General features: G+C 33.1%; 49 protein-coding genes and 2 pseudogenes across 50 annotated transcripts; 22 read left to right on the forward strand and 29 right to left on the reverse strand.

Annotated features, from left to right (window-relative positions):
- Positions 1-5148: 5148 nt before the first annotated feature.
- On the reverse strand, positions 5149-5907 carry LOC124825805 (protein SMALL AUXIN UP-REGULATED RNA 12 pseudogene; annotated as a pseudogene).
- A 6887-nt stretch (positions 5908-12794) lies between these two features.
- Positions 12795-16160, reverse strand: LOC124825803 (transcription initiation factor TFIID subunit 14b). Of its 2 annotated transcripts, XM_088109009.1 has the most exons (7): positions 15958-16098; positions 15750-15802; positions 15545-15633; positions 15223-15444; positions 14527-14714; positions 14325-14446; positions 12795-13158 (listed from the first exon to the last, which is right to left on the reverse strand). In XM_088109009.1, exons 2-7 carry the CDS (start codon positions 15765-15767, stop codon positions 13072-13074), a joined length of 726 nt encoding a protein of 241 aa, XP_087965135.1. In that variant the 5' UTR covers positions 15768-15802; positions 15958-16098; the 3' UTR covers positions 12795-13071. The 2 variants fall into 2 exon arrangements, with proteins under 2 accessions (XP_087965135.1, XP_047154472.1); XM_047298516.2 differs by lacking the exon at positions 15750-15802 and having other exon boundaries at positions 15958-16160.
- Positions 16161-17252: 1092 nt separating this feature from the next.
- On the reverse strand, positions 17253-17994 carry LOC148201835 (auxin-induced protein 10A5-like). Its single transcript, XM_088109010.1, has one exon. The coding sequence runs from the start codon at positions 17677-17679 to the stop codon at positions 17398-17400; it is 282 nt and encodes a 93-aa protein (XP_087965136.1). The 5' UTR covers positions 17680-17994; the 3' UTR covers positions 17253-17397.
- A 457-nt stretch (positions 17995-18451) lies between these two features.
- LOC124825806 (auxin-induced protein 15A-like) lies at positions 18452-19027 on the forward strand. Its single transcript, XM_047298519.2, has one exon. It carries the CDS (start codon positions 18586-18588, stop codon positions 18856-18858), a length of 273 nt encoding a protein of 90 aa, XP_047154475.1. The 5' UTR covers positions 18452-18585; the 3' UTR covers positions 18859-19027.
- An 890-nt stretch (positions 19028-19917) lies between these two features.
- Positions 19918-20682, reverse strand: LOC124825808 (auxin-induced protein 10A5-like). Its single transcript, XM_047298521.2, has one exon. The coding sequence runs from the start codon at positions 20354-20356 to the stop codon at positions 20081-20083; it is 276 nt and encodes a 91-aa protein (XP_047154477.1). The 5' UTR covers positions 20357-20682; the 3' UTR covers positions 19918-20080.
- A 343-nt stretch (positions 20683-21025) lies between these two features.
- LOC124825807 (auxin-induced protein 15A) lies at positions 21026-21815 on the forward strand. The gene has a single exon (XM_047298520.2). It carries the CDS (start codon positions 21368-21370, stop codon positions 21644-21646), a length of 279 nt encoding a protein of 92 aa, XP_047154476.2. The 5' UTR covers positions 21026-21367; the 3' UTR covers positions 21647-21815.
- A 360-nt stretch (positions 21816-22175) lies between these two features.
- Positions 22176-22811, reverse strand: LOC148201836 (auxin-induced protein 15A-like; annotated as a pseudogene).
- A 3033-nt stretch (positions 22812-25844) lies between these two features.
- LOC148201837 (auxin-induced protein 6B-like) lies at positions 25845-26369 on the reverse strand. The gene has a single exon (XM_088109170.1). It carries the CDS (start codon positions 26273-26275, stop codon positions 25997-25999), a length of 279 nt encoding a protein of 92 aa, XP_087965296.1. The 5' UTR covers positions 26276-26369; the 3' UTR covers positions 25845-25996.
- A 1313-nt stretch (positions 26370-27682) lies between these two features.
- LOC124825809 (auxin-induced protein X10A-like) lies at positions 27683-28339 on the reverse strand. Its single transcript, XM_047298523.2, has one exon. It carries the CDS (start codon positions 28075-28077, stop codon positions 27799-27801), a length of 279 nt encoding a protein of 92 aa, XP_047154479.1. The 5' UTR covers positions 28078-28339; the 3' UTR covers positions 27683-27798.
- A 1908-nt stretch (positions 28340-30247) lies between these two features.
- Positions 30248-30792, reverse strand: LOC148201838 (auxin-induced protein 6B-like). The gene has a single exon (XM_088109266.1). It carries the CDS (start codon positions 30685-30687, stop codon positions 30409-30411), a length of 279 nt encoding a protein of 92 aa, XP_087965392.1. The 5' UTR covers positions 30688-30792; the 3' UTR covers positions 30248-30408.
- A 567-nt stretch (positions 30793-31359) lies between these two features.
- LOC148201839 (auxin-induced protein 15A-like) lies at positions 31360-31879 on the forward strand. The gene has a single exon (XM_088109188.1). It carries the CDS (start codon positions 31466-31468, stop codon positions 31742-31744), a length of 279 nt encoding a protein of 92 aa, XP_087965314.1. The 5' UTR covers positions 31360-31465; the 3' UTR covers positions 31745-31879.
- A 1014-nt stretch (positions 31880-32893) lies between these two features.
- LOC148201840 (auxin-induced protein X10A-like) lies at positions 32894-33516 on the reverse strand. Its single transcript, XM_088109032.1, has one exon. The coding sequence runs from the start codon at positions 33378-33380 to the stop codon at positions 33102-33104; it is 279 nt and encodes a 92-aa protein (XP_087965158.1). The 5' UTR covers positions 33381-33516; the 3' UTR covers positions 32894-33101.
- Positions 33517-33790: 274 nt separating this feature from the next.
- Positions 33791-34580, forward strand: LOC148201841 (auxin-induced protein 15A-like). Its single transcript, XM_088109031.1, has one exon. It carries the CDS (start codon positions 34150-34152, stop codon positions 34429-34431), a length of 282 nt encoding a protein of 93 aa, XP_087965157.1. The 5' UTR covers positions 33791-34149; the 3' UTR covers positions 34432-34580.
- Positions 34581-36226: 1646 nt separating this feature from the next.
- Positions 36227-36716, reverse strand: LOC148201842 (auxin-induced protein 6B-like). The gene has a single exon (XM_088110004.1). It carries the CDS (start codon positions 36635-36637, stop codon positions 36359-36361), a length of 279 nt encoding a protein of 92 aa, XP_087966130.1. The 5' UTR covers positions 36638-36716; the 3' UTR covers positions 36227-36358.
- A 213-nt stretch (positions 36717-36929) lies between these two features.
- Positions 36930-37828, forward strand: LOC124822367 (auxin-induced protein 15A-like). The gene has a single exon (XM_088109064.1). The coding sequence runs from the start codon at positions 37422-37424 to the stop codon at positions 37704-37706; it is 285 nt and encodes a 94-aa protein (XP_087965190.1). The 5' UTR covers positions 36930-37421; the 3' UTR covers positions 37707-37828.
- Positions 37829-39082: 1254 nt separating this feature from the next.
- LOC148201843 (auxin-induced protein X10A-like) lies at positions 39083-39370 on the reverse strand. The gene has a single exon (XM_088109493.1). The coding sequence runs from the start codon at positions 39368-39370 to the stop codon at positions 39083-39085; it is 288 nt and encodes a 95-aa protein (XP_087965619.1).
- A 1503-nt stretch (positions 39371-40873) lies between these two features.
- LOC148201844 (auxin-induced protein 15A-like) lies at positions 40874-41399 on the reverse strand. Its single transcript, XM_088110790.1, has one exon. The coding sequence runs from the start codon at positions 41309-41311 to the stop codon at positions 41033-41035; it is 279 nt and encodes a 92-aa protein (XP_087966916.1). The 5' UTR covers positions 41312-41399; the 3' UTR covers positions 40874-41032.
- A 623-nt stretch (positions 41400-42022) lies between these two features.
- LOC148201845 (auxin-induced protein 15A-like) lies at positions 42023-42518 on the forward strand. Its single transcript, XM_088110028.1, has one exon. It carries the CDS (start codon positions 42096-42098, stop codon positions 42375-42377), a length of 282 nt encoding a protein of 93 aa, XP_087966154.1. The 5' UTR covers positions 42023-42095; the 3' UTR covers positions 42378-42518.
- Positions 42519-43516: 998 nt separating this feature from the next.
- On the reverse strand, positions 43517-44120 carry LOC148201846 (auxin-induced protein X10A-like). Its single transcript, XM_088110111.1, has one exon. It carries the CDS (start codon positions 44035-44037, stop codon positions 43759-43761), a length of 279 nt encoding a protein of 92 aa, XP_087966237.1. The 5' UTR covers positions 44038-44120; the 3' UTR covers positions 43517-43758.
- A 3107-nt stretch (positions 44121-47227) lies between these two features.
- LOC124819428 (auxin-induced protein X10A-like) lies at positions 47228-47903 on the reverse strand. The gene has a single exon (XM_047290949.2). The coding sequence runs from the start codon at positions 47725-47727 to the stop codon at positions 47449-47451; it is 279 nt and encodes a 92-aa protein (XP_047146905.2). The 5' UTR covers positions 47728-47903; the 3' UTR covers positions 47228-47448.
- A 534-nt stretch (positions 47904-48437) lies between these two features.
- LOC148201847 (auxin-induced protein 15A-like) lies at positions 48438-48917 on the forward strand. Its single transcript, XM_088109816.1, has one exon. The coding sequence runs from the start codon at positions 48508-48510 to the stop codon at positions 48787-48789; it is 282 nt and encodes a 93-aa protein (XP_087965942.1). The 5' UTR covers positions 48438-48507; the 3' UTR covers positions 48790-48917.
- Positions 48918-49736: 819 nt separating this feature from the next.
- On the reverse strand, positions 49737-50354 carry LOC124819430 (auxin-induced protein X10A-like). The gene has a single exon (XM_088109310.1). It carries the CDS (start codon positions 50139-50141, stop codon positions 49863-49865), a length of 279 nt encoding a protein of 92 aa, XP_087965436.1. The 5' UTR covers positions 50142-50354; the 3' UTR covers positions 49737-49862.
- Positions 50355-50843: 489 nt separating this feature from the next.
- Positions 50844-51325, forward strand: LOC148201848 (auxin-induced protein 15A-like). The gene has a single exon (XM_088111107.1). It carries the CDS (start codon positions 50918-50920, stop codon positions 51191-51193), a length of 276 nt encoding a protein of 91 aa, XP_087967233.1. The 5' UTR covers positions 50844-50917; the 3' UTR covers positions 51194-51325.
- A 2185-nt stretch (positions 51326-53510) lies between these two features.
- Positions 53511-54482, reverse strand: LOC148201849 (auxin-induced protein 15A-like). Its single transcript, XM_088109814.1, has one exon. It carries the CDS (start codon positions 53946-53948, stop codon positions 53670-53672), a length of 279 nt encoding a protein of 92 aa, XP_087965940.1. The 5' UTR covers positions 53949-54482; the 3' UTR covers positions 53511-53669.
- A 163-nt stretch (positions 54483-54645) lies between these two features.
- On the forward strand, positions 54646-55165 carry LOC148201850 (auxin-induced protein 15A-like). Its single transcript, XM_088109126.1, has one exon. It carries the CDS (start codon positions 54720-54722, stop codon positions 54999-55001), a length of 282 nt encoding a protein of 93 aa, XP_087965252.1. The 5' UTR covers positions 54646-54719; the 3' UTR covers positions 55002-55165.
- Positions 55166-56149: 984 nt separating this feature from the next.
- On the reverse strand, positions 56150-56770 carry LOC148201851 (auxin-induced protein X10A-like). The gene has a single exon (XM_088110160.1). The coding sequence runs from the start codon at positions 56675-56677 to the stop codon at positions 56399-56401; it is 279 nt and encodes a 92-aa protein (XP_087966286.1). The 5' UTR covers positions 56678-56770; the 3' UTR covers positions 56150-56398.
- Positions 56771-60621: 3851 nt separating this feature from the next.
- Positions 60622-61125, reverse strand: LOC124832989 (auxin-induced protein 6B-like). Its single transcript, XM_047307347.2, has one exon. The coding sequence runs from the start codon at positions 61037-61039 to the stop codon at positions 60761-60763; it is 279 nt and encodes a 92-aa protein (XP_047163303.2). The 5' UTR covers positions 61040-61125; the 3' UTR covers positions 60622-60760.
- Positions 61126-61750: 625 nt separating this feature from the next.
- LOC148201852 (auxin-induced protein 15A-like) lies at positions 61751-62222 on the forward strand. Its single transcript, XM_088109127.1, has one exon. The coding sequence runs from the start codon at positions 61827-61829 to the stop codon at positions 62103-62105; it is 279 nt and encodes a 92-aa protein (XP_087965253.1). The 5' UTR covers positions 61751-61826; the 3' UTR covers positions 62106-62222.
- Positions 62223-63020: 798 nt separating this feature from the next.
- LOC148201853 (auxin-induced protein X10A-like) lies at positions 63021-63594 on the reverse strand. The gene has a single exon (XM_088109630.1). It carries the CDS (start codon positions 63505-63507, stop codon positions 63229-63231), a length of 279 nt encoding a protein of 92 aa, XP_087965756.1. The 5' UTR covers positions 63508-63594; the 3' UTR covers positions 63021-63228.
- Positions 63595-64213: 619 nt separating this feature from the next.
- LOC148201854 (auxin-induced protein 6B-like) lies at positions 64214-64689 on the forward strand. Its single transcript, XM_088109366.1, has one exon. It carries the CDS (start codon positions 64281-64283, stop codon positions 64554-64556), a length of 276 nt encoding a protein of 91 aa, XP_087965492.1. The 5' UTR covers positions 64214-64280; the 3' UTR covers positions 64557-64689.
- Positions 64690-67709: 3020 nt separating this feature from the next.
- On the reverse strand, positions 67710-68349 carry LOC148201855 (auxin-induced protein 15A-like). Its single transcript, XM_088109911.1, has one exon. It carries the CDS (start codon positions 68145-68147, stop codon positions 67869-67871), a length of 279 nt encoding a protein of 92 aa, XP_087966037.1. The 5' UTR covers positions 68148-68349; the 3' UTR covers positions 67710-67868.
- A 509-nt stretch (positions 68350-68858) lies between these two features.
- Positions 68859-69347, forward strand: LOC148201856 (auxin-induced protein 15A-like). Its single transcript, XM_088109013.1, has one exon. The coding sequence runs from the start codon at positions 68932-68934 to the stop codon at positions 69211-69213; it is 282 nt and encodes a 93-aa protein (XP_087965139.1). The 5' UTR covers positions 68859-68931; the 3' UTR covers positions 69214-69347.
- A 1066-nt stretch (positions 69348-70413) lies between these two features.
- Positions 70414-71241, reverse strand: LOC148201857 (auxin-induced protein X10A-like). Its single transcript, XM_088109017.1, has one exon. It carries the CDS (start codon positions 70842-70844, stop codon positions 70566-70568), a length of 279 nt encoding a protein of 92 aa, XP_087965143.1. The 5' UTR covers positions 70845-71241; the 3' UTR covers positions 70414-70565.
- Positions 71242-73046: 1805 nt separating this feature from the next.
- Positions 73047-73660, reverse strand: LOC148201858 (auxin-induced protein X10A-like). Its single transcript, XM_088109014.1, has one exon. It carries the CDS (start codon positions 73568-73570, stop codon positions 73292-73294), a length of 279 nt encoding a protein of 92 aa, XP_087965140.1. The 5' UTR covers positions 73571-73660; the 3' UTR covers positions 73047-73291.
- A 4063-nt stretch (positions 73661-77723) lies between these two features.
- On the reverse strand, positions 77724-78226 carry LOC148201859 (auxin-induced protein 6B-like). Its single transcript, XM_088109015.1, has one exon. The coding sequence runs from the start codon at positions 78138-78140 to the stop codon at positions 77862-77864; it is 279 nt and encodes a 92-aa protein (XP_087965141.1). The 5' UTR covers positions 78141-78226; the 3' UTR covers positions 77724-77861.
- Positions 78227-78851: 625 nt separating this feature from the next.
- On the forward strand, positions 78852-79254 carry LOC148201860 (auxin-induced protein 15A-like). The gene has a single exon (XM_088109016.1). The coding sequence runs from the start codon at positions 78928-78930 to the stop codon at positions 79204-79206; it is 279 nt and encodes a 92-aa protein (XP_087965142.1). The 5' UTR covers positions 78852-78927; the 3' UTR covers positions 79207-79254.
- Positions 79255-80306: 1052 nt separating this feature from the next.
- On the forward strand, positions 80307-80784 carry LOC148201861 (auxin-induced protein 6B-like). The gene has a single exon (XM_088109558.1). The coding sequence runs from the start codon at positions 80376-80378 to the stop codon at positions 80649-80651; it is 276 nt and encodes a 91-aa protein (XP_087965684.1). The 5' UTR covers positions 80307-80375; the 3' UTR covers positions 80652-80784.
- Positions 80785-93064: 12280 nt separating this feature from the next.
- LOC148201862 (auxin-induced protein 15A-like) lies at positions 93065-93607 on the reverse strand. The gene has a single exon (XM_088110073.1). It carries the CDS (start codon positions 93500-93502, stop codon positions 93224-93226), a length of 279 nt encoding a protein of 92 aa, XP_087966199.1. The 5' UTR covers positions 93503-93607; the 3' UTR covers positions 93065-93223.
- Positions 93608-94066: 459 nt separating this feature from the next.
- Positions 94067-94701, forward strand: LOC148201863 (auxin-induced protein 15A-like). Its single transcript, XM_088109018.1, has one exon. The coding sequence runs from the start codon at positions 94291-94293 to the stop codon at positions 94570-94572; it is 282 nt and encodes a 93-aa protein (XP_087965144.1). The 5' UTR covers positions 94067-94290; the 3' UTR covers positions 94573-94701.
- A 1158-nt stretch (positions 94702-95859) lies between these two features.
- LOC148201864 (auxin-induced protein X10A-like) lies at positions 95860-96591 on the reverse strand. The gene has a single exon (XM_088109020.1). The coding sequence runs from the start codon at positions 96290-96292 to the stop codon at positions 96014-96016; it is 279 nt and encodes a 92-aa protein (XP_087965146.1). The 5' UTR covers positions 96293-96591; the 3' UTR covers positions 95860-96013.
- Positions 96592-96728: 137 nt separating this feature from the next.
- LOC148201865 (auxin-induced protein 15A-like) lies at positions 96729-97736 on the forward strand. Its single transcript, XM_088109019.1, has one exon. It carries the CDS (start codon positions 97078-97080, stop codon positions 97357-97359), a length of 282 nt encoding a protein of 93 aa, XP_087965145.1. The 5' UTR covers positions 96729-97077; the 3' UTR covers positions 97360-97736.
- Positions 97737-98308: 572 nt separating this feature from the next.
- On the reverse strand, positions 98309-99051 carry LOC148201866 (auxin-induced protein X10A-like). The gene has a single exon (XM_088109344.1). The coding sequence runs from the start codon at positions 98735-98737 to the stop codon at positions 98459-98461; it is 279 nt and encodes a 92-aa protein (XP_087965470.1). The 5' UTR covers positions 98738-99051; the 3' UTR covers positions 98309-98458.
- Positions 99052-99301: 250 nt separating this feature from the next.
- LOC148201867 (auxin-induced protein 15A-like) lies at positions 99302-99920 on the forward strand. Its single transcript, XM_088109022.1, has one exon. It carries the CDS (start codon positions 99517-99519, stop codon positions 99793-99795), a length of 279 nt encoding a protein of 92 aa, XP_087965148.1. The 5' UTR covers positions 99302-99516; the 3' UTR covers positions 99796-99920.
- Positions 99921-100847: 927 nt separating this feature from the next.
- LOC148201868 (auxin-induced protein X10A-like) lies at positions 100848-101348 on the reverse strand. The gene has a single exon (XM_088109021.1). It carries the CDS (start codon positions 101289-101291, stop codon positions 101013-101015), a length of 279 nt encoding a protein of 92 aa, XP_087965147.1. The 5' UTR covers positions 101292-101348; the 3' UTR covers positions 100848-101012.
- A 638-nt stretch (positions 101349-101986) lies between these two features.
- On the forward strand, positions 101987-102597 carry LOC124846248 (auxin-induced protein 15A-like). Its single transcript, XM_047323469.2, has one exon. It carries the CDS (start codon positions 102132-102134, stop codon positions 102411-102413), a length of 282 nt encoding a protein of 93 aa, XP_047179425.1. The 5' UTR covers positions 101987-102131; the 3' UTR covers positions 102414-102597.
- An 837-nt stretch (positions 102598-103434) lies between these two features.
- LOC148201869 (auxin-induced protein 15A-like) lies at positions 103435-104311 on the forward strand. The gene has a single exon (XM_088109023.1). The coding sequence runs from the start codon at positions 103902-103904 to the stop codon at positions 104169-104171; it is 270 nt and encodes an 89-aa protein (XP_087965149.1). The 5' UTR covers positions 103435-103901; the 3' UTR covers positions 104172-104311.
- Positions 104312-105717: 1406 nt separating this feature from the next.
- LOC148201870 (auxin-induced protein 15A-like) lies at positions 105718-106518 on the forward strand. Its single transcript, XM_088109024.1, has one exon. The coding sequence runs from the start codon at positions 106074-106076 to the stop codon at positions 106332-106334; it is 261 nt and encodes an 86-aa protein (XP_087965150.1). The 5' UTR covers positions 105718-106073; the 3' UTR covers positions 106335-106518.
- A 1790-nt stretch (positions 106519-108308) lies between these two features.
- LOC124846250 (auxin-induced protein X10A-like) lies at positions 108309-109668 on the reverse strand. The gene has a single exon (XM_047323471.2). The coding sequence runs from the start codon at positions 108742-108744 to the stop codon at positions 108466-108468; it is 279 nt and encodes a 92-aa protein (XP_047179427.1). The 5' UTR covers positions 108745-109668; the 3' UTR covers positions 108309-108465.
- A 320-nt stretch (positions 109669-109988) lies between these two features.
- On the reverse strand, positions 109989-110561 carry LOC124846251 (indole-3-acetic acid-induced protein ARG7-like). Its single transcript, XM_047323472.2, has one exon. It carries the CDS (start codon positions 110558-110560, stop codon positions 110282-110284), a length of 279 nt encoding a protein of 92 aa, XP_047179428.2. The 5' UTR covers position 110561; the 3' UTR covers positions 109989-110281.
- A 1027-nt stretch (positions 110562-111588) lies between these two features.
- Positions 111589-111894, forward strand: LOC124846253 (auxin-induced protein 10A5-like). The gene has a single exon (XM_047323473.2). The coding sequence runs from the start codon at positions 111597-111599 to the stop codon at positions 111870-111872; it is 276 nt and encodes a 91-aa protein (XP_047179429.2). The 5' UTR covers positions 111589-111596; the 3' UTR covers positions 111873-111894.
- A 3228-nt stretch (positions 111895-115122) lies between these two features.
- LOC124846254 (auxin-induced protein 15A-like) lies at positions 115123-115902 on the forward strand. The gene has a single exon (XM_047323474.2). It carries the CDS (start codon positions 115312-115314, stop codon positions 115726-115728), a length of 417 nt encoding a protein of 138 aa, XP_047179430.2. The 5' UTR covers positions 115123-115311; the 3' UTR covers positions 115729-115902.
- The last annotated feature ends 8951 nt before the right edge of the window (positions 115903-124853 follow it).

Below are 124853 nucleotides of genomic sequence, written 5' to 3' on the forward strand. Positions count from 1 at the left end.
ATCTTGGGTCCTCATGCTATCATTTCCCACATGCCAAACCCTAAACAATTCAACTTTTCTCAAAAGTTACATCTTTTTTATCTATGCATCCAAATTTAAATATTAAAACTAAAACACTTCCATGCTCTCCCCCATTTCAATGTTTCTCGTTTATTTACATCATGGGAATGCTGGAAAAGTTTCATGCTACATGCATACATCAAGCACTTTAATCACTTTTAAGTGGGAAGGTATATATAATTAAGTTGTTAAAAAAATATGCATACTTTATGCTTAAGCTTGATATAATTATAACTTTTTAGTGATAATTTCTTTTAAGAGAGTCCTTAGGAAGAGAATACATGAATTGAATTAATCTATATAAAGAATTGATATTACTTTTAAATGAGTTTTTTTTATATGATATTTAATTTTCTTTTTTATCCAATATAAGATTTAAATTTAGACTTGGGAATATTTTCGATAATTTTTTTATTTTTTTAGTTTGATTTATTATAGAAAAATATTTAAATATATGTTACCCAATAAAAATAAAATTTTGTTTATAAACTTTTACTTCATATAGATACAATAATTTGTTATTTTTGAAAAAAAAAATGAAATGTAAAGAAATAAAAAAAATTAAAGAAAAAAATAAACCAGAAAAAGTAGATAGAAAATAAAAAGGAAGTCTATTTTCCGTTTTCAAAAAGAAAATTTATTTCTGAAAGACAGTGTCATAAATTGATTTGGGTACAAGAGATTGGTCATGTCATCTATAAAATAGACGTCTAACCTCTATCATTCCCTAAGCACACCTAATCCACTGCATTTGCAAATGGCATGTTTCTACTATTTAAAATTTGGGTATTTTTTGTATTGCTTCATTTTGACCTTAAAAAAATCAATTTATTATAAATGGAAAAATAATATGTTATCAATAATTAAAAAGGTTTATTTTAGGTAACAATAGAAATAAGATTATTGTAATAAAATGATTATAACTGACAATGAGATTAACGAACAGTGTTGTCAATTCTGTAAAAATAGATTGGTCTATATAAAAACAGCAAAGTCTCATTACACACACAAAGTCAAGAAATTAAGATAGAGATGAAAAGAATAATGAAAAAAATAAAATAAATCAGAAACATGTATCTATCCAGCGTGACCTTCGGATAAACTTCATTAAACAAAACAATCATTAATTCTTATAACTTATAATAATCTTTTCATTAAAAAATTCGAACGTAAGAGAACATAATACAAAACAAAACAAAACAACTATTGTTATTTGATGCAAAATAAAAATACATGCACAATGCATTTGGGGTTGTAAGAGTCGTTCATGCATTCTACGTTTATGATGATTGGTGCTTGATTCGTGAGCGAAGTATGAGCATGTGATGGAAGGAATAAGAGTTTTTATTTTTATTTTTATTTTTTTGGTGATGCCCTTGTGTTGTGGGGGCGTCAATCACGTGCAGCTCATACCTACCAAATTATGGTGGGGTCCAGCACCGTGCGAACTTCGATCACCTCCTAGCGCTACATCACAGCGACATTTCGGTGGATTCATAATCAGCGTTTTAGTTTTTCCCTTTTCTTTCTTGGATAGGTGACGGCCGGTGAGATTACACTTCCCCAAACCTGTTGGACCCGATATGGGATTCGTACTTTTGATATGAGAAGACAATTTTGTCCCTTCCTTCTTCTTCAACAATAATACTAACACCTGAAACCAAATGGGAAATTTTGACATCAACCCGGAATATTCCCTAGCTTTTGATAAGATGTGCCATCTTCAAAATAATTAATTTTTAAACTTGTTTTTATAAAGTATTTAACTTTATTATTTTTATTCGATATTATGTTGATTTTTTAAATTGATAAACATATTTTTTAGAGATAAGATGAGGCGAAATGAGTACAGAATTTATGATATAGCAGGCCATGCCGCAAATGGTGGCAAAACTATGTCTTTATTGGTGCCATTGCTATCTCTCTCAAATATGTCTCGGCAGCCCAACACGCTTTCTCTATACTTACATTACACCCCACATTCAATCTCTTTCTTAGGGTCATTTTCACTGTCGTTAGCCCAACCTCAATAGTGATCACAATAAATAAAATGCAAAACAAAAACTGAAAAGCAATTGGTACAATCAAAGGCTTTTCACCACTACAGTTGTGGGGTTATTTGAACTGGTTTTGAAGTTGCTTATTTGTATTTGATCAGATACGAACAGATTCACTTTTACAGTAAAATTAGACCGTTATGTATTTTAATGCAATGACAAATGTTCCCTGTTCCTCAGATGTTATGGCACTTAGACATAGCTAGGTTTTTTAGGGTGGTCAGTGGGAAAGCTTGTGCTGTGTCTTTGTATTTATGTTTGCATACACATGCACATGCAGGGTCTATATACCAGTACACAAAACAAGCCCTTATGCAGGGTAAGTCCACTTTGGTGTACATATTACTATACATAATTAAAACATTGACTTTGGTTCAACAGATGTGTCATTGTTCAAAAAGCTCTTCCTTTTTCACTTTCACCATTTAGTTTAGCTATTTCACTTCTTTTTTACCCACACGAGCCCTTGTACTATGCATAATCTTTTTTTTTTGATGTTTTTTATGATGATAAAAACAAACCAAATATATCCTATTTGCATGATGTTAGACATAATTGGCAATAGAAAACAAAAAGGTAACACTGATTGGATATTACCAGTCTGAATCTCTCAATTTGTTTAATAGTTGAAGATGGGAAGCTTCCACGAAATTGAGAGAACACATGGGTGGGACACTCTAGTTTCTAGGGAAAAATTCCAGCATTGAAATTGCACACGGTAGATCTCAAATATCCAAGTAAAGTGAAAGATAATAATAATACCTACATTATTCCATTGGGAATTTGATGTATCGGCAAGTTAACTGTGAAGTACAGGCAAAGTGCAAATGCATTATTGGAGATGGAAACTAATGGATATAGCAAAAAGGAAAACAAATATAGAACTGCATGTAGTTTGAAAAATAGAGTTTGCAGGATGTATTAAAAAGAATAAGTTGAGTTATTACAAACCATAATGCAGAGTTTTTCTTTTTCATATTACTTCATTATCTATATGATATAACTGCAAAATCAATATACCCTCTTGCCATGTAATGAAGAAAATGATGTAGTCCCAAGTTGCATATATTTGTCTGAAGAAGTTTGTGTTCTGTTCTTTAAATTATATTGAATCTTTTATGGTCCAGACAGATCAAACCATCATGTGTAGTTGTGTGAACGAGCAAGAGAGAGAGAAAACAAAGGCATGGACAAGAGAGTAATGGGAGAAGATATTTTCTGTTTTTTAATATTTTCCTTTCTCAAAAGGGACATTGAGAATTAGATTAATGTAGGAAGGAGAAGACACATGATGAATGTTTTGATGCTAAGGGAGTTGTCAAGTTGGCGATGCAGCAAGGCAGTTATAACTTACAAGAGGGAGTTGTGAATGTCAGTGGTCAGAAGTCTTTTGTGGCTGAAACCAAAAGAAAGAAAAAGAGGTATTAATAATGCACAGGACCATCTTAGCTCAGACACACTCTTATTTTCTCTGCTGGTCCTCCTCCAAAAGGAAAACCAGCTACTCTCAAACTCATTTTTCAGCCTTGTGTTCAGATAAAGCTTGTTTGAGGTTGTGTTCATTCAAAATTTAAATTTTACTATAAGTTATATAATAAAGTTTTGCATTGAAGTTCAGAAAATGTTACTATGATTTACAGCAAGAGCTTGATCTGAGTTTTGTGGAAGAGATTTGTATGTTGATGATGTGAGAGAGAGGGCTATAATAAAGTTGAAAATGTGATTTTATTAGTGCAAGAAATAATTGAGGAGGACTAGAGTGTAAAGTGAAGCTATTAGTATTGCCATTAATCAAATAAATGTAATACAGTTAGGCAGTTTTTTGGTCTCTATCAACTTGAGAGGGCATGTAAAAAAGTGTATGAGCTTTTGGAAAAGAGAAAGAGTTGTAAGGGTAGTAGTACTTGCAGGGTTATTGTCTAGGTCTGCTCATGGCCACAACCATCATTTATGCCCTGTCTTCATCATTAACAACCACTTTGCTCATATTTGCTTAAAACCATGGTCCTTCCAATCCAACTTCATTTCTGGTTTTTCTTATACTATTAATTACCATTGCTTTAATCCTAAAATACTCTTTAATTTTTTTCTAAGATAAGGAATCATTTATTGTGATGATCGTGAAAGTGATGAACTTAATGTAAACAAACATATTGTAAATCCATAAGATGAACTTCAGCTTAAATAACCTTAAAAAATTCAGCCAAGATTTAGTGTACGAAAATGTGATTAGGTTGAGTCAGTTACTACTTTCAATGGACTTACCAGAGACATTTAAAATATGACCGTTCTCCTAAGACATTTAAACCTTATCAACTGTTATTTTTTTCTCAACCAAAAAAAACTTCATTATCAGTATTATTACAGATTCCAACTTTATCATCAGCATTGTGCCATAGAAATTGATAAGCAAGCAATGGAACTTGTGGGAGGTTTCATAGTTAATCTTCCTTAGCATTTTTTACTTTTTTTAGTTAATGTCGCATTCAAACTCAGACACTATTCATGGTTTAAAAAAACATACTTAAGTGGGGAAACTTGACATGATTTTGGTTACTGTACAATTCTACAGGTGAAAGACAAATGATGAATTAACACTTTTATACCACTTGACATATAGAGAGATGAAAAAAAAAATGTAAATATAATAAATAATATACGAGGCAAAAAAGATAAAAGGTGTCCACAATAATCACTGTAGAAAATCTTCTAATGTGATTACCTTCTTTCATTTTCTAGCAAGTTGGATTGTTTAAAAGTTAAGACAAGCCGTACAGTGTTAACCCGTACAACAATGGTACTGTCCATTAACTTTTCATTTTTTTTTTCTGAATAATACACAGTTTTCTAACAGAAAAAACTAAATTGTGAGTTTAAAACTAAATTCTTTTTTAACTTTCTCGTAATCCATCACCACAAGCTGATCTTTTTCAGTTTTAGATTTTCCTTATACTACCAATGTTGCAGATCTTGGTTGTTAAATTTGAATTAAATGGAGGGTTTGTGTGTGACTTGGAAGAAGAAGCAGGAGTATAGAACATACATGAAGTTGTTTCATTGACATAAAACTTCTCTCACAGGGTATTTTATATAGAAACCTCTGCGAGGAAAACTTCAAACATTTGTACAGTTTTCTACCCATGAAATCTTCATGGAAACAAAGTTAGAGTCGCACAGTTGACTTCATAACAGGTTGTTTCGACAAACCCAAAAAAAAGACAAGAAAAGAATGAGATGGATTTAGAAATAGCAAATGAAGAAGAATGTGAATGGGAGGCCAATGAAAACGGCAATGACGAAGGGAGAAAAAAGAAGCAAAAAGTGGTGCTTCATCTCGGCCATCCTCTTCAGTCAGAACCATTGCGTAAAATAAACCTCGTCCCTTGTCTGTTTCATCTTAACGAGGATGTTAGAGACCTGAAGACAACTTCTTCGCAAGGAATAGTGAGACCCATCTCGTGATCGAAGCCAAACTCTTCTTCAGCTTGTCGAAGGAGGGATTGGAACTCGGGGTGAGCGAGGAATGAGATTGGCACAATGTGCCTAGTTCTGTTTTCACCCACATAAACAGCAAAATGGCCTTTTGGGACATCACCGGGGTGGCCATCATCATCGTACCCGTTTTTCTTTCCTAGGCTTGAACACCTCTTAAGGATCTGCTTCAAGACTGCATGTTGTGGAAGCTTGTTTGATTTTCTAATGGCCATGTTGTTGAGTGGTTGAGATGTGATGAATGAGAAGAGAAGAGGGAGTGAAGAAGATGTAGTGGTGGATGATGAGAAATAAGAAGGTGATGAGGGGGTATTTATGGAGATGGTGGAAAGAGGGTGATGTGGAGGGAGTGTGGGGTAGGAGGCAAATTAAAGGGCAGACCACGGGTGTTTTGGGGTTTGTGTATTTGTGCAAGGACATGGTGGGAGCCAACCCCATTGGCTATACTATTCTATGTTGGTCCTCCTCACGGCAACATGGTCCCAGTTTCACTCTACTCCTCCTTCAATTCTTTCCTTACCTATCTCTCTGCTTTCAACCTTCTTATTCACCTCTATTCATTTCCCTCAAATCCTCTTTCCATCAAGCTCACACACTTTCTATAACCTCCCTCTCTTCTTTTCTGTTTTTATTCTGTATAGGACATAACTTAAATCATGTCTTCACCATTAGACAATATCATCTCAGCAAATACATGTAAGCTAGGTCAGCACACTACAACGAAGTAAAGGATTGTTAATTAGCAATTAGGAGACACGTCAGAGATTATATTTAGCAATTAGGAGACACGTCAGAGATTATATTACCCTAAACTGACATAGATTACGTCTCACCTACTCGGCTTAGGTGCACTCAAGTAAAAACACTTGGAAATATTATAAACGGACACTGTTTGCTATGTATGAATTTTACGCTAATTATTGTATCTAGTATTTCATATTTGATTGATTTGAGTATCGAAATATCTTTCTTTGACTTAAGTATTAGAAATGTATTTTTGATTTGGGTATCGAAATATTTTTCCGACTTGAATATCAGAGTGTCTTTCTGAATATCAGATTGTCTTTCTGAATATCAGATTGTCTTTTTGAATATCAGATTGTCTTTTTGAATATCAGAATGTTTTTTTGATTTGAACATCGGAGTGTCTTTGTGAATGGAGCACGAAGTGTCTTTTTATATGTAACTTGACTCATCTAACTAAGATTTCAACTCTATTGGAGAAAGAGGGTGGAAACATCCCAGCCACTTAGAGGAGAAGTACAGCTTGGACTCGTTTGGTGGAAAGGTGGATTAGACTGGTACGTCTCGACCTTGTAAGAATGTACTTAATCCTTGGACAACATTATTCTCGTCTTTCAATCTCAGTTTTCTTTTATGCACAAAGTTTTATCATTACTTCTCGTATTTGTAATCCTTCCTGAATTCACAATTATGAAAGAGGGTTACTTTTAAATTGCATGATAATATTTGATTCACACTCAAAACGTTCGTTTATTAGTTAGGAAAAAAACTTGAGAAAGGAGATCCATTAATAGCAGTAAACCAGGTTTCTTAACGAAGATTAATTATCAGCAACAACATATAAAAAATTGCGGTCATAAAAAGAAAAATAGAAAAGTATTAGTATCTGTGAAAAAGGAAGTTGTGTATCACAGTTTTAAGAAACATATAATAGTTTCATTCCGTAAGGGTACTAAGATCTGGCTAAGAAAACGTGTGGCTTATATAGACTCCTCGGAATTTGGTACATCGTACATGTAAGACCCTTTATATTTTGATTTATAAGTCTAGCTGATGAATTGTATAAATAAGAACTTTGATTTTGATTTCGTGCTGCTAACTGTGCTAACTAGTAACTCCACTAACAGAAACGATCGTAAACACAATTTGTTATTTTAGAGTGTAAATGTTGTGTGAGTGAAGGGAATTTGGAAGAATTTTTGAATGGAATCCTGCACAATCTCTATGGAATCATTAGCACACCACTCTGGTCCTGGTGATGGTTTGGCCATTCTGGTTGTTCGGCTTGTGATACTGACGAGTGAGGAGTGATAAGTGACTCATGCAACAGAAACCCATGTGTATGTTGCACTGTTTTTCATACTTTTCAGGTTTTGGATTCGGTTTCATAACTCTACCTCCAAGTTCAAGTGTAACAACACCTGCCACAACAAACTACTGAAACATTTCAAAACATATAGCCTAAACACTCTGGTCCTTTTGTCGCCCATTTCATCCAATTCACATGACCACCAAAGATTAGGTACTTTTGGATAATAGCTTAATCTAGTATTTACCTAATAAATTTTTATCACACGAATAAAAACCTTGATCTTAATTTTCTTTTTCAAATAACATAACACAAAGAGTGCAACTGAAGAAGGGTAGCACATTATGTTTAAACCAAATGAGATATAGGATACGAAACTCAGACACGTCTCACAAATAGTGTTCCTGTGTCATACACGTATTATACGTCGGTGAAATGTCTAATTTGAAAGACATTTTCTTTTGTCAGTGACCTAATTTTAACATACTTCACCGTAATGTTAACAGAGACAAATACAATGCTTTTCTAAAAGTTATAAACTTGTAAACTTTTTTCATAATTTATTATTATGATTATTAAAATAATGAACAAATCTTATATGATGATTACTTTCTACTTTTTGATATTAGTTAGATGGATTATATTCATTTTTGTATTAGATGACAATATGTTTAGATTATCATATTTGATTAATCTTGTTTATAAATGATTTTGAGTGTATAGATATCGATTGTTAAATTAAATCATTCATAATAATATAATATATAGATATGTGTTTCCGTGTTCAACATTTTTGAGACTACCCATGTTAAAGTTTTCGTGTCATTATTTGTGCTATATAATCATAAAGAAAAAAGAAAAAAGAAAATATGATGTTGTAGTAAGAATAATTTGCTTTCCTAGAAGATGCTTCACCACCTTCCATTTTCAAGAAAAAAATAAATTATTATCATATATATATATTCATTGGACCATAGTAGCCTAATTAATCCCTATCTGCTATGCTGATTAATTAAGATCCGAATTAATTTAGGAAAAATCATGCATAACCAGCAGGCTAAGCTGTCAATGGAAGGTGCAGTTGTCATGCTCAACAACGTGGTTGGTTGGTTAGTTCTTTTCACTGAAGACATTCGTATTTATTATAGTGGAAAGACTATACAAGGATAGGCTGAAGTGTGTAACAACAAAAGTAACTGAAAACGCAATTGTGATTGTGAACGATGAAGGGTCTCTCATGCAAGTGGGTTGAATTTACTAAGGTTTTGTAGTGAGAATTTGGCATGAATTCCAACATTATAGTTCCATGTTCAATCCAGTGATAGAGAGATGTAGCATTTTGATTCCTTTGGACCATGTAATATGATGTTAGCAGAGTTGATGGTTGGCTTTGGCCTAGAACTTGAACGCAATGGTTAATGCACTCAGAAATCAGTGTCTCAACAATGCAGGGCTTCCCATGTGGCCCTGCCTAAGCCATGACCACTAGATAACGTATGTGTAATAAGACATAAAGTATATTCAATGCGCACCACTATTTAGGTTTAACCTGCACCACCTTCCTTCTTTTTACCATTACCATTGTTTCCCATCCCCACAATAATAAATTCATCTTATCAATAATATTCAATGACCCTTATCATATACGGTATGTCCGGCATTTTAGTGATCTGTCCTGCCATTTGTGTCTCTCTCAATGCCAAACTCCATGCTAATTTGTAGGACATCAATAACATCCATCCACAAGCACACATTCAACCACTTAAACCATAACTCCTCATACTTAAGGTCAACTATGTTCTATGGTTAAACCAATACCCACACAACTTTATTACCACCACCTTGTTGGATTTATCAAGAAAAAAATTCATGGGAAAAATAGAATATATAAGATCTGAATCCAATTATATAAGAGATTTTATATTGTATTCTACTTTTTCTTTTTTTTTATCCAATGTTGTGAGACCTAGTAGACTTGTACTTAAAATTCTAACACACCTTTTATGAATCTTAGAAAGATTTAACGAAGAAATACAATATCAATGAAATATGAATTCAACTCATATTCAACTTTTTCATATTCAACTTTTTCATCTATTATTAATGTAAGACATAAATTTAAAACTCTAAACCTGAACATTAAATCCTGAACATTAAACCCTACTTAGATAGATAAGTGTTAATTATATATTAATTGAATTCATAAAACGTATCTTTTTATCTGTTTATGTCCTTGTAAAACTGGACCATAGGAAAGTGAGGGATTTGCAGCAGTGTATAGAGAAATTTGAGAAAGGGGAATGATGGGAATGGATGTGATGGAAAAAGTAAGGTGGAGAAAGAAGGGATGAAAAATTGGATAGTTGTGTCGGTTTGTTTGTAAGGAAGTACGTACCATAACAGTAGCAGTTCTAGCACCATATGAAATGTGTATAAATAAAAAAAATAAATGTATTATTACAGTGGAAGGTAAGGTGTAGATGGGAAACCAGATAAACGGATGTCGCATTCCTTGGACAGAGGCTTCATGTTCTGTGAATGAGATGAATTGAAGAAAGAGATGGAATTAAAATTAGGGAGAGAGTCGAAAGGCCCACCATTTTCACCAAAATGCGGTGCTCAGAGGAGCAAATCAACGAAGGGGATGTTCTTTTAAGTTGATGGAGACTTAACCTTTACTTTGGCACATGAAGGCCATGTTACTCTTGCTTCCCAAAATCCACTTGCCAAGGCCCTGTTTCGCACATCATTCCAACCACTTGAAAACGCCCATCTTTACTCCTTTGCCTAATCTCTCATTTTCTTTTTACCTTCTAGGCCAACCAACCTCAACCCACAACACCCCTTTTTTTCCTTCTTTACTATCACACCAACCATTCTCACTCTTGTGTCAAATTCTAACTTCTTTCCATTTACTTTCCAAGTCAGTATAATAAAAACTGTTCCTTGTTCATACAAGTGCTACCAAGCACATGTCTTTCTTCTTGTGTGCTCTCCATACGTTTACGTAACTAAAATGAAGTTCACATCTTTCTTCTTATGTGACCACCAAATATTTTTATGTCAAGTTAAAGAAAGATGTGTTATAGAGAAAGCTAAGTTATGTTTCTGGTTTATATGTTTGGCTTCTTTTGTAGAGTGTGAGATGTGATCCCTTGTTTAAGCAAGATAATATATATTATGTAATCTTTTAGCAGGTAAAGAAAGCAGAAGCTCGTTCGAATAAGAAGAAAACATTAAATCTTTTCTTGATTATCTTAATCTTATGTAGGTTTATTCATTTATATGTTTTATTTTAATAAGAAAGCATTTATGAAAAAGCAGGGTAGTGACAAGTCAATTCCATGATAAAACTTGTTTGTTTCTACTAATTCTAAGACTCTTATCCTATCCAAAAACCTAAGCTTGTGTCCATCTTAAGATATATTGTGTTTTTTCTTGTTCTAGTTTATAATAATAATAATAAATACAAATGTTTATTACGTATGCATGAAATAGATTGAAATGTCGTTCACAGCTGGCACAACAAAAGCAAAGACTATGTCGATGACTGGCATAGTGCGAATTGAGATCCAGCTCTCAAGTCTTCTCTCGTATTAGATAATCATAATTTCACATTCACAAAGGTAGTTCTTTTTTTTTTAAACTTTCATTTCATACTATTTTTTAGAGTTAAATATTATATTAATTCCTTGTAAAAATAAACTAAAATTAGTTATTTTTTAAAATTTTGATCAAATTTAATTTCTCAATTTTAGAAATACATGAATTTAGTTCTTTTAATTAAATTGTGTTAAATTTATTTAATATTTTAAACGTGTTTCATGATAATATTTGAGTTGTTTATTCCGTTTGAAACATCAAACAAATTTAACAAAATTTGGTTAAAAGGACTAAATCCATATAATTTTGAAAGACTAAATTAATTCAAAATTTGAAAGACAGACTAATTCCAATTTTCAGTTAAAGTTAAGGAAGAAAAATATATTTAATTTTTATTTTTTTATTATCTTTTATTATATGTTTTTCTTTGCAAATATAAAAGTTCACTTTGTTTTAAGATCATTTTATTATTGTAATAGATTATGAAATGATAATTATTGGCGTGAATTTTTTTTCTTAAATTATTATCTGTACTGTTGAACGTACCAAAGGGCATTCCTTGGCTAACAATAGCATGCATTACTTTGTTGTACCAATGTACCTGCAAACTACCTACTTGGTAATTTTTGGTCTGGTGATTGTACCTGCTCAAAAGAACATGAATGTGGGAACCTGACTTAGAACTACAAAACCCACCAAAATAAAACAGCTGGAAGATGGATTTTCCCATTAACGGCAAGCCCTAAGGTCTAGTCGTACCATATTACCCACCCAAACCCACTCAAATGTATGTATGTTATGCCAGCCTTTGAAGGGACCCTACCTTCCCTCAATATCCACTTCAATGCATTGCCATTTCAAAACATTTAGTATAATGTTTTCCTCCTATAACTCAAACCTACACTATTTTCATCATTCCACTTACTCAACACCTCCACCACTAATCTATTCACTCTTTAACATGTGCCTATTTCAACACCTTTTCATACCTTCCGAAAAACTGGGTTTTCAACAACTAGGGTTTCAGTAGGCTATCATGGAGCTTGTCCCCATGTTCAATTTGCCCATTCTGAACTCAAATATTCTTAGTTATTAGTTCTGCTTTCAATAATTATGAAAAATTAATCAATAAGTATGATTGAAGGCATAATACTACTCCATGATTTTGTTTGAGATTCAAATTAAAATAAATGTTTGTTATCTTTTACAAGATTCAATTCATTACTCTCTCTCTTTTATTAATTGTTTTTCAACTAAGATATTGCTGATGAAACAAAAGGGAGGTTATATTATGCTCTGACACAAAGAAGGTATTGCTGATAATAATTTTAAAACATATAATTACTTTATCACAAATAAAATTTAATGGATATCCATCAAATCTATTACCGAATAGTAGGATTCTGTCAAGTCAAGTTTAAAAATATATTTGACAAACTTATTAAGAAATGCTTAATTGAATTGCTTATTTGATCTTGTCATTAATTGCTGTCAACATGATATATCTATTTTTTTTTATTCAGATGATATATCTAAATTTATAGGTATATTGAATATACGTTATAATAAATGAGAAATACTACATTTTCTAATCTTTTATGGTTAAATCATACACATTTGGCCGCTTCTGTTTATTGGCAGAGGTACACTACTCTAAAATTACAACATCGTTGACAAAAAAAAAAAAAACGAAACAAGTTACAATACAATTGAAGAAACAACTAGCTGATTAGAAGCACACAATCATCCCATTCTTCTGCTCCTTCAGTCATTACAAAAAGAGCCACCAAAATCCTAATTGTACATCTACTGGTCAGAAGAAGATTTAAACTGATGATGCTGTCCATCTATCAAGTTTATCTGTCGTCTGAGTTTAGCAATATGTGCTTGAACCTGAATTTGGAAGCACAATATGAGTTTAGTCACAATTTTCTTACTACTTTAAGATGATTGAACAATCAAAATCTACAAGAAAAGTTAAAACATGCTCATAATTAACCAACAAGAAAAAAAAGATTCAACCACATCTTTCTCAGGTCCCCCTTGTGACTCACTACCATAGATATACAAGTAACAAGTTAATCAACAGCTTATGAAGTGCATACAAGGAAAGGGACTGTAATACAGACTTCAATTCAACACACTGACAAAGGTCAGTGATTTGGAAAAAAAAAAGTTCTTCTAACAAGTGCGCTCTCAAATTATATACTTTAGTCCTGTCATGTTTATTATTATAAGATTACTCTATGATGTTCATTCTAAATATTCATGCCCCACATAGAAAATGATTAGAACATATAGAACCCACATATGTTGATGATAATGGATTGTTAATTAAATCGTTAAATGATGAACAAGTAGGAGTGATGGAACATGATAGCGATTGAATAAAACTAGAATAATGTTAATCAGCATATAGACCATCGTATCTGTCTTCTGTCCCCTCCCCTCCTCCTTCCCTTCGGTTGGCTTTGAATTAAATTATTTAATTACAACCCGGAATCCCATACAAGCACATATCAGTACATACAACAATGTAAATTAGGAAAAACATTTCTTCTTTCTATTCTAATACTTCAAAGGCACAGTTATTTTGAGTTCAACTAATCCAAAAAAAGGGCCGTAAACATCATACAAACAAAATAAACTCCCAAGCATAGATCATTAGTTTAAGTCTCTTGATGGATGAATCTGAAGTACATGTTCTGAAAAGCAGAAAATTTTCAGGAAAAGAAATCTACAAAAATCCTCATACATATTCCTTTTTTTGATCAAACATGAACCTTGCATCAAGATCATAAATCATGATGCTACTGCTATAACATTTCTCTATACAGAACTATCAGGTGTATCCATAATTTGGATTGCTAAGGTTTTTTACTATATACAAGTGACCAAGTATGATGCAAACTTTCTACTTTGTAACATGTAAGCGATGCTTGCTGTCACGGCTCATTTTAATCCATGACTATACCATTAAGGCATCAACAATCGACAATCGATTTGACATCCAAAAATATTACATACTTTAAATATGATAAAATTATTGTCATACATACCTGCTGTCGAGCTGCCGCAAGCTGTAAGAGCTCATCTGCTTCTGAGAAATTCGTGAACCATTGACTTAAAGAATGATCTTTAGTATCACCTTTCCTCCTTTTACTTGCATCCTCAACAGGTACTGCATTTACAAGTTCTTTCAACTCAAGCATGGAAACAGGAGAGCTGCAGATAACAGGGGGTAATTGCTACACAACATACCAGGAGGAGGCAATGTAAGCCCAGCAGGTAATCTTGGTAAGTTCACAGCTGGATGACTCTGCAAACGAGCTAAAAAGGCCTCCGAAGGATCAGGGAAAACTATCTCATCATAAAACTCCACAACAACAGGCTTCTTTGCAGACATGGAACTGTTTTCATCCTCTGGATACAACTTCAAGTGATGATATCTGTATATATATCACTCTTCAATAGAATACAAGGTTCAGAAATTATTTTTACATTCACATAAAATAGTTTTCAATCTGCATGACTAATAACAAAGGAAACGGGGGGTTGTATTGTCATCTAGTATATGGTTAGATAATATTCAAGCACTTGGGCTATATATAACAGCACACTATTACCAAACTTTGCAGTTAGCAAAATAGATGTTATTTATATAGTCATCCAAGCTTATCATTGATAATAATGAAGCACTCCAGCCATATTGCTCTATCTATCTAACTAAACTTAGCAGGGAATAGAGCTGCACTCTTGCAGAATTTCAGAAGCATAAGCAAGTTGTAGACGGTTGAAACATGCCAGAAAATAGTAGACATTTTGCATACCATAAAAAATTTCAAGCATACTTGAACCTCAACACTGAACTAAGAAATCGGAGCATCAATAATATTTTTTTTTTTCCTGGAAGCAGGCTACAGGAAACTAAATTCAAAGCAGTAACCAACAACTCACAAGTTCAAAGGCTTGTCACAAACATCACTGTGAAAATAAAGTGTGATGGCAACTTCAAATTCCCCCCATCCTGCCTCTGAGAGTTCAAAAGGCGGTGACTCCACAACACGGGTGGGATTATTGAAACTAGAGTGCAACTGAAAAACAACACGTTTTATTATCGCCCCAAGATCCTCATTGGTTGCTCCACGAACATATACTGTCCATTTATGCGACTGATACCTTACATAACATAAACATGGCGACTTTCTCAGCTTTAAAATCCATTTTAGTGACTTCAAGCAAAACATTATATCAGGTAGAGGCAATGTAGGATACTTACTCGCTAGCCTTTTTCCCAAGCCAAAATGCTATGTTTCCATACACTATTGGAACGCTTATTTCCACATCTTTGAGTTTCTTACCCAGGTTCTACACAAAACCCATAAATGGTTATACTTTTAGAATGATCAATACAAAGAACCTATTTAGTAAAACATACAGAGGAATTTGTTTTGACTTTGTATCATATGATATTCTAAAATCACATTTGCTGTTCTGAACATTGACTTTAAGATCCTTGTAGTGTGCTATATAATAGCTGCAAATCAAAGTTTCGAATTTGAATCAATGACGGAAACAAGGTGTTATCTTTACGCAGTCCCAAAGGCGCAGGATTTGTGGGAAATCGCTATTTTGGCGATTTGGAAAACGAGGTTGCTGGTTTTATCCGAATTCGAATCGAAACAAGGTTACCTTCTTATCGTTGTCATCAGATTTGCCCATTTTGGTTCGCTGGGATTTGGGGGTAGGACCACTTAATTCTGGCTGATCTTGACCGTGCTTTTTCGAAGATGAGCTGATGGTCATAACAATCAACGACCTCGTCTCAAAAGTAGAAGCTCAATCTGAGCATCTAGTTTTAGGGTTCGTATGCTCCTCTGCCAAAATTGTGAAGCACTATCGTGGCTTTTACGACGTCGTTTCTGAGTCAGTAGAACCACCTACGGAGCCCAACCCAATACCATCGTGGGCATAAGTTTTTTTTCATATGTAGATCTATTCAGGGATTACAATTTCCACCTTTGCTTCCTGCACCCCCAGAATTTATTCTTACATCTCTTAATTTTTTAAAATAACCATTTTATCTTTCCTAAAGTAATTTCTGAATTAAATATTTCTGAAATTTTGTAGAGAAAGTTTTCTGAAATTTTCAAAATATGATTTTTGAAACGAGATTTATGAAATATATTTCTAGAGTGTATGAAATTTATTTTGAAACAAACTTTTTATAATAAGATTTTCAGAGTAAGCTTTCCAGAATGTATACAAAATCTTTCAGAACAAGTTTTGTGAAATAATTTTTTCAGAATAAATTTTCCTAAACATATGAAATACGTTCTAGAAATAACTTTCCTGAATAAACTTTTTTTCTGCATTCTCTTCTTTCCTTTTCTTTACTACGACGATTATGGAAGTACTCTGATACAGTAATATTAATATTTAGTCTTTTTCTGTTAGTGTAAGGATATAATAAAGAAAAATATTTTTAGTCTTTTTTTATACTATATGGTGCAGCTAATAATTATTATGAAGGTGGTGCAAGCAGCTTACATGATTTTTCCTGCACAACACTATATGTGATAAACAAAAATATCATTTCGTACAATGAATACAGAGGATAAATAATGTTTCGAAATGCATAATTAAAAAAATATAAAATATATTTGGAATTATTCAATTCAGAATAAGTCAATAACCTTTTGAATGATTGTTGCATAGTAATAGTAAAATACACTTTAGATTTTGAAATTCTTTTAAGGGTCAAAAATAAATTTTTAAGTCTAATTTAATTCCAATAGATTTTTGTTAGTTATATATTTTAAATTGATTTTATTTTTAATCATGTTAAATTTTTAATATCTCTAATAAAATAAGTGCAAATAATAACTATTAAAAGCTAATATCCTGATATATATATGGACTGAAATTTGATAATGGTACTGTTGTATATATATTGGAGTTCATTGTGATTTGGTGAAAGCTAAAAGTGATCAAACAATGTTCTGTGTTGCACCTTAATTCAAGCAACATGTTTCAAGTATACAAGATAACAAAACTGAAATCTTTGCATAAAAGAAAGTCCCTTCTGTACAAATATGCCTCATCTGATCTATCTGTCTCCAATTGCTTGTTTTACAAATCATTCAAGCAAGAGGTAACGTTTAGGAACTCATCCTCCTGACATGGAATTGTGAGACCACCTGTTGGATGATCATACCCAAATTCTTCTTCTGTCCGACTCAGTAATTCTTGAAATGAAGGTTGGTTCAAGTATGATACAGGAATCACAAACCGCTTCAATTTGTCTCCAACATAGACTGCAAGATAGCCTCTAGGTACCTCACCACCCTTGGAGACTGCTTGGGTTGTCGAAAATGATGTCCATCTAATAATACCTGCTATGCGGAAACCCATTGTTGATTGCTCCACACGACAAACTGATGCCAAAGAAATATTGTAAGAAAGGAATATCTGAAATCTGGTGTTTGAGGACTGAATGACTTGTGTTGTTTGAAAACTGGAAAGCTGTTTTATATATAGCTGCCAATGGCCTAAGCAATCCAATAGCACAATGAATGATTTTTGGAGGAGCTATGATGTAGTCGACCGAGAGACAAGGGATCACATGGTATTGTCTCAGAGATATTGGCCAACAGAATTACAGGTGAAACCTAATGCTAGTTCATTCATTGTGCTGTAGCTATTTCAAGGATCGACAAGCTGTAGACATCTCACGTGTTTCTTTAAATAAATGACAACGCCATTGATATATGTTCTATCTACCAACTGATATCAGAGTCTAAGTAAGCAACTTGTAAACCATGAGAGGTCTCAATCGGAATTGGAGGCAAGAACAGAACTGAAATTGAATACATGATCTTGAGTTACTAGGAACCACACTTTTTTGTGTACGTTAAATTTAAAACAACACCATGTGAACTTTCATACATGAAGTTTGCGGTCCCCTCCACCCCAAATAAGTGTCAATATAATTCTGTAATGGGGTAATTGATGCAGAAGGTTGGCTTGTATTATATGTCATAACATGTTACTATGATTCATGGGAGAGTCCTGTCAAGACATTGCCATATGACCTTGTCTCTCAGTTGGTCCCATGACTACTATCTCATAACCTTCCTTCACCAATAATTCAAGTATCCTACTTACCCATTCTTTTATCTATATATTCATGGTTGAAAGCATGCTAGAACCAACACCTACCCTTTACTTTCTGAAGCATTCTAAATTCACAAGCTCAAACTTTCAACAAGTGTCTTTTAGACCATTTTCTACTGAAGTCCCTGAAAACACAAAACAACAATGGGTTTTCGTCTACCTGGTATTAGAAGGGCATCTGCAAATCAAGCATCTTCAAAAGCTGTGGAGGTGCCAAAGGGCTATCTTGCAGTCTATGTTGGAGAAAAAATGAAGCGGTTTGTGATTCCAATATCATACTTGACCCAACCTTCGTTCCAGGACTTGTTGAGTCAAGCTGAGGAAGAGTTTGGATATGATCATCCAATGGGTGGTCTTACAATTCCCTGCAGTGAAGATTTCTTCCAAGAAATAACTTCACGATTGAATAAGCTATAAATTTGTACTGTAGAAGACAGACGTAGATTTGTAGATACATTTTGTACAATAGGCACCTGTCGAATTGTTTGGATCCCCTTTTTGAGAAATATGAGAAATGAAAGATCATTAGAAGGACAAGTTTGTTCCATTTTTGTTTAATGAAAATGAATTCAACAATTTAGTCTCTCCTCTGTATATTTTGTTCTTTAGTTACTTTTACAACTTTAACTTCATCCTGGATGATCAGGGTTGCTATAAGAAATTAGTAACTTGGTTGTCCTGATAAATTTGAACGTATGAATATTGAATAAAAAAATTCATACAAATAAAAACTAATTGATACATCATTGTATTTCTTTTGGAGATATGATATATTATTTGTATTATAAGTAAATATTATATCTATCGCTGAATAACATAATAAAGGATATACAAATTTATGTGATTTTTTATAATATATGATTATAAAGATAGTATGAACCTATTCAACTGTTTGGGTTAATATTTTGTGTCTAAGTGTGACGGGTCTAAGTGTCTACAGAAGTATGAAAGAGCAATCAATGAACAGACATTTGGTTTTACATGATCAAATCTCCTTTGATTAAGTAGTTACTTCATTGGCTATTCATTTCGGGAAGTGGGTTTTGCACTCTGATACAATTTGATCTTAGGATCATGGAGAAATATTTCATATTTGAAACGAAGTTAATCACTATTAAAAGGTGAAAACCTGATAAGCACAATCTAAAATTAAATAATTGTAGTATTGTGTATATCATGGTTCGTTTAGACAGTCATCATGTGGCACTTCAACCAGGAACTAAATGAGCCTTAAGTTGAAAATTCTAGCCACAAACTGTTTCAGGACAAATGTATTGTGGCTTCCTTGTTTGGCTCAAGGATGAGTATTGAAATTGAAACAGGAAACAGTAACAACCAATATGAAGTTTTGTTAATATGTCCAATAGAGCTTCTCTACTTAATCTATAGTAATATATGCTGTTAGCCTGTTGTATATCAGAAGAATTTTCATAATCACATTAAAATTCATTGGTATGTGGGGGAAAGAAAAAGGTGTTTAAACAATATCTAGTTCTGTATTCTCATTATGGAACTTGTTTCTATTTCCAATGGATTTACTCAAGAAAAGAAAATGAAAAATATTTGCAATAAAAGGAAGTGCCTTCTATACAAATTTGCCTCATCTAATCTACTAACTCTCCAATAGCATGATTTAATGCTAATTCAAATGAGAGATAACGTTTATGAACTCCTCCTCCTTGCATGGAATTGTGAGACCTCCAGTTGGATGATCATATCCAAATTCTTCTTCTGACTGACTTAGCAATTGTTGAAACGAAGATTGATTCAAATATGATACAGGAATCATGAACCGCCTCATCTTATCTCCAACATAGACTGCAAGGTAGCCTTTTGGGACTTCAAGTCCCTTGCGAGTTGTTTTTGCAGTAGAAAATGATGCTTGTCTAATGATAGCTGGAATGCGGAAACCCATTGTTTTTGTTGATCCACAAAGAAATAATATGCTGAAGTAATGTCAAAAGACTTGTATGAGTATGAGAAATAACTACTTCAATTCTGATGCTTGAGGATGCAAGAAATAGTGTATATATAGTCCCTAATGGGAACTCTTCAACTGCAATCTAATTCCACAATGAATGATTGACAAGGACTTGATGGGGTCAAGGGAAGGACAGGGGATCACATGGTATTGTCTTAGAGACCTCTTTCATGGATAAGTTGTAGGGCATAACCCCACATCACTACCTTCTGATATAATGGCCAACAGAATTTCCCACTTGAAACTAAATGCGTCTGCAAAGCTGAAATCTATCTACATCAATGATTTATAGACATGTAGTAGACATACTTTAGACATCTCACATGTTTCTTTAAATAAGATTATAGTGCTGTTGATATATATGTATATATATATATATATATATATATATATATATATATATATATATATCTACCATGTACCAACTAATATCAGGGTGACATAAGCAACCTGTAAATGTTGAGGCTTGAGCTAGCTCTGAATCAGTGGAGATAAGAAGATATCCAACATAGAACATATGATCATGAGAGACACTGTGAACCACATATTTTATGTATGCCAAATTATAAGCAACACAGCATGAATTGTGCATCAATGATGTTTTCGCCCCCCAACAGCCTCAATAAGTGTGACATATGACATGATTCAATTAATCTTTCTTTCATGGATACATGTTATGTTGATTCTTAGTATAAATCCTCAAAGACAACACCATATTCCTTGTCTCTTATTTGGCCCCATTACTTCTATCTCACACCCTTCCTTCAACAATAATTCATGTGTCAAGTGGTTTCTTACATATCCTTCTATCTATATATATTCAAGGCTACAAGCATTTAGGACTCAAATTATTCACTTCTCAAAGCATTCAAAGATTCAAAAGCTTGTTTTGAAGACTTTTCTCAAACCATTCTCTTCTCAAGTTTCTAACACATCAATACAGATATGGGTTTTCGTTTACCTGGTATCAAAAAGGTATTATTTGCAGCCAATCAAGCATCTTCAAAAGCAGCGGATGCACCAAAGGGCTACCTTGCAGTCTATGTTGGAGAGAAAATGAAGCGGTTCATGATCCCTGTGTCTTACTTGAACGAACCTTCATTCCAGGATTTGCTGAGTCAAGTTGAGGAAGAGTATGGCTATGAGCATCCTATGGGTGGCCTCACAATTCCTTGCAGCGAAGATGTCTTCCAACATATCACTGCTTGCTTAAATGGACAATGAATCTTACAACTTCGGAGGCTAACACACTAGAATTGACAATTTTGTAAATTAGGCATCTTCTCAACTTGTACAGAGCTCCCTTTCTCAAGAAATAGGGAAATGAAAAATCATCAGATTGAAAAAAACACAATTTTTTATGCTTATCGAGAATGGATTTATTGTTGAAGCATCTTCTCTGCATTTTATGTTTGTTTGTTACTTTCTTCATTTCCCGTTACAATCACACTTGATTGCTACAGAGAAAAAGAAACTAGACTTCATTTTAGCAAGTTTAAAAGCAAGAACAGAACACATAATTCCTAACTAGGGCAAGGGAAATTTATATATACACACATATATATAATTGTTAATCTGTTTCTTTTTCATAGATATATGTTCCTTTTAATTTGGGGTGCTTGTATAAACGGATTAACCTTTTCGTAATAGGATATGATTATTCCATGGATAGATTATAGATTGAGTGGGTAGTAAATGTTAAACTCTAGCAGACTGACATAGATCAGTATAGAAATTTTGTAACACAGGCATCTTAAGTTGTAAAATTATCCCTTCCTAAAGAAATTGGGGCATTACCATTAATTAGACTGAAAAAAATTCCTCAACAAAAGATCTTACAGTAAACTAATCATCGAAATTAGTAACATTCATTCCTGCATATATTTTGCAAAATTGGTTGTTCAAACTAAATACTAATCCATGTCAGTATCTTTGTCCACAACTATTCAAGAGATAGCTGACATGATATTTAAGAAGAGATCTTCTCTGCAAGGAATTGTAAGGCCTCCCATGGGATGATGGTATCCAAATTCTTCTACCGTTAAGCTTAGCAAGTCCTGAAATGAAGGTTGGTTACCGCTTCATTTTTTCTCCAACATACACTGCAAAATACCCTTTTGGGACCACTTTACCATTTGAAGCTGCTTGTCTTGCTCTTCTAATACCATGTAAATTGAAACCCATGGTTTCTCTTGATTTTTACTCAGACACAACTACAGAATGATTTTCAAGAACTTGTCTGACACAGAAATACTTCAAGCTTGATACTTTAGCTGAGAGTGCAATAATGAGTATATATAGTGCCTGTGTAGACAACATTGAATTGAATGGTTAATGGACTATGTGAGGGACAAGGTTTCATGAAACATGTGTTGTTGTCTTATAGGTCATCATCAATATTTACTAAAGATTGTAGAGCTCATGACCTACTTTGTACACAGTTATTTATTAAAAATGAAAGAGATTTGTGCAGAGAGAAATCCAATGATTTTAGCCAATGTAATGCTGAGACATCTCACATATTCACTTTCTCATACAAATCCCTTGGTCATTTCATGGATTAGTCAAAATAAAGTATGCATCGTTACAATGGTTTTATGACAGCTAAAAGAAAATGACTTCCACTCTTAATAATTATCGTTGCATTAGCTGTCTCCAATCAAAATCAATGCAATTCTTATCATAACAGCTTTCTCTGCTCACCCTTGTCAAGGATACGGAAAGTACAATACAATATATAATTTAAGGATTGGTCCATATTGATATTTATAATTATTATTATTAATTATAGAGTAATTTTGAACCAATTACAGAATGACACATAGATAATATTAAAATGTTGTCAAAAAAATGTTATCAATTAATGAAGATTGAAACATTGTTATAAGGTGAGATCTAGAGAGATGAAAACCGGACCGAGAAGGAACGAATTTTATTATCCATTTTTATGTCAGAAGTAAAAGTTCATCCTATTCCCATCCTTATACTTAAGGAAATATTGTCTCATCCCAGTTTCACCGGACAATGGATATCATTTCTTTAATATTTTAATATTAATTAATTAATTACTATAAAAAATAAAATCAGGACAAAGAAAACATGAAATTATCAAATATTTATTATAAAAATATAATTTTTCATTTTTTTAATGTCAAATATTAGAAAGAAAATAATAATTATATAAATTTTAAATCAAAATACCAAATAACAATTATACAAAAGTAAAATAATTATATAAAATATTACTCAATTATAAATAAATAAAATATCATGATAATCAAAATATCAATTAATTTTACAACTTTGGTGAAAGAAAGTTAATAGAGTTATAAAATATTTTTAAAAGATTATAAAAAAAAATATTCAAGTTCAAAAGTATTTCAAATGTTTCTATACTTTTTTTCTCTCTAAATTATAATAAACTATCTTTTTTAAAAACTAATTAATAAATATTATAATTCACCATTTAAATGAAATTGCACAGAGAAAAATTACTAAATTAATAATAATTTAAATTTAGACAATTTTTTTTATCTTTTCATCATCTGATTTCATAAAAATAATATTAAATTATTATATTATAATAAATGAAACACCTTTACATAACTATTATGTTAAAATTACATTTACGAGAATGAATTAGAAAATTAAAACAATTATATAAAAAATTACTAAAACAATATTTTAAATGATAAAAGATAAAAAACAAATAAAATTGTTACATGTACAAGTGATAAAGTTGTGCCTTAAAAGCAATTTGATACACATTGAAGTTGTTAAAAGAAATGTATATATATGATAAGAAAAAAAAACCTTGGATACATGATTTTTTTTTTCCAGATGTTAAATTAGTCAAACCGTTAAAAAATAATAAAAATTATTTTAACAAAACAAAATGTTTTTTAAATGAAATAAAAATTAAATATAAAAAGACAAGATTTTGTATTAGAGAGTAAACTTTATACGTTGAGAATCAAATATTTTCATGTGAACAAAATAAATAATGAATAAATATAGTAGAAATCATGAAGATCTAAAAAGTATTTGATTCACTGAAATTTGTTAATACACCGTTTGAATATAATCTTTAAAAAAATGTATAATCAATATAGTTATAAGAGGGAAAATACATTGGAGAAACGATATATCTAGTCTTCATACCCATTGAAAAAAATTAAATATTAAGAACTATATATGTACTCAATCAATGCGGATATCCCATTAAACTAAGAACGAATTTGGACAAAATCTATATAGATGGATTTATTTGTCATTCCTAATCTAAAGTTGACAAATCAATGGATTCAAATTGCCTAAAAAATAAGTTGGATCATACGAAAATTTTTTTCTATTGACAACTCAATTTTTACATTCTTCAATTGAGTCTTTGTTATTTATTTTTCTATTAATCGGTATTATCTTGTTCTGTCATGTTGCTTACTTATTTCCATGTATTAAGACTCGTGAATGTTAAGTTATTTGGATAATATAAAAATAATAATGCAACTAATATAAAATAACAAGTGATTTTCTATTATTGGAAACATAATAACTTTATCCAACGCTTTAGATGTTATCTAACATCAATTGACCATTTTAGCTTTCAATGAAAACTGTGTTGGATAACTTTTCCAACACATTACATGTTATCCAAAATGTTTTCAATGTTTGATAACATTGACACATTTTCAATGAAAAAAATGAACTTCGCTTCGCTTTGTGTTTGTGTTTGTGTTTATGTATGTGTGTATCTGTTTCCATGGGTGTTTATGTTTGTATGTATGTGTGTCTGAGTGTGTATGTGTGTGTCTTGTTGTATCTGTGTGTTTGTCTATGTATGTATGTATCTATGTGTGTTTATGTCTGTGTGTATAAAAATGATTTTTGGTCTAACATAGGATCGGATCATTATTGTTTTTGCCTATTTAAAATCTAGGTCAGGTTTGTACCAATTTTTCTTGTGGTGCTTACCTTTTGAATTTAAACAGAGTAACTTATAAAAAAAAAACACTACAAAACACAATATTAGTTAAATATTTCCAAGTTTTGAAATCGAGCTAGAGATGCTCCAACCATAACTACATACACTGTTAGCAAACACTCATTAGTTGAGTCGTTCACTTCTTTTTCATTGGAATCATAGAATTTGATCTGTCATAAATTGTAACACATTTATAAGCGGAGTATCTCTGTCTCAAATACTCGCATATCATGATGTTCTTCCATATTGTTACCGGTGCCTTTAATTCCTATTTTTTCTTCAAGGGTTGTCAGCTTTATAAATGAAAACTGTTCTTCCTTAATCTCCTTTTACCATAGGATTAAGAAAAAAGCTTTCAATTTTTCTTTTATAAAGAATTTAAGACATCCAACATATTTTTTTCAACATAAATGAAGAGAAAGTGTGAGACCAAGGTTCATGTACCAAATATCTCATTCAAATGAACATTTTTATACAATTGCTCAAGATAACAAAAATGAGAGAGAGAACATCTTTTCAAGACAAGAAACTTTGATACAAAAATGTGTCAAAATTAGTCTACATCGATCTAATTCAGTTTCATCTCCATAGGATTAACACCTATTCAAGCGAGAAGTGGTATTTAAGAACACATCTTCTCTGCAAGGAATTGTGAGACCACCCATTGGATGGTGATACCCGAATTCTTCCTCAGCTTGACTCAACAAATCTTGAAATGAAGGTTGGTTCAAATATGATACAGGGATCACAAACCGTTTCATTTTCTCTCCAACATAGACCGCAAGGTAGCCCTTTGGCACATCCAAGACTTTTGAAGATCCTTGTATCGCAGCCAGGGTTGCCTTTCTGATACCAGGTAACCGAAAACCCATTCTTATGATACTTTGGAAGAGAAAGTTGAGAAAAGATAGTTGTAAATAAGATGCTAGTTTTTGATGTTCAAATGCTGTAGGTTGTGACTTATTTTTTGTTGCTCTATATGCTTGCAGCCATCAATATATATATATATATATATATATATATAGAGAGAGAGAGATGAAAAGTTTGTAAGAATCGTTTGATACTTGAATGAGTGAGGGGAAAATGCTGCCAATCATGGGACCAACAGGGAGACAAGGACATATGGTGTGTCCATGAAGGATTTTCTCAGTGATCAATATGACATGTTATAGAAGATAGTACAAGTCTCATGTTTCAAACAGAATCCAATTGAAATAAAGTGGATGTATGATCTCTCGCTATTGTTGCCATATAATTCATCAGCCAAAATGTATCATCCACCTGTGCTTCAACATCAATCCACGTGAACAAAACATGGCTAAAGCATGTTTGCAAAAATATGGAATATGGATTAATGCATAAATAGACCTTACACACTTGTATCCTACTTTATGCTTAACATACCGAAGACAGTACCACATGATATTTCGTATGTTACACACTCCTGGCTTTAGCAGTCACTTTTTCTCCATTTTCTGGAGAATCTTAAGCTATACATACACTAACTGACTACCCTTTTGCCTTCTCTAACTTGTAACAATCATCACCAAATGTTTGAGTAACAATGACAATTAATTGAATTTCTAATTGTTTCTTTTTGTCCATAACTATGTTCTCTTCTCCTCCAATTATGGTAGACAGTATTTAAAGGTTGCTTGCTGTTATGTTAAAATAAAAGAGGACTCTAAGAGAAGCATCAATTTATTTGTGACAGGTTTGAACTTTTTTTAAGTTTTATACACTTACAGAAGTAAAATTAAAATTCTTGGCCCGAATCGTATATGAGGTTCACCCCTGCCAACTGTCAAAGGCTTGCTATAATGGACTTAATACATGAAGGTTTATTGTTTCCACTAATTTCATTGTGAAGCACCCATGGCTAAACAAATTTTATATTTATTTGACATACTTTTTAAGTTTATCTATATTAAGATTTAGCCATAATTCATCACTTTAAGTTTACCAGAAATAATTGATCAATGCATTATTTACAAGATTTCTGGGCTTACGATGAACAACTGAAAGCAAATTAGAGATGGTTCACACAGATAGACTTCTATTTTTCGTATTTGACCTTTTCTCTTCATTTTCTTTTACATCAATCATTTAATTTAAAGCTTATCTTATAAATTTGTTGACTATACATTTATTTCAGTTTGATACATTAATAGTTATTTGATTTAAATAAATCTATTTAACTTTTTAGTGAATTAATTTCTTATGCAGATTGATAAACGAACTCAAAATGTGAGAAAAAGGTTAATGTAAGAAACTTCTCATTCGGATGAATATATCTGTACTCTTTGCTATTAAGATAACAAAACTGTTGGAAAGAAACTGTTACAAAAATGGATCAAGTTTAGTCTACATCTATGTCTGTTTCATCATCATGGAACTAGCACCTATTCAAGCGAGAGGTGGTATCTAAGAATACATCTTCTCTGCAAGGAATTGTGAGACCACCCATTGGATGGTTATACCCAAATTCTTCCTCAGCTTGACTCAACAAATCTTGAAAAGAAGGTTGGTTCAAATATGATACAGGGATGAAGAACCTCTTCATTTTCTCTCCAACATAGACTGGAAGGTAGCCCTTTGGCACATCCATGGCTTTTGAAGATGCTTGAATAGCTGTAAGAGACATCTTTCTGATACCAGCTAAACGAAAACCCATTATGTTTTGATACTTTTGACGAGGAAGATGTGAAAAAAAAGGTTGTAAGTAAGACACTAGTGTTTGAAGTTCAAAGGCTTTAGGTTGTGAATGATTTTTTTGTTGTCCTAAAATGCTTGCAGCGATGAATATATATATAGATATGATGAAGGTTTCTGTAGGATATCGTTGGCTACTTGAATGATTGAGAGAAGAGCTATGAGATAAGAGTCATGGGACCAACAGGGAGAGAAGGGCATATGGTCTTGAAAGGCTTTCTGAGGGATCAATGTGACATGTTACTTCAAAGTGAATCCCCTTGAAATAAAGTGAATCAACCTTTCAAATTGTATGATCTCTTGCTATTTGTGGCCTTATAATTCATCAGCTCGAATATACCATCCAACTGTTCTTCAAGATCAGGCCACGTGAACAAAACATGCCCAAAGCATGTTTCCAAAAATATGGAATACCAATTAATGCATGAGGAGACCTTAGGTTATCAATTAGGCACGACTCATTTGGTTACAGGCCATGCATGTGAAGGCATTATGTTGGCCATCGTTTGCTAGGTGGGGTTACCTACTTTATGCTTGATAGAAGTACTGAAGATGCCACCATGTGATATCTCATATTTACACCCTCCTTTTCCTTAAATTGTCCTTTTCTCAAAAACTTTGGTTTCTAGAGAATCTTAAAATCTTAAAAACTATATATAGACCATCCTTTGCTTTCACACGCAACACAAGCAATTGGCATCCTCAAGCATAAAAAATTAGGTTCATTCTTTGCAAATTTGACGTTATTTTCTTTGTTAAAACAAGCACAAAATATGTTTTTTCATTTACATAGGCATTATTCACAGCTAGCCAAGCACCTCTAAAAGAACAAAAGTACTATCCTGCAGTATATGTCAGAGAGAAGGAAAAGCAGTTTCATGATTTTCATATCAACTTGAACCAACCTTCATTCCTATACCTACTGGGTCAAGCCAAGGAAGAGTTTGGACATGATCATCCCATAGGTGGCCTCACAATTCCTTGTAGCGAAATGTCCTCAAGTGTACAACTTCTGGCATGAAGGGACAAATCTCATACTTTTAGGAAACTGACACAGATTTGTAGAGCCATTTTGTACAATTGGCAACTTCTCTAACTTCTAACAATTATTACCATTTTTTGAGTAATGGAAACAAATTGAGTATCTAAGTGTTTCTGTTTACCGATAGCTATGTTCTGTTCTCCTGCAATTAAAATGTAGACAGTATTAGAAGGAAGAGCTAATATTTGTTTGGGACAATTTTAAAAGAATTTAAGTTCTATACACACATTCGGATCATACACGAGATTTCACTCATGTCAACTGCTGAAACAGTTAAAATGAGTTTAATATGAAGGATTATTGTTGCCATTAATTTCAATGGACAACATCCATAGCTAAAAAAATTCACATTCATTTGACGTATGGTTTGTTTATCTATATAAAGATTGTTGTATGAAGATCACATAATCTCAATTTGGTAAGAAAAAGAGATCTCCTATTCTGGTTGTTTGATCAGTTAAATAGAAATCACAGAAGGAAGAAAAAGTGGTCCAATGATTATATGAATACAGATACTTTTCTATTTTCCTTCAAAATAACAGGGTAATATCTTGCAGTGTATGTTGGGGAGAAAAAGAAGCGATTTTTAATCCCCTTTCCGTACTTGAACCGACCTATATTCCAAGACTTATTGAGTCAAGCCGAAAAAGAGTTTGGATATCATCATCCCATGGGTAGCCTAACAATTCCTTGCAGTGATGATGTCTTCAAACATATAACTCACTGCTTGAATGAACAATGAATTTCGCACTTTAGGATATCGACATACATCTGTAGAGACATTTTTGTACAATAGGCTTCTTCTCTATCAAATAAAAATCATGAAATTTTGAGCAACGATGATGATTCCAATTGCTAACTCTTTTGTTTATCATTACAATGTTCACTTCTTCTCCCTGCAATTAGAATGGTAGACAATACTAGAAGGTTGTATGTTCCAACAAAAAGACTTGATTATTCTAACAAATTCCTCAACCTAACAAACCCAGATCTGCACAATCAGGGCAGGGCAGAGCAGAGAAATGTATGAGGGATGGATTTTTAACTATTTCTTATTCAGTAATTATGTAGATCAGATTCATAGCAAATGTGAGAAAAAACTTCGTGGAGATAACTTATCATTCAGATTAAATTTCATTTAAAAATTCAGACATCAAACATGGAGAGGGAAATAATCTCAAGGTAAGAAACTATGATACAAAAATGTGTCAAGTATATGTCTACATCTAAGTTAGTTCCATCTTCATGCAGTTAGCAGCTATCGAAGCGAGAAGTGATATCTAAGAACACATCTTCTCCACAAGGAATTGTGAGACCACCAGTTGGATGGTCATAGCCAAATTCTTCCTCAGCTTGACTCAACAGATCCTGAAATGAAGGTTGGTTCAAGTATGACACAGGGATCATAAACCGCTTCCTTTGATCTCCAACATAGACTGCAATGTAACCCCTTGGCACATCCACAACTTTTGAAGATGCTTGGATTGCTCGAAGAGATGCCTTTCTGATACCAGGTAAACGAAAACCCATATTTTATATGATGATACTTGGGAAGAGAAAGTTGAGAAAAGAGTTGTAAATAAGATGCTTGTTTTTGGAGCTAAAATACTTTAGAATGTGAACGATTTTGGATATCCTAAATGCTTGCAGACATGAATATATATAGATGAAAATTTTGTAGGATATCATCGGTTACATGAATGATTGAGGGTGGAGGCTTTGAGATAAGAGTTATGGGACCGACAGGATGGAAAGGGCATATGGTGTTGCCTTAGAAGTGTTTCTTAGAGATTAATGGGAGATGTTATAGTCGATAGTACACTATCTCAAGCCAATCCACTTGAAATAGAGTAGACGTATGATTTCAAATCTCATGAATATAATGGTCTATCATATCTCACTGTCCTTTGGCTCATAATTTGATCTATCCAGCTGTAAATCAACATTAGGTAACGTGAAGAAAACATGTTCAGAGCATGTTTGCCAAAACGTGGAATACGAATTAATCCATGAACAGGATTGGGACTTCACTTAGCCACGTCTCATTGGGAACATGTGGAGGCTTAATGTTGCTCGTTGCAGAACAAGGTGGGGTTACGTAATGCACCCTACTTTATTCTTGATAGAAGTACTGTAGACAATACCATGCAATATCTCATCTTTGCGCTCTCCTTCTTTTAACATCTATATATACACTATCCTATACCTTCAAAAAACAACACAAGGCTTTGGAATCCTCTCAAGCATTAAAATTTGGGTTCATTCTCTGTAAATTTGAGATTGATATCTTCTTCAGTCAAGCTCAAAAATGGGTTTCCGTTTACCTACCATTCGAAGGGCATCATCCACAGCAAGACAAACAACTTCAAAATCTCAAGACATACCGAAGGGCTATTTTGCAGTTTATGTTGGAGAAAAACAAAATCGGTTTGTGATTCCCATCTCTTACTTGAACCAACCTTCATTCCAAGACTTACTGAGTCATGCAGAGGAAGAGTTTGGATATGATCATCCCATGGGAGGCCTAACAATTCCATGCAGTGAAGATGTCTTTCAACATACAATTTCTTGCTTCAAGGGACAATAGATCTCACTTTAGGAGACTCACACAGATTAATTAGAGACATTTTGTACTGTAGGCATCTTCTCGAATTCTAACTATTTTTGCCAAATTTTGGGTAATGATGATGAATTCAAATTTTTCTATCTATTTTTCTCTTTCGATGTTTACTTATCACAGCACTTACAATGGTATACAGCACTAAAAAGACTCGACTATTCTCAAATTTCACAGCATAAATAAGAAACCCAAGTGCTCGGCAATCAGGGCAAGGCAGGGAAGGGGAAGAGATGTTAGTATTTTGAAAGGGGGAAAATGAGAAGAATCAATTTCTTTAGAAGGAGTTTCAGAGGTTTTTTTTTATAGATCTGGTGGATTTTTCCCCAACCAAGACAGTTATAATGGACTTAAAGTTAAGTTGAATTCATTCGAATGGATAACATCCATTGTCATAGAAATTTCATATGAATTTGATGTAATGATTATCTATATATAATTATTCTATGAACATAATTTGCATTTTGTAAGAGGATAAGATTGCTTCTTTTGGTTGTTTGGATTGATAAACAAACATTACAGGAAAAAAGAAAAAAAACCAGAGAAATTACTTCATTCCATCCATCACCATGCGATTCCACCCACTTAAAAGTCCTCATGGGGAAACACCACTTTTTATTCCGTTTTCTTTTCTCAATGTTACCCAATAAAAAAGTAGGGCAATTTCTCGTCCTTGCATCATCTTGAGATCAGAGATTACAAACTCGGGCAATAATCCTCCATTCAAGAGAAAGATACTTAATTTCTATTTTCATCCCTAAAAAGATGGTAGTATCTTAAAATCGTTCAAGATTTGAAGATAATTCAATTAGTTGAGCATTTGTCACTTCCACAACCAGTTGTGACTGTAAAACCAACTATATGAAATGAGCATAGACTTGTATGGATGGTTTTGATCTTTTGTCAAACAATATTATAGGTTTTCAGTGACGAGGGATGGTTCACAAAAATCATAAAGTGAGATTAAATCAAAGCAGTACAGTTTCACAAAGACTTACACTTTCAATGAGTTTTTGTCTTTATTTTCCTCTCTGTTATATTGTAGTTATTTTGTCATTGAACTTAGCTAGTAAACGTAGACATAATAGCTGAATTTAAATCCGAGACAGTAAGAATTACTTGGAGACAAGTAGCTAATTTCTTATTCGACAACTCAAAATGACAGATGAAGGAAATGCGAGAAAACTCTTCATGCAGGAAATTTATTGTAACAATTGCTGTACTGTCCAAATTTATATAATAAAATTGGAGAGAGACTATTTTCAAGCTAAGAAACTATGCTACAAAACTTTTGTATATACATTTAAACCAGTTTGATCTTCACGGATTAGCACCTCATTAAGCGAGAAGTGATATCCAAGAACACATCTTCTCTGCAAGGAATCGTGAGACCACCCATTGGATGCTCATATCCAAAATCTTCCTCAGTTTGACTCAACAAATCTTGAAACAAAGGTTGGTTCAAGTATGATACAGGAATCATAAACCGCTTCGTTTGATCTCCAACATAGACTGCAAGGTAACCCTTTGGCACATCCACAGCTTTTGAAGATGCTTGGATTGCTGGAAGGGAAGCCTTTCGGATACCAGGTAAACGAAAACCCATCTTTCATATATTGATACTTCGGAAGAGAAAGTTGGGAATAGAGAGTTGTAGATAGGATGTTTGTTTTTGAAGTTAAAATGACTTTTGTTGTCCTAAATGCTTGCAACCATGAATATATAAATAGAGATAAAAAGTTTTTCAGGATATCATCTGGTACTTGAATGATTGAGGGTGGAGGGCTATGAGATAAGAGTCATGAGAATGATAGGACAGAAAGGGCACATGGTGTTGCCTTGGAAGTGTTTCTCAAGGATTAATGGGAGATGTTACAGTTGATAGTACACCATCCCAAGCCAATTCACTTGAAATAGAGTAGACGTACGATTTCAATTCTCATGAATATAATGGTCTATGATTTCTCACTGTCCTGTGCCTTATAATTTGATCTATCCAGCTGTAATTCAACATTAGGTAACGTGAAGAAAACATGTCCAAAGCATGTTTGACAAAACGTGGAATACCAAGTAATCCATGAACAAAGTTAGGCCTTCACTTAGCCACGTCTCATTGGGAACATGTGGAGGCTTAAGGTTTCCTGCATTTCAACAAGGTGGGGTTACACACCTGCATCCTACTTTGTGCTTGGTAGATGTGCCATAGACAACACCATGTGATATCTCATCTCTATGCTTTCCTTCTTTTAGCATCTATATATACACTATCCTGTACCTTCAAAAACAACACAAGCCTTCCGAATCCTCAAGCATCAAAATTCAGATTCATTCTCTTAAATTAGAGATTGTTCTTCTTCCTCAAACAAACTAAAAAAATGGGTTTCCGTTTACCTGCCATCCGACGGGCATCGTCACTCACAGCAAGACAAGCATCTTCAAAATCTGAAGACATACCAAAAGGCTATTTTGTCGTGTATGTTGGAGAGAAACAAAATCGGTTTGTGATTCCCATCTCTTACTTGAACCAACCTTCATTCCAAGACTTACTGAGTCAAGCTGAGGAAGAGTTTGGATATGATCATCCCATGGGAGGTCTCACAATTCCATGCAGTGAAGATGTCTTCCAACATACAATTTCTTGCTTCAAGGGACAATAAATTTAACTGTAGGAGACTGACGTAGATTATTAGAGAAATTTTGTAGAATAGGCATCTTCTCAAACCTGTAACTATTGTTACCAAATTTTGAGTGATGATGATGAATTCAAAGTCTAAGTTTTTGTCTATATATTCATTTGAATTTTACTTTTCCCAACAATTAGAATGGTACACAGCATCAAAAAAGACTGGATTATTTTTATAAATTTCACAGCATGAAAAACCAAGAACGAAAACAAGACAGGGAAAACATCAATTTCTTTGGGAAAGGATTTGAAATTTTTAAGTTGTGTACTCACAAAATTAAAATTTATGGCCTCAAGCATATTCAACATACGCTGTCCCTTTGAATAGCAGACAGGTAATAGTGGACTCCTTCATATGGTAAAAAAAATTCAGAATTGAGCTATATCATTCGGCTGTGTCACGCATGATTTGTGTCTATTTTCTCGCCATCTATGAGCACCAACCATTACTTGATCTCACTATATGACAAAGAATTGCATTGGTTTTAACTCTGATATTTCAATATTTAGGTGAAGTGATTTGATATATAAATTTTTTAAAAATATTTTAATCTGTATATATAACTTGTAACTAAGCTTAATTACTAATTCACTCTATTTAGATGAGTACAACATTATTCTATTTAAAAAAAATTGGATTGAAATTTTAAATATAAGAACTAAATTGAATATAAGATATTATCATGTAACACTAACACTTACACATGATACTACACAGACATGTGACACTGTACAAACATTTTGTATTGTCACTACTACATGACACGACACATGGCCTGACACGTGACATGCTTTCTTAAATTAAAAAATTGAAAGTACTACATACTTATACGTGACATGTGTGGACATAAAATTAATGACAATTTAACGGATATGACCTAATAAGATCTTTTTTAAAATTAAAAAACTTAATTGTACCAAATAAGAACTAAAGTTCTTTTTTATTTTTCTAAACAAATTATAAAACCAAAAGTGTAATTAAGTCAAACTCTTACAGACCGCTAATGTGCATATATATGTCAATAGTTGGAGTCGTTTCTTTACCATCTAGCTAAAGTTAGCATCAGCGTACTTTATTTGGATTAATCGACAAATCTTCGTAGATTACTGAATACTTTATCATTGGTAGGGGATAATAAATCTCATTAATGGAGATCAAAATAAATTCTTATTTTAGTAATGGCAATAAATTCAATTACTAAGTATTCTTTTTAATCATTCACAGTTCATTTGTCTTAGACAGTACAACATTAGTTAAATTGCAGTGTCTTGTACAAAAATAAATGAGGAAATTATAGTCAAATGCATGGATTTTAATCAGTTTCAATTATGTGTCAATGTATTTCAATCAAATTTCTGCTATTCTGGTCCCAAAGGCACTACAATACGCTGAATCGCCCATGTGCTTGACACAGAGGTGATCAAAATTCGTTTATCATAACTAAGTTGGGCATCATCATATGAGTGAATACTTGTCATGTAAGGCGCTGCTACACGATGATAAGTGCAACTGGCTGTAGCAAAGTATGAAGATATAAAAATTGCTGTCCCATTCTCAGGCTCGTGGTTTTGTTTGATCAGGCCATGTTAAATCTTTTTGCTTGTTCAACTATATTGATGAAATCTTGCTCAGGTCGTTCGATTTAAATAAATATATGCTTAGCCAATTTCCTATTCAATAAAGTTCTTTTATTTAAGATATATACATACACACATATATATAGTACTATGAGAGAATAAAACGTGAAAAAGGTTAGTGTTCCCAAATTATCTCATTCAAATTAAATTTCATTTACAAATTCAGAAATCAAACATGGAGAAGGAAATATTCTCAAGGTAAGAAACTATGATACAAAAATGTGTCAAGTATATGTCTACATCTAAGTTCCATCTTCATGCAGTTAGCAGCTATCGAAGCGAGAAGTGATATCTGAGAACACATCTTCTCCACAAGGAATTGTGAGACCACCAGTAGGATGGTCATAGCCAAATTCTTCCTCAGCTTGACTCAATAGATCTTGAAATGAAGGTTGGTTCAAGTATGACACAGGGATCATAAACCGCTTCCTTTGATCTCCAACATAGACTGCAATGTAACCCCTTGGCACATCCACAACTTTTGAAGATGCTTGGATTGCTCGAAGAGATGCCTTTCTGATACCAGGTAAACGAAAACCCATATTTTATATGATGATACTTGGAAAGAGAAAGTTGAGAAAAGAGTTGTAAATAAGATGCTTGTTTTTGGAGCTAAAATACTTTAGAATGTGAACGATTTTGGATATCCTAAATGCTTGCAGACATGACTATATATATACATGAAAATTTTGTAGGATATCATCGGTTACATGAATGATTGAGGGTGGAGGCTTTGAGATAAGAGTTATGGGACCGACAGGATGGAAAGGGCATATGGTGTTGCCTTAGAAGTGTTTCTTAGAGATTAATGGGAGATGTTATAGTCGATAGTACACTATCTCAAGCCAATCCACTTGAAATAGAGTAGACGTATGATTTCAAATCTCGTGAATATAATGGTCTATGATATCTCACTGTCCTTTGGCTCATAATTTGATCTATCCAGCTGTAGATCAACATTAGGTAACGTGAAGAAAACATGTTCAGAGCATGTTAGACAAAACGTGGAATACGAATTAATCCATGAACAGGATTAGGCCTTCACTTAGCCATGTCTCATCGGGAACATATGGAGGCTTAATGTTGCTCGTTGCAGAAGGTGGGGTTACGTACTGGACCCTTCTTTATGCTTGATAGAAGAAGTACTGCAGACAATACCACGCAATATCTCATCTTTGCGCTCTCCTTCTTTTAAAATCTATATATACACTATCGGATACCTTCAACAAACAACACAAGGCTTTGGAATCGTCTTCAGCATTAAAATTTGGGTTCATTCTGTGTAAATTTGAGATTGATATCTTCTTCCTTCAGTCAAGCTCAAAAATGGGTTTCCGTTTACCTACCATCCGAAGGGCATCATTCACAGCAAGACAAACAACTTCAAAATCTCAAGACATACCGAAGGGCTATTTTGCAGTTTATGTTGGAGAGAAACAAAATCGGTTTGTGATTCCCATCTCTTACTTGAACCAACCTTCATTCCAAGACTTACTGAGTCAAGCTGAGGAAGAGTTTGGATATGATCATCCCATGGGAGGCCTGACCATTCCATGCAGTGAAGATGTCTTCCAACATACACTTTCTTGCTTCAAGGGACAACAAATTTAGCTTTAGAAGGTTGACATAGATTATTAGAGACATTTTGTACAATAGGCATCTTCTCAAACTTGTAACTATTATTACAAAATTTTGACTGATGATGATGAATTCAAATGCCAAGTTTCTGTCTACTTATCCATTTCAATTTTTCTTTCCCCAATAATTAGAATGGTATACAGCATAAAAAAGACATGATTAGTGGATAATTCGTCGATCGCTTCCATAACCTGTTAACCAAGAACGAAGACATGGCAGAGATAGTAGTATTTATTTAGGACGAGGAGAAGCACCAAAGATACGTAATAAAAATGTATTGCAATTTCTCGTTCTTGTATCATCTTCAGATCCCAGATTACAAACTGGGGCAATAATCCCCAATTCTATATGTAAGATACTTTTATTCTATTTTCATCTAAAAAATGATTCTAGTATCTAAAATAGTTGAAGGTTTGAAAAATATTCAATTAGTGGATAATTCGTCACTTCAATAACCTGTTGTGACCATTAAACCAACTAACTTGATCACGCGAAGATGGTATCACTGCTTGACTTACATTTTTTATCATAAAGAATTGAGTCCTCCCTCGTATGTGCATGGACTTGTATTGTATGGATGGTTTTGATGTTCCGTCAAGCCATATTTCAGATTTTCAGTGACCAGGGATGGTTCACAAATATCATAAAAGCAAGACGAAGTCAAAGCAGTTGAGTTTCGCAAAGACTTAATTTCAATGAGTTTTTAACCTTATTGCAGCAGTGATCTTGTTTAAAACTTATCTTCTTTTCCTCTGTGTTATAATGTAGTTATTTGTCAATGAACTTAGCTATAAAATGTAGAGATAATAGCCGAATTTAAATCTGAGACATTAAGAATTCTTTGGTTGAAGAGAACTATCTAATTTCTTATTCGACAACTGTGTAGGTGTTAGGGAACTAATTGTATCTAGTAGAAGAAGAAACATTAACCAGCCTAACTGCCTGGCAGTTAGGTAAGTCAGTATAAAAGGGGTGGGTTGGTTGGTGAGAGGGGGAGTCTTTGAGTGTTATTGTTTGGCGGGAACTCTTGTAGTTCTTTGGAGGGAGGTTAAGCTCTCTGGTTACGTTGTAACACCATTCTTACTGATTCTTTTTCAATAAAAGGAGGCTGTATAATTCAGATATATTGTCTTTGTGTGTATTCGAGTGTTTTTCCATAGGTTCTTGATCCAAGAACCTATCAGTAGGTCAGAATGACGGATGAAGAAAATATGTGAGGAAACTGTTCATGTAGGAAAATTCTTGTAACATTCTTTGTACTGTCTAAATTAATATAACAAAAATGGAGAAACAATATTTTCAAGGTATCCTACAAAAATTATGTCTATATATTAATGTCAGTCTGATCTTCATGGATTAGAACACCTCATCAAGCGAGAATTGATATCCAAGAAAGCATCTTCTCTGCAAGGGATTGTGAGACCACCCATTGGGTGTTCATACCCAAATTCTTCCTCAGTTTGACTCAACAGTTCTTGAAATGCAGGTTGGTTCAAGTGTGATACAGGGATCATAAATCGCTTCATTTTATCTCCAACATAGACAGCAAGGTAACCCTTGGGCACGTCCACAGATTTTGAAGATACTTGGATTGCTGGAAGGGACGCCTTTCTCAAACTAGGTAAACGAAAACCCATGCTTTATATGTTGATAATTGGAAAGAGCAAGTTGAGAGAAGATATCTGTAAATAGGATGCTAGTTTTTGAAGTTAATACTTTAGGATGCGAATGATTTTTGCTGTCCTAAAAGCTTTCCGCCATGAATATATATATAGAGAGGAGAAATTTTTGCTTTGGTAAAATATACAGATATGAAATTACTCTCCCGTGGTTTTTCTTGTTTAATCTTGCCATGCTAATTTAATCATTTCCTCTGTTCGATTTTAGGGATGAAATATTGTGTCGGTCAGGTCATTTTCTTGTGACAGCCCACATAGACATCAGAGATAGATGAAACAAAAACTAATAAAGCTAGATCTTCCTCATGAAACATAATGACTCTTGGCTTCTTTCACACTTTTCAGGACTTTGAAAAGAAACTTTCGATTTCACAATTCCAAACTGAATGTTCAGATTATTAAATCCCGTTTGTTTTCGTAATAGCAAATAAGAAGGAAATAAGACAACTAAGGTAATGGTCATAAACTTCATCTTGGTATGAAAATTTTTACACTTGCATTAGTATGATAAAGAAATGAGAATATTTTCAACAACAAAACTTGAATTACATAAATAATGTCAATTGATGCTAGGGTCAGTCTTCACAGGATTAGAAGCTATTAGTTCAAACGACAAGTGATCTCTAAGAACTCTTCTTCTCCACAGGGAATTGTAAGACCACCCGTTGGATGTTTATACCCAAATTCTTCCTCAGCAAGAATCAACAATTCTTGAAACGACGTTTGCTTTAAGTATGATGTGGGGATCACAAACCTCTTCATTTTCTCTCCGACAAAAATCTTAAAGTGATATGAAATCAAAGCAGTACAGTTTCACAAAGACTTATGATGAGTTTTTCTCTGTTATATTGTAGTTATTTTGTCATTGAACTTAGCTAGAAAATGTAGAGATAATAGCCGAATATAAATCCGAGACATTAAGAAGTGCTTGGAGACAACTAACTAATTTCTTATTCGACAACTACATAGCTCAAAATGACAGATGAAGAAAACGTGAGAAAACTCTTCATGCAGGAAATTTTTCGTAACATTTGCTATCCTGTCCAAAGTAATATAATAAAAATGGAGAAAGAATATTTTCAAGGTAAGACACTATGCTTCAATGGACAATGAATTTCGCACTTTAGGATATCGACATACATCGGTAGAGACATTTTTGTACAATAGGCTTCTTCTCTATCATATAAAAATCATGAAATTTTGAGCAACGATGATGATTCCAATTGCTAACTCTTTTGTTTATCATTACAATGTTCACTTCTTCTCCCTGCAATTAGAATGGTAGACAATACTAGAAGGTTGTATGTTCCAACAAAAAGACTTGATTATTCTCACAAATTCCTCAACCTAACAAACCCAGATCTGCACAATCAGGGCAGGGCAGAGCAGAGAAATGTATGAGGGATGGATTTTTAACTATTTCTTATTCAGTGATTATGTAGATCAGATTCATAGCAAATGTGAGAAAAAACGTCGTGGAGATAACTTATCATTCAAATCAAATTTCTGTTACAAAGTCAGATATCAAATATGGGGAGGGAATATACCAAGGTAAGAAACTATGATACAAAAATGTGTCAAGTATATGTCTACATCTAAGTCAGTTCCATCTTCATGCAGTTAGCAGCTATTTAAGCCAAAAGTGATATCTAAGAACAAATGTTCTCCACAAGGAATTGTGAGACCACCCAATGGATGGTCATACCCAAATTCTTCCTCTGCTTGACTCAACAAATCTTGAAATGAAGGTCGGTTCAAGAATGATACAGGAATCATGAACCGCTTCATTTTCTCTCCAACATAGACTACAAGGTAGCCCTTTGGCACGTCCATAGCTTTTGAAGATGCTTTGATTGTATTAAGGGATGCCTTCTTCATACCAGGTAAACGAAAACCCATGGTTGATATATTGAAACTTGGGAAGAGAAAGTTGGGAATAGAGAGTTGTAGATAGGATGCTAGTTCTTGAAGTTAAAATGCCTTAGGAAGTGAATGATAATTGTTGTCCTAAATGCTTGCAACCATGAATATATATATAGAGCTAGAAAGTTTTGTAGGATATCATCTGGTACTTGAATGATTGAGGGTGGATGGCTATGAGATAAGAGTCATGGGACCGATAGGACAGAAAAAGCACATGGTGTTGCCTTGGAAGTGTTTCTTAGGGATTAATGGGAGATGTTATAGTTGACAGTACACTATCCCAAGCCAATCCACTTGAAATAGAGTAGACATATGATTTCAAATCTCATGAATATAATGGTCTATGATATCTCATTGTCCTTTGCTTATAATTTGATCTATCCAGCTGTAATTCAACGTTAGGTAACGTGAAGAAAACATGTTCAAAGCATGTTTGACGAAACGTGAAATACCAATTAATCCATGAAAAGACTTAGGCCTTCACTTAGCCACATCTCATTGGGAACATGAGGAGGCTTAATGTTTCCTGCTGTTCAACAAGGTGGGGTTACACACCTCACCCTACTTTATGCTTGATAGAAGTACTGCAGACAACACCACGCGATATCTCATCTCTATGCTTTCCTTCTTTTATCATCTATATATACAATATCCTATACCTTCAAAAACAACACAAGCGTTCCGAATCCTCAAGCATCAAATTTCAGATTCATTCTCTGTAAATTTGAGATAGTTCTTCTTCCTTAAACGAGCTCAAAAAATGGGTTTCGGTTTACCTGCCATCCGACGGGCATCATCATTCAGAGCAAGACAAGCACCTTCAAAATCTGAAGACATACCGAAGGGCTATTTTGCCGTGTATGTTGGAGAGAAACAAAATCGGTTTGTGATTCCCATCTCTTACTTGAACCAACCTTCATTCCAAGATATACTGAGTCAAGCTGAAGAAGAGTTTGGATATGATCATCCCATGGGAGGCCTCACAATTCCATGCAATGAAGATGTCTTCCACCATACAATTTCTTGTTTCAAGGGACAATAAGTCTCACTTTAGGAAACTGACAGATTATTAGAGACATTTTGTACAATAGGCATCTTCTCAAACTTGTAACTATTATTACAAAATTTTGACTGATGATGATGAATTCAAATACTAAGTTTGTGTCTATTTATCCATTTCAATTTTAGCTTTTCCCAACAATTAGAATGGTATACAGCATCAACAAGACTGGATTATTTTTATAAATTTCACAGCATGAAAAACCAAGAACGAAGACAAGGAAGGGAGGGGCAGAGATATTAGTATTCTGTTAGGCCGAGGAGAAGCACCAATTTAAATATTTATAAACACCTAAAACTAATGGTCTCAATCATTCACGTGATTTTGCAGCTGCCAAAGCAGATATGATGGACTTAAAATTAAGTTTTGTTGTTCCCATTTAATTCGATGGGATGATGAACGGTTTGGTTTATTTATATATTGATTCCGAGCATAATTTTCAATTTTACAAGAGGATGAGATTTTAATTGTTTGCATTGTTAAATAAACATTACAGAAGAAAGAAAACAGGGAGAAATTACTTCACCTCATCCATCACTATGTGATTGCACTCACTAAAATCCTAATCGGGGCAAAACCTCACTTTTTATTCCATTTTCATTTTTCAATTATAACCAACAAAAAGGCAGGGCAATTGGTTGTCCTTGCATCATCTTGAGATCCCATGTTTCGAACTTGTATGGATGCTTAATTTCAATTTGCATAAAAAAAGATAGAATAACTATTAACTACCATAGCCAGTTGTGCTGCAAAGCCAATAAACATAATCATGGCAACAATGTGTTGCTGCTTGATTCACAAATGAAAAATTGTTAATCATAAAGAATTGGATCCTCGTTCATACGTGGTTCACAGAGACTTGTATGGATGGACCTGATATCGTGTCAGGCCATATTTTAGATTTTGCGTTCCAGGGATAGTTCACAAAAATCTTGAAGCACGACGAAATCAAAGAAGTTCAGTTTGACAAATAGTTGTTATTTCGATTACTTGTTCTCTTTGTTTCTCTGATGCATCCGTCATTTTGTTTTAAAGTTATCTTCTTTTCCTTTCTCATTTAATGTAATTTTTTTATTTTTTATTGAACTTATAAAATGTAGAGATGATAGCTGAATGTAAATTTGATACATTAAGAATTAATTAGTTAGCAACAACTAGCTAATTTCTTATTCAACAACTAATAGGTAGATCAGAATGACAGATGAAGAATATATGTGAGAAAACTCTTCATGTGCGAAATTTCTCATAAAGCTTTTATACTGTCCCAACAATAGATAACAAAAACGGACAGAATTTTTCAAGGTAACAAAATATGCTACAAAAAATTGTGTCTATACATTTTCATCAGTCTCGTCTTCATGGATTAGATCCTCATCAAACGAGAAGTGATATCCAAGAACTCATGCTCTCTGCAAGGAATTGTGAGACCACCCATTGGGTGATCATACCCAAATTCTTCTACTGCTTGACTCAACAAGTCTTGAAATGAAGGTTGGTTCAAGAATGACACAGGGATTACAAAACGCTTCATTTTCTCTCCAACATAGACTGCAAGGTGACCCTTTGCCACCTCCATACCTTTTGAAGATGCTTCGTTTGTAGCAAATGATGCCTTTCTCATACCTGGTAAGCGGAATCCCATTGTTGTATGTGCTGAGACTCAGGACAATAGTGTTACCAAAAAAAGACTATGTAAGATCCAAGCTTTTGAGCTGCTTTGGGAAGTTTATGATATTTGTTGTGCTTAATGCTTGCAAACTTGAATATATATATAGAGATGAAGAATTCTTTGAAATTGTTGTGTGCATAAATAATTGAGGGGGAAAGCTAAGAGATATGAATCATGGGACCAACAATTAGACAGGGGCATATGGTGTTGCCTTGTAGGACTTTCTCAAGGATGAATGTAACATGTCATAGCTGATAATACGGGTCCCACCTTCTCAAGAATCCACTTCAAATAAAACTGACGTTTGATCTAAACCTCTAAAATATAATGGTCTAATATCTCCTCCTATCCGTAGCCTTATAATTCAATAGTCAGAAACTACTTCCCATCTATAATGTACTTCAACATTAGGCTGCATTATCAATCTGGAAAAAACATGTTCCAAGCATGTTCACATCATTATGAAATACCAATTAATGCATGAATAAATGTTTAATATCACTTAGGGACGTCTAGGTTGTTTCATAAGGTGGTGGGCTTATACATGTATACAACTGTATCCTTGATAGAGGCATTGAAGACAGAACCACATGATATCTCATGTGTATACCCTCCATCTTTTAACGGTCTTTTTCTTCTAATTCAGTTAGTAGGAAGTCTTTAAAACTATATATACACTATCTTTTTTGCACTCCCAAGCATCAATAGTTTGGTCCATTCTTTCTCAATCTCGGATTGTTCCTCTTTCTTCTAATAAAAAGCTCAAAAATGGGGTTCTTGTTTTCTTGCTAATCGACATGCATTATCCACAGCTGGGTGAGCAGCTTCAAAATCTGTAGAAGTGCCGAAAGGATATCTTGCAGTGTATGTTGGAGAGAAACATAAGGGGTTTGTGATTCCAATATCATATTTGAACCAACCTTCCTTCCAAGATTTATCGAGTCAAGAGTAGGAAGAGTTTGGATATGATCAAGAAGAATATAGAAAATCCTAAAATAGAAGTATTAAATTGTAATACAAATTCTAGAATATTGTAAAAGATTCTAAGATAGAAAGAAAAAAAAATCAAAAACATTTTACATAAGTAAAAACCTAAAACATTCTACATAAGTTGTGACTAACATATTATAGAAAAACATATTAGTCTATAAATAATCATGTACTCTAGCATTTGATATAAAAAAACATCAACACAACACATACAACTACAAAATATATTACTTGTAACTACCACTTCCACATTCTACTGTCTCCACAATTTTCTTTATCCTATCAATTTTCCTTTCACAGCCTCAAAATACCAACGGAGACAATAAATCAAACATACTGATATATATTGGAAGAGAGATTTGGTACAATAGGGGAATTCTCTAACTTGTAATTATTAATTGTTACCCATTTTTGAGTAATGAAAGCAAAATCAGTTGTGAAGTACTTTTGTTAATCGATTACAATGTTCACTACTCTCTGAAATTAGAGTTCATTGTTCTTTTTAATACACAGCACGACACTCATCTGCTTCACAGTATGGAAGTCCCATGATAATATTTTATTTCGGCCAAGAAAAACATCAATGTATTTGGGAAAGTATTTGAAAGTTTTAAGTTGTGTACGCACAAAATTAATATTTATGGCCTCAAGCATACTCAACATACGCTGTCACTTTGAATAGCAGACAGGTAATAATAATGGACTTCTTCATATAGTAAAAAAAAAATTCAGAATTGTGCTATATCATTAGGCTGTGTCACTGACTTGTATCTATATTCTCCCCATCTATGAGCACCAACCATTACTTGATCTCACCATACGACAATGCTGCAATCTCCAATTAATTGTATTTCGCATTGCACTTTCCGTATTCTTCACAACTCACAAGGGCCAGTAGTTTAAGGTGTTATGAGAAAGAATTGCATTGGTTTTAAATTGAGATTTCAATATTTTAATGGAGTGATTTGATATATAAATTTTAAAAAAATTATTTTAACATGTATTTATAAATTATAACTAAGTTTAATTATTAATTCAATCTCATTTTAGAGAAATGCAATATTTCTCTATTTAGAAAATATAAACTAAATTGAATCAAAATTTTAAATATAAAAATCAAATTAAATACAAGACATTGTCATGTGTTGCTATCACTTACACATTACACTATATTAACATTGGGCATTGTCATCACTACGTGACATGACACACTATCTAACATGTGACATTTTTTTTAAATAAAAAAAATTAAAAATATTACATGCTAACACTTGACATGTACGGACAATACATTAATAACAATCTAACAAGATATTTTTTTAAATTAAAAATTTAATTGCACCAAATAAAAACTAAAGTTCCTTTTGATTTTTCTAAACAAAATATAAGACCAAAAGTGTAATTAAGTCAAACTCTTACGGAAAGCTAATGTGCGTATGTAAGTGTCAACAGTTGAAATCGTTCCCTTACCATATAGCTAAAGTTACCTATAACGTAACTTATTTGGATTAATCCACAATATCTTCCTAGATTACTGAATACTTCATCATTGGTAGGGGATAATAAATCTCACTTATGGAGATGAAAATAAATTCTTAAATAAATTTAAAAAAGGCATGTTCCTTTGGTAACATGTAACTATTTTTTTATCAATATTTAATGGCAATAAATTACTTAGTATTCTTTTTAATCATTCACAGTTCATTTGTCTTAGACAGTACAACATTAGAAGGTTGCTTACAGGAAGAAAAACACTTCATTGTTCTCGTGAATTACACAACATAAGCAAAACAATATGTGAGTTGTTTTAGTCTGCCGAAGAATATAGACAATCATTCACGTAACAACTTTAATTTCCTGGGCATTATATGGAGAAAATAACAATAAACACTATTAGTAAATTTTTCACAGTTAATAAATCACAAACCACTCTTTTGGTTTTGTCCAATATAAACTCTAATGTTTTGAATATTAGTTCACCTTTGAAGACCAGGAAAATGGAAACCCATTGCATATCCAAAGAAGTAACAGACTAAAGTTTGAAGGATTTGATTCAAACATTATAGACGTGCATATATTTGTATTATATCATTTTAAAATATCTCATCCGCTCCTAAACCCTAAACTTCTAGTAATACTCAAAAAGATAGAGGCCAGTCAAGCTAATTAGATGTTACAGTAACAAGGGAAATTACATTAATCTAAGTTCAAACTTGCAGTGTTTTGTACAAAAAAAATGAGGTTAGTGTTCCCAAACTTTCTCATTCAGATTAAATTTCATTTAAAAATTCAGACATCAAACATGGAGAGGGAAATATTCTCAAGGTAAGAAACTATGATACAAAAATGTGTCAAGTATATGTCTACATCTAAGTCAGTTCCATCTTCATGCAGTTAGCAGCTATCGAAGCGAGAAGTGATATCTAAGAACAAATCTTCTCCACAAGGAATTGTGAGACCACCAGTTGGATGATCATAGCCAAATTCTTCCACAGCTTGACTCAATAGATCTTGAAATGAAGGTTGGTTCAAGTATGACACAGGGATCATAAACCGCTTCCTTTGATCTCCAACATAGACTGCAATGTAACCCTTTGGCACATCCACGACTTTTGAAGATGCTTGGATTGCTCGAAGAGATGCCTTTCTGATACCAGGTAAACGAAAACCCATGTTTTATAAGATGATACTTGGGAAGAGAAAGTTGAGAAAAGATAGTTGTAAATAAGATGCTAGTTTTTGGAGCTAAAATGCTTTAGGATGTGAACGATTTTGGATGTCCCAAATGCTTGCAGCCATGAATATATATATAGAAGAAAAATTTTGTAGGATATCATCGGTTACATGAATGATTGAGGGTGGAGGCTTTGAGTTAAGAGTTATGGGACCGACAGGATGGAAAGGGCATATGGTGTTGCCTTTGAAGTGTTTGTTAGAGATTAATGGTTGATGTTATAGTCGATAGTACACTATCTCAAGCCTATCCACTTGATAGAGAAGACGTAAGTATTCAAATCTCATGAATATAATGGTCTCTGATATCTCACTGCTTTTGACTCATAATTTGATCTTTCCAGCTGTAGATCAACATTAGGTAACGTGAAAAAAAACATGTTCAGAGCATGTTTGTAAAAACGTGGAATAACAATTAATCCATGAAAAGAATTAGGCCTTCACATAGCCACGTCTCGATGGGAACATGTGAAGGCTTAATGTTTCCTGCTGTTCAACAAGGTGGAGTTACACACCTGCACCCCACTTAATGCTTGATAGAAGTACTGCAGACAACACCACGCGATATCTCATCTCTACGCTTTCCTTCTTTTAGCATCTATATATACACTCTCCTATCCCTTAAAAAAATACACAAGCCTTCTAAATCCTCAAGCATCAAAATTCAGATTCATTCTCTTAAATTTGAGATTGTCCTTCTTCCTTAAACGAGCTCAAAAAATGGGTTTCCGTTTACCTACCATCCGACGGGCGTCATCATTCACAGCAAGACAAGCATCTTCAAAATCTGAAGACATACCAAAGGGCTATTTTGCAGTTTATGTTGGAGAGAAACAAAATCGCTTTGTGATTCCCATCTCTTACTTGAACCAACCTTCATTCCAAGACTTACTGAGTCAAGCTGAGGAAGAGTTTGGATATGATCATCCCATGGGACGCCTGACCATTCCATGCAGTGAAGATGTCTTCCAACATACAATTTCTTGCTTCAAGGGACAATAAATCTCACTTTAGGAGACTCACATAGATTATTAGAGACATTTTGTACAATAGGCATCTTCTCAAACTTGTAACTATTATTACAAAATTTTGACTAATGATGATGAATTCAAATACTAAGTTTCTGTCTATTTATCCATTTCAATTTTTCTTTCCCCAACAATTAGAATCATATACAGCGTAAAAAAGACAGGATCAGTGGATAATTCGTCACTTCCATAACCTGTTAACCAAGAACGAAGACAAGGCAGAGAGGGGCAGAGATAGTAGTATTTTGTTAGGACGAGGAGAAGCACCAAAGATACGTAATAAAAATTTAGGGCAATTTCTCGTTCTTGTATCATCTTCAGATTCCAGATTACAAACTGGAGCAATAATCCCCAATTCTACAAGTAAGATAATTTTATTCTATTTTCATCTAAAATAGTTAAAGGTTTGAAAAATATTCAATTAGTAGATAATTCGTCACTTCAATAACCTGTTGAAACCAACTAATTTGATCACGCGAAGATGGTATCTCTGCTTGACTTGCATTTTTTATCATAAAGAATTGGGTCCTTCCTCGTATGTGCATGAACTTGTATTGTATGGATGGTTTTGATCTTCCGTCAAGCAATATTTCAGATTTTCAGTGCCCAGGGATGGTTCACAAAAATCAAAAAAGCAAGTTGAAATCAAAACAGTTGAGTTTCACAGCGACTTAATTTCGATGAGTTTTTCTCTTTATTGTACGGTGATCTTGTTTTAAACTTATCTTCTTTTCCTCTCTGTTATAATGTAGTTTTTGGTCAATGAACTTAGTTAAAAAATGTAGAGATAATAGCCGAATTTAAATATGAGACATTAAGAATTCTTTGGTTGTAGAGTACTAGCTAATTTCTTATTCGACAACTATGTAGATCAGAATGACGGATGAAGAAAATATGTGAGAAAACTCAACATGTTGGAAATTTCTTGTAACATTCTTTGTACTATCCAAATTAATATAACAAAAATGGAGAAACAATATTTTCAAGGTAAGAAACTATCCTACAAAAATTATGTCTATACATTAATGTCAGTCTGATCTTCATGGATTAGCACCTCATCAAGCGAGAAGTGATATCCAAGAAAGCATCTTCTCTGCAAGGAATTGTGAGACCACCCATTGGATGTTCATACCCAAATTCTTCCTCAGTTTGACTCAACAGTTCTTGAAATGCAGGTTGGTTCAAGTGTGATACAGGGATCATAAATCGCTTCATTTTATCTCCAACATAGACAGCAAGGTAACCCTTGGGCACGTCCACAGAGTTTGAAGATGCTTGGATTGCTGGAAGGGACGCCTTTCTCAAACTAGGTAAACGGAAACCCATGCTTTATATGTTGATAATTGGAAAGAGCAAGTTGAGAGAAGAGAGCTGTAAATAGGATGCTAGTTTTTGAAGTTAAAATACTCTAGGATGCGAATGATTTTTGCTGTCCTAAAAGCTTTCGGCCATGAATATATATATAGAGATGAGAAATTTTGGTAGGATATCGTAGGGTACATGAATGATTGAAGGAGGATGGCTTTGAGTCACGGGATCGATAGAACAGAAAGGGCACATGGTGTTGCCTTGGAAGTGTTCTTAGGAATTAATGGGAGATGTTATAGTTGATATTACACTATCCCAAGCCAATCCACTTGAAATAGTGTAGACGTATGATTTCAAATCTCATGAATATAATGGTCTATGATATCTCACTGTCCTCTGCCTTATAATTTGATCTATCCAGCTGTAAATTCAACATTAGGTAACGTGAAGAAAACATGTTCAAAGCATGTTTGACAAAATATGGAATACCAATTAATCTATGAATAGACTTAAGCCTTCACTTAGCCATATTTCAATGGGAACATGTGGAGGCTTAATGTTGCTTGTTGTTCAACAAGGTGGGGTTACACACCTCCCACTTAATGCTTGATAGAAGTACTGCAGACAACCCCATGTGATATCTCATCTGTACTCCCTCCTTCTTTTAACCGCTATATATACATTATCCTATATCTTCAAAAACTACACAAGCCTTCGGAATCCTCAAGCATCAAAATTTAGATTCATTCTCTGTAAATTTGAGATTGTTCTTCTTCCTTAAACAACCTCAAAAAATGGGTTTCCGTTTACCTGTCATCCGACGGGCATCATCATTCACAGCAAGGCAAGCATCTTCAAAATCTGAAGATGTACCAAAGGGCTATTTTGTAGTTTATGTTGGAGAGAAACAAAATCGCTTTGTGATTCCCATCACTTACTTGAACCAACCTTCATTCCAAGACTTACGGAGTCAAGCTGTGGAAGAGTTTGGATACGATCATCCCATGGGAGGCCTAAGAATTCCTTGCAGTGAAGATGTCTTCAAGCACACAATTTCTTGCTTCAATTAATGGACAATAGATCTCACTTTAGCAGACTGACATAACTTATTAGAGACATTTTGTACAATAGGCAACTTCTTGAACTTGTAAACATTATTACCAAATTTTGATTAACGATGATGAATTGAAATGCTAACTTTCTATCTATTTATCACTTTCAGTTTTTACTTCTCCCAGCAATTAGAATGTATACAACACCAAAAAGACTCGATTATTCTCATAAATTTCACTGCTTGTGAAAACTAAGAGCTTCACAAGATAGGACAATTAGGGGGCAAAGATATTAGTATTTTGCTAGACCGAGGAGATGCATCAATTTCTCTAGAACGGGTTTGAAAGATTTTTAAATATTTTATAAACACGTAAAATTAATGGTCTCAATCATTCACGAGATTTTGCACCTGCCAAGGCAGTTATGATAGACTTAATTAAGTTTTGTTTTTCCCATTTAATTCGATGGGATGATGTAAGGTTTCGTTTATTTATACATTGATTACGAGAATAATTTTCCACTTTATAAGAGGATGAGATTTTAGTTGAAGTCGTTTCTTTTAGCTGTCATACAGATTTTGTTACCAACTGCATGCTTTATTTTGATTGATCCATAGTATCTTTTTCGATTACTGATTGCTTTATCACATGTTTCTTTTTGTTGATTGACAAAGCAGCTGAAACTCAGGAACTTCTCAATACTATACTGAACCTTCAGAAATACTTTCGACAAGGATGCTAATCTGGCTCATGCAATAGTTAAAATATATATTAGATGGTTAACAATGGAGAAGATTATCAGAGTAATGCGGAAGAAGTTTTGATTGAGTACTTGTGAGACAAATATTGGAAAAGAGTATTGTATATTATCAAAGGGGAATATTTCACAATCACAACAAATTCACTCCGTACATAATGAACCTCAAGAGTTGCTTTTATAGACCTACAGAAATTGCTCACATTTACTCAACAAGTATTAAAATATTCATTAAAGAGACTTGTGTGTAAAGTATTTGATTGAGATTTAAGACATGTTTATATTAGTAAGCCATATTTAAAATATCATTTATTTTCTGTTCAAGAAGGAAATTGATAAAGATTGGCCGAGTTAACGAGAGAATAAACATGGGAAGGCAGAAATATAAGGTCAAAATTTCTTTATTTTGTGGAAAAATATAGAAATTATTGTTAAAGAACCCATATAATGACTGATTTAAATCTAGTTTCCAATTATATATCAATCTATAATTAGAGGCCTTCTAAAAATTACAGTATAATGTATTTCAATCGAATTTATGTTTTATTCTAGCCCTAAAACCAACTAATGTGCTGAATTGCCCATGTGAAGATAGTGTTGCTACTCAACTAAGTGAGATGAAGATTTGTTTATCATAATGGGATCTCCTCCATATGGTGCTGCTGCTACATATGAAAACAAATTGAGTATCTAAGTGTTTCTGTTTATCGATAGCTATGTTCTGTTCTTCCTGCAATTAAAATGTAGACAGTATTAGAAGGAAGAGCTAATATTTGTTTGGGACAATTTTAAAAGATTGAAGTTCTATACACACATTCGGATCATACACGAGATTTCACTCATGTCAACTGCTGAAACAGTTAAAATGAGTTTAATATGAAGGATTATTGTTGCCATTAATTTCAATGGACAACATCCATAGCTAAAAAAATTCATATTCATTTGACGTATGGTTTGTTTATCTATATAAATATTGTTGTATGAAGATCACATAATCTCAATTTGGTAAGAAAAAGAGATCTCCTATTCTGGTTGTTTGATCTTGCAGTGTATGTTGGGGAGAAAAAGAAGCTACTTTTAATCCCCTTATCGTACTTGAACCAACCTATATTCCAAGACTTATTGAGTCAAGCCGAAAAAGAGTTTGGATATCATCATCCCATGGGTGGCCTAAAAATTCCTTGCAGTGATGATGTCTTCAAACATATAACTCACTGCTTGAATGAACAATGATTTTCTCACTTTAGGAAACCGACATAAATTAGTAGAGACATTTTTGTACAATGCGCTTCTTGTCTATCATATAAAAATTATTATGAAAATTTGAGCAATGATGATTCCAATTGCTAACTTTTTTGTTTATCATTACAATGTTCTCTTCTCCCTGCCATTACAATGGTAGACAACAATAGAAGGTTGTATGTTCCAACAAAAAGACTTGATTATTCTCACAAATTCCTCAACCTAACAAACCCAGATCTGCACAATCAAGGCAGGGCAGAGCAGAGAAATGTATGAGGGATGATTTTTTAACTATTTCTTATTCAGTAATTATGTAGTTCAGATTCATAGCAAATGTGAGAAAAAACGTCGTGGAGATAACTTATCATTCAAATCAAATTTCTGTTACAAAGTCAGATATCAAATATGGGGAGGGAATATACCAAGGTAAGAAACTATGATACAAAAATGTGTCAAGTATATGTCTACATCTAAGTGAGTTCCATCTTCACGCAGTTAGCAGCTATTTAAGCGAGAAGTGATATCTAAGAACAAATGTTCTCCACAAGGAATTGTGAGACCACCCAATGGATGGTCATACCCAAATTCTTCCTCTGCTTGACTCAACAAATCTTGAAATGAAGGTTGGTTCAAGAATGATACAGGAATCATGAACCGCTTCATTTTCTCTCCAACATAGACTACAAGGTAGCCCTTTGGCACGTCCATAGCTTTTGAAGATGCTTTGATTGTATTAAGGGATGCCTTCTTCATACCAGGTAAACGAAAACCCATGGTTGATATGTTGAAACTTGGGAATAGAGAGTTGTAGATAGGATGCTAGTTTTTGAAGTTAAAATGCCTTAGGAAGTGAATGATAATTGTTGTCCTAAATGCTTGCAACCATGGATATATATATAGAGCTAGAAAGTTTTGTAGGATATCATCTGGTACTTGAATGATTGAGGGTGGATGGCTATGAGATAAGAGTCATGGGACCGATAGGACAGAAAAAGCACATGGTGTTGCCTTGGAAGTGTTTCTTAGGGATTAATGGGAGATGTTATAGTTGACAGTACACTATCCCAAGCCAATCCACATGAAATAGAGTAGACGTATGATTTCAAATCTCATGAATATAATGGTCTATGATATCTCATTGTCCTTTGCTTATAATTTGATCTATCCAGCTGTAATTCAACGTTAGGTAACGTGAAGAAAACATGTTCAAAGCATGTTTGACAAAACGTGGAATACCAATTAATCCATGAAAAGACTTAGGCCTTCACTTAGCCACATCTCATTGGGAACATGAGGAGGCTTAATGTTTCCTGCTGTTCAACAAGGTGGGGTTACACACCTGCACCCTACTTTATGCTTGATAGAAGTACTGCAGACAACACCACGCGATATCTCATCTCTATGCTTTCCTTCTTTTATCATCTATATATACGATATCCTATACCTTCAAAAACAACACAAGCGTTCCGAGTCCTCAAGCATCAAAATTCAGATTCATTCTCTGTAAATTTGAGATAGTTCTTCTTCCTTAAACGAGCTCAAAAAATGGGTTTCCGTTTACCTGCCATCCGACGGGCATCATCATTCAGAGCAAGACAAGCACCTTTAAAATCTGAAGACATACCAAAGGGCTATTTTGCCGTGTATGTTGGAGAGAAACAAAATCGGTTTGTGATTCCCATCTATTACTTGAACCAACCTTCCTTCCAAGATTTACTGGGTCAAGCTGAAGAAGAGTTTGGATATGTTCATCCCATGGGAGGCCTCACAATTCCATGCAATGAAGATGTCTTCCACCATACAATTTCTTGTTTCAAGGGACAATAAGTCTCACTTTAGGACACTGACAGATTATTAGAGACATTTTGTACAATAGGCATCTTCTCAAACTTGTAACTATTATTACAAAATTTAGACTGATGATGATGAATTCAAATACTAAGTTTGTGTCTATTTATCCATTTCAATTTTAACTTTTCCCAACAATTAGAATGGTATACAGCATCAACAAGACTGGATTAGTTTTATAAATTTCACAGCATGAAAAACCAAGAACGAAGACAATGAAGGGAGGGGCAGAGATATTAGTATTCTGTTAGGCCGAGGAGAAGCACCAATTTCTATAGAACGGGTTTGAAAGGTTTTTAAGTATTTTATAAACAATTAAAATTAATGGTCTCAATCATTCACGACATTTTGCACCTGCCCAGGCAGTTAAGATAGACTTAAAATAAAGTTTTGTTGTTCCTATTTAATTCGATGGGTTGATGTAAGGTTTCATTTATTGATTGTAAGCATAATTTTCCATTTTATAAGAGATGAGATTTCAGCTATTTGAATTGTTAATTAAACATTACAGAAGAAAGAAAACAGGGAGAAATTACTGCATCACTTCCATCACCGTGTGATTCCACCCCCTAAAATCCTTAGGGGGGCAAAACCTCACTTTTTATTCCGTTTTCATTTCTCAATTATACCCAACAAAAAAGCAGGGCAATTGCTTTTCCTTGCATCATCTTGAGATGCCAAGTTTTGAACTTGTATGGCTGCTTAATTTCAATTTTCATCAAAAAATATAAGGTAACCATTAACTACCACAGCCAGTTGTGCCGTAAAGCCAATTAACGTAATCATGGCAAGAATGTGTTGCTGCTTGACTCACATAAATGAAAAATTGTTAATCATAAAGAATTTGATCCTCCCTCATTCGTGGTTCACAGAGACTCGTATTGATGGACCTGATATCGTGTCAGACTATATTTCAGATTTTCAGTTTTCAGGGATGGTTCCCAAAAATCATGAAGCACGATTAAATCAAAGAAGTACAAGTTGCCATACAGTTGTTATTTCTATTACTTGTTCTCTTTGTTTCTCTATTGCATCCGTCATTCTTGTTTTAAACTTATCTTCTTTTCCTTTCTCTTATAATGTAGTTTTTTTTATTAAACTTATAAAATGTAGAGATGATAGCTGAATGTAAATTTGATACATTAAGAATTAATTGGTTAGCGACAACTAGCTAGTTTCTTATTCAACAACTACTAGGTAGATCAGAATGACAGATGAAGAATATATGTGAGAAAACTCTTCATGTACGAAATTTCTCATAAAGCTTTTATACTGTCCCAACAATAGATAACAAAAACGGACAGAATTTTTCAAGGTAACAAAATATGCTACAAAAAATTGTGTCTATACATTTTGATCAGTCTCGTCTTCATGGATTAGCACCTCATCAAGCGAGAAGTGATATCCAAGAACTCATGCTCTCCGCAAGGAATTGTGAGACCACCCATTGGGTGATCATACCCAAATTCTTCTACTGCTTGACTCAACAAGTCTTGAAATGATGGTTGGTTCAAGAATGACACAGGGATTACAAAACGCTTCATTTTCTCTCCAACATAGACTGCAAGGTGACCCTTTGCCACCTCCATACCTTTTGAAGATGCTTCGTTTGTAGCAAATGATGCCTTTCTCATACCAGGTAAGCGGAATCCCATTCTTTTATGTGATGAGACTCGGGACAATAGTGTTACCAAAAAAAGACTATGTAAGATCCAAGCTTTTGAGCTGCTTTGGGAAGTGAATGATATTTGTTGTGCTTAATGCTTGCAAACTTGAATATATATAGAGATGAAGAATTCTTTGAAATTGTTGTGTGCATAAATAATTTAGGGTGAAAGCTAAGAGATATGAATCATGGGACCAACAATTAGACAGGGGCATATGGTGTTGCTTTGTAGGACTTTATCAAGGATGAATGTAACATGTCATAGTGTATAGTACGGGTCCCACCTTCTCAAGAATCCACTTCAAATAAAACTGACGTTTGATCTAAACCTCTAAAATATAATGGTCTAATATCTCCTCCTATCCGTAGCCTTATAATTCAATAGTCAGAAACTACTTCCCATCTATAATGTACTTCAATATTAGGCTGCATCATCAATCTGGAGAAAACATGTCCCAAGCATGTTTACACCATTATGAAATACCAATTAATGTATGAATAAACGTTTAATATCACTTAGGGACGTCTAGGTTGTTTCATAAGGTGGTGGTGGGCTTATACATGTCTACACAACTTTATCCTTGATGGAGGCATTGAAGACAGAACCACATGATATCTCATGTGTATACCCTCCATCTTTTAACAGTCTTTTCCTTCTAATTCAGTTACTAGGAAGTCTTTAAAACTAAATATACACTATCTTTTTTGCACTCCCAAGCATCAATATTTTGGTCCATTCTTTCTAAATCTCGGAAGTGCCGAAGGGATATCTTGCAATGTTGGAGACAAACAGAAGCGGTCTGTGATTCCAATATCATATTTGAACCAACCTTCCTTCCAAGATTTATTGAGTCAAGAGTAGGAAGAATTTTGGATATGATCAAGAAGAATATAGAAAATCTTCAGATAGAAGTATTAAATTGTAATACAAATTCTAGAATATTGTAAAAGATTCTATTATAGAAAGAAAATAAAAATCAAGAACATTTTACATAGGTAAAAATCTAAGACATTCCACGTATAGCTAGCATATTCTAGAAAAATATATTAGTCTGTAAATAGTCATGTACTCTAGCCTTTGATATAAGACAACATCTAACACAACACACATAACTACAAAATATATTACTTCCAACTACTACTTCCACATCCTACTATCTCCACAACTTTCTTTCACAACTTCAAAATACCAACGAAAACAATAAATATATTGGAAGAGAGATTTTGTACAATAGGCAGTATACAAAATAAAGAAATAGGAGCATAATATTCTAATAAGTCGAGTATTGACATGTTTCATTAGAGAATCTTTTAATGAAATTTGAAAAACAGAATAATTTTCATTTTTTGATTTTGCTTAACGTTACTAAAAATATAGGAGTTAGAAAAGAGAACCTTTTTTTATTATCTTATTTTAGTTTATCTAACAAGAATCTATCTGTATCTCTTATTTTTTTAATTACAAATATATATTTTTTTCGAATCAAATAAAGAATTTTTTTATAAAATATTCATGGGAGTAAAAGAAAAAGAGCCCGACTAGGTACTGGCCGGCTCATTGGCTGTAGAAAAATAAAAAAAAGAAAACTAAAATAGATATATAATAATAAAAAAAGTCTTTTTTTTTCTTCTTGTTTATGTGATATAACATAAACAAAGTAATTCTTTTTTTTTTCAATTGGGGAGAGATGGCTGAGTGGACTATAGCGTCGGATTGCTAATCCGTTGTACAAATTCTTGTACCGAGGGTTCGAATCCCTCTCTTTCCGTTGATAATTTGTTTTTTTTTACTGTTTTTTTACTAGTGAAAAAGGTTAAAATAGAGAAATCCTAAAAATATTTCAAAGTTCCACACAAACAAGAAAACATAGAATCCACTTTTTTTCTTATTGTATTCTTCAAAATAAATTTATGGCCTAAGCATACCTTTTAAATACCAATGAGATCTTAGTCCAATCACATAAAGGATTGACACAATTCACTACCCAAAACCTTAAGAGAATGAATTAATGGGTCTTTCATTTTTATATAGTACTCTACTTTCTTATTTCTATCCAATATGAGACTTGGACTCATACTTTAATTTCCAACAACGACAAGAATTACACTTCTGTATTCTTCACAACTCACAAGGGCAAGTAGTTTAAAGTGTTATGACAAAGAATTGCATTAGTTTTAACTTGAGATTTTAATATTTTGATGGAATGATTTGATATATAAATTTTAAAAAAATATTTTAATATGTGTATATAAATTGTAACTAAAATTAATTACTAATTCAGTCTCATTTCACATAATGACAATATTATTCTATTTAAAAAATATATAAACTTTGAATCAAAATTTTAAATATAAAACCTAAATTAAATACAAGATATTGTCACTGCATGGACATTGGGCATTACAACTACTATGACACATGATCTCGTAACATTTTTTTAAATAAAAAAAATTGAAAATACTACATACTAACACTTGACACGGACAAGAAATTAATAAAAATATAACGGAAATTATTTAATTATAAGATTAAAAAACTGAATTGCACCAAATAAGAACTAAAGTTCGTTTTGATTTTTCTAAACAAATTATAAGACAAAAAGTGTAATTAAGTCAAACTCTTACGGAAAGCTAATGTGCATATATAAGAGTCAATAGTTGTAGTCGTTTCTTTACCATATAGCTAAAGTTACCATCAACGTACTTTATTTGGATTAATCCACAATATCTTACTTATGGAGATGAAAATAAATTCCAATATAAATTTAAAAAAGGCATGTTCCTTGGGTAACATGTTACTATTTTTATCAATATTTTAGTAATGGCAATAAATTCAATTACTAAGTATTCTTTTTAATCATTCACAGTTCATTTTGTCTTAGACAGTACAACATTAGAAGGTTGCTAACAGGAAAAAAAACACTTCATTGTTCTCGTGAATTACACAACATAAGCAAAACAATATGTGAGCTGTTTTAGTGTGCCGAAGAATATAGACAATCATTCACAACAACTTTAATTTTTCCTGGGCATTATATAGGGAAAATTGCAATAAACACTATTACTAAATTTCACAGTTAATAAATCAAAAACCACTCTTTTGGTTTTGTCCAATATAAACTCTAATGTTCTGAATATTAGTTCACCTTTGAAGACCAGGAAAATGGAAACCCATTGCATATCCAAAGAAGTAACAGACTAAAGTCTGAAGGATTTTGATTGAAACCTTATAGAAGTGTATATATTTGTATTGTATTATTTTAAAATATCTCATCAGCTCCTAAACCCTAAACTTCTAGTAATACTGAAAAAGATAGAGGCCAGTCAAGCTAATTAGATGTTACAGTAACAAGGGAAATTACATGAATATCTGAGGTCAAAGTTGCAGTGTCTTGTACAAAAAAAAAATGAGGAAATTACACTTAAATGAATGGATTTTAATACCGTTTCAATTATGTGTCTATCTATCACTCTGATAATCCTCAAAAATTACACTATCAATGTATTTCAATCAAATTTCTGCTATTCTGGTCCTAGAGGCAACTACAGTATGCTGAATCGCCCATGTGAAGATGGGGCTGCTGCTTGACGCAGAGGTGATCAAAATTCGTTTATCATAACTAAGTGGGGCATCATCATAAGAGTGAATATTTCTCATGTACGGCGCTGCTACACGATAATAAGTGCAACTGGCTGTAGCAAAATAGGAAGATATAAAAATTGCTGTCCCATTCTCAGACTCGTGTTTTTGTTTGATCAGGCCATCCTAAATCATTTTTCTTGTTCAACTATATTGATGAAATCTTGCTCAGGTCGTTCGATTTAAATAAACATATGCTTAGCCCATTTCCTATTCAATAAAGTTCTTTTCTTTAAGATATATACATATATACTATGAGAGAATAAAACGTGAAAAAGGTTAGTGTTCAAAAACTTTCTTATTCAGATTAAATTTCATTTTACAAATTCAGTCATCAAACATGGAGAGGGAAATATTCTCAAGGTAAGAAACTATGATACAAAAGTGTGTCAAGTATATGTCTACTTCTAAGTCAGTTCCATCTTCAAGCAGTTAGCAGCTATCGAAGCGAGAAGTGATATCTGAGAACACATCTTCTCCACAAGGAATTGTGAGACCACCAGTTGGATGGTCATAGCCAAATTCTTCCTCAGCTTGACTCAACAGATCTTGAAATGAAGGTTGGTTCAAGTATGACACAGGGATCATAAACCGCTTCCTTTGATCTCCAACATAGACTGCAATGTAACCCTTTGGCACATCCACAACTTTTGAAGATGCTTGGATTGCTCGAAGAGATGCCTTTCTGATACCAGGTAAACGAAAACCCATGTTTTATATGATGATACTTGGGAAGAGAAAGTTGAGAAAATATTGTAAATAAGATGCTAGCTTTTGGAGCTAAAATGCTTAAAGATGTGAACGATTTTGGATGTGCTAATTGCTTGCAGCCATGAATATATATATAGATGAAAATTTTTAAAGGATATCATCGGTTACATGAATGATTGAGGGTGGAGGCTTTGAGTTAAGAGTTATGGGACCGACAGGATGGAAAGGGCATATGGTGTTGCCTTTGAAGTGTTTCTTAGGGATTAATGAGAGATGTTATAGCTGACAGTACACTATCTCAAGCCAATCCACTTGAAATAGAGTAGACGTATGATTTCAAATCTCATGAATATAATGGTCTATCATATCTCACTGTCCTTTGGCTCATAATTTGATCTACCCAGCTGTAGATCAACATTAGGTATCGTGAAGAAAACATGTTCAGAGCATGTTTGAAAAAACGTGGAATAACAATTAATCCATGAAAAGAATTAGGCCTTCACATAGCCACGTCTCATTGGGAACATGTGAAGGCTTAATGTCGCTCGTGGCTGAACAAGGTGGGGTTACATACTGCACCCTACGTTATGCTTGATAGAAGAATTAATGCAGACAATACCACGCAATATCTCATCTTTGCGCTCTCCTTCTTTTAAAATCTATATATACACTATCCTATACATTCAAAAAACAACACAAGGTTTTGGAATCCTCTTCAGCATTAAAATTTGGGTTCATTCTGTGTAAATTTGAGATTGATATCTTCTTCCTTCAGTCAAGCTCAAAAATGGGTTTCCGTTTACCTACCATCCGAAGGGCATCATTCACAACAAGACAAACAACTTCAAAATCTGAAGACATACCGAAGGGCTATTTTGCAGTTTATGTTGGAGAGAAACAAAATCGGTTTGTGATTCCCATCTCTTACTTGAACCAACCTTCATTCCAAGACTTACTGAGTCATGCAGAGGAAGAGTTTGGATATGATCATCCCATGGGAGGCCTCACAATTCCATGCAGTGAAGATGTCTTCCAACATACAATTTCTTGCTTCAAGGGACAATAGATCTCACTTTAGGAGACTCATATATTAATTAGAGACATTTTGTACAGTAGGCATCTTCTCGAATTGTAACTATTTTTTCCAAATTTTGGGTAATGATGATGAATTCAAATTTTTCTATCTATTTTTCCCTTTCAATGTTTACTTCTCCCAGCAATTACAATGGTATACAGCACTAAAAAGACTCGACTATTATCATAAATTTCACAGCATAATTAAGAAACCCAAGTGCTCGGCAATCAGCACAAGGCAGGGAAGGAGAAGAGATATTAGTATTTTGAAAGGGGGCAAACCAGAAGAATCAATTTTTTTAGAAGGAGTTTCAGAGTTTTATATGTTTTTTATACATCTGGCGGATAGTTTCCCAACCAAGACAGTTATAATGGACTTCGAGTTAAGTTGTGTTGTTCCAATTCATTGGAATGGATAACATCCATTGTCATAGAAATTTCATATGACAAGGGCAATAATACCCCATTCCAAGAGAAAGATACTTAATTTCTATTTTCATCCCTAAAAAGATGGTAGTATCTTAAAATCGTTCAAGGTTTGAAGACTATTCAATTAATTGAGAATTCGTCACTTCCACAACCAGTTGTAACTGTAAAACCAACTACATAATCATGCGAAGATGGTTTTGCTGCTTTATGAAAAGGGTCTTCCTCATTTGAGCATAGACTTGTATGGATGGTTTTGATCTTTTGTCAAACCATATTATAGATTTTCAGTGACGAGGGATGGTTCACAAAAATCTTAAAGGTAGATTAAATCAAAGCAGTACAGTTTCACAAAGACTTATACTTTCAATGAGTTTTTCTCTTTATTTTCCTATGTTATATAGTAGTTATTTTGTCAATGAACTTAGCTAGAAAACGTAGACATAATAGCTGAATTGAAATCCGAGACATTAAGAATTACTTGGAGACAACTAGCTAATTTCTTATTCGACAACTCAAAATGACAGATGAAGGAAATGTGAGAAAACTCTTCATGCAGGAAATTTATTGTAACAATTGCTGTACTGTCCAAATTTATATAATAAAATTGGAGAGAGACTATTTTCAAGCTAAGAAACTATGCTACAAAACTTTTGTATATACATTTAAATCAGTTTGATCTTCACGGATTAGCACCTCATTAAGCGAGAAGTGATATCCAAGAACACATCTTCTCTGCAAGGAATCGTGAGACCACCCATTGGATGCTCATAGCCAAAATCTTCCTCAGTTTGACTCAACAAATCTTGAAACAGAGGTTGGTTCAAGAATGATACAGGAATCATAAACCGCTTCATTTGATCTCCAACATAGACTGCAAGGTAACCCTTTGGCACATCCACAGCTTTTGAAGATGCTTGGATTGCTGGAAGGGAAGCCTTTCGGATACCAGGTAAACGAAAACCCATCTTTTATATATATATTTGGGAAGAGAAAGTTGGGAATAGAGAGTTGTAGATAGGATGCTAGCTTTTGAAGTTAAAATGCCTTAGGATGTGAATGATTTTTGTTGTCCTAAATGCTTGCAACCATGAATATATATAGAGATAAAAAGTTTTGCAGGATATCATCTGGTACTTGAATGATTGAGGGTGGAGGGCTATGAGATAAGAGTCACGAGAATGATAGGACAGAAAGGGCACATGGTGTTGCCTTGGAAGTGTTTTTCAAGGATTAATGGGAGATGTTATAGTTGATAGTACACCATCCCAAGCCCATTCACTTGAAATAGAGTAGACGTAAGATTTCAATTCTCAAGAATATAATGGTCTATGATATCTCACTGTCCTGTGCCTTATAATTTGATCTATCCAGCTGTGATTCAACATTAGGTAACGTGAAGAAAACATGTCCAAAGCATGTTTGACAAAACGTGGAATACCAAGTAATCCATGAACAAAGTTATGCCTTCACTTAGCCACGTCTCATTGGGAACATGTGGAGGCTTATGGTGCATTTCAACAAGGTGGGGTTACACACCTGCACCCTACTTTGTGCTTGGTAGATGTACCACAGACAACACCATGTGATATCTCATCTCTATGTTTTCCTTCTTTTACCATCTATATATACACTATCCTATACCTTCAAAAACAACACAAGCCTTCCGAATCCTCAAGCATCAAAATTCAGCTTCATTCTCTTAAATTTGAGATTGTTCTTCCTCAAACAAGCTCAAAAAATGGGTTTCCGTTTACCAGCCATCCGACGGGCATCATCATTCACAGCAAGACAAGCATCTTCAAAATCTGAAGACATACCGAAGGGCTATTTTGCCGTTTATGTTGGAGAGAAACAAAATCGGTTTGTGATTCCCATCTCTTACTTGAACCAACCATCATTCCAAGACTTACTGAGTCAAGCTGAGGAAGAGTTTGGATACTATCATCCAATGGGAGGCCTTACAATTCCTTGCAGTGAAGATGTCTTCAAGCACACAATTTCTTGCTTCAATTAATGGACAATAGATCTCACTTTAGCAGACTGACATAACTTATTATTAGAGACATTTTGTACAATAGGCAACTTCTTGAACTTGTAACCATTATTACCAAATTTTGATTAACGATGATGAATTGAAATGCGAAGTTTCTATCTATTTATCAATTTCAATTTTTAGTTTTCCCAGCAATTAGAATGGTATACAACACCAAAAAGACTCGATTATTTACATAAATTTTACATCATGAGAAAACCAAGACCTGTACATAATAGGACAATTAGGGTGGAAAGATATTAGTATTTTTCTAGACCGAGGAGAAGCATCAATTTCTATTGAACGGGTTTGAAAGATTTTTAAATATTATATAAACAAAAAAAATTAATGGTATCAATCATTCACGAGATTTTGCACTTGCCAAGGCAGTAATGATAGACATAAAATTAAGTTTTGTTGCTCCCATTTAATTCGATTGGATGACGTAAGGTTTCGTTTATTTATATATTGATTCCGAGAATAATTTTCCATTTTATAAGAGGATGAGTTTTTATTTGAAGTCGTTTCTTTTAGCTGTCATACAGATATTATTGCTATCATCAGCATGCTTTATTTTGATTGATTCATATTATTTTTCTCGATTACTGATTGCTTTATCACATGTTTCTTTTTGTTGATTGACATAGCAGCTGTAAATCAGGAACTTCTCAATACTATACTGAACCTTCAGAAATACTTTCGACAAGGATGCTAATCTGGCTCATGCAATAGTTAAAATATATATTAGACGGTTAACAGTGGAGAAGATTATCAGAGTAATGCGAAATAAGTTTTGATTGAGTACTTGTGAGACAAAAGTTGGAAAAGAGAAGGTATTGTATATTATCAAAGGTGAATGTTTCACAATCACAACAAATTCACTCCGTACAAAATGAACCTTAAGAGTTTCTTTTATAGACCTACAGAAAGTGCCCACATTTACTCAACAAGTATTAAAATATTCATTAAAGAGACTTATATGTAAAGTATTTGATTGAGATTTAAGACATGTTTATAGTACGCCATATTTAAAATTAGAATCGTCAAAATGAGTTGAAATCCGTGAGCCAACTCGACTCACCACGGGTTTGAGCCGGGTTGGGTTGGAAAAAGTTACAAAAATTTTGATGAGAGCCAATTTTTGACCCGGCTCACACGGGTTGAACCCGTGGTGGGTCGGGTTGGCTCACCAATCCACCTATTTTTTTTAATTAAATTAAATTAATTAAATTAATTATTCAAATCCTATTTTTGTTGTTGTTGTCTTTCCAAAAGTTCCCCTCCGCAAATAAAACTCTAAGATTATAGATTGGATAATATTATAGATAGGGATAAAGAAGAAGATGTCTGTGGATTTATCCATTCAGGACTCCAATTTAATAGATGGATAATATTATAGATTGGATAATTTAGGAATATATCATTTGTTTATCTTGTTTTTAGACCTATCTACAAGCATGACAATTTTATCTTGTGCTATATATTTTTGTTAACGTCTATATGTAGTTTCTTGTATGTCTCACTAAATTAAATTGGCATAATTTTAAGCTTGATAGCTTAGAATATATATAACAATATATTCTTTTGTTTCATTTTCTTTTATATCAATTGATTCAATTATTACTGTTTCAATTTGATCGATCAAAGTAACATGTTATAAGAATCTGAGAACAAGAAGTTGAAAAAAAAGTTAATTAAGTGAGCCAATGAATCAATCTGTTTAACCCACCAACCTGTGGTGGGTCGGGTTGGGTTCGAATTTTTTTGGCTCACTAATAAATGAGCCGGGTTAGGTTGACTCACTAAGTGGTCAATCCGTGGTGGGTCAGGCCGGGTTACTTGTTTTGACAGCTCTATTTAAAATATAATTTATTTTTTGTTCAAGAAGGAAATTGATAAAAATTGGCCGAGTTAACGAAACAATAAACATGGGAAGGCAGACATATAAGGTCAAAATTTCTTTATTTTGTGGAAAAAATATAGAAATTTTTGTTGAAGAGTATAATGACTGATTTAAATATAGTTTCCAATTGAATATCAATCTATGATTAGAGCCCTTTTAAAAATCACAGAAAATGTATTTCAATCGAATTTATGTTTTATTCTAGCCCTAAAACCAACTAATGTGCTGAATTGCCTATGTGAAGATAGTGTTGTTACTAAACCAAGTGAGATGAAGATTTGTTTATCATAATGGGATCGCCTCCATATGGTGCTGCTGCTACATATGAAAACAAATTGAGTATCTAAGTGTTTCCGTTTATCGATAGCTATGTTCTGATCTTCCTGCAATTAAAATGTAAACAGTATTAGAAGGATGAGCTAATATTTGTTTGGGACAATTTTAAAAGAATATAAGTTCTATACACACATTCGGATCATACACGAGATTTCGCTCATGTCAACTGCTGAAACAGTTAAAATGAGTTTCATATGAAGGATTATTGTTGCCATTAATTTCAATGGACAACATCCATAGCTAAAAAAATTTTCATATTCATTTGACGTATGGTTTGTTTATCTATATAAATATTGTTGTATGAAGATCACATAATCTATATTTGGTAAGAAAAAGAGATCTCCTATTCTGGTTGTTTGATCTTGCAGTGTATGTTGGGGAGAAAAAGAAGCTATTTTTAATCCCCTTATCGTACTTGAACCAACCAATATTCCAAGACTTATTGAGTCAAGCCGAAAAAGAGTTTGGATATCATCATCCCATGGGTGACCTAAAAATTCCTTGCAGTGATGATGTCTTCAAACATATAACTCACTGCTTGAATGAACAATGAATTTCTCACTTTAGGAAACCGACATAAATTAGTAGACATTTTTGTACAATGCGCTTCTTCTCTATCATATAAAAATTATTATGAAAATTTGAGCAATGATGATTCCAGTTGCTAACTTTTTTGTTTATCATTACAATATTCACTTCTTTCTGCCATTAGAATGGTAGACAACACTAGAAGGTTGTATGTTCCAACAAAAAGACTTGATTATTCTCACAAATTCCTCAACCTAACAAACCCAGATCTGCACAATCAAGGCAGGGCAGAGCAGAGAAATGTATGAGGGATGATTTTTTAACTATTTCTTATTCAGTAATTATGTAGTTCAGATTCATAGCAAATGTGAGAAAAAACGTCGTGGAGACAACTTATCATTCAAATCAAATTTCTGTTACAAAGTCAGATATCAAATATGGGGAGGGAATATACCAAGGTAAGAAACTATGATACAAAAATGTGTCAAGTATATCTCTACATCTAAGTAAGTTCCATCTTCGTGCAGTTAACAGCTATTTAAGCGAGAAGTGATATCTAAGAACAAATGTTCTCCACAAGGAATTGTGAGACCACCCAATGGATGGTCATACCCAAATTCTTCCTCTGCTTGACTCAACAAATCTTGAAATGAAGGTTGGTTCAAGAATGATACAGGAATCATGAACCGCTTCATTTTCTCTCCAACATAGACTACAAGGTAGCCCTTTGGCACGTCCATAGCTTTTGAAGATGCTTTGATTGTATTAAGGGATGCCTTTTTCATACCAGGTAAACGAAAACCCATGGTTTATATATTGAAACTTGGGAAGAGAAAGTTGGGAATAGAGAGTTGTAGATAGGATGCTAGTTTTTGAAGTTAAAATGCCTTAGGAAGTGAATGATATTTGTTGTCCTAAATGCTTGCAACCATGAATATATATATAGAGCTAGAAAGTTTTGTAGGATATCATCTGGTACTTGAATGATTGAGGGTGGATGGCTATGAGATAAGAGTCATGGGACCGATAGGACAGAAAAAGCACATGGTGTTGCCTTGGAAGTGTTTCTTAGGGATTAATGGGAGATGTTATAGTTGACAGTACACTATCCCAAGCCAATCCACTTGAAATAGAGTAGACATATGATTTCAAATCTCATAAATATAGTGGTCTATGATATCTCATTGTCCTTTGCTTATAATTCGATCTATCCAGCTGTAATTCAACGTTAGGTAACGTGAAGAAAACATGTTCAAAGCATGTTTGACGAAACGTGGAATACCAATTAATCCATGAAAAGACTTAGGCCTTCACTTAGCCACATCTCATTGGGAACATGAGGAGGTTTAATGTTTCCTGCTGTTCAACAAGGTGGGGTTACACACCTTCACCCTACTTTATGCTTGATAGAAGTACTGCAGACAACACCACGCGATATCTCATCTCTATGCTTTCCTTCTTTTATCTTCTATATATACAATATCCTATACCTTCAAAAACAACACAAGCGTTCCGAATCCTCAAGCATCAAAATTCAGATTAATTCTCTTAAATTTGAGATTGTTCCTCTTCCTCAAACAAGCTCAAAAAATGGGTTTCCGTTTACCTGCCATCCGACGGGCATCATCATTCACAGCAAGACAAGCATCTTCAAAATCTGAAGACATACCAAAAGGCTATTTTGCCGTTTATATTGGAGAGAAACAAAATCGGTTTGTGATTCCCATCTCTTACTTGAACCAACCTTCATTCCAAGACTTACTGAGTCAAGCTGAGGAAGAGTTTGGATATGATCATCCCATGGGAGGCCTCACAATTCCATGCAGTGAAGATGTCTTCCAACATACAATTTCTTGCTTCAAGGGACAATAGATCTCATTTTAGGAGACTCACATAGATTAATTAAAGACATTTTGTACAGTAGGCATCTTCTCGAATTGTAACTATTTTTTCCAAATTTTGGGTAGATGATGACTCAAATTTTTCTATCTATTTTTCTCTTTCAATGTTTACTTATCCCAGCACTTACAATGGTATACAGCAGTAAAAAGATTCGACTATTCTCATAAATTTCACAGCATAAATAGAAAACCCAAGTGCTCGGCAATCAGGGCAAGGCAGGGAAGGGGAAGAGACATTAGTATTTTGGAAGGGGGCAAACGAGAAGAATCAATTATCTTTAGAAGGAGTTTCAGAGGTGTTTAAGTTTCTAAAAGATCTGGTGGATTTTTCCCCAACCAAGACAGTTATAATGGACTTAAAGTTAAGTTGTGTTCTTCCAATTCATTCGAATGGATAACAACCATTCTCATAGACATTTCATATATATCTATATATGATTATTCTATGAACATAATTTAATTTTTTGAAAGGATGAGATTGCTTATTTTGGTTTTTTGGATTGATAGAACAAACATTACAGAAGAAAGAAAAAAGGGAGAAATTACTTCATCCCATCCATCACCATGTGATTCCACCCCCTTAGAAATCTTCAAGGGGAAACCTCACTTTTTATTCCATTTTCTTTTCTCAATGTTACCCAATAAAAAATAGGGCAACTTCTCGTCCTTGCACCATCTTGAGATGAGAGATTACAAACTCGGGGCAATAATCCCCCATTTCAAGAGGAAGATACTTAATTTCTATCTTAATCCCTAAAAAGATGGTAGTATCTTAAAATCGGTCAAGGTTTGAAGACTATTCAATTAATTGAGAATTCGTCACTTCCATAACCAGTTGTGACTGTAAAGCCAACTACATCATGCGAAGATGGTTTTTCTGCTTGAATCACATATATGAATTGGGCCATATTATAGATTTTCAGTGACGAGGGATGGTTCACAAAAATCTTAAAGTGAGATTAAATCAAAGCAGTACAGTTTCACAAAGACTTATACTTTCAATGAGTTTTTCTCTTTATTTTCCTCTCCGCTATATTGTAGTTATTTTGTCAATGAACTTACCTAGAAAACGTAGACATAATAACTGAATTTAAATCCCATACATTAAGAATTACTTGGAGACAACTAGCAAATTTCTTATTCGACAACTCCAAATTACAGATGAAGGAAATGAGAGAAAACTCTTCATGCAGGAAATTTATTGTAACAATTGCTGTACTGTCCAAATTTATATAATAAAATTGGAGAGAGACTATTTTCAAGCTAAGAAACTATGCTACAAAACTTTTGTATATACATTTAAATCTGTTTGATCTTCACGGATTAGCACCTCATTAAGCGAGAAGTGATATCCAAGAACACATCTTCTCTGCAAGGAATTGTGAGACCACCCATTGGATGTTCATAGCCAAAATCTTCCTCAGTTTGACTCAACAAATCTTGAAACAGAGGTTGGTTCAAGAATGATACAGGAATCATAAACCGCTTCATTTGATCTCCAACATAGACTGCAAGGTAACCCTTTGGCACATTCACAGCTTTTGCAGATGCTTGGATTGCTGGAAGGGAAGCCTTTCGGATACCAGGTAAACGAAAACCCATCTTTTATATATATATTTGGGAAGAGAAAGTTGGGAATAGAGAGTTGTAGATAGGATGCTAGCTTTTGAAGTTAAAATGCCTTAGGATGTGAATGATTTTTGCTGTCTTAAATGCTCAACCATGAATATATATATAGAGATAAAAAGTTTTGCAGGATACCATCTGGTACTTGAATGATTGAGGGTGGAGGGCTATGAGATAAGAGTCATGAGAATGATAGGACAGAAAGGGCACATGGTGTTGCCTTGGAAGTGTTTCTCAAGGATTAATGGGAGATGTTATAGTTGACAGTACACTATCCCAAGCCAATCCACTTGAAATAGAGTAGACGTACGATTTCAATTCTCATGAATATAATGGTCTATGATTTCTCACTGTCCTGTGCCTTATAATTTGATCTATCCAGCTGTAGTTGAACATTAGGTAACGTGAAGAAAACATGTCCAAAGCATGTTTGACAAAACGTGGAATACCAATTAATCTATGAACATACTTAGGCCTTCACTTAGCCACGTCTCATTGGGAAAATGTGGAGGCTTAATGTTTCCTGCAGTTCAACAAGGTGGGGTTACACACCTGCACCCTACTTTATGCTTGATAGAAGTACTGCAGACAACACCACGCGATATCTCATCCCTATGCTTTCCTTCTTTTATCATCTATATATACAATATCCTATACCTTCAAAAACAACACAAGCCTTCCGAATCCTCAAGCATCAAAATTCAGATTCATTCTCTGTAAATTTGAGATAGTTCTTCTTCGTTAAACGAGCTCAAAAAATGGGTTTCCGTTTAGGGCATCATCATTCAGAGCAAGACAAGCACCTTTAAAATCTGAAGACATACCAAAGGGCTATTTTGCCGTGTATGTTGGAGAGAAACAAAATCGGTTTGTGATTCCCATCTATTACTTGAACCAACCTTCCTTCCAAGATTTACTGAGTCAAGCTGAAGAAGAGTTTGGATATGATCATCCCATGGGAGGCCTCACAATTCCATGCAATGAAGATGTCTTCCACCATACAATTTCTTGTTTCAAGGGACAATAAGTCTCACTTTAGGACACTGACAGATTATTAGAGACATTTTGTACAATAGGCATCTTCTCAAACTTGTAACTATTATTACAAAATTTAGACTGATGATGATGAATTCAAATACTAAGTTTGTGTCTATTTATCCATTTCAATTTTTTCTTTTCCCAACAATTAGAATGGTATACAGCATCAACAAGACTGGATTATTTTTATAAATTTCACAGCATGAAAAACCAAGAACGAAGACAAGGAAGGGAGGGGCAGAGATATTAGTATTCTGTTAGGCCGAGGAGAAGCACCAATTTCTATAGAACGGGTTGAAAGGTTTTTAAGTATTTATAAACAATTAAAATTAATGGTGTCAATCATTCACGACATTTTGCACCTGCCCAGGCAGTTGAGATAGACTTAAAATAAAGTTTAGTTGTTCCTATTTAATTCGATGGGTTGATGTAAGGTTTCATTTATTGATTGCAAGCATAATTTTCCATTTTATAAGAGGATGAGATTTCAGTTATTTGAATTGTTAAATAAACATTACAGAAGAAAGAAAACAGGGAGAAATTACTGCATCACTTCCATCACCGTTTGATTCCACCCCCTAAAATCCTTAGGGGGGATAAACCTCACTTTTTATTCCGTTTTCATTTCTCAATTATACCCAACAAAAAAGCAGGGCAATTGCTTTTCCTTGCAGCATCTTGAGATGCCAAGTTTTGAACTTGTATGTCTGCTTAATTTCAATTTTCATCAAAAAAGATAAGGTAACCATTAACTACCACAGCCAGTTGTGCCGTAAAGCCAATTAACATAATCATGGCAAGAATGTGTTGCTGCTTGACTCACATAAATGAAAAATTGTTAATCATAAAGAATTGGATCCTCCCTCATTCGTGGTTCACAGAGACTTGTATTGATGGACCTGATATCGTGTCAGACCATATTTCAGATTTTCAGTTTTCAGGGATGGTTCCCAAAAATCATGTAGCACGATTAAGTCAAAGAAGTACAAGTTGACATAGTTGTTATTTCGATTACTTGTTCTCTTTGTTTCTTTATTGCATCCGTCATTTTTGTTTTAAACTTATCTTCTTTTCCTTTCTCTTATAATGTAGTTTTTTTTTGTTATTGAACTTATAAAATGTAGAGATGATAGCTGAATGTAAATTTGATACATTAAGAATTAATTGGTTAGCGACAACTAGCTAGTTTCTTATTCAACAACTACTAGGTAGATCAGAATGACAGATGAAGAATATGTGAGAAAACTCTTCATGTACGAAATTTCTCATAAAGCTTTTATACTGTCCCAACAATAGATAACAAAAACGGACAGAATTTTTCAAGGTAACAAAATATGCTACAAAAAATTGTGTCTATACATTTTGATCAGTCTCGTCTTCATGGATTAGCACCTCATCAAGCGAGAAGTGATATCCAAGAACTCATGCTCTCCGCAAGGAATTGTGAGACCACCCATTGGGTGATCATACCCAAATTCTTCTACTGCTTGACTCAACAAGTCTTGAAATGATGGTTGGTTCAAGAATGACACAGGGATTACAAAACGCTTCATTTTCTCTCCAACATAGACTGCAAGGTGACCCTTTGCCACCTCCATACCTTTTGAAGATGCTTCGTTTGTAGCAAATGATGCCTTTCTCATACCTGGTAAGCGGAATCCCATTCTTGTATGTGATGAGACTCGGGACAATAGTGTTACCAAAAAAAGACTATGTAAGATCCAAGCTTTTGAGCTGCTTTGGGAAGTGAATGATATTTGTTGTGCTTAATGCTTGCAAACTTGAATATATATAGAGATGAAGAATTCTTTGAAATTGTTGTCTGCATAAATAATTGAGGGGGAAAGCTAAGAGATATGAATCATGGGACCAACAATTAGACAGGGGCATATGGTGTTGCTTTGTAGGACTTTATCAAGGATGAATGTAACATGTCATAGTGTATAGTACGGGTCCCACCTTCTCAAGAATCCACTTCAAATAAAACTGACGTTTGAACTAAACCTCTAAAATATAATGGTCTAATATCTCCTCCTATCCGTAGCCTTATAATTCAATAGTCAGAAACTACTTCCCATCTATAATGTACTTCAATATTTGGCTGCATTATCAATCTGGAGAAAACATGTCCCAAGCATGTTTACACCATTATGAAATACCAATTAATGTATGAATAAACGTTTAATATCACTTAGGGACGTCTAGGTTGTTTCATAAGGTGGTGGTGGGCTTATACATGTCTACACAACTTTATCCTTGATGGAGGCATTGAAGACAGAACCACATGATATCTCATGTGTATACCCTCCATCTTTTAACAGTCTTTTCCTTCTAATTCAGTTAGTAGGAAGTCTTTAAAACTATATATACACTATCTTTTTTGCACTCCCAAGCATCAATATTTTGGTCCATTCTTTCTAAATCTCGGAAGTGCCGAAGGGATATCTTGCAGTGTATGTTGGAGAGAAACAGAAGCGGTTTGTGATTCCAATATCATATTTGAACCAACCTTCCTTCCAAGATTTATTGAGTCAAGAGTAGGAAGAGTTTTGGATATGATCAAGAAGAATATAGAAAATCTTCAGATAGAAGTATTAAATTGTAATACAAATTCTAGAATATTCTAAAAGATTCTATTATAGAAAGAAAATAAAAATCAAGAACATTTTACATAAGTAAAAATCTAAGGCATTCCACATAAGTTGTAGTTATTATATTCTAGAAAAATATATTAGTCTGTAAATAGTCATGTACTCTAGCATTTGATATAAGACAACATCTAAAACAACACACATAACTACAAAATATATTACTTCCAACTACTACTTCCACATCCTACTATCTCCACAATTTTCTTTATCCTATCAACTTTCCTTTCACAACTTCAAAATACCAATGGAGACAATAAATATATTGGAAGAGAGATTTTGTACAATAGGCGGTATAAGGAAGTCTCTTTAATTATAAAAATAAAGTTTTTGATCGGGATATGAATCAAACGGAGGATCCCTTAACTTTGAAGGGGTCCTTGAAACGAATCACACTTTTACCACTAAGTTATACCCGCTACAATATCAATTTTGTATCTTTTGTTGAACAAAGCAATCAGACAAAATAAAGAAATAGGAGCATAATATTCTAATAAGTCGAGTATTGACATGTTTCATTAGAGAATCTTTTAATGAAATTTGAAAAAGAGAATAATTTTCATTTTTTGATTTTGCTTAAAGTTACCGAAAATAGAGAAGGAGTTAGAAAAGAGAACATTTTTTTATTATCTTATTTTAGTTTATCTAACAAGAATCTATTTGTATCTCTTATTTTTTTAAATTACAAATATATTTTTTTTCGAATCAAATGAAGAATTTTTTATAAAATATTCATGGGAGTAAAAGAAAAAGAGCCCGACTAGGTACTGGCCGGGCTCATTGGCTGTAGAAAAATAAAAAAAGAAAACTAAAATAGATATATAATAATAAAAAAAAGCAAGTCTCTTTTTTTTTTGAAGCTCCCTTTTTTTTCTTCTTGTTTATGTGATATAACATAAACAAAGTAATTCTTTTTTTTTTCAATTGGGGAGAGATGGCTGAGTGGACTATAGCGTCGGATTGCTAATCCGTTGTACAAATTCTTGTACCGAGGGTTCAAATCCCTCTCTTTCCGTTGATAATTTTTTTTTTTTTTTACTTTCTTTTACTAGTGAAAGAGGTTAAAATAGAGAAAATTCTAAAAATATTTCAAAATTTCACACAAACAAGAAAACATAGAATCCACTTTTTTTTTCTTATTGTATTCTTCAAAATAAATTTATGGCCTAAGCATACATTTTAAATACTAATGAGATCTTAATCCAATCACATAAATGATTGACACAATTCACTACCCAAAACCTTAAGAGAATGGATTAATGGGTCTTTCATTTTTATATAGTGTTCTACTTTCTTATTTCTATCCAATGTGAGACTTGAATTCACACTTTGATTTCCAACAACAACAAGAATTACACTTTCTATATTCTTCACAACTCACAAGGGCAAGTAGTTTAAGGTGTTATGACAAAGAATTGCATTAGTTTTAACTTGAGATTTTAATATTTTGGAATGATTTGATATATAAATTTTAAAAAAATATTTTAATATATATATATAAATTGTAACTAAAATTAATTACTAATTCAGACTCATTTCACATAAAGACAATATTATTCTATTTAAAAAATATATAAACATCAATATTTTAAATATAAAACCTAAATTAAATACAAGACATTGTCACTGCATGGACATTGGGCATTACCACCACTATGACACATGATCTCGTGACATTTTTTTAAATAAAAAAAATTGAAAATACTACATACTAACACTTGACACGGACAAGAAATTAATAAAAATATAACGAAAATGATTTAATTATAAGATTAAAAAACTGAATTGCACCAAATAAGAACTAAAGTTCGTTTTGATTTTTCTAAACAAATTATAAGACCAAAAGGGTAATTAAGTCAAACTCTTACGGAAAGCTAATGAGCATATATAAGAGTCAATGGCTGTAGTCGTTTCTTTACCATATAGCTAAAGTTCAACGTACTTTATTTGGATTAATCCACAATATCTTACTTATGGAGATGAAAATAAATTCCAATATAAATTTAAAAAAGGCATGTTCCTTGGGTAACATGTAACTATTTTTATCAATATTTTAGTAATGGCAATAAATTCAATTACTAAGTATTCTTTTTAATCATTCACAGTTCATTTTGTCTTAGACAGTACAACATTAGAAGGTTGCTAACAGGAAAAAAAACACTTCATTGTTCTCGTGAATTACAGAACATAAGCAAAACAATATGTGAGCTGTTTTAGTGTGCCGAAGAATATAGACAATCATTCACAACAACTTTAATTTCCTGGGCATTATACAGAGAAAATTGCAATAAACACTATTACTAAATTTCACAGTTAATAAATCAAAAACCACTCTTTTGGTTTTGTCCAATATAAACTCTAATGTTCTGAATATTAGTTCACCTTTGAAGACCAGGAAAATGGAAACCCATTGCATATCCAAAGAAGTAACAGACTAAAGTCTGAAGGATTTTGATTGAAACCTTATAGAAGTGTATATATTTGTATTGTATTATTTTAAAATATCTCATAAGCTCCTAAACCCTAAACTTCTAGTAATACTGAAAAAGATAGAGGCCCGTCAAGCTAATTAGATGTCACAGTAACAAGGGAAATTACATGAATATCTGAGGTCAAAATTGCAGTGTCTTGTTAAGAAAAAAATGAGGAAATTACACTTAAATGAATGGATTTTAATACCGTTTCAATTATGTGTCCATCTATCACTCTGATAATCCTCAAAAATTACACTATCAATGTATTTCAATCAAATTTCTGCTATTCTGGTCCTAGAGGCAACTACAATATGCTGAATCGCCCATGTGAAGATGGGGCTGCTGCTTGACGCAGAGGTGATCAAAATTCGTTTATCATAACTAAGTGGGGCATCATCATAAGAGTGAATATTTCTCATGTACGGCGCTGCTACACGATGATAAGTGCAACTGGCTGTAGCAAAATAGGAAGATATAAAAATTGCTGTCCCATTCTCAGACTCGTGTTTTTGTTTGATCAGGCCATCCTAAATCATTTTTCTTGTTCAACTATATTGATGAAATCTTGCTCAGGTCGTTCGATTTAAATAAACATATGCTTAGCCCATTTCCTATTCAATAAAGTTCTTTTCTTTAAGATATATACATATATACTATGAGAGAATAAAACGTGAAAAAGGTTAGTGTTCAAAAACTTTCTTATTCAGATTAAATTTCATTTTACAAATTCAGTCATCAAACATGGAGAGGGAAATATTCTCAAGGTAAGAAACTATGATACAAAAGTTTGTCAAGTATATGTCTACTTCTAAGTCAGTTCCATCTTCAAGCAGTTAGCAGCTATCGAAGCGAGAAGTGATATCTGAGAACACATCTTCTCCACAAGGAATTGTGAGACCACCAGTTGGATGGTCATAGCCAAATTCTTCCTCAGCTTGACTCAACAGATCTTGAAATGAAGGTTGGTTCAAGTATGACACAGGGATCATAAACCGCTTCCTTTGATCTCCAACATAGACTGCAATGTAACCCTTTGGCACATCCACAACTTTTGAAGATGCTTGGATTGCTCGAAGAGATGCCTTTCTGATACCAGGTAAACGAAAACCCATGTTTTATATGATGATACTTGGGAAGAGAAAGTTGAGAAAATATTGTAAATAAGATGCTAGCTTTTGGAGCTAAAATGCTTAAAGATGTGAACGATTTTGGATGTGCTAATTGCTTGCAGCCATGAATATATATATAGATGAAAATTTTTAAAGGATATCATCGGTTACATGAATGATTGAGGGTGGAGGCTTTGAGTTAAGAGTTATGGGACCGACAGGATGGAAAGGGCATATGGTGTTGCCTTAGAAGTGTTTCTTAGGGATTAATGAGAGATGTTATAGCTGACAGTACACTATCTCAAGCCAATCCACTTGAAATAGAGTAGACGTATGATTTCAAATCTCATGAATATAATGGTCTATCATATCTCACTGTCCTTTGGCTCATAATTTGATCTACCCAGCTGTAGATCAACATTAGGTATCGTGAAGAAAACATGTTCACAGCATGTTTGAGAAAACGTGGAATAACAATTAATCCATGAAAAGAATTAGGCCTTCACATAGCCACGTCTCATTGGGAACATGTGAAGGCTTAATGTTGCTCGTGGCTGAACAAGGTGGGGTTACATACTGCACCCTACGTTATGCTTGATAGAAGAATTAATGCAGACAATACCACGCAATATCTCATCTTTGCGCTCTCCTTCTTTTAAAATCTATATATACACTATCCTATACATTCAAAAAACAACACAAGGTTTTGGAATCCTCTTCAGCATTAAAATTTGGGTTCATTCTGTGTAAATTTGAGATTGATATCTTCTTCCTTCAGTCAAGCTCAAAAATGGGTTTCCGTTTACCTACCATCCGAAGGGCATCATTCACAACAAGACAAACAACTTCAAAATCTGAAGACATACCGAAGGGCTATTTTGCAGTTTATGTTGGAGAGAAACAAAATCGGTTTGTGATTCCCATCTCTTACTTGAACCAACCTTCATTCCAAGACTTACTGAGTCATGCAGAGGAAGAGTTTGGATATGATCATCCCATGGGAGGCCTCACAATTCCATGCAGTGAAGATGTCTTCCAACATACAATTTCTTGCTTCAAGGGACAATAGATCTCACTTTAGGAGACTCACATATATTAATTAGAGACATTTTGTACAGTAGGCATCTTCTCGAATTCTAACTATTTTTACCAAATTTTGGGTAATGATGATGAATTCAAATTTTTCTATCTACTTTTCCCTTTCAATGTTTACTTCTCCCATAACTTACAATGGTATACAGCACTAAAAAGACTCGACTATTATCATAAATTTCACAGCATAATTAAGAAACCCAAGTGCTCGGCAATCAGCACAAGGCAGGGAAGGGAAAGAGATATTAGTATTTTGAAAGGGGGCAAACCAGAAGAATCGAGTTAAGTTGTGTTGTTCCAATTCATTGGAATGGATAACATCCATTGTCATAGAAATTTCATATGACAAGGGCAATAATACCCCATTCCAAGAGAAAGATACTTAATTTCTATTTTCATCCCTAAAAAGATGGTAGTATCTTAAAATCGTTCAAGGTTTGAAGACTATTCAATTAACTGAGAATTCGTCACTTCCACAACCGGTCTGTAAAACCAACTACATAATCATGCGAAGATGGTTTTGCAGGATATCATCTGGTACTTGAATGATTGAGGGTGGAGGGCTATGAGATAAGAGTCACGAGAATGATAGGACAGAAAGGGTACATGGTGTTGTCTTGGAAGTGTTTCTCAAGGATTAATGGGAGATGTTATAGTTGATAGTACACCATCCCAAGCCCATTCACTTGAAATAGAGTAGACGTACGATTTCAATTCTCAAGAATATAATGGTCTATGATATCTCACTGTCCTGTGCCTTATAATTTGATCTATCCAGCTGTGATTCAACATTAGGTAACGTGAAGAAAACATGTCCAAAGCATGTTTGACAAAACGTGGAATACCAAGTAATCCATGAACAAAGTTATGCCTTCACTTAGCCACGTCTCATTGGGAACATGTGGAGGCTTATGGTGCATTTCAACAAGGTGGGGTTACACACCTGCACCCTACTTTGTGCTTGGTAGATGTACCACGGACAACACCATGTGATATCTCATCTCTATGTTTTCCCTTCTTTTAGCATCTATATATACACTATCCTATACCTTCAAAAACAACACAAGCCTTCCGAATCCTCAAGCATCAAAATTCAGATTCATTCTCTTAAATTTGAGATTGTTCTTCCTCAAACAAGCTCAAAAAATGGGTTTCCGTTTACCAGCCATCCGACGGGCATCATCATTCACAGCAAGACAAGCATCTTCAAAATCTGAAGACATACCGAAGGGCTATTTTGCCGTTTATGTTGGAGAGAAACAAAATCGGTTTGTGATTCCCATCTCTTACTTGAACCAACCATCATTCCAAGACTTACTGAGTCAAGCTGAGGAAGAGTTTGGATACTATCATCCAATGGGAGGCCTTACAATTCCTTGCAGTGAAGATGTCTTCAAGCACACAATTTCTTGCTTCAATTAATGGACAATAGATCTCACTTTAGCAGACTGACATAACTTATTATTAGAGACATTTTGTACAATAGGCAACTTCTTGAACTTGTAACCATTATTACCAAATTTTGATTAACGATGATGAATTGAAATGCGAAGTTTCTATCTATTTATCAATTTCAATTTTTAGTTTTCCCAGCAATTGGAATGGTATACAACACCAAAAAGACTCGATTATTTACATAAATTTTACAGCATGAGAAAACCAAGAGCTGTACATAATAGGACAATTAGGGTGCAAAGATATTAGTATTTTCCTAGACCGAGGAGAAGCATCAATTTCTATTGAACGGGTTTGAAAGATTTTTAAATATTATATAATCACAAAAAATTAATGGTATCAATCATTCACGAGATTTTGCACTTGCCAAGGCAGTAATGATAGACATAAAATTAAGTTTTGTTGCTCCCATTTAATTCGATTCGATGACGTAAGGTTTCGTTTATTTATATATTGATTCCGAGAATAATTTTCCATTTTATAAGAGGATGAGTTTTTAGTTGAAGTCGTTTCTTTTAGCTGTCATACAGATATTATTGCTATCATCAGTATGCTTTATTTTGATTGATTCATATTATTTTTCTCGATTACTGATTGCTTTATCACATGTTTCTTTTTGTTGATTGACATAGCAGCTGTAAATCAGGAACTTCTCAATACTATACTGAACCTTCAGAAATACTTTCGACAAGGATGCTAATCTGGCTCATGCAATAGTTAAAATATATATTAGACGGTTAACAGTGGAGAAGATTATCAGAGTAATGCGAAATAAGTTTTGATTGAGTACTTGTGAGACAAAAGTTGGAAAAGAGAAGGTATTGTATATTATCAAAGGTGAATGTTTCACAATCACAACAAATTCACTCCGTACAAAATGAACCTTAAGAGTTTCTTTTATAGACCTACAGAAAGTGCCCACATTTACTCAACAAGTATTAAAATATTCATTAAAGAGACTTATATGTAAAGTTTTTGATTGAGATTTAAGACATGTTTATAGTACGCCATATTTAAAATTAGAATCGTCAAAATGAGTTGAAATCCGTGAGCCAACTCGACTCACCACGGGTTTGAGCCGGGTTGGGTTGGAAAAAGTTACAAAAATTTTGATGAGAGCCAATTTTTGACCCGGCTCACACGGGTTGAACCCGTGGTGGGTCGGGTTGGCTCACCAATCCACCTATTTTTTTTAATTAAATTAAATTAATTAAATTAATTATTCAATTCCTATTTTTGTTGTTGTTATCTTTCCAAAAGTTCCCCTCCGCAAATAAAACTCTAAGATTATAGATTGGATAATATTATAGATAGGGATAAAGAAGAAGATGCCTGTGAATTTATCCATTCAGGACTCCAATTTAATAGATGGATAATATTATAGATTGGATAATTTAGGAATATATCATTTGTTTATCTTGTTTTTAGACCTATCTACAAGCATGACAATTTTATCTTGTGCTATATATTTTTGTTAACGTCTATATGTAGTTTCTTGTATGTCTCACTAAATTAAATTGGCATAATTTTAAGCTTGATAGCTTAGAATATATATAACAATATATTCTTTTGTTTCATTTTCTTTTATATCAATTGATTCAATTATTACTGTTTCAATTTGATCGATCAAAGTAACATGTTATAAGAATCTGAGAACAAGAAGTTGAAAAAAAAGTTAATTAAGTGAGCCAATGAATCAATCTGTTTAACCCACCAACCTGTGGTGGGTCGGATTGGGTTCGAATTGTAACATCCCAAATTCTCACATTGGATAATTCATAATTTATATATTGTAACATTACATTTACGGTAACATCCCGTAATCTCACCCTTTAAAATTTCCTAGTTGATATAAGTCTATACATGTAAAAATGTTCTAATTATAGTTCTTCTACTTCTCCCTTCCTTGGCACTGAGTGAGGCAACATTCCTTCATCTGCTCCCGTATAACGAATTATACGATCATCGCACATACCCAAACACAAACAAGTAGGGTGAGCTAACATGCAACCAATCATTTATGAAACATGCATGCAAACCTCATATAATAATTATGTCATACATACTCATACCATCATACAACAATCACATCATACAAACACAAACAAGTAGGGTGAGCTAACATGCAACAAATCATTTATAAAACATATATAATTACCTTGATATAAACATCATATAATAATTATGTTCGACACTCTCATACCACAATTCCTATTAGACACTCGTCTCACAATACCCAATAGACACCACAATATCCAATAGACACTCATCCGGATGATACGTTGATGAGCGGTCACGGGAGGTTATGCACTTGTAATGACTTCTACTTCTTTTTTTTAATATACTTTCAAAATACTTCATACCATTTACAAGGTTAATCCCCTCACTATGTCCAAAACCGGCACATAGACCAGGACCTCCTGCTCCTCTCACCACATAATTCATCCCTCTCTACTTGAGACTAGATGATTATTAGAGTATCAGGATAACCTCCAACTACGGGACCCTCAACATCAACATATACACAAATACCATAACATTTATTTAATCTCTCCACAAGACTCATACCATACTAATATTCCTCAACTCACATTATACCCTTACAAAATCTCCCCATACTACCCATAACATGTTCAGATGCATAAATTCAAATGCAGTATAATAAAATGCAATTATCACAATTATAATTCATAATTCCATATCTACCACAAAAATGAATTCATCAGACATTTCCATTCCAACAAGATATATTGCACAATATTTTAATAGTACAAAATCTGTTCAATAAGATTTAAGTTAAAAACTTGTCGAGTAGACTTCCAGGAAAGAGAGGTGCGTCACAATGGACAACTTAAGTACCAAATCTTTCCTTAGCCAAAGTGTTCCTCAACTAGTTTTTAACAAATTTCTTATTTACAGATTCAAAACAACAGCATATAATATTAACACCGAATTTCAATATAGATAAACATACAGTAAGCATTAACAGTATTCATACATAATTTCAAGATATGAATAGTAATAAAACAATACTAAGTCATAATATAAAAGCATAGAAATACTAAATCATAATATAAAAGCATAGAAAAGTTAGCTCCCCTACCTCTATTCCAGACTTCTCTCGCTCTGAATTTATTTCTCCGAAACCCTTCAGAACTTCTACTCAAAATTTCTCCCTAACTCTTTTTTTTTTTTTCTATTTCTCAAGCTCTCACTTGATTTCTCTTCTCTTGGTGCAGAATAACCTTCCCTCCCATGGCTATTTATAGTAAAAAAAAATTTACTATTCATTAATATTTTAATATTATTTATTATTTTAATATTATTTAAAAATAATATTTCAATCATTTTCTCACCAAATCTGATCCTAATTTCTACCTACTACTTTCTTCCATGCTAAGGAATCCAAATGCTGAAAATTTATTTTTACTATTCACTTTTTACTATTTACTATTTACTTTTTACTATTTACTATTTACTTTTTACTATTCAATTTAAAAAATTTACTAAATAAGTTACCAAAAATTTGAACCTCTCCTTCTAAAATTACTATAATTTTATATCCAAAATTTACATTTTTCTATCCACTAAAATTATTATTACTAATAAAATACTAAAATTTACTACTATAAATATATATATATATATATATATATATATATATTTTTTTTTTTATGGGTCTTACATTCTCCCCAACACAAAAAATTTTCGTCCTCGAAAATTCAAAAATTGGACATAAAGTTATGATTATTCCACCTTATCTCCTAGTTTCCTTGTAAATTCATTTACTCTACTATTTTGTGCATCAAATTTCTAGCATGTCAAATTTGAAATATATTCATGAAAAATTAAAATCATAAACCTTCAAAACACCTTTACTTGACACTTTTAGCCCTATGAAAACCACCATTAAACATACCTCAATTATAATGTGTTTCCCGAGATCAAAACCATATCCCAAGGATATTTAGTGTTAACCAAATCTCAAATTTTTATCTTATGCGAACTAAAAGTAAGTATAAACAAGTTCACTCACACACATCACTGGATAGAGATCAAGGTGCGACATATAAATCTTTACCCATCCTTTACATCGCCATTGAGGTTTGAATACTACCATATAACTATACCTGATGAAATTGCTCCAATCACAATCTACAACTTCTTAATTATTCCGAATTCCCTAATCACATTAGTATTGCAACCCTCCTTTTTATCCATTTCCAAACTCTTCTTCTTCCTTATCTTGCCATGTTCATAATAATATCAATTCAACCTACACTACCTCCACTAACTAAAATTTACAACCATAAATCATGACATTTTAATCCTATTAAAAATACCAAATATTTGTATAAGTCGAAAGCCAAAATTTTCGTACCTGGATTTTCTCCTCTACTCCTCATACCAAAATCATATATTCTCAAATCTTATCTCTAATACATTTACTAAAAAAAATCTAACCATCTCCTTTTAATAATCTATTTAGCTTAGAATCCTTCCAATACTTCATTCTTCTCTAAAGACCTCGTGTTCTCTTAACTTATAGATTTCTCCTCCTATTAAACTTTCTCATCTACTCTTCTTTGTCTAATATTTGATTTATTCTTAATCTACTTCAGTATTCCTATCCCTTTTTATTTTAAACTTTATCTTCAATTCTTCCACCATTTTCTTTCTTCAGATTCCAATCATCACTAATACATCAATCCATGTTACCAATCTCACACAATGCCACTCTGTTTCTCATCAATACTTCCTTCTCTTCTGACTTCTAACGTTACTGATATACTAAACCAAACTGATTTCTCAAATCTTGCCACATTCATGCTTATCCAAAGCTTCTCTTAATCTAGCCTTTGAATTCAACTCCTTTTTTTTGTGAAACGTAAGATATCTCATCTATTAATTTTGTTCTAGAAACTTCAAAAAAAATTTTACTTCTAAACACCAACATCTTCACTCATCCTTTGAAACTTAAACTCTAGTGTTATATTTCCCTATCAAGGCTTTAACTAATTCTAATATCTTTCCTCAAACCCTCAGAATTAAGAAAGGAAAATCATCTATGGTAAAAGTCATGAGTAGTTAGACACAATACTCTACTATCTAGATTTGGAGGAAATGGTAAATTATACCATTTAGACTCAATTCTTCACAGAGAAGACACGGAAGACCCACAACACAGAGGTCATCCTAAGGACGAACTGCTCTGATACCATTAATGTAACATCCCAAATTCTCACATTGGATAATTCATAATTTATATATTGTAACATTACATTTACGGTAACATCCCGTAATCTCACCCTTTAAAATTTCCTAGTTGATATAAGTCTATACATGTAAAAATGTTCTAATTATAGTTCTTCTACTTCTCCCTTCCTTGGCACTGAGTGAGGCAACATTCCTTCATCTGCTCCCGTATAACGAATTATACGATCATCGCACATACCCAAACACAAACAAGTAGGGTGAGCTAACATGCAACCAATCATTTATGAAACATGCATGCAAACCTCATATAATAATTATGTCATACATACTCATACCATCATACAACAATCACATCATACAAACACAAACAAGTAGGGTGAGCTAACATGCAACAAATCATTTATAAAACATATATAATTACCTTGATATAAACATCATATAATAATTATGTTCGACACTCTCATACCACAATTCCTATTAGACACTCGTCTCACAATACCCAATAGACACCACAATATCCAATAGACACTCATCCGGATGATACGTTGATGAGCGGTCACGGGAGGTTATGCACTTGTAATGACTTCTACTTCTTTTTTTTAATATACTTTCAAAATACTTCATACCATTTACAAGGTTAATCCCCTCACTATGTCCAAAACCGGCACATAGACCAGGACCTCCTGCTCCTCTCACCACATAATTCATCCCTCTCTACTTGAGACTAGATGATTATTAGAGTATCAGGATAACCTCCAACTACGGGACCCTCAACATCAACATATACACAAATACCATAACATTTATTTAATCTCTCCACAAGACTCATACCATACTAATATTCCTCAACTCACATTATACCCTTACAAAATCTCCCCATACTACCCATAACATGTTCAGATGCATAAATTCAAATGCAGTATAATAAAATGCAATTATCACAATTATAATTCATAATTCCATATCTACCACAAAAATGAATTCATCAGACATTTCCATTCCAACAAGATATATTGCACAATATTTTAATAGTACAAAATCTGTTCAATAAGATTTAAGTTAAAAACTTGTCGAGTAGACTTCCAGGAAAGAGAGGTGCGTCACAATGGACAACTTAAGTACCAAATCTTTCCTTAGCCAAAGTGTTCCTCAACTAGTTTTTAACAAATTTCTTATTTACAGATTCAAAACAACAGCATATAATATTAACACCGAATTTCAATATAGATAAACATACAGTAAGCATTAACAGTATTCATACATAATTTCAAGATATGAATAGTAATAAAACAATACTAAGTCATAATATAAAAGCATAGAAATACTAAATCATAATATAAAAGCATAGAAAAGTTAGCTCCCCTACCTCTATTCCAGACTTCTCTCGCTCTGAATTTATTTCTCCGAAACCCTTCAGAACTTCTACTCAAAATTTCTCCCTAACTCTTTTTTTTTTTTTCTATTTCTCAAGCTCTCACTTGATTTCTCTTCTCTTGGTGCAGAATAACCTTCCCTCCCATGGCTATTTATAGTAAAAAAAAATTTACTATTCATTAATATTTTAATATTATTTATTATTTTAATATTATTTAAAAATAATATTTCAATCATTTTCTCACCAAATCTGATCCTAATTTCTACCTACTACTTTCTTCCATGCTAAGGAATCCAAATGCTGAAAATTTATTTTTACTATTCACTTTTTACTATTTACTATTTACTTTTTACTATTTACTATTTACTTTTTACTATTCAATTTAAAAAATTTACTAAATAAGTTACCAAAAATTTGAACCTCTCCTTCTAAAATTACTATAATTTTATATCCAAAATTTACATTTTTCTATCCACTAAAATTATTATTACTAATAAAATACTAAAATTTACTACTATAAATATATATATATATATATATATATATATTTTTTTTTTTATGGGTCTTACATTCTCCCCAACACAAAAAATTTTCGTCCTCGAAAATTCAAAAATTGGACATAAAAATAAAGTTATGATTATTCCACCTTATCTCCTAGTTTCCTTGTAAATTCATTTACTCTACTATTTTGTGCATCAAATTTCTAGCATGTCAAATTTGAAATATATTCATGAAAAATTAAAATCATAAACCTTCAAAACACCTTTACTTGACACTTTTAGCCCTATGAAAACCACCATTAAACATACCTCAATTATAATGTGTTTCCCGAGATCAAAACCATATCCCAAGGATATTTAGTGTTAACCAAATCTCAAATTTTTATCTTATGCGAACTAAAAGTAAGTATAAACAAGTTCACTCACACACATCACTGGATAGAGATCAAGGTGCGACATATAAATCTTTACCCATCCTTTACATCGCCATTGAGGTTTGAATACTACCATATAACTATACCTGATGAAATTGCTCCAATCACAATCTACAACTTCTTAATTATTCCGAATTCCCTAATCACATTAGTATTGCAACCCTCCTTTTTATCCATTTCCAAACTCTTCTTCTTCCTTATCTTGCCATGTTCATAATAATATCAATTCAACCTACACTACCTCCACTAACTAAAATTTACAACCATAAATCATGACATTTTAATCCTATTAAAAATACCAAATATTTGTATAAGTCGAAAGCCAAAATTTTCGTACCTGGATTTTCTCCTCTACTCCTCATACCAAAATCATATATTCTCAAATCTTATCTCTAATACATTTACTAAAAAAAATCTAACCATCTCCTTTTAATAATCTATTTAGCTTAGAATCCTTCCAATACTTCATTCTTCTCTAAAGACCTCGTGTTCTCTTAACTTATAGATTTCTCCTCCTATTAAACTTTCTCATCTACTCTTCTTTGTCTAATATTTGATTTATTCTTAATCTACTTCAGTATTCCTATCCCTTTTTATTTTAAACTTTATCTTCAATTCTTCCACCATTTTCTTTCTTCAGATTCCAATCATCACTAATACATCAATCCATGTTACCAATCTCACACAATGCCACTCTGTTTCTCATCAATACTTCCTTCTCTTCTGACTTCTAACGTTACTGATATACTAAACCAAACTGATTTCTCAAATCTTGCCACATTCATGCTTATCCAAAGCTTCTCTTAATCTAGCCTTTGAATTCAACTCCTTTTTTTTGTGAAACGTAAGATATCTCATCTATTAATTTTGTTCTAGAAACTTCAAAAAAAATTTTACTTCTAAACACCAACATCTTCACTCATCCTTTGAAACTTAAACTCTAGTGTTATATTTCCCTATCAAGGCTTTAACTAATTCTAATATCTTTCCTCAAACCCTCAGAATTAAGAAAGGAAAATCATCTATGGTAAAAGTCATGAGTAGTTAGACACAATACTCTACTATCTAGATTTGGAGGAAATGGTAAATTATACCATTTAGACTCAATTCTTCACAGAGAAGACACGGAAGACCCACAACACAGAGGTCATCCTAAGGACGAACTGCTCTGATACCATTAATGTAACATCCCAAATTCTCACATTGGATAATTCATAATTTATATATTGTAACATTACATTTACGGTAACATCCCGTAATCTCACCCTTTAAAATTTCCTAGTTGATATAAGTCTATACATGTAAAAATGTTCTAATTATAGTTCTTCTACTTCTCCCTTCCTTGGCACTGAGTGAGGCAACATTCCTTCATCTGCTCCCGTATAACGAATTATACGATCATCGCACATACCCAAACACAAACAAGTAGGGTGAGCTAACATGCAACCAATCATTTATGAAACATGCATGCAAACCTCATATAATAATTATGTCATACATACTCATACCATCATACAACAATCACATCATACAAACACAAACAAGTAGGGTGAGCTAACATGCAACAAATCATTTATAAAACATATATAATTACCTTGATATAAACATCATATAATAATTATGTTCGACACTCTCATACCACAATTCCTATTAGACACTCGTCTCACAATACCCAATAGACACCACAATATCCAATAGACACTCATCCGGATGATACGTTGATGAGCGGTCACGGGAGGTTATGCACTTGTAATGACTTCTACTTCTTTTTTTTAATATACTTTCAAAATACTTCATACCATTTACAAGGTTAATCCCCTCACTATGTCCAAAACCGGCACATAGACCAGGACCTCCTGCTCCTCTCACCACATAATTCATCCCTCTCTACTTGAGACTAGATGATTATTAGAGTATCAGGATAACCTCCAACTACGGGACCCTCAACATCAACATATACACAAATACCATAACATTTATTTAATCTCTCCACAAGACTCATACCATACTAATATTCCTCAACTCACATTATACCCTTACAAAATCTCCCCATACTACCCATAACATGTTCAGATGCATAAATTCAAATGCAGTATAATAAAATGCAATTATCACAATTATAATTCATAATTCCATATCTACCACAAAAATGAATTCATCAGACATTTCCATTCCAACAAGATATATTGCACAATATTTTAATAGTACAAAATCTGTTCAATAAGATTTAAGTTAAAAACTTGTCGAGTAGACTTCCAGGAAAGAGAGGTGCGTCACAATGGACAACTTAAGTACCAAATCTTTCCTTAGCCAAAGTGTTCCTCAACTAGTTTTTAACAAATTTCTTATTTACAGATTCAAAACAACAGCATATAATATTAACACCGAATTTCAATATAGATAAACATACAGTAAGCATTAACAGTATTCATACATAATTTCAAGATATGAATAGTAATAAAACAATACTAAGTCATAATATAAAAGCATAGAAATACTAAATCATAATATAAAAGCATAGAAAAGTTAGCTCCCCTACCTCTATTCCAGACTTCTCTCGCTCTGAATTTATTTCTCCGAAACCCTTCAGAACTTCTACTCAAAATTTCTCCCTAACTCTTTTTTTTTTTTTCTATTTCTCAAGCTCTCACTTGATTTCTCTTCTCTTGGTGCAGAATAACCTTCCCTCCCATGGCTATTTATAGTAAAAAAAAATTTACTATTCATTAATATTTTAATATTATTTATTATTTTAATATTATTTAAAAATAATATTTCAATCATTTTCTCACCAAATCTGATCCTAATTTCTACCTACTACTTTCTTCCATGCTAAGGAATCCAAATGCTGAAAATTTATTTTTACTATTCACTTTTTACTATTTACTATTTACTTTTTACTATTTACTATTTACTTTTTACTATTCAATTTAAAAAATTTACTAAATAAGTTACCAAAAATTTGAACCTCTCCTTCTAAAATTACTATAATTTTATATCCAAAATTTACATTTTTCTATCCACTAAAATTATTATTACTAATAAAATACTAAAATTTACTACTATAAATATATATATATATATATATATATTTTTTTTTTTTTATGGGTCTTACATTTATCTGTAACGTCCCGGCAACTCACAGGGACCGTTGACTGCCCCCACAGACCACCACCAGGCTTTCCAGTGTGCTTTGTCCTCACTCGCACACTTTCCGGGAAAACTTCCCAGAAGGTCACCCATCCCAGAATTACTCCAGGCTAAGCACGCTTAACCATGGAGTTCTTATGAGTCAGGCTACCGAAAAGTAAATGCATTTTGGTGATATGAGTAGTCAAATCAATTCCTTTAAGCTATCCTTCAACCGTATAGTCCCATACCTACACAGTCTCCAGATCCCTCTCATTCCGGTGTATGTTCGATTCATTCATGTACCCCTTCCACCGGGAGCCTTGCCAGGAGCCGCTCATTGTCTGTGCCCCCTGCACCATGCTCCCCGCACCGGCGTCACTCCCCGCCCTCGTCAGTGCCCGGGTGTCACACGAATTTTTTTGGCTCACTAATAAATGAGCCGGGTTAGGTTGACTCACTAAGTGGTCAATCCGTGGTGGGTCAGGCCGGGTTACTTGTTTTGACAGCTCTATTTAAAATATAATTTATTTTTTGTTCAAGAAGGAAATTGATAAAAATTGGCCGAGTTAACGAAACAATAAACATGGGAAGGCAGACATATAAGGTCAAAATTTCTTTATTTTGTGGAAAAAATATAGAAATTTTTGTTGAAGAGTATAATGACTCATTTAAATCTAGTTTCCAATTGAATATCAATCTATGATTAGAGGCCTTTTAAAAATTACAGATAATGTATTTCAATCGAATTTATGTTTTATTCTAGCCCTAAAACCAACTAATGTGCTGAATTGCCTATGTGAAGACAGTGTTGTTACTAAACCAAGTGAGATGAAGATTTGTTTATCATAATGGGATCTCCTCCATATGGTGCTGCTGCTACATATGAAAACAAATTGAGTATCTAAGTGTTTCTGTTTATCGATAGCTATGTTCTGATCTTCCTGCAATTAAAATGTAAACAGTATTAGAAGGAAGAGCTAATATTTGTTTGGGACAATTTTAAAAGAATATAAGTTCTATACACACATTCGGATCATACACGAGATTTCGCTCATGTCAACTGCTGAAACAGTTAAAATGAGTTTCATATGAAGGATTATTGTTGCCATTAATTTCAATGGATAACATCCATAGCTAAAAAAATTCATATTCATTTGACGTATGGTTTGTTTATCTATATAAATATTGTTGTATGAAGATCACATAATATCAATTTGGTAAGAAAAAGAGATCTCCTATTCTGGTTGTTTGATCTTGCAGTGTATGTTGGGGAGAAAAAGAAGCTATTTTTAATCCCCTTATCGTACTTGAACCAACCTATATTCCAAGACTTATTGAGTCAAGCCGAAAAAGAGTTTCTCACTGCTTGAATGAACAATTTCTCACTTTAGGAAACCGACATAAATTAGTAGAGACATTTTTGTACAATGCGCTTCTTCTCTATCATATAAAAATTATTATGAAAATTTGAGCAATGATGATTCCAATTGCTAACTTTTTTGTTTATCATTACAATGTTCACTTCTCCCTGCCATTAGAATGGTAGACAACACTAGAAGGTTGTATGTTCCAACAAAAAGACTTGATTATTCTCACAAATTCCTCAACTTAACAAACCCAGATCTGCACAATCAAGGCAGGGCAGAGCAGAGAAATGTATGAGGGATGATTTTTTAACTCTTTCTTATTCAGTAATTATGTAGATCAGATTCATAGCAAATGTGAGAATAAACGTCGTGGAGATAACTTATCATTCAAATGAAATTTCTTTTACAAAGTCAGATATCAAATATGGGGAGGGAATATACCAAGGTAAGAAACTATGATACAAAAATGTGTCAAGTATATGTCTACATCTAAGTCAGTTCCATCTTCATGCAGTTAGCAGCTATTTAAGCGAGAAGTGATATCTAAGAACAAATGTTCTCCACAAGGAATTGTGAGACCACCCAATGGATGGTCATACCCAAATTCTTCCTCGGCTTGACTCAACAAATCTTGAAATGAAGGTTGGTTCAAGAATGATACAGGAATCATGAACCGCTTCATTTTCTCTCCAACATAGACTGCAAGGTAGCCCTTTTGCACGTCCATAGCTTTTGAAGATGCTTTGATTGTATTAAGGGATGCCTTCTTCATACCAGGTAAACGAAAACCCATGGTTTATATATTGAAACTTGGGAAGAGAAAGTTGGGAATAGCGAGTTGTAGATAGGAGGCTAGTTTTTGAAGTTAAAATGCCTTAGGAAGTGAATGATATTTGTTGTGCTAAATGTTTGCAACCATGAATATATATATATAGAGCTAGAAAGTTTTGTAGGATATCATCTGGTACTTGAATGATTGAGGGTGGATGGCTATGAGATAAGAGTCATGGGACCGATAGGACAGAAAAAGCACATGGTGTTGCCTTGGAAGTGTTTCTTAGGGATTAATGGGAGATGTTATAGTTGACAGTACACTATCCCAAGCCAATCCACTTGAAATAGTGTAGACATATGATTTCAAATCTCATGAATATAATGGTCTATGATATCTCATTGTCCTTTGCTTATAATTTGATCTATCCAGCTGTAATTCAACATTAGGTAACGTGAAGAAAACATGTTCAAAGCATGTTTGACAAATCGTGGAATACCAATTAATCCATGAACAGACTAAGGCCTTCCCTTAGCCACATCTCATTGGGAACATGTGGAGGCTTAATGTTTCCTGCTGTTCAACAAGGTGGGTTACACACCTGCACCCTACTTTATGCTTGATAGAAGTACTGCAGACAACACCACGCGATATCTCATCTCTATGCTTTCCTTCTTTTAGCATCTATATATACACTATCCTATACCTTCAAAAACAACACAAGCCTTCCGAATCCTCTCAAGCATCAGAATTCAGATTCATTTTCTGTAAATTTGAGATTGTTCTTCTTTCTTAAACAAGCTCAAAAAATGGGTTTCCGTTTACCTGCCATCCGACGGGCATCATCATTCACAGCAAGAAAAGCATCTTCAAAATCTGAAGACATACCAAAGGGCTATTTTGCTGTGTATGTTGGAGAGAAACAAAATCGGTTTGTGATTCCCATCTCTTACTTGAACCAACATTCATTCCAAGACTTACTGAGTCATGCAGAGGAAGAGTTTGGATATGATCATCCCATGGGAGGCCTCACAATTCCATGCAGTGAAGATGTCTTCCAACATACAATTTCTTGCTTCAAGGGACAATAGATCTCACTTTAGGAGACTCACATAGATTAATTAGAGACATTTTGTACAGTAGGCATCTTCTCGAATTGTAACTAGTTTTACCAAATTTTGGGTAATGATGATGAATTCAAATTTTTCTATCTATTTTTCCCTTTCAATTTTTACTTCTCCCATAACTTACAATGGTATATTCAGCAGTAAAAAGACTCGATTATTCTCATAAATTTCACAGCATAAATAAGAAACCCAAGTGCTCGGCAATCAGGGCAAGGCAGGGAAGGGAAAGAGATGTTAGTATTTTGAAAGGGGGCAAACCAGAAGAATCAAATTCTTTGGAAGGAGTTTCAGAGGTTTTTAAGTTTTTTATACATCTGGTGGATTTTTCCCCGACCAAGACAGTTATAATGGACTTAAATTTAAGTTGTGTTGTTCCAAATCATTCGAATGGATAACATCCACTATCATAGAAATTTCAAATGAACTTGATGTAAGGATTCTTTTATCTATCTATCTATACATAATTATTCTATGAAAATATAATTTTCATTTTGTAAGAGGATGAGATTGCTTATTTTGGTTGTTTGGATTGATAAACCTACATTACAGATGAAAAAAGAGGAAGAAATTACTTCATCCAATCCATCACCAATCGATTCAACCCACTTAAAAATCCTCATGGGGAAACCTCACTTTTTATTCCATTTTCTTTTCTCAATGTTGCCCAATAAAAAAGTAGGGCAATTTCTTGTCCTTGCATCATCTTGAGATCCGAGATTACAAACTAGAGCAATAATTCCCCATTCCATGAGAAAGATACTTAATTTCTATTTTCATCCCTAAAAAGATAGTAGTATCTTAAAATCATTCAAGGTTTGAAGATTATTCAATTAGAGGAGAATTTGTCACTTCCACAACCAGTTCTGACTGTAAAACCAACTACATCATCCTGCGAAGAAGGTATTGTTGCTTGATTCACATATATGAAATGGGTACTCCCTCATATGAGCATAGACTTGTATGGATGGTTTTGATCTTTTCTCAGCAATATTATAGTTTTTCAGTGACGACGGATGGTTCACAAAAATCTTAAAGTGAAATTAAATCAAAGCAGTACAGTATCACAAAGACTTATACTTTCAATGAGTTTTTCTCTCTATTTTCCTCTCTGTTATATTGTATTTATTTTGTCATTGAACTTAGCTAGAAAATGTAGCAATAATAGCTGAATTTAAATCCGAGACATTAAGACTTACTTGGAGACAAATAGCTAATTTCTTAATCGACAACTATGTAGCTCAAAATGTCAGATGAAGGAAATGTGAGAAAACTCTTCATGCAGGAAAATTGTCGTAACAATTTCTGTACTGTCCAAAGCAATATAATAAAAATGTAGAAAGGCTATTTTCAAGCTAAGAAACTATGCTACAAAACTTTTGTATATACATTTAAATCAGTCTGATCTTCAACACCTCATGAAGCGCGAAGTGATATCCAAGAACGCATCTTCTCTGCAAGGAATTGTTAGACCACCCATTGGATGCTCATATCCAAAATCTTCCTCAGTGTGACTCAACAAATCTTGAAACGAAGGTTGGTTCAAGTATGATACAGGAATCATAAACCGCTTCATTTGATCTCCAACATAGACTGCAAGGTAACCCTTTGGCACATCCACAGATTTTGAAGATGCTTGGATTACTGGAAGACATGCTTTTCTGATACCAGGTAAACGAAAACCCATGTTTTATATATTGATACTTGGGAAGAGAAAGTTGGGAATAGAGAGTTTTAGATAGGATGCTAGTTATTGAAATTAAAATGCCTTAGGATGTGAATGGCTTTTGTTGTCCTAATTGCTTGCAACCATGAATATATATATAGAGATAAAAAGTTTTGCAGGATATCATCTGGTACTTGAATGATTGAGGGTGGAGGGCTATGAGATAAGAGTCATGAGAATGATAGGACAAAAAGGGCACATGGTGATGCCTTGGAAGTGTTTCTCAAGGATTAATGGGAGATGTAATAGTTGATAGCACACTATCCCAAGCCAATCCACATGAAATAGAGTACACGTATGATTTCAAATCTCATGAATATAATGGCCTATGATATTTCAATGTCCTGTTCCTTATAGTTTGATCTATCCAGCTGTGATTCAACATTAGGTAACGTGAAGAAAACATGTCCAAAGCATGTTTGACAAAACGTGGAATACCAATTAATCCATGAACAAAATTAGGCCTTCACTTAGCCACGTCTCATAGGGAACATGTGGAGGCTTAATGTTTCCTGTATTTCAACAAGGTGAGGTTACACACCTGCACCTTACTTTGTGCTTGATAGATCTACCACAGACAACACCACGCGATATCTCATCTCTATGCTTTCCTTCTTTTAGCATCTATATATACACTATCCTATACCTTCAAAAACAACATAAGCCTTCTGAATCCTAAAGCATCAAAATTCAGATTCATTCTCTTAAATTTGAGATTGTTCTTCTTCCTTAAACAAGCTCAAAAAATGGGTTTCCGTTTTCCTGCCATCCGACGGTCATCATCATTCCCAGCTAGACAAGCATCTTCAAAATCTGAAGACATACCAAAAGGCTATTTTGCCGTGTATGTTGGAGAGAAACAAAATCGGTTTGTGATTCCCATCTCTTACTTGAACCAACCTTCATTCCAAGACTTACTAAGTCAAGCTGAGGAAGAGTTTGGATATGATCATCCCATGGGAGGCCTCACAATTCCATGCAGTGAAGATGTCTTCCAACATACAATTTCTTGCTTCAAGGGACAATAAATCTCACTTTAGAAGATTAACATAGATTACTAGAGACATTTTGTACAATACGCATCTTCTCAAACTTGTAACTATTATTACAAAATTTAGACTAATGATGATGAATTCAAATACTAAGTTTCTGTGTATTTATCCATTTCAATTTTTACTTTTCCCAACATTTAGAATGGTATACAGCATCAACAAGACTGGATTATTTTTATAAATTTCCCAGCAGGAAAAACTAAGAACGAAGATAAAGCAGGGAGGGGCAGAGATATTAGTATATTGTTAGGACGAGGAGATGCACCAATGATACGCAATAAAAATGTAGGGCAATTTCTCGTTCTTGTATCATCTTCAGATCGCAGATTACAAACTGGGGTAATAATCCCCAATTCTACAAGTACGATACTTTTATTTTATTTTCTTCTAAAAATTAGATGCTAGAATCTTAAAGAGTTCAAGGTTTGAAGACTATTCAATTAGAGGATAATTCGTCGCTTCCATAAACTGTTGTGACCATAAAACCAACTAACTTGATCACGCGAAGATGGTATCACTGCTTGACCTACATTTTTTTTCATAAAAAATTGGGTCCTCCCTCGTATGTGCATGGACTTGTATTGTATGGATGGTTTTGATCTTCCGTCAAGAAATATTTCAGATTTTCAGTGACCAGGGATGGTTCACAAAAATCATAAAAGCAAGTTGAAATCAAAGCAGTTGAGTTTCTCAACGACTTAATTTCGATGAGTTTTTCTCTTTATTGCACCGGTGATCGTGTTTTAAACTTATCTTCTTTTCCTCTCTGTTATAATGTAGTTTTTTGTCAATGAACTTAACTATAAAATGTAGAGATAGTAACCGAATTTAAATCTGAGACATTAAGAATTCTTTGGTTGTAGAGAACTAGCTAATTTCTTATTCCACCACTGTGTAGATCAGAATGACAGATGAAGAAAATATGTGAGAAAACTCTTCATGTGGGACATTTCTTGTAACATTCTTTGTACTGTCCAAATTAATATAACAAAAATGGAGAAAAAGTATTTTCAAGGTAAGAAACTATCCTACAAAATTTATGTCTATACATTTACGTCAGTCTGATCTTAATGGATTAGCACCTCATCAAGCGAGAAGTGACATCCAAGAAAGCATCTTCTCTGCAAGGAATTGTGAGACCACCCATTGGATGTTTATACCCAAATTCTTCCTCAGTTTGACTCAACAGTTCTTGAAATGCAGGTTGGTTCAAGTGTGATACAGGGATCATAAATCGCTTCATTTTATCTCCAACATAGACTGCAAGGTAACCCTTTGGCACGTCGACAGATTTTGAAGATGCTTGGATTGCTGGAAGGGACGCCTTTCTCAAACTAGGTAAACGAAAACCCATGCTTTATAAGTTGATAATTGGAAAGAGCGAGTTGAGAGGAAGAGAGCTGTAAATAGGATGCTAGCTTTTGAAGTTTAAATACTTTAGGATGCGAATGATTTTTGCTGTCCTAAAAGCTTTCGCCCATGAATATATATATAGAGATGAGAAATTTTGTAGGATATCGTAGGGTGCCTGAATGATTGAAGGAGGATGGCTTTGAGATAAGAGTCATGGGACCGATAGGAAACAAAGGGCTCATGGTGTTGCCTTGGAAGTGTTCTTAGGAATTAATGAGATGTTATAATTGATAGTAATCCCATGCCAATCCACTTGAAATAGGACGTATGATTTCAAATCTCATGAATATAATGATCTATGATCTCTCACTGTCCTTTGCCTCATAATTTGATCTATCCAGCTGTAATTCAACATTAGGTAACGTGAAGAAGAGAACATGTTCAAAGCATGTTTGACAAAATATGGAATACCAATTAATCTATGACCAGACTTAGGCCTTCACTTAGCCACGTCCCATTGGGAACATGTGGAGGCTTAATGTCGCTAGTTGTTCAACAAGGTGGGGTTATACACCTGCACCCCACTTAATGCTTGATAGAAGTACTGCAGACAACCCCATGCGATATCTCATGTGTACTCCCTCCTTCTTTTAACAGCTATATATACATTATCCTATATCTTCAAAAACTACACAAGCCTTCGGAATCCTCTAGCATCAAAATTTGGATTCATTCTCTGTAAATTTGAGATTGTTCTTCTTCCTTAAACGAGCTCAAAAAATGGGTTTCCGTTTACCTGCTGTCCGACGGGCATCATTGGCAGCAACACAAGCAACTTCAAAATCTGAAGATGTGCCAAAGGGATATTTTGCCGTTTATGTTGGAGAGAAACAAAATCGCTTTGTAATTCCCATCTCTTACTTGAACCAACCTTCATTCCAAGACTTACTGAGCCAAGCTGAGGAAGAGTTTGGATACGATCATCCCATGGGAGGCCTCACAATTCCTTGTAGTGAAGATGTCTTCAAGCACACAATTTCTTGCTTCAATGGACAATAGAGCTCACTTTAGAAGACTGACATAGCTTATTAGAGACATTTTGTACAATAGGCATCTTCTTAATCCTGTAACTATTAATACCAGTTTTTGAGTAATGATGACGAATTCAAATGCATGTTTCTATCTATTTATCCATTTCAATGTTTACTTCTCCCAGCACTTAGAATGGTATACAACACTAAAAAGACTCGACTATTGCTCACAAATTCCACAGCATAAGAAAAGCATGTGATTGGCAATCAGGACAAGGCTGGGAGGGAGCAGAGATGTTAGTTTTTGGCAAGGGCAGAGGAGAATCATCAATTTCTAGAACGAATTTCAAAGGCTTTTAAGTTTTTTATACACACTAAGGGATTTTTCCTCCGCCAAGACAGTTATAATGGACTTAGTTCACTGCTAGGTATATCATGTACAGTTCACAGATAAATAGTATTTTGCTAGGACCACAATGAAGCTTCAATTTATTTGGGAAAGGCCTGAGAAAAAAATTTACTTTTATATACGTGATAATAGTAAAATTAAAATTCAGGGTCCCCATCGTACACAAGATTCCTCCAAATTTCCTAGGTTGTTACAATGGATTTAATGAAGTTCTATTGTTTCCCACTTTAATTTCAATAGATAACATCCAAGGCTAAAGAGATTTCATATTCATTTGACAAATTGTTTAGTTGATATATAAAAAAAAAAAAAAACTCTAAAAAGGAGCAGTGAATGTTTGGATTAATACACTTTCTGTTTTCCTCCAAAAGTAGAAAGGTAATCTTTAAAAGGTTTGAAGAATCTTCTCAGGCAATGTTTATGTGACCAGGGAAGGTTCACAGAGACTATAATTTTCAGATTTTTTTCATCATTGACTTTTTCTCCTTTTCTCTCAATCACATCAGTCATTGTATTTTAAACTTATCCATCGTATTATTTTATGAAATTAAGTTATAAAATTATGAGTTATTAGTTATATACATTAAAAACTTTTATTTAATTCAACTCAGTTTTAGCCAATTTCATGTTCAATCATTATTTTCATCAGACTGTTAAATGAAGGGAAAATGTGAGAAAAAACTTCATGTATGAAACTTCTCATTTAAATTAACCTTTTTACAATTGCCGGATTATATGATAACAAAAAAGGGGAGAATATTTTCAAGCTAAGAAACTATGCTACAAAAAGCCTCTCAAGTTTAGTCTACATCTATGTCAGTTTCATCTTCAAGGGACTAACACCTATTCAAGCTAGAAATAATATAAAGGAACATGTCTTCTCTGCAAGGAATTGTGAGACCGCTCATTGGATGATCATAACCAAATTCTTTTTCTGCTTGACTCAACAAATCTAGAAAGGAAGGTTGGTTCAGGTACGATACAGGGATCAAGAACCGCTTCCTCGTCTCTCCAATATACACTGCAAGGTAGCCCTTAGGCACATCTACAACTTTTGAAGAAACTTGGTTTGCAGCAAATGATGCTTTCCTGATACCAGGCAAACGAAAACCCATCGTTGTGTGCTGAGACTTGGAAATTAGAATGTTGTGAAAAAATCTCGTGAATAAGATACAAGATTATGAACTTCAAATGCTTTCTGATGTGAATGATTTTTATTGTTCTAAACGTGTACAGTCTTGAATATATATAGATGAAAGAATTTGTAAGAAATTGTTGTCCTTGTGTATTATTGAGGGTGGAGGGCTATCGGATAAAAATAAGGGAACCAACAGGGAGACAATGGCATATGGTGTTGCCTAGGAGGACTTTCTAATGGATGAATGCAACATGTTATAATTGATCATATGGGTCCCATATTCTGGAGCAAATGCACTTGAAAAAAACAGACTTGTGATATCAAACCTGTCTATGATCTCTAGCAATCCTTAGCCTTATAATTCATCAGCCCGAAATTATCTTCCACCTGTGCTGTACTTCAACATTAGACTGCGTTATCAACCTTAAGAAAACATATCCAGAGCATGTTTACGAAATTATGGAATACCAACTAATGCATTATTAAACGTTTGGTTTCACTTAGGCGCGTCTAGTTTGGTTACAAGTGGAAAGTGCGTTTGGCACTGTTTGACAAAGTGGTGGGGTTACACACTCTACACAACTTTATCCTTGACAGAGACATTGAAGACAGCACCACATGATATCTCATGTGCATGTCTTCCGTCCTTTAACGCTACTTTTCTGTGAATTTAGTTTCTAGGGAATCTTTAGAACTATATATACAGCATCATTTCCCTTCACAAAGAACACAAGCCATTCGCATCCTCGAGTTTCAACATTTGGTTTCATTCACGTAAATTTGATATTGATCTTCTTCCTTTAAACAGGAACAAAAAATGGGCTTCCGTATACCAGCTATTCAAAGGCCATCATCAGTCACAGCTAGGCAAGCAGCTTCAAAATCTGTAGAAGTCCCAAAGGGCTATCTTGCAGTGTATGTTGGAGAGAAACAGACACGATTTGTGATTCCCATATCATATTTGAACCAACCTTCATTTCAAGACTTACTGAGTCAAGCTGAGGAAGAGTTTGGATATGATCATCCCATGGGTGGCCTCACAATTCCTTGCAGTGAAGATGTCTTCCAACATATAGATTCTCGCTTGAATAGAAAATAAATCTCACACTGTAGGACACTGACATAGATTAGTAGAGAAATTTTGTACCAGAGTGATCTTCTCAACTTGTAAAGATTGCCCCATTTTTTGTAGTGACAATGAATTCAATTGCTAAGTATTGTTGTTTATCAATTAAAATGTCCAGTTCTGTGCAATTCAATTAGAATTTGATTTTTATCATGAATTCCTTTGCATAACTGCCCATATGCTCCACAGTCTGAACAGAGCTAATAGTATGTTTCTTCAGCCACGGAGAAGCATCAGTTTATTATGGACTAGATATAAAGATTTTCAAGTTTAATACACATGTGAAGTTAAAATTAATGCCCCCGATCATACACAAGATTTCACCACTACCAAACTGCCAGCCAAGGTATATAGTAGTGGACCTAGTATATAGGTTTTTTCAATTGCTCTCATCTACTTCTATGGATAACTTGTAGCTAAAAAAATTTCATATTCTAAGAATTGGGGTTTAGTTTCTAAGCACCTGTGCTTCCCTTATTTCTTCACTGAATGATTTAGCCATAAACCATGCACTATAATTACCAAAATTTAATCAGTGCAGCACTTATCAAATTTCAGAGCTTGTATATGTTGCACAGCTTAAGGCCAATTACAGTTGCTCTATAAATTTACTCATCGAAGCAAGCTCAGTGACTAAAGTGAAAAATATCAAAACAAAAAGAAAAGTAAAAAAGCTCAGTGCTTTAAAGAACCCAGGAGTGCAATATTTGTTAACTTAAGGGATTATAACTTGTTAAGCTCAATAGTTTTCCAATGTTCTTAATATTTTAAGACCTCAGAAAAGCTCACAAACTTCAGTTTGGATTTATCAACTGTATTCGTATCTAGTTAGACTGCAGAAAATTGAGTAAATCAACAAAGTTAAAAATTATGTTTTTATAACACTCCGCTATTTATAACTAACTACCTATACTTCCAAACAACTCTCTCAAGTAATCTATTAATGGAAGGCTCATTTGTACGGCCATATGCCAGAGGAACTTGTAGCATTAGCCAGCGTAAAATCATTAAAAGCAGTACATCTCTTGTCTTCAAATAATGTTATTCAATAACTCAAATAGATTTTAGAGTTTATAGTGTATCAATATCTGCCAGTTGGCTTATAGAGACCATGAACACAATATTTAATATGTCTATAGCATGTCTGATGGTAACCTATCCAAGGACTTCTCCGTAGGCAGAATTTATTAGATTTCAAGTAAAATCTGATGGTTGACCATCCAAGACATATCACATCAACCTTAATGAGCCCTGTCTCTCCTTGGCCCTATCAAATGGTACATTCACCACCCAATTCAGGAGAGAGGCTTGAGTTATCTATCTATATATGTGTGTTCATCTTTCATTGAGCATACAAGCTTCACAAGTCATTACACTGAATCAGCTGAATTCAAATTCATTACAACCTTAACTAATCTTCTGAGATCACTCTGTAGTTCTTTGTGTGTAGAAGCAAAAACAATGGGTTTTCACTTACTTGGAAGACGGACATCATTTACAAGCCAAGCTAGAAAGGTTGCGGAAGTCCCAAAAGGCTACCTTGCAATCTACGTTGGAGAGAAAATGAAGAGGTTCATGATTCCCGTATCATTCTTGAACCAGCCTTTATTTCAAGAATTGCTAAAACAAGCTGAAGATGAGTTCGGCTATGATCATCCTATGGGAGGTCTCACAATTCCCTGCAAGGAAGATGTGTTTTTAGATATAGCTTCTCGCTTGAATGTGCAATAGTCCATATTTCTCTTCAGAGGAGTAACATAGAGTAACATACTGTAGAGCAGACATTGCTTTTTATCATTTTTGTAGTATCCAATACGTTGTAAGAAAGTTTATGACATTTCAATGATAACATACCAAAGATTTATTCCGAATTTATGCTTACTTTTTGTATATATGAATGAATTAAAATACGATACAGCACAAACTTGGTGACCATCTATACCATCTGCCTCCCTCAACTGATCTTTTGTGGTATTTCTGCCAATTTTGCATTAATCTACTGAGTAGTTATAGTAGCGATATAGATTAGTTCGCTAAACATGACTGTGGCTGTTTTGAATGTACTATTGTAGTTCTGTCGATAACCTTAGACATGGATCCCATAATGTTGACCCCAGGTCTATACAAAAAAAAAAAATTGCAAATAAATTGATCTAATTCTACAGAATTTGCTGCAATCTGTGAACTCCATCACTAATTAGAGTCATTGATAAAGCCTCTACAGAAAAATGATTTTGTGCATTTTTATTCTTTTCATGATATATATTTAATGTAACATTCATGTATTTCCTTTGATCTTTTTAAAATGATAGTAGATCATTTATACTGAATGTTCTTTCCTCAGCATCCATGCTTCATTGTTATTCACTTATTCCTTTTTCTGATCTTTGTAAAATTAAGCAAAATGATACAAGAAATAACACATTTTAAAATATAAAAGCCTGATATCTGTTACTGGATTACCGTCAAAAACATAAACGTATGTTACTGGATTATTGAAATATGTCGTTCAACAACAGTGTCACATAAGCAATCTATGAGCTGTGTAAAAGTACAGGTCCCGTCTGAATTAAGCTCAATGTCTGTCTTCTGTCATGACCCACTGTGCCAAAACATTTATTCCAACTGGCAATTTGACATAACACCTATATAGATTTTCTTTTTCATTGAAAGATGATAGAATTTGAAAAGAAAGAGTTGATTGATTTAAAGATTCAGTGAAAGCAAAGACAGATGGCTTAATAGAAGTTAGAGACAAAATATAGTAGAAAAGTCATAATTTCTTAGCTTTTAGGCTTCACCCTTTTGTCAAAGGTCTTTGTAATCTCGTGCTTTCAGTTTTACTTTTAAACTAAACTAAACATGGAATAAAATCCATCTTAAGGCATCTGGCAATATTTACTTTTAGGGGTAAAAGTAAAAGTTAATAATAATGATTTTCTCACCCTGAAGGATACCGGCAGTTGGAGTGAAACTGAAGGTATATTCCATTATTCCAATACTTCATCCAAATACACACAACAATGACAATAGAGGAATATACCAATGCAACAAACAATGTCTCAGTCTGCAATTAAATTGTATGTTGCTTTGTACTTGTTCCGTAGTAAACTCTGAGGTGCTGATGGAGAGTTCAATCTTAAGTACCTTCCGTGCTGTTGGCGAGGACTTGTCATGCAAGCTGTTATCACAATGAATGGCATTGTACAAATGCAACCACTGAATATAAGTTTTCAGTACCCTGCACAGATATTTGTCAACAATGAAACATACGTGTGAGGAAGAGAAGATGAGAGATGTCTGGTACATGTCTTCAACAATAAGAAACAGGGCATTAAATAGATTGAACGATAATTAGGTTTTTTTGGTGTACAATTCTCTTTCAACTTCAAGCAATAACTTTATTGACCACACTTCCATAAAAATCTCCATTTCTGATAAAGACGTGTAAGACAAAACCACATGGTTCATGATCCCTTGTTTCTCACCAGACCCAAAGAGCCTTAAACCATTCAATTTGGGAAGCAAGGTGATCCACACAAGCGCCATATATATACCCCTCATTCCACTCTCAAATATATCATAAAGCATCGAACTTGAAACACTTTGTACAACAAACAAGAAGTAGAAAACATGGGTTTTGATTTGCTTGGCGTTAGAAGAGCTAGACAAGAAGTTTCAAAGGGTACCGAAGTCCCAAAAGGATACCTTGCAGTGTATGTCGGAGAGAAAAAGAAGAGGTTCGTGATTCCGATTGGATGCTTAAATCAACCCTCGTTCCAGGACTTGCTAAGCAAAGCAGTGGAAGAATATGGGTACCATCATCCAATGGGTGGTCTTACAATTCCTTGCAAAGAAGATGTCTTCTTAAATATCATGTCGGTTCTCACTTGAATACGTCTGAGACACCGACACACATGATAGTATCTAGTTCAAACAAACAATTTTGTAGAGATTACATTTTTCTTTCTCCCTTTGCTTTCATGCAAAAGTGGAAGATGTGTATAGGAACAAAATCATTGGTTCCATTGATTATGTTGATAAATTGAAACATACGCACACTCGCTTTGTTGAAGCATCTACTTGTTGTTGAATACTCTGTTACCACACACTTGCACTTTCTGGGTTTTGTATTTATCCCCAAGCTCAGATAATTTTTTGTGGAATAATAAAATAATAATACTTATAATAAAATCTAAACGAATAGTAATATATTTTATTTATAATAAAAATTATGAAAAAGTAATATTGTTATTAAAAATAATAATAGTCTTACAAAATGATAAGAATAATAATATTATTAAAAACATTAAAATTAGAATAAAAATAAAAAAAATTATAAAATAATAAATTAAATAAATCAATAATAATAAAATAAATAAATAAATTTGTAAAATAATAAATAAATTAATTTATAATGTTAAGGGTAATTTTATCATTTAATAAATATATCATTTTATGATCTTTTAAATTTATTATATCGATGAAATTTTCTTCTTTGCTTTAAACTCTCTTTCCCCTTAATTTACAATAACCTTACTATTCACTCATTTTTCTTTTCTTTTCTTTTCTACTCCCTCATATGCATTTCTTAATCCAAATACATTATTAAAGTAATCTCACAATGACTATCACAACTTAAGATCTAGCCATTAATTACCATTCAAGCTTAGATGTTTCTTCCGTGCATTTCACTAATTTCTTGATTGACCTCATTCATTATAAAATGAGTTTCTTTGGGGAATATATTTACATTTTAGAAAACTTATTACTGGATGAATGGGAGATAATTAAAAAAATCAATGGAGTACAGGAAGATAATCAAAACCTTATCCTTGCATGATGAATCCTGTCTTCTTTCCTTTGGGCTCACTTCCCGCTACACAAGCCGAAGTCTCTTGCTTCTTTTTGGGCCGATGGGCTCACTTTGGGTTTTTCTCATTTTTGCTCAATGGACTTTGGGTTTGCATGACGATTACCAAATGTATTCTACTGTCAATTGTGTTCCTGTGTTTAGTTAATTGTACAAGTAATTGTGTTGTTGTGAGGTAAACGTGTGAATTCAGGCTTATAAATTTAGTTAAAACACAAGATATGTTTAAGTATAAATAGTTATCCATTTAAGTTTAGGTTTTGCATCCACGTCATAATATCACCGAAACAGCATCTAGAATAAGAATCCCATGTTGGATTTATTGTTACTGACCCCCTCAAATATGTATATCCTACCACAGATATGTTTGGATAAACTTATTTTTGCTCTAGTTGTACAACAGTAACAGCAGAACAGAATAGGGAGAAGAAAAGTGCATTTGAGAGAATAGTCTAAGAGGGACCAAGCAGGAGGAAAAAGAACTATCTCGACAGCTCTGAATAATTGCAAAACATGTCATGCATAACAGAAAAAGAAGTATATCCACAACTTCAAAAGACACCGATAAACTTCGATGAAAGCGTTATTAACAATGCAATGGTCACCCATCTTGTCTCTTCTCAGACAACTGTTTAGAATGGTTTTTTAAGTGATCTGATTGGATAATCTTATATTTTTAAAGATTTTTATGGAGTTGTAACAACTTTTCATAATATTTTTTCTTTTTCGAGTGACTTGATCGGATAATCTTATATTTTTAAAGATTTTTATGGAGTTGTAAGTGTGATCAAAGTAACATATTTTGACATAGAAAATTCTTTTACACTTATTTGATACTATGATTTACAACTTTTCACTTTTTCTTCTCTGTTACAAATACAAAAATTTAATTTTTTTTATAGCTATTTTATCTTTATCTCAAATAGATGTAATGTATGTCAAACTATAGTTACTCCAAACAAAATTTGGCAGAGAAATTGTATAGGTAAAATTCATTGAAACTTCACCAAAAAAAGAAATATGACATTTCTGCATACTTTCTCACTTAGATAGTGTTTTCCACTTACAAACGAAGGATAATAAATAAATAAATAAAATTGTCTTCTGTACAGTTTGTCTCAACTAATCTACGTGAGTCTCCTCCAATATGATTTATAGCCTATTCAAACGAGAAGTGAGATCTAAGAAAGCCTCTTCCCTGCAAGGAATTGTGATACCACCCATTGGATGGGCATACCCGAATTCTTCCTCAGCTTGGCTCAACAATTCTTGAAATAAAGGTTGATTCAAGTATGAAATAGGAATCACGAACCGCTTCATTTTCTCTCCAACATAGACTGCTAGATAGCCTTTTGGGACCTCCACAGCCTTGGAAGCTGCTTTGGTGACAGCAAAAGATGATCTTCTAATACCGGGTAAGCGGAAGCCCATTGTTTCTTGAGATGAATTGCACAGAGAACAATACCAAAAAATGCAAGAGCTTGTGTGTGAAGAAATGCTTGAGTTGTTTGTGATTGGCTTGCCTTGCTTGAGAATGTCATTGTGAGTATATATAGATAGATATACTACGAGTCTGTGTGAACCCGGTTCTCTGATGAACTCAATGGTTGGTGGGCAATTTGATGCTTGATGGGGTCTAGTGAGAGACAGGGGCTAATGAGGTGTCACATGATATTGCCTACATGATTTTAGTGAACGATTATTTGAGAATTGAGAACTCATGCCAACCTGGTTGCACTTCAGAAAGAGACTTTACAGCAAATAAGCAAATAATTGCATAACCAATATAATGGCCTTCTTCTTGTGTTCCAGACAGGCTCAAAACATATACATTTGTTCTTCAAGTTAATGAACTACCACTTTCTGATAACTAATACAGTAAAAGAAATGTCTACTGTGGAGTGTTTATGCAGATCTGTTTCACCCTCCATGTGATAAAAGTGGTGCAAAAGGAGCATCCACTACATAGTCCCCACAAAACAAGACTTGAATGTTGTGTAGACTGTTACATGTAACTAAAAGATACCAAAATTAAAATTGTATTAATATTGATTTCTCAGTTTCTCTTACTAGATGAATATCCAGTTGATAGAACCAATCCAAAGTTTGAGTTCCATACATTCTTGCTATGAATTGCTTAGATACAAGGCAATCTTTAAAGAGATTGCTCAAATAGCCTATAGGCTAGTAAATATAGATATTTTGGTTTCCCAAATCACCTAGAGATTTATTTTTTCGATTTCCACTTGCACTATTTAGAGTGAGAAATTTAAAATTCTGCTGGAACTTCAGTTGATCTTAAAACACAAGTAGCTCTCAAATCTGAGAGAGGGAAAAACTGATCATTGAACTTTGGAAATTTAAGGCATGGCTATGATGCATGTAGCCAAATAGCGTCATGTGATTCATATAACTGATCTCACCTACTGGGATAAGTCTTTGTTGTTGTAAATACCCCAATGCCAATGTTCTTGTGGACCTACCTAGGCAGAGAAGCCACTTCGTGTATGATCTGGGTCAATGCTCCTCAAAAATCTTAATTTCATATGTATAATCTTGAACATATTTTTGGTTTATAAGAAAAAATAATTTTAACTTCCCCCTGAGTATATTATCTTTCTGTATGTTCCTAACTCATCAGAAATATACTCTTGCTCTGCCCTGACAAGTAATCTCATGTTCTGTTCCGGCTATAAAAATTTATTAGTTCAGCCAAGTGTAGTTTTTCCTAGATCAAGCAGCCTTACTCATGATTTGTGATTTTTCTTTTATTTAAGGGACAAATTAACAATTAAACATTGTAACTATCGGACAGAAAACACAAAGAAGCCATTTGAATAATTCAATTCATTGTTATAATGCAAGAAAAGAGAGAGAGCATACTCTTGATTAGACATTCTGATGTTAAGTCAATTCTCCTGTACAAAAAGTTTCTACTAATCTATGTCAGCCTTCTAAAGTGTGAGATTTATATCACATTCAAGCATGAAGTTATATGTTGGAAGCTATCTTCGCTGCAAGGAATTGTGAGGCCGCCCATGGGATGATTATATCCAAACTCCTCTTCAGCTTGACTCAACAATTCTCGGAACAAAGGCTGGTTCAAGTATGATAGAGGAATCACAAACCGCTTCATTTTCTCTCCAACATAGACTGCAAAATAGCCCTTTGGCACATCCACCGCTTTAGAAGATATGTGATTTCCAGCAAATAATGTCCTTCTCATGAGAGGTAAACGAAAACCCATTGTTATATTGATTGTGTTAGAGACTGGAGAAGAGAATGGTCTAAGAAAGGACTCTTAGTATAAGCTTCTGAATTTTGAATGCTTTTGGATGTGAATGATTTGTGTTGATCCTAAATTCTCTTAGCAGCAGATATATATACATAGATCAAAGGATATGCAAGAAACCATAGGCTACTTGGATTATTGGTGAAAGAGAGCTATGAGTTGTTGCTAAGGGACCAAATGAGAGACAAAGCATATGGTGTTGTCTTAGAGGACTTTCTACTGATTCAACGTAACATGTTATAGCAGATAACATAACTCAAGTCCCACCTTCTGGAACAGATTACCCCACTTAAAATAAAACATGTGCATATGTGAAAGAGAGAAACTAATTGATCATGTTGAAACTTCTTCATGGCAGCAGCAAACTTTGTTTATGCAAATTACACACCGTGTGTCCCTAGAATCTGATGTACATAAAAAATGTGGTCCATGGTGCCTCGTGATCAAGTATTCAATGTTGGTTCTCTTATATCCAAGCGCTGTTTAAGAGCTGGCAATCAACTATGGTCAATTCTCAAGGTTTACAGGTTATTTATTGCTACTTACATATTTTATATATCTTCTTCAAAGAAACATGGGTGATGTCTGAAGCATGTCTACCATTGAAACAGCTACTGCTCAATGAATGAACAAGCATTACATTTCACCACTGCTGATGTATCTAAGTTCAAGTAGGTAAACATGTTGGCCATTGTGTGGGGTATGGTATACACTCACATATATCTTCCTAATCCTTGAAATAAATCTCCAAGACAACACCATGTGATTCCTTGTCCCTCAATAGAACTGTTGTAAGAAATTCACTCACGGAGGAATTGGAATATTGCAGATGCAGATGACTCATGAGGGACTATATATATATACACTATTTTTTGTGCTCAAGCAACACAATTCATTTACATCCTCAAGCATCTGAATTCAAATATTTCTTTCTCATACAAGCCTCTTGACAATACTCAGAATACTATTTGTTTGTAGAGCAAAAAATACAATGGGTTTCCGCGTACCGGGCATTATTAGACAGCCATCATTTTCTGCTGTCAAAGCAAACAAGGGACTTGAAGTTCCAAAAGGCCATCTTGCAGTGTATGTTGGAGATAAGATGAGGCGGTTTGTGATTCCAGTATCTTTGTTAAATCAACCCTCTTTTCAAGAATTGCTAAGTCGAGCAGAAGAAGAGTTTGGATATGATCATCCAGCTGGTGGTCTTACAATTCCATGCAAGGAGGATGAGTTTCTACATCATGTTATAATGGTGCTCGGATAGATTAGTTGAGAAAAAAATTGTAGAGAAGGAACTTACTTTTATTATGAATTTTGTTATGCTGTATTTTTCCTTGTATAATCCAACTGAAGTTGGAAATTTTGACTTGAATGACAATGCTAACAGAAGATATTGCAAAACCACTTCTTTGTTTTTCTCCAATATTTTAATAAGTATAAATGCTATAGTGTCAGTATCAAATCTCAGTGGAAATACACCAGTCAATCTATTATCTTTTGGTGGGGATTAAATGCAGTTACTATTTTGGAGATATTAGCCAAACTTTCATCGCATGTTTTTGAACTGCACATGGAGAGATACAACTCATGAAATGTTTGGATGTAAAGGCCAGTCTATGCGTATGACATTGTTCAACGTCAAATTAATGACTGTTCTCTATCATTTTGAAAACTAATATTACTTTGTTGTGTTTCATTTATACCAGAATTATTTTCATGCATATTGATAAATACAATAAAAGTTATTATAAACATATGCAATACAAAGGTTTAACATTTAGATTCATGCACATCTCTCATTATGGACAGTCACTCGGATCATTATAGCAATTTTGTCCAACTTATCCGACCAAAAAGATGGATTTCGATCACGAATCTGAATAATCATTTTCAAAATTCACGAAAAGAAAATACTTAACTAGAGCTAGCACATTATCCACATCAAGTGAAAATAATTTATTTTAGTTCAGTTAGCAGTGACACAATCCCAAGATATCTACATCCACTTGAAGTTAAAAGAATGTGCATGAATTTGAAACCTTTTCAAGTCTTGATATTGGGCTTTAAATTTGGACCCCATGCAAAAGTGGATAGGTTGTCTCTTCTTGCACGCCATTATCACTAACTGCACCCCCATTTCAACTCAAAAAGACTATCATACCCTCCTTTACTGTCACCATCACCACTGTTGCTGCCTTCATTGGGACTGTTGCACCATTCTCACCGTAGATGAAGACGAAAAGAGAGAGAAAGCTCATTCCAGAAAAAAAACTCATTTCATATGTTTTGGAAAACTTGTTCTGAAAAGTTCATTCCAAGAAAACTCATTCCTGTATGATATATGTTTTGGAAAGCTAATTCTGGAACTTCTTTTTTAGAAAATTTGTTCCAAAATGCATTTTATACATTTTAAAAATTTGTTCTAGAAATCCTTTTCCAGAAATTCTGTTCTGGAAAACCTATTATGTAAACATGTTTATAAAATTTTGAAAAACTTGTTCTGGAAGATTTTCAGAGTAATTTTTAATTTTTTGCCAGCTCTAGAAAAGTTAAGGAACTTCAATGACTACAAGTTTCTATTTTTCAGAAAAATCATCTATGAAAAAATACTACACACTAGAATAAATTTTTTGGTGGTAGATTAAAAAAAGTAAACAGAAACTATGTTTGTGAGATTATTATGGGAGGGCAAAAGGAGTGCCAATTGAATTATAATGTATTACTCTAAAATGCAAAGTTTCTTTCACGTTCCTTGTCGATTTTGTGTCTTCCATTCCTAATAATGTTGAGCTATTAGAACTGTTTCACAAATAGAACCTAGTAATGGGTGAACCGATTAACATGTTGTTTTATGGTTAACTGTAAGTACACTATTGTTACATAAAATGTTAAAGTATTTGGCCTTCCAAAAATCGGGTCCAGTAGTGCAATAGTGGGAGTATTTCACGTGCAGTGGTTGAAAACAACTTTTGTGCAATCACATGGACGATTTGAGTTTTCAATTGAGTGGCTCTATTATTGGAATGCTTTATGAATTCAATAGAGAATGAACAGGTACAAAGACATTGAAGTGAAGCTGAACTAACTAACCTAGCCATTTTTCATTTCCCATAACTGTTGTAAAATCTGCATTATCTGATGTACTTCACACTCTATTGGTCTAATCAACTTGCATAACAAGCACTTTGCCACACCTAATTTGCCTTTTACTGTAGTTTACTTACACGAAACAATGCAAACTTCTACTGTGAAAGTTGCGTTTCATGTGAATTCGAGTTGAAGAGGAAGGTAAACTAAAAGGAGATAAGAGGAGCAATTGTTGCAGTTTATGAAACTGTATAAACCAAAGTTATCATCCTTGGTTTAGCAAAAGAACAAATATGTAGAGGCTCTAATGCACGGAACAAACCTTCTACCAAATAATTGAAACCTTTGGCTTTTGTTTCAAATAATGACGTAGTGCTCACCCATTAATTATTAACTTGTTGATTATATTTGTAAACGATAATATTATATGCTTATATATAATTTATAAAGATATCGTTTTTGTTGAATATAGTAAAAATATATGCATGAATTAATCTTTCTTTGTGTTGAATATACACTTAAAATCTTCTATTTATAATAAAAAAATATGAATTAAGTTCAAAATACAAATAAAAAAAATAATAAATTAACTAAAGTTAAATATAAAATAAAGATAAATCTAACCGTTTTAATTCATTGTTAATCTAAAATTTACATAATCAACTAATAAAAAAATGATAACAATTTTTAAAATAAGTTAAATAAATTGTTGTCAAAAATCTAAATGCAACTTTAAAACTCCCATTAAATAAAAATAGAAAATTAAACATTGCTCAGACATAAATATTGTCTTGACACTTTGATCTTGGTGTCTATTCTTTTAGATGGAGTGGGATTCTAATCTCACTATGAAGTAAGATTTCAAATATAATTAGATAATAATATAGAAAATCACACACACACTCTCACCCACATAAAAAAATTTGATTTTTAGTCTCTTCACCATCTGGTTTCAAAAGAACAAAATCAAACTCCATAATGGGTCATTGAATTGAGGCTGATCTGGTTTAGAAATGAAGTTTCTGTGCTAGAATTAGTCCAACATATTAGGTAGGTGAGAATGGGAAGGTGGTATTTCATTATAGATTTGACATTGTATCTACTATTTAGGATGGGATTTTTAAAAGGGGTATTAAGTTTATGAGATGAAGTCAATTGGACCAAATTAAACAAAGGATTAACTTAACCTAATCCTGAAATTATGTGAAGGAAGTAGATAGGCCTATCTATTATCAGTTTTGTCACAACAGAAGCTGTCTGGTGATGACAAGAAACTGCCAGTAAAGAGCATCAGTCTAAATTCAAAGCTCCTTTTAATAGGTCTGACCAGTTCAACATATTTTCCAATTCATGTTGGCATTTCATGTCAAGAACGTGCCTAGAATAAAAAGGGCCAAACCATTATTCGTTCAAAGCATGAAACAATAATCAACAAGTAGTACAAGTTTCAACTAGTACCACACTTTTATTTCTGGCTCCAAAATTCAGTGGGTCCTCATGTTCTGGTCTGGATTAGGCACACTCATGTGAACATACCCCAAGTCCTTCACCTGACATGTTTCTGAACATTCCTCATATCATAATATCATCCTTATCAGCTATTTAGAAATCAGTGCATGGCTTCACTTCACCTCTATATATACAAGTCTGCATTTTCTTCTGATACCAATTCGAGCCATAAAACATTTTATCACTTCATATTAAACTTTGGTTCATATCTATCCTTCTGCATCATGAAGACTGGTAACAGATTTGTGGGGATAGCTAATGCCAAGCAGAAACTTCAGAGAACTCTTTCACAGAGAATCAAAATGGCTTCTGCTGTTGCTGATGTTCCAAAAGGGCATTTGGCAGTGTACGTTGGAGAGAACCATAAGAGGTTTGTGATTCCAATATCTTACCTAAGCCACCCTTTGTTCAGAGACTTGTTGGATTGGGCTGAAGAAGAATTCGGATTCAACCATCCAATGGGTGGTCTCACTATTCCATGCACTGAACATTACTTCATTACTCTAACTTCTTCTCTTAGTTAATTTCTTGTTCAAAAACCTGCAATGGTTTCATCAAGGCCAATTGAACATTGGCTATTTTCATTTTCCTAGTTCATAGACAGATAGGAGCAATAATATCTGGTCTCGTCCATTCATTTTGTTCTGGAGATTCTCCTTAATCCAATTGCATCACAACCGATGCCTTCAAATTTTGTACATATATCTCTGTCATTGAGTTCAAGCAAATTTATGATTCCAAATGTTGCTCTGAAAATTGTTGGATATTGGGCTCCAACTGATAACAAAGGCCTTTGAATATACTGGTTTATTTTAGAGTAAAGTGTTCGACTTTTTCCACAGTTAGATTCATCACTATAATATCATTTCCTTCATTCTTCACTAAAATTATATCAGCACAGCAATAACATCAATACACTGTTAACTGGAGTGGAGAACAGCAACATAAGTATACAGTTAACAAAGTAAATTGTTTTAAAATGACAGTTATTTTATAGAAATCTTTTCGGCATTAATATGTACTGTAGAGTAGAGAATGTTGCTTTTTCCTAATAACTTATAAAGGTTCTGTTCTGTGTAAAAGAATTATTAAGGTGAAAACATGAATGTCACTGGCCATTTGGCTTATTTACTAGAAAATATTGCTAAAACTATGGACGGATTAAAAACGATTGAAAGATTTGCGTAAATTTAAAAGAAAAATATTATTAATTGAATGTTTTTAAAACTATAAACATGTTGAAAATGAATTAAATACTAGAATCAAACTTTAAATTAAGTACTATAAGCCAGCCTTTTACAAATTTGTTTGTTGCAACACAATGTTGCAAAAAGTAATTCTTTGATTCGTCAATACTATTTGAAAATTTGTTGGGATATTGGAATTTGTATATCTTTTCTACATGTTTCCATTGATCATTTATTTTGCATTTTATATTTAATCTCTATAACCATTTGTTGTGTTTATGATTATTTTTCTTACAAGAGAGCAAAATGGCAACACTTTTACATGGTTGATTTTGTTGCATTTGTTCATTTTGCAGTTTTTAACTTTGAAAGCATTTTTGTCGCTGTAAATAAAATACCTTCACGAGAAATATCTTCACTCATTAATCTTTGTTACTCATGTGATTACAAGAAATCTATCATTTCTGTCAAATTATATGTAAACAAATTCTTTAGGTTTTCCAATAAAGTAATTGATTATTTATATCACTCCTGCAATGTTACAAGAGTTTTTACTTCAAGTCTAAAATTTGGAAACTCTTTACCCAATAATTTCATCTTGTTAACAATGTTCAACATTTTGTTTGAGTGTTCCTTAATTGTCTTAGACTCTTTCATTATTTGCGGTTCAAACTCTATTATCAAATTAGCACTTTTCATGTCTCAAATCATCTAGTCTTCTTCTTATTTTTCTTTCAAATCATTTCAAATACTTTTAGGGATTCTAAGGTCATGATTCTAGTGAGGATAGTTTGTGAAACACCAACAAGCAAACATACATTTGCATTCGCATTCTTTGTCTTTTTTTTTTCCTTTTGCATTTTGATTTGAGTCATAATGGTATTCTCATGCACCGAATCAATGATCTAGTCCTCTTCCACAATTTCCAATAAATATAATCTTTCTAAATAAGTTTGCATTCTTGTAATTCATGATGGAAACTTATAAATCATAGCAAGTTATTAGAAAAACTTTTCTCCTTTCATTCTATTTGAATGGTGAGATTTTGAAAATACAATATGACGTATAAAAGAACTTATTATTTATTTTATTCATATGCTTTATATATAGAATAGAAATGTAAGAAAATATCAAATATTAATCGATGTCTCAATTTTACTTTTTGTAAATTTAAATAATAAATTGATATATTTTTAATTTTATATAAAAAAAATTATTTCTAAAAAAGTAAAAGATTTTTTTAAAAATAATTTAAATAAGAAAATATGAAGCAAATATTTTCAACTGTTTTTAACCTTAAAAATTTAAAAGTGAAACTAAAAGTCCGGTACATATATAAAGGAAAAAGGGTAGGAAAGCTCATTTGGAAAATGCATTGCATTTGGCATTACATGTGTGGATCATGGTGTTTTCTTGGTACATATATGCATCACTGTGTTTATGGTATGCAATGTTTTGCTAAGTATCTATCTAATTTAACAATGTATCATACATAGTAAGTTGGAGTGTTAGGGTGCAAGTTCCGTAAAGTGGGCAACTAGGACATTACAACTTCCCATCTTCCATCACAACCAAAAACAATACGGATTCTTCTCATCACAAATTCCAATCAATCACATGCCCCTTTTTTTTAAGATAATCTTTAAAAAACTGACAAATATAATTTTAACTAAATTACTTATAAACTTAATTAAGTTTCAATTTTTTTATAAATTTAAATATTTTTAATTGGATCTTTATTAATTTATACTTATAATCTCAATATCTTATTTTAACCAACCACAATAAGTCATAAAAAAATATAAAAATGAACTAATTACCAATAATTAAGAAAAATAGTCTTGTAAATTAAAATTAAAAAAAAGAAAAAATATATTTACATCAGAGTTTTGAATGGATAGAAAACAAACTACACAAGATGACAGAATCATTAATTGCACATAAATAAAGATTGTTTGAACCCTCCAAAAGAAGGGAAAGAAATTATGGAACAGACCAAATGACCGTCCTAGGTGTTTATGCCGTTAAAATTAAGAAGGAGCAGTGAATTGAAGCATTTTTAGGACTTAGCATAGGAAAATATGTCCAATTTATGTGTCTGGTCTGGTCCTCTGTACAGGCACAAAGACAACAACTCTAACGTTTGCACAATAAATTGTCTTTCATAATATTAACATTATTTGGCCAAACCATACACTCTAGTATTTCAATTGTCTGTCAAATGAAATTTATTCATCATTTATTAATCTACTCTTTATAGGTAAATATCAGTATTGGACCTTAATTTCATGCCTAGTGGGTGGCTTCAATGTGGATTTTGGCCCAACCTAACCCACCTTATCCGAATTAAGCTACTTTCACGGGATGTGTTAGATTCAAGACATTCCAACAGGAAAACTCTACAATCACACAAGTGTAATAATGAGTTAGAATCACTTTTTTTTATTATTTAATTTTTTATTACTGATTTTTCAAATAATTTATTAGAAGATAATAAAACCACAAAATTATTCATTATAATAAATAATTAAATATATTTTTCATCTTCAAACTATTATAAAAAATTGTTTATAGACTAAATTATATATATTAACTACAACAAAACTTGAAATATCAGGTTCTGAAAGCTTATTCTGGAAATATTAACACCTCTATGATTTGCTAAAAAGCTTATTCCAGAAGGTATCAGATATATTTTGAAAAAATGGTTCTGAAATCTCGAATAATTTAAAAAATTTGTTCCAAAAAACTTGTTTCGGAGAACACGTTCCAAAATACATCTCATTTGTTCTGGAAATTCTGGAAAACATGTCCGGTCCAAACAAGTAATTTCAAAGTCATCTGTATGAGGGATAAAATGGTCATTTTAAAAATAAGGAGAATGCAGTTAGAAATTAAGAGATGTAAGAAGCAGAAACCTCAATTCTACCAAACCTTTACCCCCCACATAGCCCAACCCATGTTCAAGAAAATGGAAAAGAATAAATATGTGGCTTCTTCGTGCACCCTCAATTTTCTTCTCAATTTTCTTCTTGCACTCCCAAATTTTTCTAATTAGGTAAAAATTATTTAATGTTCTCACTGTACATTCCTGATAGATTTCAAAATTCTGTTATAAGAACAAATCACACTTATTTGACTTTAATCGAATTTTGAAATTGGGTGAATAAAAATATATTACTAAATTTTAAAATTTAGTTCATGCATAAAATTTAGTTCATGCATAAAATTATTGTTAATTGGATTTTATAATCTAGTTCACTCATGAATTTTTCATTCCACCAGAATTTTGAATTCTAATAAACACTGAAAATGAATCGAATTTTACAATTTGGATTTAAATTTTAAAGTCCAATAAACACTTAAAATGAATCGAATTTTACAATTTGATAAATACATCAATTCACAAAATAGAATTCAAAGTTTAATATAGATTTTATTGGATCTCAGAAAAAATCGAATTTTTAAATCTAATGTTCATTAGATTTCTAAATCTGATATACTTTTCACTTAATCCATTAGTACAAAAAATAATGTATAACGTTACGCGTTTAACGTCCAACTACTACGTTAAAAATAACCAATGACATTTTTGTAAATAAATGTAATTATTAGGCATTGTTTAGAACTGTAATTCGACGGTCAATTTGTTATAAAGCATCTAATATTGAGAAGTCTGACGTCCTATTGGGTAAATTTGGCGAAAATGTTTGGCCCGAAAATGAAAATTGCGTATGACGTCGAATACCCTAGAATTAGATGTCAAAAGGTTATAAAACGTCGAATGCCCTAGATATAGACGTCAGAAGGTTAGTGAATTCAATAAAAATTTGAGCAGGAGATTAAAAATTCATTCACTTTATCTTATCGCGCGAGACCCTCGTGTCCTCGTGTTTATGACCTTCATATGTGCATTATGCTTTCTCTCTCATTGGTGACAACACTTTATTCCGACGAACTCACCTTTTGAATGTTAGTTTTCATTTTCGTTTTGAAGAACTTATTTGTTGAACTTGTTTGTTGTTGTTGTTTGGTTGAACTTGTTTCTTGTTGTTGTTTGGTTGAACTTGTTTATTGTTGTTGTTTGGTTGAACTTGTTTGTTGTTGTTAGTTGTTGTTTGGTTGAATTGTTTGTTGTTGATACTACATTGCACGTTCATAGTTCATGTTTTATAAAATACCAAAAATTATTTTTTTTTCTGCTTTTTAGGTCTTCGTAGAATTGTAATTCGACATTAATCTTCATTGACGTCATCAGACATTTTTATGTCCGATGTCAATTTGTTTTACTTGAAACGTCGGATTGTTCTATGTCCGACGTCAATTAACTCCTCCCGTTATAACGTTGACCTCAAATTCAATATGAAATGCTAAAAAACGTCGACATTATACGATGTTTTTGTACTAACTATTTAAAATAATATCGAATTTGAATATTGGCATTTTATCAAATTTCCAAATCTAATACACATATTATCAAATCTCAAACAATACGAGGATTCCAAATCCGATACACCTACCTAACATACCTAACTGAATTTCATAATCCACTCTACTACCTAATCTACTAGATTTTAAAATATACGTTACCCTTCTCACCTCCTGAAACTACAATTACCAACCCCCAAATCACCATGCCCAAAAAAAAACTTTCTTCAGAAAGGAAATGCACTTCACCAAAGATTGCCCAAGGAAACAGAGGTGCCTCGCTAATGTCTCTGGAGTATCAATGGAAAAGGAATGGGTGAAAAAGAGATGCAGGAGGAGTAGGTACAAGAAAGGAGGTGAAGGGTGTTAGGGTGTAAAATAGGATTTTTACCCTAGTGAAAGGTCAATTTTGGGATTTAGCAAAATTTGGAAGTGCAAGAAGAAAAGTATGGAGTGCAGGGAGAAGCTCCGATGTCTGGAAAGCCAGCACAAATAGGGTATTGAAAGCGGAAGAAGAAAAGCTAACAAACAAACACCGCTATTTTGGGACCTACATGTGTGTGTGGAAAGGTTATGGATTAATAAATTATAGTGTTATGGCCATACAACAAAGATTCATATCTTTTGTGAATAGTGATTATAAATCTAATGTTGTGTTTCATAGTTAAGGTTGTGAGGTCAGGACGAAACCCTAATAGCAATGCCGGTGCCCAAATATTTTTTTCATGATTGTGCTGCCATGCAACAAATCTTTACATGATTGTCACTCACGTACGAACTTTCACAAAAGTCCACTGCTATTTCCACTATGCTTGTTTCTTCATTGCCTCCAAATTAAATATTCATTTTTATAAGAATATGATTTGCATGTCTTGAAAGTAATTTTAATGTTAGAATGACATACTAACGAAGTTTTCATTTGCTATATCAATATCAAATTATTGTTGAAAATTTAATCATGAGTCTAAATCCTATACTAAACAAAGATGATTAAAATTAAATACTATAAGTTTTAACTCAAGATTCTAATATCATGTTATATACATGAATTTTAAGTTTAACTCAATTCTAAACCAATTTATAAAATGAAATTTATACTCATTTGTATACTTTAAATTGAGTTTATATCTAATTGGTATAAGACTTTCAACAAGTATTATAAAATAATAAAGATACATAAAATTATTATTTTAAAATTTTGAGTTAAAAATGGTTAGTCTCTTATGTAAAATAAGTTCATATTCCATTAAATAAAATTATTTCATGGTTTAGTCAAAATTTTCTTTTATCTCAACTTTTAAAAAGTAATATTTCAACTCTATAAACTTTTCTTTTTCTTCGTAAGCTTGTAAGAGAAAATGAAAAATAGAGAAGTAGGAAAATAAATTTTCACAACTGTTTCTTATTTTTTTTAAACGTAACCCAAAATATAAGATTCTCCCAAACAATGTTTCGTTGTTATCTAAGCGACATCATCGAGATCAAACTATATTGTATCTAATTATTAAAAAAAATACAAATTGTGACCACTTGTTTCGATCAATAGTTTGATTTTTGAAAAAAAAAATTCTTTGAAATCATGTTATATGATTGATAGTGATAGTTATTTCCAATTAATTGGAGGTGTTACAATGAATTTAATGTTTAATTTAAAATTAATTCCAAGTCCCGTTGTTTTCACAACCTAAATACTAGACTTGCGATTTGAAACCAATTTTGATTTGACAATTTGGAATTGAAATTACATTGTATTTTGGATTTGACGTTTCGAACATAGTCTTATTAATATTTTTGTCACGATGAACCAAACTTGTTAAATAAAATGTCTTTTTAGTGATACGTTTCGATCTATATGTTTGTGGTGTCATTTTTTGTGTGTTGAAATGGTATATGATGCCATAATTGAGTACACATACATAGGCTAATAGGTTTATGTTTTTTTTGGTAAATAGGCTAACAACATATCTAAGGAGTAGGGTATGCAAATCAACGCTGTAATGACTACTCGACAATAAAAACTAACTCACCCAAACCTATTCTTTCATTTTTTACATATCATTATTGTACTATATTTTTTAAATATACTGAATTTCATAGATTCAAAAAAATATTAAAACATCAAAGTGATAGTACAAGTAAAAAATTTAAATTTGTCTTTAAACTTTTGAAAAGCATTTTTTATTTCATCATATATATTCTGAATCTTTTATTCTGGTTAATTAACATAAGTTTTCAAGTAGGAATATAGGGTAGCAATAATTGTAAACATTTCATTGTGTCTTATAAATTATAATAAATTTTAAATGCTTTATAATTAATATCAATGCATTGATTCAATGCATTGAATATTCATAAATTAAATGTTTATATGATTAAAACTTGGCATTTCACTCAATTTCATTAAACAGAATATTTCTTTCAATAATTATCAATGTTGAGTGATTGAGAAAGGAAATTTCATTATAAATGGCTAATTAAGTTTTTTTATGGATATTATACATACCAACCAAATTGTCAAAGATAATAATTTCATAGTTTATTTTTTATAATTTCCTAAGGGAAACAGATGCCCTTGTAATTATGTATCCATATTTTTTTCTAATTTAAATAATACGATTTAAAAATAATAATTTAAAAACTAAGAAAATAATATGTTAATTATTTGGAGTGAAAAAAATTAAAAAATTATATTTGAGGTGAGTATTTATATATTTTATTAAATAAAAAATGGTTTCCTTCTATTAAAAAATAAAATTATTTAATTAAAAGTTATAATACAATTAGTTTTCTTATTTTAGTTTTTTAATATTTCTTTTATTGAAGAGGAAATTATTTAATAAGAAATGACTTTAAAAATTATATTTTTCTATATAACGGTATATATGTAAATAAACTTTTAGGTTGATCGTATAAAGTAATAGAATAATACTGATAAAAATACGTATGATTGTACCTTTGCCGCGTTATATGTGTACGTAAAAAGCTGAAAGCATATCTACGAGGGTGGGACCTCATAAATAGGTTTAATGGCTACTCAACAATTAAAACTAACTTCAAAACATCTCATCAGAACAAACAAAATAACCTAATTAAAAGCCAGAAAAATATATATATGAAACAGAAGTGTTAATGCTTTTGCTGTTCTGATGAGATTCTTAAACTTCCATGTTTGCTTATTATCCTTAATATCCGAATCTTGTCGGTTCACTGATAAACTCTCACATCCCTGAGAGGTGTGTGTGTGTGTGTTCATCTTTTTTTTCTTTTTCTGCTTAGAAATTATGAAGAAGAAAATGGTATCAGTAGATTTATATTAGTTCTGAGAATTTAATGTAGCTGAGTATGGTGTGTCGGTTTATTAAGTTGGTAGGTTATTTTCACTTGGCAGTGATAAAATAAGCAGAAAATGCATTGAACATACTGTTAAGGAAAGTGTAGGTGTACGAAAGACAGAAGTAACAGAAGATAAAGTTATGGTTGGAGAAAAGGTTGAATAATGCTATGGATGTGAATGAAGTTAGAGTTAATGCATGGCCACGTTATCACCATTCTTCGCCTCCTCGTGTTTCCTCCATAAATAATGGAAGAAAAAGAAAACAACGAAAAGGAAAGCCAAATTTTCTTGGTCTTTTTAACTAATAGGTATTTTGAGTGAAGGGATATTTCTTTGTAATTTTATAAAATAAATTACATAAAACAATTTGTAATTTTATTAGAATAATTGTTCCAGTTTCTGATTTTTGTTAGTTTTTTGTTAGAAAAAGTTTATAGTAGAAAAATTGTATATATATTAATTAATTTTGTTGAATATATGTGAATATATATCTTATAATGTCGGTAAAATTATTGTATGCTTTTATTTATGAGTTTACTTGCAATTTAATATATTCTTTTTCTTTGATTAAACATGTTTTGTCTTGAAAAGTTGTTTTAAAAAATTATATTGTCTTTAAAACAAATTATATACTTATTCCGAGTTGTATTTTATAAAAATCATATAAAATATTTTCTCGGATGATAAACTATAATATAGT

This window comes from Vigna umbellata, chromosome 3 (assembly GCF_029865625.1).
Source record: "Vigna umbellata cultivar VRB3 chromosome 3, Vumbellata_1.0, whole genome shotgun sequence".
NCBI lineage: Eukaryota > Viridiplantae > Streptophyta > Magnoliopsida > Fabales > Fabaceae > Vigna > Vigna umbellata.

Excerpts from the sequence above, each read along its gene's own strand:
- LOC148201857 (XM_088109017.1), bottom strand. The coding sequence starts at position 70,844 with ATGGGTTTTCGTTTACCTGGTATCCGAAAGGCTTCCCTTCCAGCAATC.
- LOC148201856 (XM_088109013.1), top strand. The coding sequence starts at position 68,932 with ATGGGTTTCCGTTTACCTGCCATCCGACGGGCATCATCATTCACAGCA.
- LOC148201854 (XM_088109366.1), top strand. The coding sequence starts at position 64,281 with ATGGGTTTCCGTTTACCAGCCATCCGACGGGCATCATCATTCACAGCA.
- LOC148201863 (XM_088109018.1), top strand. The coding sequence starts at position 94,291 with ATGGGTTTCCGTTTACCTGCCATCCGACGGGCATCATCATTCACAGCA.
- LOC148201846 (XM_088110111.1), bottom strand. The coding sequence starts at position 44,037 with ATGGGATTCCGCTTACCAGGTATGAGAAAGGCATCATTTGCTACAAAC.
- LOC148201855 (XM_088109911.1), bottom strand. The coding sequence starts at position 68,147 with ATGGGTTTTCGTTTACCTGGTATGAAAAAGGCATCCCTTAATACAATC.
- LOC148201868 (XM_088109021.1), bottom strand. The coding sequence starts at position 101,291 with ATGGGTTTTCGTTTGCCTGGTATCAGGAAAGCATCATTTGCTGCAAAC.
- LOC148201864 (XM_088109020.1), bottom strand. The coding sequence starts at position 96,292 with ATGGGTTTTCGTTTACCTGGTATCAGAAAAGCATGTCTTCCAGTAATC.
- LOC124846253 (XM_047323473.2), top strand. The coding sequence starts at position 111,597 with ATGGGTTTCCGCGTACCGGGCATTATTAGACAGCCATCATTTTCTGCT.
- LOC148201858 (XM_088109014.1), bottom strand. The coding sequence starts at position 73,570 with ATGGGATTCCGCTTACCAGGTATGAGAAAGGCATCATTTGCTACAAAC.
- LOC124825808 (XM_047298521.2), bottom strand. The coding sequence starts at position 20,356 with ATGGGTTTCCGCATTCCAGCTATCATTAGACAAGCATCATTTTCTACT.
- LOC148201842 (XM_088110004.1), bottom strand. The coding sequence starts at position 36,637 with ATGGGTTTTCGTTTACCTGGTATCAGAAAGGCATCTCTTCGAGCAATC.
- LOC124832989 (XM_047307347.2), bottom strand. The coding sequence starts at position 61,039 with ATGGGTTTTCGTTTACCTGGTATCAGAAAGGCATCTCTTCGAGCAATC.
- LOC124825809 (XM_047298523.2), bottom strand. The coding sequence starts at position 28,077 with ATGGGTTTTCGTTTAGCTGGTATCAGAAAGATGTCTCTTACAGCTATT.
- LOC124822367 (XM_088109064.1), top strand. The coding sequence starts at position 37,422 with ATGGGTTTCCGTTTACCTACCATCCGAAGGGCATCATTCACAGCAAGA.
- LOC124846251 (XM_047323472.2), bottom strand. The coding sequence starts at position 110,560 with ATGGGTTTTCGTTTACCTCTCATGAGAAGGACATTATTTGCTGGAAAT.
- LOC148201837 (XM_088109170.1), bottom strand. The coding sequence starts at position 26,275 with ATGGGTTTTCGGTTACCTGGTATCAGAAAGGCAACCCTGGCTGCGATA.
- LOC124846248 (XM_047323469.2), top strand. The coding sequence starts at position 102,132 with ATGGGCTTCCGTATACCAGCTATTCAAAGGCCATCATCAGTCACAGCT.
- LOC148201841 (XM_088109031.1), top strand. The coding sequence starts at position 34,150 with ATGGGTTTCCGTTTACCTGCCATCCGACGGGCATCGTCACTCACAGCA.
- LOC148201861 (XM_088109558.1), top strand. The coding sequence starts at position 80,376 with ATGGGTTTCCGTTTACCAGCCATCCGACGGGCATCATCATTCACAGCA.
- LOC148201847 (XM_088109816.1), top strand. The coding sequence starts at position 48,508 with ATGGGTTTCCGTTTACCTACCATCCGACGGGCGTCATCATTCACAGCA.
- LOC148201869 (XM_088109023.1), top strand. The coding sequence starts at position 103,902 with ATGGGTTTTCACTTACTTGGAAGACGGACATCATTTACAAGCCAAGCT.
- LOC148201848 (XM_088111107.1), top strand. The coding sequence starts at position 50,918 with ATGGGTTTCCGTTTACCTGTCATCCGACGGGCATCATCATTCACAGCA.
- LOC124825806 (XM_047298519.2), top strand. The coding sequence starts at position 18,586 with ATGGGTTTTCGTCTACCTGGTATTAGAAGGGCATCTGCAAATCAAGCA.
- LOC148201862 (XM_088110073.1), bottom strand. The coding sequence starts at position 93,502 with ATGGGTTTTCGTTTACCTGGTATGAAGAAGGCATCCCTTAATACAATC.
- LOC148201835 (XM_088109010.1), bottom strand. The coding sequence starts at position 17,679 with ATGGGTTTCCGCATAGCAGGTATTATTAGATGGACATCATTTTCGACA.
- LOC148201867 (XM_088109022.1), top strand. The coding sequence starts at position 99,517 with ATGGGTTTCCGTTTACCTGCTGTCCGACGGGCATCATTGGCAGCAACA.
- LOC124846254 (XM_047323474.2), top strand. The coding sequence starts at position 115,312 with ATGGCTTCACTTCACCTCTATATATACAAGTCTGCATTTTCTTCTGAT.
- LOC148201838 (XM_088109266.1), bottom strand. The coding sequence starts at position 30,687 with ATGGGTTTTCGTTTACCTGGTATCAGAAAGGCATCTCTTCGAGCAATC.
- LOC148201851 (XM_088110160.1), bottom strand. The coding sequence starts at position 56,677 with ATGGGATTCCGCTTACCTGGTATGAGAAAGGCATCATTTGCTACAAAC.
- LOC148201870 (XM_088109024.1), top strand. The coding sequence starts at position 106,074 with ATGGGTTTTGATTTGCTTGGCGTTAGAAGAGCTAGACAAGAAGTTTCA.
- LOC148201866 (XM_088109344.1), bottom strand. The coding sequence starts at position 98,737 with ATGGGTTTTCGTTTACCTAGTTTGAGAAAGGCGTCCCTTCCAGCAATC.
- LOC148201860 (XM_088109016.1), top strand. The coding sequence starts at position 78,928 with ATGGGTTTCCGTTTACCTACCATCCGAAGGGCATCATTCACAACAAGA.
- LOC148201845 (XM_088110028.1), top strand. The coding sequence starts at position 42,096 with ATGGGTTTCGGTTTACCTGCCATCCGACGGGCATCATCATTCAGAGCA.
- LOC148201865 (XM_088109019.1), top strand. The coding sequence starts at position 97,078 with ATGGGTTTCCGTTTTCCTGCCATCCGACGGTCATCATCATTCCCAGCT.
- LOC124825807 (XM_047298520.2), top strand. The coding sequence starts at position 21,368 with ATGGGTTTTCGTTTACCTGGTATCAAAAAGGTATTATTTGCAGCCAAT.
- LOC148201849 (XM_088109814.1), bottom strand. The coding sequence starts at position 53,948 with ATGGGTTTTCGTTTACCTGGTATGAAGAAGGCATCCCTTAATACAATC.
- LOC148201843 (XM_088109493.1), bottom strand. The coding sequence starts at position 39,370 with ATGGGTTTTCGTTTACCTAGTTTGAGAAAGGCGTCCCTTCCAGCAATC.
- LOC124819428 (XM_047290949.2), bottom strand. The coding sequence starts at position 47,727 with ATGGGTTTTCGTTTACCTGGTATCAGAAAGGCATCTCTTCGAGCAATC.
- LOC148201859 (XM_088109015.1), bottom strand. The coding sequence starts at position 78,140 with ATGGGTTTTCGTTTACCTGGTATCAGAAAGGCATCTCTTCGAGCAATC.
- LOC148201844 (XM_088110790.1), bottom strand. The coding sequence starts at position 41,311 with ATGGGTTTTCGTTTACCTGGTATGAAGAAGGCATCCCTTAATACAATC.
- LOC124846250 (XM_047323471.2), bottom strand. The coding sequence starts at position 108,744 with ATGGGCTTCCGCTTACCCGGTATTAGAAGATCATCTTTTGCTGTCACC.
- LOC148201850 (XM_088109126.1), top strand. The coding sequence starts at position 54,720 with ATGGGTTTCCGTTTACCTGCCATCCGACGGGCATCATCATTCAGAGCA.
- LOC148201853 (XM_088109630.1), bottom strand. The coding sequence starts at position 63,507 with ATGGGTTTTCGTTTACCTGGTATCCGAAAGGCTTCCCTTCCAGCAATC.
- LOC148201839 (XM_088109188.1), top strand. The coding sequence starts at position 31,466 with ATGGGTTTCCGTTTACCTACCATTCGAAGGGCATCATCCACAGCAAGA.
- LOC124825803 (XM_047298516.2), bottom strand. The coding sequence starts at position 16,071 with ATGACCATCAGCTCATCTTCGAAAAAGCACGGTCAAGATCAGCCAGAA. Across the intron at positions 15,634-15,957 it reads CTGATGACAACGATAAGAAG|AACCTGGGTAAGAAACTCAA; the intron begins GTAACCTTGTTT and ends GGTTTTGTGTAG. Across the intron at positions 15,445-15,544 it reads CTTGGGAAAAAGGCTAGCGA|GTATCAGTCGCATAAATGGA; the intron begins GTAAGTATCCTA and ends ATGTTATGTAAG.
- LOC148201840 (XM_088109032.1), bottom strand. The coding sequence starts at position 33,380 with ATGGGTTTTCGTTTACCTGGTATCCGAAAGGCTTCCCTTCCAGCAATC.
- LOC124819430 (XM_088109310.1), bottom strand. The coding sequence starts at position 50,141 with ATGGGTTTCCGTTTACCTAGTTTGAGAAAGGCGTCCCTTCCAGCAATC.
- LOC148201852 (XM_088109127.1), top strand. The coding sequence starts at position 61,827 with ATGGGTTTCCGTTTACCTACCATCCGAAGGGCATCATTCACAACAAGA.